At 39.5% G+C, this 144,179-nt stretch overlaps 2 protein-coding genes across 18 annotated transcripts; both read right to left on the bottom strand.

Annotated features, from left to right (window-relative positions):
• Nucleotides 1–15,760: 15,760 nt before the first annotated feature.
• Nucleotides 15,761–56,194, bottom strand: HPRT1 (hypoxanthine phosphoribosyltransferase 1). Of its 3 annotated transcripts, none has more exons than XM_002832128.5 (9): nt 56,030–56,194; nt 42,837–42,943; nt 40,923–41,106; nt 29,866–29,931; nt 26,179–26,196; nt 22,821–22,903; nt 18,001–18,047; nt 17,752–17,828; nt 15,761–16,398 (listed from the first exon to the last, which is right to left on the bottom strand). In XM_002832128.5, the coding sequence occupies exons 1-9, from the start codon at nt 56,054–56,056 to the stop codon at nt 16,351–16,353; spliced, it is 657 nt and encodes a 218-aa protein (XP_002832174.1). In that variant the 5' UTR covers nt 56,057–56,194; the 3' UTR covers nt 15,761–16,350. The 3 variants fall into 3 exon arrangements, with proteins under 3 accessions (XP_002832174.1, XP_009233545.1, XP_054401061.1); XM_009235270.3 differs by lacking the exon at nt 56,030–56,194 and adding an exon at nt 55,833–56,014; XM_054545086.1 differs by lacking the exon at nt 56,030–56,194 and adding an exon at nt 48,154–48,180.
• Nucleotides 56,195–86,668: 30,474 nt separating this feature from the next.
• PHF6 (PHD finger protein 6) lies at nt 86,669–142,154 on the bottom strand. 15 transcript variants are annotated; one of them, XM_009235266.4, is made up of 11 exons: nt 141,956–142,154; nt 137,658–137,841; nt 137,296–137,397; nt 121,767–121,900; nt 121,448–121,491; nt 101,768–101,937; nt 101,460–101,603; nt 100,302–100,406; nt 98,120–98,253; nt 90,134–90,263; nt 86,669–87,951 (listed from the first exon to the last, which is right to left on the bottom strand). In XM_009235266.4, the coding sequence occupies exons 2-10, from the start codon at nt 137,793–137,795 to the stop codon at nt 90,134–90,136; spliced, it is 1,101 nt and encodes a 366-aa protein (XP_009233541.1). In that variant the 5' UTR covers nt 137,796–137,841; nt 141,956–142,154; the 3' UTR covers nt 86,669–87,951.
• Nucleotides 142,155–144,179: the final 2,025 nt, after the last annotated feature.

The raw sequence follows: 144,179 nt of genomic DNA, 5'->3' as shown, positions 1-144,179 counted from the left end.
GTAAAAAGAATTCCTGAATATCCTTTACCCAGATTCACCAGTTTAAAAAAACTTGCCCCACTTGCTTTATCACTTGCCTTCTCACTCTATCTGTATGTGTGTGTATATATATATTTTTTCAGAACTATTTGTAAATTGGAGCTATTGTTCTCCTTCAGCTGTGGATATTTCAGTGTGTATTTTCTAACAAAGACATTCTTTTACACACGACAGTACAGTAAGAAAATTTAGCCTTGATTTGTTACTACTATACTCCAATCTTGACAACCGTTTCAATACCATCCTTTATAGTTACTTTTTTCACAGTCCAGGATCACACATTACATTTAATTGTCTCCTGAACTGGGGAGAGTTCCCCAGACTTTGTGACATTGGCATTTTTGATGCATAGAGGCCAGTTGTTTTGTAGAATGTCCCTCAATTTGGGTTTATCTGATGCCTCCCCATGAACAGATTCAGGTTATGCATTTTTGGAGGACTACCACAGAAATTATGCTTGTTCTCAGAGCAGCATAGCAGGAGGTAAATTGCATCTTTTTTTCCCCATTATTGTTGATGTTCTTTCATTATCCGTTTACAGTGGTGTCTTGGCATTGTAAAATTACTACTTTCTCCTTTGTTATTAATAATTTGTGGCCTTGTTTGGGGGTATATAAGTATCCTATTCCTCATCAAGCTTTCACCCATTGATGACTCTTGCCCAAATCAGTTATTACTACTATGGTTACTAAATGGTGAGTTAGTTTCTTTTTCTTTCTTTCTTTCTTTTTCTTTCTTTCTCTCTCTCTTTCTTTCTTTCTTTTCTTTCTTTCCTCCCTTTCTTTTTCTCTTTCTTTCTTTTCTTTTTTCTTTCCCTCCCTCCCTCCTTCCTTCTTTCCTTCCTTCCTTCCCTCCTTCCTTCCTTCCCTCCTTCCTTCCTTCCTTCCTTCCCTCCCTCCCTCCCTCCCTCCTTCCTTCCTTCCTTCCTTCCTTCTCTCTCTCTTTCTTTTCTTTCTTTCTTTGTCGGAGTTTCACTCTTGTTGCCCAGGCTGGAGTGCAGTGGCGTGATCTTGGCTCACTGCAACCTCCGCCTCCCAGCTTCAAGCGATTCTCATGCCTCAGCCTCCTGAGTAGCTGGGATTACAGGCGCCCACCACCACGCCCGGCTAATTTTTTGTATTTTTAGTAGAGACGGGGTTCTGCCATGTTGCCCAGGCTGGTCTTGAACTCCTGACTTCATCCATCTTTCTCGGCCTCCCAAAGTGCTGGGATTACAGGCGTGAGCCACGTGCCTGGCCGTCAGTTCATAGTACTTTCAAATATCCCTTTTGATTTCTTCTTGAAGCATAAATTTTTTAGAAGGCATATTAATTTCCAAATATTTGTGTATTTTCCAGAGATATATTATTGGTTTCTAATTCAATTCCATCATGGTCATGGAGCATACTTTATATGATCTGAATCCTTTCAATGTGTTGAGACTTGTGGTGACCCAAAATATTGTCTATCTTGGTAAATGTTCCATATGCACTTGAAAAGAGTATGTTTTCTGACGTTCTTAGTTGGAATATTCCACAAATGTAAATGAGGTCAATTTGGTTGATAATGTTGTTCAAGTCATATATCTTTACCAATTTTCTGTGTACTTGTACTACCCTGTTTTTCATAGAGGGATACTGAAATCTTCAACTACAGTAATTAATTTGTCTACTTTCTCCCACGGTTCTTTCATTTATGCTTCATGTATTTTGAGGCTCTGTTAAGTACATAAGTGTTTAGGATTATTAGGTCTTCCTGATGAGTTGATCTCTTTGATCAATGTAAAATGACCCTTTTTTCCTAGCAGTAATCATTGCTCTGAAATCTACATCATCAGTTCTTATAATGTCACTCTAGTTTTCTTTTGATTTTTGTTAGCGTACATCTTTTTCACTCTTTTAATATTCTTAGCTTAAAAAAAGGAAGAAGCAGAGCAGTTGTATAGTATGCTACTATTTGTGTTACAAGGCAGAAATATGTATGTACATATCTACTTGCATATACATAAAATAGCTCAGGGAGTGAGGAAACTAAAATTATCTGTTGGCTGTTGGGAAGTGCACTGGTTAAATGGAAAAAAGGGATGAGAGGAAAATTTCACTGTATACGCTATCATAGTTTTTAAATTTAAGGTTATACAAATATATTTCAATTATTTAAATATAATTTTTCAATTATGCAAATTATACTAATTTTTTAAATTCAAACATTAAAAAATAAAAACAGATAACTCTCTAATAAAAAGCATTATATCAGAAACAGAAAAATAATCATCAAGCAAATAGCATATGAAAAAGTTACCATGTCCAGGCACAGTGGCTCACGCCTGTAATCCCAACACTTTGGGAGGCCAAGGAGGGCAGATTGCTTGAGCTCAGAGGTTTGAGACCAGCCTAGGCAACACGGTGAACACCGTCTGTACAAAAAAAAAAAAAAAATACAAAAATTAGGTGGGCGTGGTGGTGCATGCCTGTAGTCCCAGCTACTTGAGAAGCTGAGGTGGGAGGATGGCTTGAGCCTGGAAGGCAGGGGCTGCAGTGAGCTGTGATGGCACCACTGCACTCTGGCCTTGGAGACAAAGTGAGACTCTGTCTCAAAAAATAAAAGAAACAGCTACCTGCCTCATTCAGTGAGTGTATTAGTTTTCTAGGGCTGCCTTAACAAGCACCACACGCTAGGTTCTGGCTTAAACGTGAGATTTGTTTTCTCACAGTTCTGGCGACTAGAAGTCCAAGATCAAGGTGCAGGCAGGGTTGGTTTCTTCTGAGGTCTGTCTCCTCGGCTTGTAGATGGCTGGCTGTCTTCTCCCTCTGATTGTGTGTCTGTGTGCTAATTTCCTCTTCTTATAAGGATACCAGTCATATCGGATTAGAGTCCACGCTAATGACCTTATTAAATAATTTACAATGATCTCTTTAAAGACCTGTCTTCAAATACAGTCACTTTCTGAGGTACCATGGGTCAGGATTCCAACACAGGAATTTTGAGAGGACACAATCATCCCATCACAGTGAATCACCAGAAAGATTTACACAACTCAAGATCAGTTTATACTAATAGCTAAGAGGTAGTAATAGCAAATGATACAGAAAAGAAGGGAGCTGGAAAAATATATTCATCAGGCATGGTGACTCATGCCTGTAATCCCAGCACTTTGGGAGGCCAAAGCAGGAGGATTGCTTGAGGCTAGGAGTTCAAGACCAGCCTGGCCAACAGAGTGAGACCCTAGTCTCTCTTTAATATACATACATATACATCAGGGGGTCCAGAGAAGCCCAGCACAGGCTTCCAATGTCCTTCTTCATTTGAGAAGAAGCCACACAGGATGTGATCTATCCCTCCCGAGCAGCAAGCCACAGAGCATGGACAGAATGTCTCTGCCCAGGGAAGCCTGTTTGGAGTTTCAGGGTCTAAGAGACTCACACAGGGGCTGGTCACACACATACAACCTGCTAGCAACTGGCCATGGCACCTGAAACTCAGGACCCCAAGCATGGATCCGGTCCACACACGTCATCGATCTTTGCACAAAGCAACCCTGACGAGCTGGTATGGTATGTTCCATCACTCCAGGTGTACATAACAAAATCACGAATCAGTAAAAGAACACTCTGAGGGCCACATTCCTGGGGGATAGCTAAGGGTGAGTCATGGTTCCCTTGGAGACGTGAAAGAAATAACAGAGCTGCTATGTTACCTCTTTGCTCAGAAAACCCAACCGGGAGATTTCTCTATTCCTAACTCCCATCACTTACAAACGGGAGTTGAGGTACAGGTTTTAGGGATAGGGAAGTGAGGGGGTGAGGGAGGTAGGGATTGGGCACCATTTGGCCTACAAATTACATATACCCAGGAATCGTGTTTTAATTGAAATTATCATCTTTACCATGAAAAATGGGTACCTCTGCTTTTCTGGGCTTTTTTCCTAATTATGTCAACCTTCCCAGCTCTTGGAACAGAATGCAAAGTCCTTTGCATGATACACAGAGCCCCCATCTGATCTCCCCACTCCGGGATCTCCCTGCCCTCATCTCCACGGCCTTCTTGCTTCATGTCTCTGCTCCAGCCATGATGGCAATCCTGAGGTTCCTCACACACACCAGGCCCCTGCCCGCTTCAGGGCCTTAGCTGTCGCTGTTCTGTCTGCCTGGAGTGTTCCTAGAAATCCTCTTCACTGTCCCCTCATCTCCTGCATGTCTCTCCTCAAAGGTCACCTCATCGGAGACCTCCTGGCCACTGTATCTAAAACAGCAGCCCCTGCCATTCTCTGCGCCCTTTCCTCAATCCTCAAACCTGACAATATATCGTTAACCTGAATATTTAATTATTTTTTACCTGTTCCTCCTCCAACTCCCAAGGAGAATGCCTGCACTATGGGGGTAGGGACAGTTTCTGGTTCACAGCAAGGTCCCAAGGCCTAGCACCATGCCTGGCTGAGTGAGTGCCTATTGAGTGAATGAATGAATTCGAGCCAGACAGACACTGGGTGGAAGAAGGAAAAGATTTAGGACACAATAAGGTTCCCTATTTTTAGCTCCAGACTACAGAGGAAATACTAAACTAAATTGTTAACTTTTCTCTCAGGATTCACATACGCAAATATTATATTTAACATGAACTTTCTTTTAGAAAGGTGATTCTTGCTCCCCTTTAAGGGGCTACCCCTCTAACAGTTTATTTATTTATTTATTTTTTCTGATGACAAGTAACATATTTGTAAAAGAAAATTAAACAATGCAGAAAGGAGTAAAGTAGAAAGTGCAAGTTCTTTGGACTGGAGATTAGGGGGAGAGGAAGAGCTGGGGCTAACGCATTTTGAAGGGGACAGCTGTCACATTGTTGGCATCATGGCAGCTGTGTCCATAGAGCTCACCCAAATGTCCCCCTGGATAAAATGGCCACATCAAGCTGTCTTCTTGCTTTGCTGTTTATGTCCTTTGCCTGTGTTTTTAGGAAAATGTCCTCGAATGTGTATTTTTTTTAATTTTTAAAGTTTTTGTTATATTAAAAAAGTGTTTTGTCTGTCCAACAAGTTACTAATTCTTTTCTCCAAATTATTGCTTGACTTCTAACTTTGTAGTGCTTTCCACCATTCAGAAGTGATTTTATTTTAATTATTATTTTTTTTTGAGACAGAGTCTCGCTTTGTCACCCAGGTTGGAGTGCAGTGGCATGATCCTGGCTCACTGCAACCTCCACCTCCCAGGTTCAAGTGATTCTCATGCCTCAGTCTCCTGAGTAGCTGGGACTACAGGCATGTGCCACCATGCCTGGCTAATTTTTTGTATTTTTAGTAGAGACAGAGGTTTGCCATGTTGGCCAGGCTGGTCTTGAACTCCTGGCCTCAAGCGATCCGCCCACCTTGGCTTCCCAGTGCTGGGATTACAGGTGTGAGCCACCGCGCCCAGCCTCAGAAGTGATTTTTATCGGATAGAGAACTCTGTCAATTCTTTGTCTTTATTGTCTCTGCCTTTGGTATCATGCTTAGAAAGGTCTTCTCCCAGCCGGGCACGGTGGCTCATGCCTGTAATCCCAGCACTTTGGAAGGCCAAGGTGGGTGGATCACGAGGTCAAGAAATCGAGACCATCCTGGCCAACAGGGTGAAACCCCATCTCTACTAAAAATACAAAAATTAGCTGGCCGTGGTGGTGTGCGCCTGTAGTCCCAGCTACTCAGGAGGCTGAGGCAGGAGAATCGCTTGAATCCAGGAGGCAGAGGTTTTAGTGAGCTGAGATCATACCTCTGCACTCCAGCTTGGGGACAGAGCAAGACTCCATCTCAAAAAGAAAAAAAAAAGGTCTTCTCCCTGCCTTCCCCCAGCCCCTGCCCACCCCCAGATTAGAAAAGTGTTCACCTAAATTTGCTTCTAGTATTGTCATGGTTTGATTTTGTTTTCATTTAAATTTTCAAGGCACCTCGAATTATTTGGTGATAATAGACATTTATAGAGTGCTTATGATGTGTCAGGTTCTGTTCCAAGTGCCTTATATTGATCATCTTATTTGAAAGCTGGTAGAAACCGTGTTTTCACAGGTGAGGAAACTTAGGGACAGGAGGTTGCGTACTTATCCAAGACCATACAGCTGGTGAAACCTGGTCCATCTAATGCTAAAGCCTACACAGCGTTCTTGTAAGGATTAGAATTGGTGTATGTAAAGTTTCTGGAATATAGGAGGCAGTCAACAGATGATAGAGTTTAATATTATTGCATAGTTCCCATAAACATAATTTTTGATGGCTGTATATTATTTTTCAAAATGGTATCTTTTAAAATTCAGTTTATTTCTAAACTATTATTCCTTCACAAGTATGAAAAGCCTTTAGAATTCCATGGGAATAAATGAAATCTTTATGTCAAGAAAGTGTTCTCATAAACAGGGAGGGGAACAACACACACCGGGGCCTGCTGGGGAGCTGGCGGGGAGAGAGAGCATCAGGATCAATAGCTAATGCATGTGGGGCTTAATACATAGGTGATGGGTTGACAGGTGCAGCAAACCACCAAGGCACACGTTTACCTATGTAACAAACCTGCACATCCTTCACATGTACCCCAGACCTTAAAATAAAATAAAAATAATTAAAAAGTAAAAGCATGTTGTCATAAAAAGAAATTTTGGAAGGATGTACATCAACATGTTTAGAGTTTCATTGGGTAATGGAATAACTGGATTTTCTTAAAAAAAAAAAAATCTTGCCTCAGCAGGGCGCAGTGGCTCACACCTGTAATCCCAGCACTTTGGAAGGCCGAGGCGGGCAGATCACAAGGTCAGGAGTTCGAGACCAGACTGACCAACATGGCGAAACCACATTTCTACTAAAAATACAAAAATTAGCCGGGCGTGGTGGCAGGCGCCTATAATCCCAGCTACTCAGGAGGCTGAGGCAAGAGAATAGCTTCAACCCAGGAGGCAGAGGTTACAGTGAGCTGAGATTTCGTTACTGCACTCCAGCCTGGGCGACAGAACGAAACTCCGTCTGAAAAAAAAAAAAAAATCTTGCCTCTATATTCCAGTTTTCTAGAAGGAATTTTTTTTTATTTTGTGATCAGAAAAATAACCACAATAACTGCTATATATATGTTTTAAAGGCTATGAATGAAAGGAGGTGCGGCGTATGTAGAGAGTGACAGGCTTATAAGATTTTCTTTTTGGTAACATGGTAAGAACCTGAAGCTGATAGGAAGGATAAATGGAGAGAGGGTGGCTCTCCAGGAGCAGAAGGGCAGTGAAGGAGGGAGGGAGGTCTTTGAGGAGGCAGCAGGTAAGAGGAGGTTTATGCAGCATTTATACAATTATATAAAGACGGAAAGAATGAAAGAAAAGATGTAAAAACGGATACCCTGGTATCGGGGTAGTGGGATGATGGTTGCATTTTACTTTTATTCTGTATTTGTGTCTTCTTGTGTATGTTTACTTCTTTTATACATTCCATTTCCCTCCATCCAGATCCATAACTTTTTAAAATTTTTATTATTTTATTATTATTAAGATGGAGTCTCACTCTGTCACCCAGGCTGGAGTGCAGTGGCACAATCTCGGTTCACTGCAACCTCTGCCTCCTGAGTTCAAGCGATTCTCCTGCCTCAGCCTCCTGAGTAGCTGGGAATACAGGCATGCGCCACCATGCCCAGCTAATTTTTGTATTTTTAGTAGAGACGGAGTTTCACCATTTTGGCAAGGCTCGTCTTGAATTCCTGACCTCAACTGATCGCCCGCCTTGGCCTCCCAAAGTGTTGGGATTATAGGCGTGAGCCACCGCGCCCAGCCTATTATTATTATTTTTGAGACAGGGTCTTACTCTGTCACCCAGGCTGGAGGGCAATGGCACAATCACAGCTCACTGCAGCCCTGATCTCCTGGGCTCAGGTAATCCTCCCACCTCAGTCTCCTGAGTAGCTAGGACTACTGGCATGTACCACCACACTTGGCTAATTTTTTTTTTTTTTTTTTTTTTTTCAGTAGAGACGGGTTTTCACCATGTTGCCCAGTCTGGTCTGGAACTCCTGACCTTAAGTGATCTGCCCGCCTCGACCTCCCAAAGTGCTAGGATTACAGGCATGAGCCACCATGCCCAGCCAAATCCATAACTTTTAAAATCAGGGGGAAATGTTATTTATCATGAAACTAAAAGTAGAAAATCTGTTTCCCAGTGCAGGAGGACCATAAATTAGAGGTAGCTGGGGCACCTGACTCTGGCACAGAGGCCACCCTGGAAAAAACTTTTTTTTTTTTGAGACAGTCTCACTCTGTCGCCCAGGCTGGAGTGCAGTGGCTCGATTTTGGCTCGCTGCAACCTCTGCCTCCTGGGTTCAAGCGATTCTCCTGCCTCAGCTTCCCAAGTAGCTGGGATTACAGGCGCATGCAACCACACCCGGCTAATTTTTTGTATTTTTGGCAGAGACAGGGTGAAACAGGAGTTGGCCAGGCTGGTCTCCAACTCCTGACCTCAAATGATCTGCCCGCCTCGGCCTCCCAAAGTGCTGGGACTACAGGAATGAGCCACCGTGCCCAGCCCACCCTGGAAGAAACTGCTAGGGCTTCCCACCCTCCAGTGTTCTATCTTTCTAGTGGCCTGTTGCGTCTGTTTTCTCTCTCAGGCCCTTGGTCCATTTCCCCACTTCTTCCCCTTTCTGATTAACTATAATTATAGAATTATCCATTTCTTCTAAGAGACTTACATGTTAATATCTCAGACATTGGGTTGCCCCCCACCTCCCGGCTCTTATAATCAGTAGTATGTTGTAATAGACAATGTGTCATGCCACCTAGGTTCCCCTTTCTGGACAGGTCATCTTTGAGTAGTGGCTGAGAATGCTGCCAGCAGACAGCCCTCAGTGAGTGGCTGACTCTTTTTGGAATCACCTCTTTTGAAGAAAGCTACCTCTGCTGAAGAGATGCCCATTCCTAAGGGAGCCCACATCCAATGACCAGTCAACATGGGGATATGAAGACCCAATTCACTCACCACAAGGCAGGGCAACACTGAAGGGCCATCTCAGCTTCTTGAGCTCCCCGTGGGGTTGGCTGAGGCCTTTGTTGTGACTGCATGGCATCCCAACTTCTCCCTGTGCCCCACCAACCCTGCTTGGTTCTCCTCCTCCAGTATTAATCCCAAGGGTGTTCTCCCATAAATGTCCTGCATTCTCACCTCCTTTTGAGCCTGCTTCCCAGAGAACCCAACCTGCAATACATCCTAACTTCACTGGCAGCATTTTTTCTTCCTTGGTGGTACATAAAATAATGGTATATCTTATAATTGATAGCCTCTTAGATTTGATGAAACACTGGAATATTTTTTGGTCTATCAAACTTAAAACATTTTCCATGATCCCCATTTTTACCCTAACAAGCACAAAACGCCACTTTCTTGGCACTTGAGACAACAGACGTTATTTTTGGTTGCCTACCCAACACCAAACCAATTCTCCGCTTCTTCCTTCTTCATCGAATCCTGATTCTGTTCAATGTGTCCCAAGGGAAATGGAGTCTAATCTTAGCTCCAGAAATGGACCTGATTGGGCAAACAGCAATCCCAGCCCCAGTTGCCAGTGACCAGTTAAGAAATGGGCGCATGGGCCCATTCTGGCCAGTGGGACTTAAGGAGAGACTTTTCACCCCTTTTAAGAGAGTTGACACAGAAAGATTTTCTCAAAGAAACTTGCACTCAGATTACTATTGGCAGCCCTTGTCTGACCACAAGGACTGGCCTTAGGATGAAGTTGGCTCTATGGACAGCAGAATAATGAGGCGGAAATCGCATGGGTCTTTGACGTCATAATGGAGCAGTGGATCAAACTGATCTGGCCTGAGCTACCTCTGCACTTCCCAATTACATAGCCAATAAACCCCCTCATTGTTTAAGCTAGTTTGAGCTGGGCAACCTGACTGGAAGTCTAGAATATCCTAACTCGCACAAAGGCCCTCCTCTCTGGCTTTCTCTCTTATCACTTCCTTCTACATCCTCTCTGCCACAACCAAATTAGAATACTCACCATTCCCCACACTGCCCTGTGATTTTCTTTTCTTTTCTTTCTTTTTTTTGAGATGGAGTTTCACTCTTGTTGCCTAGGCTGGAGTGCAGTGGCGTAATGTCGGCTCACTGCAACCTCTGCCTCCTGGCTTCAAGTGATTCTCCTGCCTCAGCCTTCCGAGTAGCTGGGATTACAGGCACCCACCACCACGCCCAGCTAATTTTTGTATTTTTAGTACAGACGGGGTTTCACCATGTTGGCCAGGCTGGTCTCGAACTCCTGACCTCAGGCGATCACCCGCCTTGTCCTCCCAAAGTGGATTTTCTTTTTTTACCCAGGCATTTGCCCAAGCAGGCTTTCTGGCTAAAACCTTTCCCCTAGTCTTGCATCCTCTATATCCACCTGTCCAAATTTCCCTCACTCTCCAAAGTCTCATTTTAAATGTTGCTTTCCCCTGAAGCTTCTCCTGGAATGACCCATCCCTCCCTTCTCATTCCGATCATTTCCTCTTTGAATTCCCATAGCATTAGATATGCAGCACTGAATCCAGCTTGCCTCACATTAGAGTCACTTGTGCACCTGACCTTAAGCCCCCTGAGGGCAGGGATAGTTTGTATTTATCCCAAAGTCCTGAAACAACTAGTACAGAACCTGAGACACAGGAAGGCCCCAGAATTGTCTACTGAATAGAACAATGATAGTGCTGAATTTGGTTGCTCCTTTTAACCTGTATGACCCCAGACGTTTGTTTTCTATGAAGGCTCAAAACATGGTTATGTTTCCTAATTTACAAATAACACATGTAAACCCATGTTTTGAAAATGGGGGTGGGGAGGATCAACTGAAGGCAGCCTCTTCACCCAAGTTCCAAAGGCCAGGTGGCCCATTGTGAACCTTGTTTAACCACACAGAACACATGAATAGCTAGAACAAGTGATTTAACAGTTACCAGAATGTTTTCAGAGAGGTGACTTCAGAAGTGCCAAGCTTCAGGAAGACCCGGACAGAGAAGGGATCGGACAACTTTAGGAAAGTAGGTGCCAAACAGCCCCTTTACAGTTTACACACAGGCCTTGCTGTCAGAAAAATAGGTTTGAGTACTGGTTATGCATCAGAGATGTCACTCTGGACAAGCTTCTTATGCTCTCTGGGATTCAGCTTTCTCATCTAAAAAATGGGGATAATAGCCAGGTGCAGTGGTTCGTGCCTGTAATCCCAGCACTTTGGGAGGTCCAGGCGGGCAGATCACCTGAGGTCAGGAGTTCGAGACCACCTTGGCCAACATGGCAAAACCTCATCCCTACTAAAAATACAAAAATTAGCCGGGCGTGGTGGCTTGTGCCTGTACTCACAGCTACTCGGGAGGCTGAGGCAGGAGAATCACTTGAACCTCAGAGGCAGAGGTTGCAGTGAGCCGAGATCGCGCCACTGCACTCCTGCCTGGGCAAGAGTGAGACTGTCAAAAAAAAAAAAAAAAAAAAACAGAAAGAAAGAAAGAAAAAAGAAAAAGGGGGGGGGGGGTAATAATAGTGCTCACCTCAAGAGGTTGCTGTGAACACCAAAAGAAGCAATACACACCAAGTGCCTACAGATAGTAAGCACTTGGTAAAAATGTAACTGCCATTAAAAATAAATATGATGCTCACAGGGTCAGTGGAAAGTAGGAGTAGTGGGAACAGAATAGGAGGGAACAAAGCACCTCTGAGTAGACCTTTCTTTATAGCTCTGACTCTTACTATGTTTCACCGTAATAATTCATTAAAACTAGGATATGAAGGCTGAGGGTGTATTTGTAATAAAAACACTAATGAACCAAACTGCATTATAAATAATGGCCACACTGAAAGGGATGAAGAAGAAAATAAGTAATTTTGGAAAACATTATTTTGACTGGATACTGTAAGGCAAGCTTGTCCAACCTGCGACCCGGGATGGCTTTAAATGTGGCCCAACACAAATTAGTAGACTTTCTTAAAAATCATGAAATTTTTTTGTGATTTTTTTTTTTTTTTTAGCTTATCAGCTATCGTTAGTTTTAGTGTATTTTACGTGTGGCCCAAGACAATTCTTCTTTTTCTAGTGTGGCCCAGGGAAGCCAAAAGATTGGACACCCCTGCTGTAACGCTTCGGACAAAAAGATCTGTCCGCAAATAATGGACTCTAGTTAGTCAATCTGTTACAGGCATACGGAACTACTTTATGATACTAGGGTCAAACACATAAGTGAATAAAGTGTACATAACAAAAGCCACATTTCCCACTGTTGAAAAAGCTAAAAAGAAGAGGGGCAGGCTAGGATGAAGGCTGTGGATTACAGCAGAAACATTAGTTATCAACTCATGTTTATTTTATGTATACAGACAGATACAGAAATAGATGTAGATATGTGTGCATGCATGGTTAGTATGCATGTTTTACTTCCTAATCCTATCCACTGGGAGAACCTACAAACAATTTACAAATTGTTTGTATGACACTCCAATAGAAATGAGCATGCCTAGCACCAGATCCTGGTTTCTAATAGCATTCTCCAATAATGGAAGCAGGGCTCCTTGAAGTAATGGCTGATTCTGGGTCAGGGTAGAGAAAACACAAGATGAGCCTGTTATGTCTTGTAGTGCCAGAAAATAGACACACTCAAAAAAGGGTAGGGGCATGACAAGAGGACACAGGGGGCAATGGGAAGATGTGGGGCAGAAAGTTCCAAGCAGAGGAAGCCACATGAAAAATAATCAAACCTTTGACTTATGTTCAGAGCTCTCAGATATTGCCATAATTAAAGGAACAGAAAAAATGTTGGGAAAGGAAGTTCTACTGAAAAGCTACCAAGTTTGAAAGTAACTTCACTCATTAATCATGATGAGGAAGTCCATTATGAAGTACATCCATATTGTGTAAAGAGAAAACTTGAAACTTAATTTGGCAGTGTTTAATGCTTGAAGTTGCAAATAATAATGAAAACCATTAAAACATCATCACTCTTTCAAGTGGTTTAAAGTGTCTATAAAATTCACATTTGAAAATGGCAGAACAAGCTGAGCATGGTGGCTGATGCCTGTAATCCCAGCACTGTAGGAGGCCATGGCGGGAGGACTGCCTGAGCCCAGGAGTTCTGAGACCAGCCTGGGAAACATAGTGGGACCGTATCTCTAAAAGAATAAATTAAACATTAGCTGAGAGTGGTAGCATACACCTGGCCTGAGCCCAGGGAGGCAGAGGTTGCAGTGAGCCGAGATCATGCCACTGCACTCAGCCTGGGCAGCAGCAGAGCAAGGCACTGTCTCAAAAACAAAACAAAACAAAACAAAACAAAACAAAAAACCCAAAAAGCAAAAAAAAGCAGAGTAAACACAATCCTTCATACCAGGAAGTTATTTTGTCTGAAGCTGTCCACAGGATCACAAAATAAGCCAGCAGAAAAATCTGAAGAGAATGTTGGAGAAACTCTCTTAACAGTCTTTGAAAATACTTTCTAGTGCCAGAGGAAATCAGTTTACATTCTTAGAGATCAGCTGTGACCTCAAAAAGCTGTGTTTAATATACAAGTCATCCGGACTTACTACATTCAATGAGCTTAATGTTTTCCTCTATGTTATCAGTGTATTAATTTCTACACAAGAGCTGGGCACTATAGGTTAAGTGGCAATGAACTAAGAGGGCAGATGGTGCAATACAACTGCCTGGGTTCAAATTCCTCATCTGCTACTTACTAGCTGTGTGATCCTGGGCAAATCATGTGACCTCTCTGGACCTGCACTTCTTCATCTGTAAAGTTGGGACAATTAAAAAAACCCAAACAACCTACCTTATAGAGTTATCATAAGGATTCAGAGGTGCTAAGTATCATTCCATTGCATATAGAATTCAATACATGTTAGCTATCCTTAATAAGGTTTTTTTTGTTTGTTTGTTTTTGCTTAACCTGAAAAATGTTTTGCTTCTTTCTAGGTAATACAGACATTATAATTTTCAAGTATTTTAATTGCTTTTTAACTTCCTATCATTCTATCATTTATCCAACAAATATTTATCGAGCACTACAATTTTCCAGGAACTCTTGTAGGTGCTGGGGATATAGCAGTGACCAGGACTGGCAAGGTCCTGCACTTACGGAGCTGACAGCCTACTAAGGGAGACAGACAGTAAGAAAGAAAGGAAAAGATCAATTTAGTAGATGCTTCTAAGGGAACAGATCTGCCATGAATGTCTCCACATAGGCCACATAGACAAGGTCAACAGCAGTCTGACCCATCTCGGAGGAATGCCATGTGATCCTCCCAGGAACACTGTAACATAACCAGTCTTGGAAAGAAGCTGTCCCAAGGCCATTTGTCACCCACCTCCCTACGTTGTGGAAGCTGCCATAAGGCAGTTTCTCATCTGCCTCCCTGGTTCTGATAAGACATGGGACTTTCAACATTGCCTCCTCACTTAGGGGAGAGCTGCAAGATTATACAATCATTTAGCTAGAGTCTGAAGCTGACTCCTCCAGGACATAGCAACTCACCATTTGTGTCATTCATGTAAATTATATAACATGTTATTAGGTTATACGACACCAAACTGCCTATCACCGGCCATTTTTTACCTACAAAAATGGTAATTTCATATGGTTCAACTTACTAGAAGGTGGTAAGTGCAACTGAAAAAAAAAGAGTAAAGAGGTTCAGCAGTGGGAAGCTGGATGCAGTATTCAAGAGGGTAGCCAACTGGACCTCAGCGGGCTGACATTTTAGGGGAAGAAGGGGATTCAGGAATTCTGGATGTTGCACTCACATGTGGTAACACCTACCTCAACCTTACATGGGTATGAAAATCAAATGAGATAACAGAAGTAAAAATGTTTTGTAAACTAAGAAGTTCTAGGACTATAGAAAATTATTTAGTTTGAGTCTCCTACTTTGTTGCAGGGAATTACAGCAAACTCTTTTTTTTGAGACAGGGTCTCACTCTGTCGCCCAGGCTGGAGTGTAGTGGCACTGTCAAGGCTCACTGCAGCCTTGACCTCCCAAGCTCAAGCAATCCTCCCACCTCAGCCTCCCAAGTAGCTGGGACTATAGTTGTGTGCCACCACACCCAGCTTTTTTTTTTTGTATTTTTGTAGAGATGGTGTTTGCCATGTTGCCCAGGCTGGTCTTGAACTCCTGAGCTCAAGTGACCCCCCACCCTGGGCTCCCAAAAGTGCTGGGACTACAGGTATGAGCCACTGTGCCCAGCCTACAGCAAACTTTTTAAGGAACACGTGTAAGCTAGATGGCTCCTAAGGTTGATAGTTCATACCTCACATGAAGCAGATAAGCAATTAAGAGTTTTGGCTTAAAACTTTTCTCCTGCTCCCAGAAAACAAAAGGTGTTGTTGTCATTGTTCTTAGTCAATAAAGCACTATCTACACAAAGAAGGTAATAGAACATATCTGAGAACAATCTGTTGAGATGTAGCTGAGATTACAATCTGAAAAACTGAACAGAATTCCAAAAGAAAGCCGTGTTATTTTAGCATAGTAAAATGTAATATAAAGTGTACCACGTGTCTGAAATTTAATGTCTCTGAAGTAGCTAGGAATTTTTGTAGCTCCACCAACCCATTCTACCACATAATCATTAAGATTACAATTAAACTAGCTACTAAAACTTACAAACAAGGAAAATGGAACCCACAGAAAACTAAACTAGGTTAATTTGTAGAGAAATGATAACTGTGCATAGATTTTTTTTAAAGAGACAGGTCTTATTTTAAGGATTTTTAAATTGAAGAATTCATAAAGCGGTAAATTTTTGGGAATTTATTGATTTGCATTTAAAAGGAACTGCTGACAAAGATTCACTGGTAATAATTTGAACAAGTTGGAAAATACAGTCAACATTACTGAAACACTACTAAAATAATTACAGGACAGAACAAAACTTCTTAGATGCTATCTTTGATGTGAAAATTGACTGCTTCTTACTTTTCTAAACACACGGTGGTATAATTAACAATATTCAATCACTTCTGTTCTTTCCTGCATATATAAAAATTAAAATACCAATTAAAAAACTAATATATCTTCTCTTTATTTCTTACAGATACGAGTTCAATGTTTCACTCAATAGTGGTGTGGTTTAAGAGAATTTTTTCATTTACAAGTTAAACAACAATCCACCCAAAGGGAACTGATAGTCTATAGGCTCATAGTGCAAATAAACAGTTTAGGAATGCAGCAACTGACATTTCTAAAGTACAAAACAGATAAAATTCTTAGAAGATACATGCAAAAAGCTCTACTAAGCAGATGGCCACAGAACTAGAACATTGATAATTTTACTGGCGATGTCAATAGGACTCCAGATGTTTCCAAACTCAACTTGAACTCTCATCTTAGGCTTTGTATTTTGCTTTTCCAGTTTCACTAATGACACAAACATGCTATAAAAAAAAAATCCAGAAATTCACATTTAAAAAGTATATTCTGAAATGAAAGGCAAGAACAGCATTTTACATATTAAGAACACTATTAGTTGTCAGGGTTCTTACTAAACAAACAGAGATAGTACTACTGTAATTTAGATCAGTAACTTTTGGGGAGTGTATCTTTTGAAAAGAAAGCAGTAGTCTATCACATCAGTTTAATTTGTTTCTTGTCTTTTTTTTTTTTTTTGAGATGGAGTCTCGCTCTGTCACCCAGACTGGAGTGCAGTGGCACAATCTCGGCTCACTGCAAGCTCTGCCTCCCAGGTTCATGCCATTCTCCTGCCTCAGCCTCCCGAGTAGCTGAGACTACAGGCGCCCGCCACCACGCCCAGCTATTTTTTTCTATTTTTCAGTAGAGACGGGGTTTCACCGTGTTAGCCAGGATGGTCTCGATCTCCTGACCTCGTGATCCGCCCGCCTCAGCCTCCCAAAGTGCTGGGATTACAGGCGTGAGCCACTGCGCCCAGTCTGTTTCTTGTCTTAATACGTAGTTTTTTGTTCTTTTGTTTTGTTTTGAGACAGAGTCTTGCTCTGTCACCCAGGCTGGAGTGCAGTGGCATGATCTTGGCTCACTGCAGCCTCTGCCTCCTGGGTTCCAGTGATTCTCCTGCCTCAGCCTCCCAGGTAGCTGGGTTACAGGCATGCACCACTACACCTGGCTAATTTTTGTATTTTTAGTAAAGGTGAGGTTTCATCATGTTTGCCAGGCTGGTCTCGAATTCCTGACCTCAGGTGATCTGCCTGCCTTGGCCTCCCAAAGTGCTAGGATTACAGGCGTGAGCCACTGCAACCAGCCTCAATATGTAGTTTTGAAAGACAAATCAAGGAGAGAATTTTAAGCATATCAAAGTGGGAGGCCAGTGTAAGTGGCAAAAAAAGATGGAGTAAAAAACCTGCTTTAGGTAGTGTGCTGTTGCAGTCTTCCTAAATCTTCCTCAACCATGTTCATAAACACATCCATGGGACTTCTGCCTCCAGAGTAAGAGGCAGGTATTCAAGGGACAGTGAATTAAAAGACTAAACTCGATCATTTACTTCTTACTTATGACCACATTTATCATCTGAAATAATCATGCAACAATTATTGTATATTAAAGCTGTTCAACTATTTCAGCCAACAAGAAGTGTCACCCTAGCATGGCCAGGTTCCAGTTCTAAGGACGTCTGTACTAGACTACAGCTTTATGTGACTAATGGGAACCATCAGTCTGTTCAAATTATGAGGTGCTGGAAGGAGAAAACAATTCTCTTTCCTAAATTTTTATGTGGGTTTTGAAAAATGAGTGAGAAAAAGAAGCAATTACTTACATTCAAATCCCTGAAGTATTCATTATAGTCAAGGGCATATCCTACAACAAACTTGTCTGGAATTTCAAATCCAACAACTAAAAAGAATCATAATTCATCATTTAGATAAAGAAAACATCACTTTTAAATCTAATACTGGCAAATGTGCCTCTCTACAAATATTCTCTAAGCAATTATAAGCCATTTCACATAAAACTCTTTTAGGTTAAAAGATGGTTAAATGATCGACAAAAAAAGTAATTCACTTACAGTCTGGTTTATATCCAACACTTCGTGGGGTCCTTTTCACCAGCAAGCTGTTAATTACAAAATGTGACATATAACATACAGAGAGACTACAGGGCATTACAAAAGAGAAGATTAATGTTTCTAAACACTGTTTCATTTCATCCGTGCTGAGTGTACCATGGTCACTTTTAACACACCCAAGGAAAGACTATGAAATGGAGAGCTAAATTATGGGGATTACTAGGAAGGGGCAGCAATGAGTTGACACTACAGACAAGGCCCTTGGTTGATCACCTGGAACCTTAAGGACAGTTCTGAGACCTGCACCCTGACTACCCATGTGTCCATTGAAGGGGAGCTAATAAGGAGGATGAATGGGTACAGAGTGTCAATGAACAAAGATGAAAAGGGCTCTCAGTCCAGAAACCTTGGAAATACAATCCCTAAACTGTAAAAGGGTGTGGGAGAGGTAAGCATCACCTTTTATCACAACATTCTTTTCTTTTTTTTTTTTTTAAGACGGAATCTCGCTCTGTTGCCCAGGCTGGAGTGCAGTGGTGCGATCTCCGCTCACTGCAAGCTCCGCCTCCCGGGTTCATGCCATTCTCCCGCCTCAGCCTCCTGAGTAGCTGGGACTACAGGCACCCGCCAGCACGCCCGGCTATTTTTTTTTTTTGTATTTAGTAGAGACGGGGTTTTACTGTGTTAGCCAGGATGGTCTTGATCTCCTGACCTCGTGATCCGCCCACCTCGGTCTCCCAAAGTGCTGGGATTACAGGCGTGAGCCACCGCGCCTGGCCACAACATTCTTTTCTTTTTTTTTTTTTTTGAGATGGAGTTTTGCTCTTGTTGCCCAGGCTGGAGTGCAATGGCTTGCCCAACTCACCACAACCTCTGCCTCCTGGGTTCAAGTGATTCTCCTGCCTCAGCCTGCCGAGTAGCTGGGATTACAGGCATGCGCCACCACGCCCGGCTAATTTTGTTTTTTAGTAGAGATAGGGTTTCTCCATGTTGGTCAGGCTGGTCTCGAACTCCCAACCTCAGGTGATCTGTCCACCTCGGCCTCCCAAAGTGCTGGGATCACAGGCATGAGCCACTGTGCCTGGCCTCACAGCATTCTTCTTTTTAAAGAGATGAGTCTCGCTCTGTGGCCCAGGCTGCAGTGCAGTGGTGTAATCACAGTTCACTGCAGCCTTGACTTCTTGGGCTCTAGCGATCCTCCCACCTCAGCCTGCCGAGTAGCTGGGACTACAGATGTGTACCACTTCGCCCTGGCTGCATCACAACTTTTAATAACTGGCTTACAAAGAGGAACCTTAGGGTAAAACAACTAGTGTGCCAAAAGAACGAGTATTTATTTTTGAGAACAAAAGCTGGAGGTGGTATAAGTCAACTCTACCAAAAGCTAATTTTATAACCCAAATGCTGCCTGTTGAAAAATATTCAGCCATTTAAAAATACTATAGAAGCTGCTTTGAAAGCCTTTATAGATGTTAAAGGCAGTCTCAACAAAACTTATGCTTTCATACCTTCCTAGATAAATATATATGTTTAAAGAGCTGGAAAGGGCCCAAAGTGATCTCAACCTGGACTGCACATCAGAATCACCTGGGAGCTTTAAAAAAACAGAACTCAGATACTCAGGCCACAGCCCTGACCAATTACATCAGAATTGCTGGAGATGAGACACAGGCAGAGGTTATCCTGCTTTTTAACTCTCAGGTGATTCCAATGTGCAGCCTAAGTAGATAACCACTGACCTAAGCCGGAGACTCCAAGGGATCATCTAATTATGTCCCTCATGACTCTTCCAATAAATGGATAGAAGAGACACTTCAATTCTATTTCCATTTAGAAAGAACATAACAAGCCAATCACAGCAAAAACTCTTCTCTCTACCTGAACTCAGGAATGCTCCAGAAAAGGTATCACTGAACTCAGTGCAATCTGTATTAGGAGTTCAAGAGAACTCAGCACTTCATATGCCTAGAGATCTGAATGTTTAATAAAGCTCCATCTCTAAGGCATGACTAGAGTTGCATCTGAAGCATTTTCCATACTGTAAATGGGTAACCGCTCTTAAGAAGATATACGTAAATGGCCAATAAGCAGATGAAAACATGTTCAACATCATCAGCATCAGAGAAACACAAATCAAAACCACAATGAGATACCACATCACAGCCACTAGGATGGTTACAATAAAAAGGACAGTAACAAGTGTTGTCAAGGATGTGGAGATATTGGAACCCTCATATGTTACTGGTGTAAAATAGTACATATACCTTGTTAAATAGTCGGGCAATTCCTCAAAATGTTAAACACAGAGTTACTATATGACCTACCAATTATATACTCAAGAGACCTGAAAATAGGTATTCATACTTGTACACAAACATTCAAATCAACATTATTCATAAAAGCCAACAGGTAGAAACTCAAATGTTCACCAACAGATGGATAAGCAAAATGTGATATATTTGTACAATGAAATATTATTCAGCCAAAACAAGGGATGAAGTACTGATACATGCCCCAACCTGGATGAACCTTGAAAACACTACGCTAAGTGAAAGAACACAGGCTATTGCATGAGTCCATTTATATGGGAAGTCCATAATACACAAATCTGTACGGATTTTCTGTAGAAAGTAGATTAGTAGTTGCCAGGGGCTGGGAGAAGGGAGAATGACTGCTAATGAGTACAAGGTTTCTTTGGGTTCCAAAATGAAATAGTGGTAGCAGATGCACAACTCTGAATATATCAAAAACCACTGGATTGCACAACTTTAAAAGAGTGAATTTTATGGTACGTGACTCAGATCTCCGTAAAAAAGGAGTATGTTTACAGTTCCAGAACCAGCTACATATATAATGTGAAAAATATTACTATCTTCTCTACATTCTAAAACGCAATTAAGCAGCTGCTCACTATAATGAGATCAATCACATTATAACCAACAGTGAAACAGTGCTTTGTAGTTAAAAAGATTTTCAAATATATTATCTCCTTGACTCACATAGTTTCCCTGAGAAAAAGATGTTAATAATCATTCCCCTTTAAAGATGAGTAAATACATTCAGAGAGATTAAATATGGAATAGTCGCTCAGATTAAGTGGCAGTGAAATGCCAGACTAAACTCCCAAGTCCATGTGTTTCTCACTTTACTGCTCTGCCTAGAACATGAAAACTGGAACTGGGTGGGAAGAACCTTAGAAGTCATCTAGGCCATGCATTCTTTATTTTTATTTTTATTTTTTTTGAGACAGGGTCTCACTCTGTCACTCAGGCTGGAGTGCAGTGGTGTGATCACAGTAGGCCACTTATTCTCAACAGAGGCGATATCACCTCCAAGGAAGCCAAAACTAATTCTCAGCAGGGAGAGCGGAAATATTAGACATTACAAGATTTGTGACCCTCCAAAACTCAATCCTACCTGACAATCTTATTCCTTAGTGTTTAATTTCTGAGTATCATATAAGCAGCACTGACGTGGAGTTCAAGGAAGATACATGAAATGTATGCAAGATCAGTGCTACAAAACTATGGTGAATAGATGACTTGGGTCAAGAAATGACCCAAGTATTCTTTGAGCATGTCCTACCTGTGGCAACACAAAATCTCTCACTCACGAACCAGTCTATCTCAATTCCACAGCATATACCAGGAAAGAACAACAAAAGAATACCCGGAGGATTAAAGTCTATGCCACAGTAGGTTGACATTTAAAACCCTAAAGAGCATGTAGAAAAATAAGCAAGTGCACTGATTAGTTTCTATTCGGTTGGTGCAAAAGTGATTGCGGTTTTTGCCATTTCATATGATACTACTTAGTGTCCTATAACGTATCACTTATATACTCTCATAGTACCTGTCCCAAATCTATTTAAAAGAAAAACTCACTGATAAACACTTGAACTGGATATTAGAAAAGCCCAGTCAAACTGCTGACATATGACTTACTAGAAGGCTTACTCTGATTCAAAGATGCTCGACAGATATCGTGATTTTTTAAAAAGGGCTTATTAAAAACCTGTTAATCACTTAGGAAAAAAACAGAAGTTAGAACATTACCTGACCCCTACATAAAAACTGAAGATTGATCAGAGACTTAATGTTTTTAATAAAATTGTAAAAGGAAAAGAAAAACATATTCTTAAATTTTTGTTTGATGTCACTCTATTAAAAACTTAAGGTAGCAAAAGCATAAACTGTGAGCCAGGTTCCCTGGGTTCAGATCTCATCTCTATAGCTGACTAGCTCTGTACCTTTGGGCAATTCCCTATGCCTCAGTAACCTTATCTGAAAAGTGGGAATAATAATGCCACCCCAGAGTTGTTGAGAGATGAAACTAAAATGAGAAATAAACACAGGTAGAACTATGAAAGCAAAAGTCAAACAGCATAGGTAAGGGAAGGTGGTGAGGCTGACTTAATAAAAAAGGAAGCAGGCATTATAAAATTTCACTACAGACACAAAGAAGATGCAGCATACATCAATTCCAGGAGGTCCAGATCTTCAGGGCCCACCCCTTCCTATCACTTCCTCACCCTGGAATCCTTATTCCTAATTTTGTAAGAGGGCCCAAAATCCTCTGCCATGCTACTCAGGACAAACTGATATAATTAGCATGCTGAAAAACCAAATGTTAATATTAGGCAAGGAAGTGACTGTAATTATGAGCTTTATTAACACGTGACAAAATTATTTAAAAGGATTATATCTTAAGTCTTATATGAGATTACATTACTTTTTGAAGATAAAACGACAGTTGAAAACATTTATCCTTAATCCCCCTTCAAATGAGGAAAATATTCTATGTCAAAATGTCATACATACCTTGCGACCTTGACCATCTTTGGATTATACTGCCTGACCAAGGAAAGCAAAGTCTGCATTGTTTTGCCAGTGTCAATTATATCCTTTCAAAAAAGAAGACATTGCATAGCTTTAAATTCAGTCATTATATGAACATAAAGTACTAAAACCCCCATGTATAACTGCAATACTGCCATTCTTTTCAGTGCAGTAATTCTCACCAAAATCCACACAGAGATATTCTGGAATCTATAAATCATCTGGCCCTCAGCAAGCAGTAAGAATGCCAGCCCCCAGGACTGGATTGTGTAGGTGCAGGGTCAATGACAGCAAATTTAAATATATACATGCACATTTTATTAGGGAGTTATGATGTTGTCCTTCATTATAAAAAGTATTTTAGAATTTTTCCCATAAATTCAAGATAGAGACTCTCTCCTCCCAACTCTCCAATATAGGTGGCTAACAGACTACACTTGAGAAACACTGCTTTATACCATTTTTAAAGGCACCCAAATTAATAAGGCTATAAAATGACTTTACATAAAAGTGAATCTCAGCTATTTAGTCAAAAGTAGGACTCTAAACAAACCCATCTTTGTTAGGGAAAATATTTTTTAAACCATAACCCTAATGCTTTTCAATAAAAATACTCTTTAAAAATGGAATAAAGCAGTGTGAGCCATCAGAAACATCATGGCTGGAGACTTGTGAAAAATGCAGATTTCTGGGCTGTGATAGGCAGAATTCTGATGGCTCTCAAAATTCCTGCCTCCTTTAGTGATAAAAGACTTTAAGACTTTTTAACAAAAAAGAAAAAGAAAAAAAAATTCCTGCCTCCTGGTGTACACACCCGGAAGGGTTCCCTCCCCTTGAATGTGACCAGGATCTGTGAAAATAACGGGATAGCCGCTCCTGTGATTAAGTTATGTGGTAGACTAGAGCAAGATTCTCCTGCTGGTTTTGAAGAAGTCAGCTGCCATGTTGTGAGACTGTCATGGGCTAGGGCATGAGCCTTTAAATATCTGAGAGCAACCCCTGGCCAGCAGCCAGTGAGAAAACGGGCCCTCAGTCCTACAATCACAAGGAACTAAATTCTGCCAACAACCTGAAGGAACTTTGAAGAGGATCGTGAGTCCCTTGATTCAGCTTGATGAGCCCCTGAGCAGAGGATACAGCTAACTTATACTAGGGAAGTATAAAAAACATGCATGGGAATGATATATATCAACTTTAAGGATAATTGTCATACTTCTGGGAATGAAGGGAAAGAAATGGGGCTTTAGTTGTATTGTGACCTTTAATTTCTTAAAAAAAAGATCAGAAGCAAATATGGCAAAATGTTAATACTTTGTGGTGGGTACGCAGGTATTGAGCATACCCTTTTTTCTGAGTTCAAAATATTTTATAATTAAAATTAAACGCAGGCCAGGCGCAGTGGCTCATGCCTATAATACCAGCACTTTGGGAGGCCGAGGTGGGAGGATGGCTTGAGGCCAGATCAGCCTGGCCAACATGGCAAAACCCTGTCTTTACTTAAAAAAAAAAAAACAAAAACATACATATATATGTATGTGCATATATATGTATATATATTTATATATGTGTATATATATATATATATATACACACACACATATACACACACACACACAATTAGCCAGGCATGGTGGCGCACACCTGTAGTCCCAGCTACTTGGGAGGCTGAGGCATGAGAATTCCTTGAACCTGGGAGGCAGAGGTTACAGTGAGCTGAGATCATACCACTGCACTCCAGCCTGGTGACAGAGTGAGACTCTGTCTTAAAAAAAATAAAAATTAAAATTAAATGCAAAAGGTCCAAGTGAATTGAGGAGGAAAGGGGTATCAAGGAAGGTTTTGTGGAGGTGACGTTTGAGCTGGGCCTTAAATGACTTAAACATGGGATAAGAAGGGAGGGAATAAGGACGTTTCAAGTACGAGAAATAAGGAGCAAACAGTGGAAACAACCTAACGTCTGTCAACCAATGAATGGATAACAAAAATGTAATTCAGATGGTATCCAACTTACGATGGTTCAACATGAGATTTTTTTGACTTTAGGATAGATTTATCAAAGTAGTAAATCCATTTTCAACTTATGATATTTTCAACTTCAGATGGGTTTATCAGGACACAGTTGAGGAACACCTGTCTATCCACACAATTTGGCAATAAAAAGGAAATGAGTGCAGATATACTCCACAACATGAATGAACCTTGAAAACATTAAGCTAAGTGAGAGAAGCCAGATACAAAAGGCCACATATTGTATGATTCTATTTATACAGAATGTCCAGAATAGGCAAATCTTATAGATAGCAAGTAGGTAGATGATCAGTTTGCTAGGTGCTGGGGGAAGGGGAAATGGGGAGTGATGGCTAAGGGGATTGGGTTTCTTTGTGGGGCAATGAAAATGTTTTAAAATTGAACGTGATAATGATTGCACAATGCTGCATATATCTATGTATCTATATATCTATATAGATATAAATCTATATCTATATCTACATATCTATATAGATATAAATCTATATCTATATCTATATCTATATCTATATCTATATCTATATATAGAGAGAGAGGCTGTTAGACAGTGATAAGTGATCAGGAAAATAAAAGTATTGAGGAGGAATAGGAAGTTGACGGCGTGAAAACATGAGATTTTATATAGGATGGCCAGGGAAGGCCTTAACGAGAAAGTGACTTATGAGTAAAAACAAGGGCTCCTAAACTTTAGCATGCATCAGAATCACTCGGAGACTTGTTAAAGCATAGCTTGCTGGGCCTCATCACAGATACTTTGATTCGGTAGGTTCTTGTCTGATATTAATACTTTTGGTCTAGGGAACCACATTTTGAGAACCACTAAGCTAAAGGAAGTAAAGGTTTCCCTTAGCTTACTAGCTGGTAACCCTAGGAAACTGCTTAGCCTCTCCGTGCTAAGATACAAAATACTTTAGCACATAATAACAAATGGAAAATAGTCTATAAATTATAAATATTATTTTTTATGTACCAAATATTACATAAGACAAAATCTAAGCAAGATATATATATATATACACATAAAATATAAGATATACATGTATATATCATATATAGATAAATAGAGAGAGAGTTATGTTTAGAAAGAAAATATTTCAAACTAAAAAAAGAGAGGTAGGAAGTATACCATTCCATTATTGGTAAAAACAAATTACTAAGTAGTCTTTACAAAAAACCAGTCTCACTCCTTTAGAACACAAGCCCACCATTAAAACTGATGCAGAGGAATTTCTTCCCCTGGCTTACCTTTAGGATGGTGCATACTAAGTTAGAAAAGTCATAAATGTTATATTAAAAGTAAATGTGAACTTACTTCCACAATCAAGACATTCTAGAAGAAAAAGAGAAATGAAAATCAGTACAATGAATAAAACGGTATTTCCAATTATAAGTCAAATCACATCATAACAACCCTAAGGAATTTATCCAAACTCTTGTTTTTAGATGCTCTCCTTTAAACAAGTGGGCCATCTGCTGGGATTTGGAAGCCTGTAGTACTGAAATTTTCATCATAATGGAAATTTTAAAAACAGAATTTGACCCACCTGTTTTTAAAACACTTTCATTACTTAACAAGAGGTCTAATCTTGGGCAAGTCTTGAAATTTCTCTGGCCTTAGTTTCCCACGTGTTAAATGAAACTTGAAGCAGTTGGTCTCTTATAGTCTCCTGACTCTAACATTCTAAGAATTATATTTGTATAATAACTCAAAAATCACATAATTTAATTTACCATATGGACTCCAAAATATATTTTCTCATTAGGCTAAACTTGATCTGCATTTTCTGGATGTGTCCATATTCTTGGACTACACTAAAACATGACACCAATGCTTCCTCTCACCATAAACCCTCACTTCGCTTTCTACATTTAAGAATTTTATAGCTGGAAGAGTCCTTAAGAGAAAATACCATCTAATAATTACTCCTCAAAATCGAGAAAGTCCTATCTGTTCTTATGCTAGTTATAAGAATGAGGCAGCACTTCACATAATGGTTATAAACATTGCCACAAGAAGATTCATGATGTATTGTTTATCTGTAGCTCTCATCATACTCTGTCATGTAACTATAGCATTAAGATTTTAATGTTCTATATATTCTTCTAAGATAGTGTTTACCAGAGCAAGGCACAAAAGATCCACTGGTTTGCAAGAAAGATTAGAACTTTTAAATTTTTTACCTCACCTTGTTTAATCTATATTTTTGTATGTATTTTGTAACATATATAATATTATTACCATAAATCATATATAATTTAAAATGCATATAATAGGGGTAAATGCTCAGGAAACTTTTTATAAATTGGGCATGCAAATACAAGTTTGAAGACTCACTGTTCTAGATATTAAAAGTAAAGTTATAACCAAGTAAAGCTTCCACCTTTTCATGTCTCAAAGCAGCTTATTGTTGGAGGTAAGATCTCTTAGAAGCCTAAACAGGTCCAAGTACAGAATGAAGTAAGGCTAGCCCATAACTTGTGGCAAGCAATTCATACTATTTCTCTCATGCTGAGCTCTCCTCAGTGAAGCAGCTACTATAGACAACTGCAGCCTATTGGTAGCCTATTTTACAGGCAGGAAAAAATTACTTTTTATTCAAAGTGGAACTCAGGATATGGGGAGAAAATAAATACAAAAAATAGGGTCAATCCAAAGGCACACAGCAAATGAGTAACACAATTATGTTTTTTCCCATTTGTACGAGATCCCAGTAAATTCTAAGTAAATTGCAAATTTAATAATACACTAAAAAAGCCATGCAATTGTTCAAATGAATCCCAGCATGGTACAAGGAGTACAGACACTAGAGTCTAAAAAATAAAAGAATGCCATTATTGAGTTTTTGAATTATATCAAGTAGTTACATCTCTACTTAATAAAAGAGAAAAATGAGGATAAGAGGCCATTTGATAAAATGAAAATAGCCAAGAAGTGGTATTAGAGACTTGAATACAGGTATCTGGGGTCCAAAGTTCATCTGCTCAAATACTAACTGGGGAAAAGAGGGAAAAATATTTATATACAGATATATCTGCACACAAAAATGCCCCCAAAAGACAAAATGAGGCCAGGCAGGGTGGTTCACACCTGTAATCCCAGTACTTTGGGAGGCTGAGGCAGGTGGATACCTGAGATCAGGAGTTGGAGATCAGCCTGGTCAACATGGTGAAACCCTGTCTCTACTAAAGATAAAAAAATTAGCTGGGCATGGTGGCGTGTGCCTGTAATCCCAGCTACTCGGCAGTCTGAGGCAGGAGAATCACTTGAACTGGGAAGTGGAGGTTGCAGTGAGCCAAGATCGTACCACTGCACTCCAGCCTGGGCAGCAGAGTGAGACTCCATCACAAAAATAAATAAATAAATAAATAAATAAATAAATAAATAAATAAATAAAATGAAACAGAAAGTTCAAATAATCCCATAATCTTACCACCAAGAAATAACTTTCACTCAATTTATACTTATTGATTTTTCCATAATAAATGTACTTTACTGTGACTATCATGAAAAGAAAGTTATTTTAGAAACAGAGAACTGTTTCAGATCAAATCTATGTAGTAGAACAGAGCCATTAGGTGGGAAAGACGAGATCAAACTAAATCTCAGAAGGCCTAAAAGGCTAGGTCCATTCCAGCACTAAAAACTGACCAGACAAGTAATGGCTTCAACAGCTTCTATATATGGACAAAGCATACTGAAAGGGAAGGACAGGTCTAACAGTGGTATATGAAATGAACAGGAGGGGCAAAGCTAATTTCTCCTCTGAAGTTTTCCAAAGATGCTGAGGAGGACATTAGTTTGACATGACCCTGACATGGGACAAGATAATTTCACAGAAGTTTTACATGTTAACGTTTTCTTATAGATACTCATTCAAGTAAGCAATGAACACTAAAATCTAAAGAAAGAAAAGAACTTTAGAGTCAGGTCTGTATTCAAATTCAAGCTCTACCACTTACTGGTTCTGTGACTTCGGGCAAGTCTTTTAACCTTACTAAGTCTTAATTTCCTGTTCTGTAAAATGGGGATATCGTCTCCCTCACAGGATTGTTGTGAAACTTTTATGAGATTAATGCCTTTATATTTGGCATAGTGTAAATAAACAATAACTGGCAGCGTCAAAAAAAAAAGCAGTAGCATTCCATCATTTATTATTGGTTACTCTCAAAAAGTTTTTCAATGTACTAGAAGATAAATATTCAAATACCTTAATATCTCCATTATTTTCAGGTAAACAGCATGCTCCTGAACAACCAATGGGTCAACAAAGAAATTAAAAGGGAAATCTAAAAACAACTTGATATTAAACTACATGGAAGCACAATATACCAAAACCAATGGTCCACACTAGGAGAATTTTAAGGTACTAAGAAAACTCTTTGAGATTTCTTAAAATAATAGTATGTCTGAATTTATTGAGTGCATTTATTTACCAGAAACTGTTGTAAGAGCTCTACTTGCATTATAGCACTTAATCCTCTTAACTCTATGGCTGCTATTATTAACCTCACCCTAATCACATATGGGACACAGAGAGGTTAAGTAACTTGCCCAAGGTCAGAGTTAGGAAGTACTAAGCCAGGCTTTGAATCAGTTGTCAGGCTCCGGAACTCACACTTTCAGCCACTACATGATACTGCTTTGCTATCTTTTAGGAAACTATGTGAGTCTACCTCACATAGACTCACATAGTTTTTTTTTTTAAAAAAAGGCTATCTTTTCCCCCATCAACGTTTTTTGAAGGATCCCAAATTAGAGTCCCACAGAGGCAGACAGCAGTACTTGACAATATGGACATTTAAGGTTAATGTTGGATTCTACTGTCTTTTTACTACATGACCTAGGGAACGATAATTAACCTAGACTGCTTCCAAGGGTTAAATAACCCATTTAGTTATACTATGTAAACTATCTCTTAGTGATTGATTGAAAGCACACTGTTACTAATTGACTCTTGGTATGAAGTGCTTTTTTTTCCTTCCCTTTCAAGATACATACCTTTCCAGTTAAAGTTGAGAGATCATCTCCACCAATTACTTTTATGTCCCCTGTTGACTGGTCATTCTAGTTAGAAAAAAAAAAACTATAGATATATATACACACACATATGTATATGTATATCCTTATGTACACACACAAACTTCAAATTAAATGAGAACTAGAAGATTTGAGAAGTTAGCTATCTAATGTCCATAGCATTATGATATTCTAAATGATATGAATTATAAGAATTAGGTTTCCTGAAATGAATGACTAGAAAACTTTCAAGTAGAGATTAGTAAAAATTAAAAAGTCCTAATTGGCCATTACTGATTTGATGTTTTTGAGAGTCCTAAAAAATAGGTTACATCCATTTTTAAATGGGCAGTATTATAACAGCCACCCATCTTCAATCACAGTGATTTCTGAATTGTGAGGGAAGTTATTAGCATGACAGGTGTCTGGTTCTGGCCCTGTATGATTCCTATGAGTCAAGCAAATTTTAAGGGCTGGTCTATATCACACCCAACCCCAAGGATATGTCCCTCAAAAGTCTAGCCCAGGCCCAGTCATCTTCAGCATCGTCTGGGAAACCAGGTCTGATTAGTAGTCCTTTAAGGAATACCTCTTAGGCTCCCATTTTACCGCTATCACAGAATCCAATAAAACCCTTACAGGAGATTCAATGGGAAATGCTCAACACCCACTGTAGTTGGTGGTGACAACGACCATAATTTGGCTGTGCTGGATTCAGGACAGAAAATTTGGGTGAAAGAGCAGGTGAACAAAAGAGCTTCGACTTGCCCTAGCAGAGAGCAAGCCATACCATACCACAAAGCCACAGCAATTACAACGGTGCAGTACCAGCACAGTAAATGAACAAAGTAGAGCCCAGAAACAGACCCAGAACTATATGAGGATTTAGTATACAATAAAGATGGTATTTCGAGTCAGTAGGGAAAAGATGAATTATTCAATAAATGATGTTTGGCCAACTAGTAACCCATTTGGGAAAAAATAAAAGTATGGTCCCTACCTCACAGCATACACAAAAATAAATTCCAGACGGATTAAAATCTAAATGTAAAAAATAAAGCCATAAGTGGACTGGAAGAAAATAGAGAATTTTTTTAACATCCGTAGAAAGGGTAAAAACCCAGGCATGATATGAACCAAAACTGAAGAGGTTCTGTAACAAATACCCCCTTTTATATATTGGGCTCCAACAATAAGAACCCATAGGAAAATGGAGAATGAACACAAATAGACAATTTATAGAAGAGAAGGCTATAAAGTGTAAAATTATACCTATGTGAGAAACAAACACTAAAACAATGTGATTCTACTGTTCTCCCACCCACACTGGCAAAACTTAAGCCTGATAATATGCTGAGGGGAAATAAGCACTCTTGTTGGTGAAAGTATTAATTGGCATAGCTTCTTTTGAAAATGACATAGCAATACCTGTTAAAATTGCAAACATGCATGTCACTTAACCCAGTAATCCCACTTCTGGGAATCAACGCTACAAAAACACTGACAAGTATACAAAGATACATTCAAGAGTGTTCCCTGGGCTGGGTGCGGTGGCTTCATGCCTGCAATCCCAGCACTTTGGGAGGCAGAGGCGAGACGATCGCTTGACCCCAGGAGTTCAAGGCCAGCCTGAGAAACACAGCAAGACCCTGTCTCTCTTTTTATTATTTAAAAAATAAATGTTCACTGTATCAGTTGTTCACAAAAACGAACCAACATGTCCATTAACAGGGAACCATTTAAATTAATCAAGTTCATCTACACAATGTAACACCATGTAACTATTAAAAAGCACCTGGTGATCCAATGCACACTGAGACAGAATAATGCTATTAAAAACACCAAGTAGTGGAACACTGTGTTGCCCATGACACCATTTTTATTCAACATTTAAACAAATTTGTAACAGCAATTACATGAGTAGTGACAGTGGGGTTTATGAGACTTTTCACTTTTATGTGCTTCTATTTTTGTTATGCTTCTATATATACATCCATTTATTATGGAGTATTACTTTCAAAAAACACAAATGGGCCAGTATTGTTTGGTGTTGTAAGGTGAGCATATGACTTCTGATATCAACCTTTGTGTATTACTTCTCATTTTAGGGAAATTACAGACATCCCTTATTCTAACTAACTTAAAACCCAGCATTTCAAACATACAGAATTGATGGGGAAAAAAAAGAAAGAAGAAAGAAAAGACAACAAGCTTCAGATGACAGTGACTCACATCTAATTATTTATACTGTAAAGCCTGTTAAATAGTGACATCTTCTGGAGATACCTGGTATTACAGTCCAACTCCAGTTGATGTCTTTACAGAGACAAGAGGAATAAAGGAAAAAATATTCAAGAACTGAAAAGTATGGAGTCATGGAAAAATTGCTGTGATCCAAAGGCTACGGTGATAGGACAAGAAACAAGAGAACTCGAAGCAGTAAGACACTGCTGTTCTATTAGCATCCAAACCTCCACACTCCTGTTTGCCCCAAGGCTTTTTTAAAAAATAGAGACAGGCTCTCACTATTTTGCTCAGGCTGGTCTTGAACTCCTGGACTCAAGCGATCCTCCTGCCTTGGCCTCCTAAAGTGCTGCGATTACAGGCTTGAGTCACCATACCTGGCTATTTATTTTTTCTTAACTCTCTTGCCTGGCCTATAGCCACCATGGAAGCTAATAAAGAATATTAATTTAAGAGTAATGGTATAGTTCACTACATGGGAATACAGGTATAAGTGCCTACATTGTACACGAATGGCATACACGGATCAATTACCCCACCTGGGTGGCCAAAGGAACTGCGCTAACCTCCCTCCTTGGCTGTCTGGAACAAGCTTCCCACTAGATCCCTTTACTGAGTGCCTCCCTCATCTTTAATTATGGTTAAGTCTAGGATAACAGGACTGGCAAAGGTGAGGGGAAAGCTTCCTCCAGAGTTGCTCTACCCTCTCCTCTACCGTCCTATCTCCTCACTCCTCTCAGCCAAGGAGTCCAATCTGTCCTGAACTCAGAGCGTCACTGTCAACTACATAAAATTGCCAGAGAAGCTCTTTGGGACTACAAACACATACCCTTAATGTCTTTATTTCTATTTTGTCTACCTCTTCAGTCTAGGTGAAAAAATAGGAAGGATAATAGGGAAGAACTTTCTTTATGCCTACTTGTCCGCCCCTAGGAATTTTGAAAACCTCTAGGTAGCAATAAGAACTGCAGCATGGTATAGAAAAAGAGGAGGAAAGCTGTATAGAAATGCATAATAAATGGGCAGGAAAAGAACTGCTTGGAACAAACAGGGAGGTTGAACTATAAGGAGAGAAAGCAGAGGCTGGGTTCCCAAGAGGGCATGATGAGAATATTACTAAGTTAGGAATTACTAAGGGCTCCATGTCCCCTTAGTGGCTTACTACTATGTAGCTTGCTTTCTGCAGTGAACTTCAGACCTTTCTTTTAGGATCCTAGAATGGAATTTTTTTTTTTTTATCAGAAAACAGTCATTCTCTCAACATTCAAGCAGGCCCCAAGTCTACCACACTCAATCACATTTTCTCTTCATATCATAATCTCTCAACCATCCTCTGTCCTTTAACTGTTTTTCTATACCCTGATCAAATGCCAACTAAAGTGAGAATGTTAGAATCATATATTTTTAGAGGTAGACTGTATTTCAGATAAAAAAAATGGCAGATATTCCATTTTCCAAAATATGTATGAAAGGATATATGCTCAGGTAATAAGTTAATTTGTTTACTTGTATTTTATGAACTCTTTTAAATAAACACATTACTAAAAAAAAAAAAAAAACTAAAGGTTTTTGTCAGTTAAAAAATGACACTGATGAAGCACAGCCCTTACAGATCATCTAGTACTACACTGCCCCATACGGTAGCCACATGTGGCAATAAAAATTACTTAAAAATTCAGTTCCTGTGTTGCACAAGATGTGTCAAGTCCTCAAAAGCCACATGTCACTAGTGGCTCTGTACCATATAGCAGAAACATAAAAGATTTCCATCCTCAAAGAAAGTTCTATTCAACAGCATTGCTCTAATTAAATAAAAAATACCATTTAGCCATAATAGAATTAAATAAAAAATACCATTTAGCTGTAATAGAAAAGATTGAAGAGTAAGTGCTGATACTTAAAAACCTGGTATTTTCTGCCATGCATGGTGGCTCATGCCTGTAATCCTAGCACTTTGGGAGGCTGAGGTGGGAGGATCGCTTAAGCCCAGGAGTTCTAGACCAGCCTGGGCAACAGGGTGAAACACTGTCTCCACAAAAAATACAAAAAATTAGCTGGGCGTGGTGGCATGTGCCTGTAGTCCCAGCTACTTGGGAGGCTGAGGTGGTAGATAACCTGAGCCTGGGAGGTCAAGACTGCAATGAGATGAGATTGCACCACTACACTCCAGCCTGGGTGACAGAGTGAGACCCTGTCTCAAAAAAAAGAAAAAAACAAAAAACAAACAAAAACCACCTCGTATTTTTAAGTACACTATTTTCAAACATTCAAACATTCAGAAGTTATTTCATCCTATCTTCATGGTTTCCATTTTATGCCTGGTTTGGGATTAGGATCTGATAAAATAAACATGTGCAACAGAACCACTTCTCATGGCTGTATAACAGACGATCAGTATGTATTTGCTGAGGAACTTATTCAATTTTCTTAATTTTTTTCCACAAAATTTGTGGTTTCGAGGGACCAAACTTGACTACTACACCTTCATGTTCTAAGAATCAGGGGACTTATATAAAACCTCAGTTGCCTGATAAGGACTACATCAAAGTGAAAAGCCATGGGAAAGAACTAGAAAGTATACTTTTGAATCTAGTTCTGTAAAGTTTCCTTATGCCACAGATAATACACATCCCCATTCCTGCCAAATTCTTTCTCTCACCCCTGTCTATGGTCTCGATTCAATAAATAGAAGGGCATGAATTTGCTTTAGATAGATAGATAGATAGACAGACAGACAGACAGACAGACAGATAAATAGTGATAGAGACAAAGATGGAGACAGAGATGGAAATAGAGACAGATTTACAGAAGATAAGTTCTAGGTAAACTAGTGTCAACATCAAAGTGGTATACCTACATCTAACTATTCTAGAGAGTATACCTCAAAGAAATCGACTACATACAGAGAAAAAGTTTAAGCTGAAAGCTACTGCCCTCTTACATGAGACACTTTAAGAAACTACTTGGGGGGCAAGTGAGAAAATGGGGAGATGTAGCTCAGAGGATACAAAGTAGCAGATATGTAGGATGAACAAGTCTAGAAATATAATGTACAACATGAGGTATATAAGTAATAAAATTGTGCTGTATTTGGGATTCACACTAAATGAGATTTTAAGCTCCTTTTGCCACCAAAACAAAAAAAAAAAATGGGTAACTATGTGAGTTGAAGGATACGTTAATTTGCTTCACTGCAGTAATCTTTTAACCATCTATATGTATCCCATAACATCATGTTGTATACCTTAAATACACAGAATACAATTTATTTAAAATAAAAAACTACTCCAATATTTTCTGCATTTTTAATATGCTCACTCAAAGAAAGTATTAATTTGCATCTTTGATGTTAAACAGATAGTCTAATCAAGTCACTATCAAGATCAAGACTAAAGTTATAGCTATTCTCTTTTGATACCTTTTGAGACACACAAAAGGTATCAAAAGGTGTGTGTGTGTGTATTTTAAGATATCGTTTTGGCCAGGTGCAATGGCTGACACCTGTAATCTCAGCACTTTGGGAGACCAAGGCAGAAGGATTGCTTGAGACCAGGAGTTTGAGACCAGCCTGGGCAACACAGCAAGACCCTATCTCTACAATTTTTTTTTTTTTTAAATAGCCATGGGTGATGGCACGCACTTGTAGTCTCAGATACTTGGGAGGCTGAGGCAGAGGATCCCTTGAGTCCAGGAGTTCAAAGCTGCAATGAGCCACTGTGCCACTGCACTCCAGTCTGGGCAACAGAGCAAGACCTTGTCTCAAAAAAAAAACATTTCTAATTAAAGATAAAGAGTTATAGTTTTATGAACCTTGACTGCAACTGAGGGAAAATCCCGTAATTGGCAAAATGAATTCTGTCTGCTTGCAAAACTTCTGACTAATAGAGAATGAATAATAGGAAGCCCATATTAGAGGATCCACATCAGTTAAAAAGTTTTTCCAAATAAGAGTGACTCTGAGTTCTGCAGTTAAAAGATTGGGTTCAAATCAAAGACTTGTATGATCTTGAGTAAGTTACTTAATCCCTCTGTGGCTCACTGTTCTCAAATGTAAATGAAGATAATTTGTAACTCAAAAAAATAAAAATGAAAAAGTTTTCTCTAAGATTGCAAATCCTAAGGATAATTTCATTTTAATATCAGTCATTTAGTCTGGATACACCATAATGCAGACTAATTTTCCCTCTGCTTAAGGTCCACACAAAAACATTTCCAATAAAATTTACTTGTGTATCAACTTTTCCTCCTGAGGCTTCGTTGTTTTTTTGGTAAAAAAAAAATAAATAAATAAAAATAAAAATAAAAAAATCACTAGACTGGGTACAGTGGCCCATGCCTGTAATTTCACTTAGGGAAGCCAAGGCAGTTGGATTGTTTGAGCCCAGGAGTTTGAGACCAACCTGGGCAACATGGCAAAACCCTGTTTCTACAAAAAAAATGCAAAAATTAGTCAGGTGTGGTGGCACACACCTGTGGTCCCCGCTACTCTGGAGAGTGAGGTGGGAGGATTGCTTGAGCCCACGCAGAGGTTGCAGTGAACCAAGATGGCACCACTGCACTCCAGCCTGGGTGACAGAGCAAGATCCTGTCTCAAAAAAAAACAACCACTGGCCAGGCACGGTGGCTCACGCCTGTAATCCCAGCATTTTGGGAGTCCGAGGCGGGTGGATCACCAGAGGTCAAGAGTTCTAGACCAGCCTGGCCAACATGGTGAAACCCCGTCTCAACTAAAAATACAAAAATTAGCCAGGCATGGTAGCAGGCGCCTGTAATCCCAGCTACTCGGAGGGCCAAGGCAGGAGTATAGCTTGAACCTGGGAGGCAGAGGTTGCAGTGAGCTGAGATCACGCCATCACACTCCAGCCTGGGGGACAAGAGTGAGACTTTGTCTCAAAAAAAAAAAAAAAATCACTATAAAATTGAAATAAATTCACAACAAAGGAAATACATTTGCATACTTAACCTTCTTTTTATTTATTTATTTACTTATTTTTAATATTTTGAGATGGCGTCTCGCTACATTGCCTAGGCTGGTCTTGAACTCCTGGGTTCAAGCCATCCTCCCGTCTTGACTTCCCAAAGTACTGGGATTACAGGTGTGAGCCACCATGCTCAGCCCATATTTAACTTTCACTTTCTGAATATCACAGGGCAGAAAAGGTCATCAAATATATAGTACTATATTTCATTGCTCTAAGATGCACATTCACATTTTATTAATAATAGCTCTAAAATTGATGTATTACAACTGATGGCAATTTACATTTATAACTGGTAGTGTTTTCTTTCTTGGCAGTATGAAAAATAGTGTTAAGTCTTAAAATCAGCGACATCTTTAATTTAATGAAATAGGTATTTGGAATCCCCAGGCAATTTCCTATCTAGGCACTAGGTAAATAAAATCCTACCAAGCTACTTAGATTAAGAGTATGCATATGTGTGTGTGTACACAGAGAGAGAATTCTTTAGAATATTCTAAATAAAAAGTGGCAGTGATATTTGGAATGACTTAAATCCTTTATAATTTTCTGCAGTTGTGTTTTCTTTCTTATTTTTTTAAGACAGGGTCTCCCTCTGTCACTCAGGCTGGAATGCAGTTCCACTGCATTCCACTCAGTCTCGAACTCCTGCAGTCTCAAACTCCTGGGCTCAAGGGATGCTCCTGCCTCTGCCTCCCAAGTAGCTAGGACTACAGGTGCACGCCACCATGTGCAACTAATTCTTTTTGTGTAGAGATGGGGTCTCATTATGTTGTCTAGGCTGGTCTCAAACTCCTGGCCTCAAGTGATTCTCCCACCTCGATCTCCCAAAGCACTGGAATTACATGTGTGCCACTGCACCCAGCTGTATGTTTTCTAATAAGCATGTTTTCTTTAATAAGAAAAATGGAGTTTTATTTCCAAAAAAAAAAAAAAACAGATGGGTGTGTTGACATCATAATGCTTCTTTATATATTCTGGAAACATTTAATAGTTCATAGAATATTTTTTTAGGATTAGTACAGATCAGCCAGATTTTAACTCACTGTTCCAAATTGGTCAAGATCAGCATGTAAAAATCATACTGACATCAATGTTATTGATGCTGCAAACAATTTAAAATTTCCATTTTACAGTTTTACAAATTAAGCTGCCTAATGTTTTATATGCATATACGAATATCTTACATGACAAGCTGCTGAATTATTAAACAGGGTAGAAATGTTACTTCAGGCTGGGCATGGTGACTCAAGCCTGTAATCCCAGCACTTTTAGAGGCTGAGGCGGGAAGACTGCTTGAGCCCAGGAGTTCGGGATCAGCCTGGGCAACATAGTAAGACCCAATCTCTACAAACATAAAAAAAATTAGCCAGCCATGGTGGTGCACACCTGTAGTCCCAGCTACTCGGGAGGCCGAAGTGGGAGAATCACTTGAGCCCAGAAGGTCAAGGCCACAGTGAGCTGTGATCTTGCTACTGCATTCCAGCCTGTGTGACAGAATGAGACCTTGTCTTTAAAAAAAAACTTTACTTCAAATCAACAGATATTTTTATTTTTGTTATTTGTAGAGATAGGGTATCGCTGTGTTGCCCAGGCTGGTCTCGAACCCCTAGCCTCAAGTGATTCTGCTGTCTTGGCCTTCCAAAGCACTGAGATTACAGGCATGAGCCATCATCAAATCAAGAGATATTATCAAAAGAGCTTTCTCAATTTCTACTGTTTAACAGTATATCTTCCTTGCATAGCCCTATAAATATACTAAAAAGCTTGGAATTGTATAGTTAAAACATGTGATTATTATATTATATAAAATATACCCCAGTAAAGCCTTCTTAAAAAAATTAACATGTCGGCCGGGCACGGTGGCTCATGCCTATAATCCCAGCACTTTGGGAGGCTGAGGTGGGTGGATCACCTGAGGTCAGGGGTTCGAGACCAGCCTGACCAACAAGGTGAAACCCCATCTCTACTAAAAATACAAAAATTAGCCGGGCATAGTGGCAGGCACCTGTAGTCCCAGCTACTCGGGAGGCTGAGACAGAAGAATTGCTTGAACCCAGGAGATGGAGGTTGCAGTGAGCTACGATTGTGCCACTGCACTCCAGCCTGGGCAACAGAGCGAGACTCTGTCTCAAAAAAATAAAATAAAATAAAATAAAATAAAATAAAATAAACATGTCGATAAATACCAAAAAAATAGTATATCTACATAGAATTTCACATAAAATAAATTGTTTTCTATGTGAAAATTAACCTAAAAATATGCTTTGCTTATGTTTAAGATGTCATGCTTTTTACCAGTTGAGGAGTTCAGCTTAATAATCCTCTAAGATCTAAAACAAATAGGAAAAAAACTAAAAGTAGAAAATGGAAATAAAATGTCAAAGCATTTCTACCACTCAAAATTGCTCTTATAACATAAAATGCTTTTTAAAAGAAAATATTAAAGTTAAACTCCCCTATTTTGCTCGTTTTTGCTTATCTAAAATAACATTCTGCACAAATCCCCAAAGATTAGTCATAACGTAACAAGACTGATTAAGACTGATGGGGATGGGGAAGGAGGCTATAGAAGACCAAAAAGATAAATCATACCAACTCTAAGTACATGCTTTGACTCTAAGCAGCAATGTATTAAAGGCTGGCCAGTTATACTGCCAGCAGCTATACTGACTAGAATGAAGTCCCAGTGTAAACCATCAATCAATCAATCAATCACTTTTGTTGAGCAAAAGTCTAAATTTTGTGTTTAAACAAGTCTTTAATTCAAGCAAGACTTTAACAAGTTAAAAGGAGCTTATGGGTAGGAAGTAATGTTATGACGTATGGGCATAAAGGGTTTTAATGGGATAGGGAAAACGTCTATAATAATACTTAAACGGCTGCCCAATCACCTACAGGATTGATGTAAACATGGAAAAGGTCAAAAACTTGGGTCACTCAAATAGATGATTAATGGAGAGGATGAGGTTGACAGTTAAATGTAGATAAGTGGTCTTATTCTCAATAAAAATGTGAACATAAGGCGAGTTTCTACAAAGATGGACAGGACTCATTCATGAAACAGCAAAAACTGGACATTTGTTCTAATCTTTGAAGAGTATGAAAAATTCCTATTTTAAAGGAAAACAGTAACTCACAGGAAATACCAACCCAACATAAAATCAGAAATAATAGTCTAAAGTAATAAAAATCAAACGTTTGCACGATCAAATTATGAATGAAATTCACTTATAAAAATCACACTGACTTTGTTTCATCCACAGTGTCAGTGTTGTGATGCATTTCAATTGTGTGACACAGGCAGACTGTGGATCAAAAGTGGTTTCTGGTGCGACTTACTCTCTTGAGTATACCTGCGGTCCTCTTTCTTAAGCGTGTTAAAAAAAAAAAGTGGTTTCTTCAATTCGCCAATGCTCTAGCTCTCTATGTGCTTTCTAGGAAACAAGTGTTAACCACCTTATTTGTCAAACCTAGCTCCAAAGGACTTTTGACTCCCCCCAAACCGATGTAGCTCAAGAGAGGGTATCTGTCACCAGTATGTATAGTGAAAAAAGTATCCCAAGTCCCAACAGCAATTCCTAAAAGGAGTTTATTTAAAAAACCACACACACCTGTAAAATAAGTATATATCCTCCAAGGTGACTAGTTTTAAAAAGACAGTATTGGCTTTGAGGTAAAGTACTAGTGAATATGTTAGAAAAATCTCACTGTAACCAAGTGAAATGAACGCAAGTATGGTTTGCAGAGATTCAAAGAAAATATAAGAAAACCTACTGTTGCCACTAAAAAGAATCATATATTAAATATACTCACACAATAGCTCTTCAGTCTGATAAAATCTACAGTCATAGGAATGGATCTATCACTATTTCTATTCAGTGCTTTGATGTAATCCAGCAGGTCAGCAAAGAATTTATAGCCCCCCTTGAGGACACAGAGGGCTACAATGTGATGGCCTCCCATCTCCTTCATCACATCTCGAGCAAGACGTTCAGTCCTACAGAAATAAAATCAGGAATTTAATAGAAAGTTTCATACATTAAACTTTATAACAAACACCTCTTAGTCATTAAACTTCCACACCAACCTGGGCAATATAGTGAGACCCCATGCCTGCAAAAAAAAAAAAAAAAAAAAATTAGCCAGGCATGGTAGCATGTACTTGTAGTCCCAGCTACTCGAGAGGTGAGGTGGGAAAATCACTTTAGTGCAGGATGTTGAGGCTGGAGTGAACTGTGATTGTGCCACTGCACTCCAGCCTGGACAAAAGAGCAAGACCTTGTCTCAAAAAAATGCATTAAAAAATTTTTAAAAATCTTCCATGTAACACATCCTTTGCCCACATGTTTCATAAGGTAAAAAATTTGATACCTTCAAAAAAACCAAGCATACCACTATCATAATTTTTTTAAAATGCAGATAAAAACAAGATACCATTTTCACCTATTAGACTGGCAGGTTCTGATTAAATGAAATTTCTTGGATAATATACAATATTAAAAGAGACTGTAGAAACTGGGCCAGTGGCTCATGCCTGTAATCCCAGCACTTTGGGAGGCTGGGTAACATGGCGAACCCTGTTTCTACAAAATAAAAATATTAGCTGGGAGTGGTGGCGCACACCTATAGTCCCAGCTACTCAGGAGGCTGAGGTGGAAGGATCGCTTGAACCCAGGAGGTTGAGACTGCAGTGAACTGTGATCATTCTGCTGCACTGCACCCCACCCCAGCCTGGGCAACAGAGACCTTGTCTCAAAAAAAAAAAAAAAAAAAAAGAGACAAATTGTGAAGAGAAAGGCACTCTCATATAACATCAAGAGTATAAAATGATTCAACTTCTTAGAGGATAATTTGGCAATACCAAAATATTCAATAAACTCTTTCCCCTTGACCCAGAAATTCCACTTGAATAAAGCTGAACAAGTACCAAACATGTAAAAGAATGTTTCTTCTAGTACAGTCTGTAAGAACAAAATAGTGTCTATCAATAGTGGACTGGTTAAATCAGTTATAGTATCTCCATAAGATAGAATGCTATGCAACCTTTAAAATATATTAGATAGCTCTAGATGCACTAATATTAAAAGTGTCCAATAACATTTAAAACTATACTCATATGTTAAAATATAAATGTATATATGCACTTTTGCATATAGTATACATGCATAACCAGTGCTTGAGAAGAAATGTGTACAGAAGGCTGAAAGGAGAGAACTTTAGTCTTCTTGTTTATGGCCTCCATAGTTAGAATATTTTATAACACAAATATTTTGATATTATAATTTTAAAATAAAAACACAGAATAGCCAGACATACAAGGCAAGCATTCAATACCAGGTGAGGTTTTTCACTGTAATTGACTTAATGGAAAATTTTCAAGCTAGATGTGCATAATAATAAAAATCTGACCTTGCCTTCATGTGATTCAGCCCCAGCCCATTACCCTGTTTAGGACTGAGAAATGCAAGACTCTGGCTAGAGTTCCTTCTTCCATCTCCCTTCAATGTTTACTTTGTTCTGGTCCCTACAGAGTCCCACTATACCACAACTGATACTAAGTAATTAGTAAGGCCCTCCTCTTTTATTTTTAATAAAGAAGATTTTAGAAAGCATCAGTTATTTAATAAGTTGGCCTAGTTTATGTTCAAATAGCAAGTAAGAACAGCTGCTGACATTTGAAATTAACACAAGAAAAAGTAAAAAACCTCATTTTAAGATCTTACTTACCTGTCCATAATTAGTCCATGAGGAATAAACACCCTTTCCAAATCCTCAGCATAATGATTAGGTATGCAAAATAAATCAAGGTCATAACCTGGTTCATCATCACTAATCTGAAAAAGAAATATAGCTGTTTCAATGAGAGCATTACAGGATACAAACATTTGATTGGATTAAGATGTTAAAAAATACCCTTAGTTTATCAGAGAAATTTAGGTATAAGATGATATTAGTAACTGTTAATTTTGTAGGTATGATAATGAATTATATAAGAAAACAACAGGCCGGGCGGGTTGGTTCACACCTGTAATCCCAGAACTTTGGGAAGCTGAGGCAGGCAGACTGCCTGAGCTCAGGAGTTCGAGACCAGCCTTGGCAACATGGCGAAATCCCGTCTCTACTAAAAATACAAAAAAATTAGCCAGGTGTGGTGACACATGCCTGTAGTCCCAGCTACTTGGGAGGCTGAGGCAGGAGAATCACTTGAACCTGGGAGGTGAAGGTTGCAGTGAGCCAAGAATGCGCCACTTCACTCCAGCCTGGGAAACAGAGCAAGACTCTGTCTCAAAAAAAAACACAACAAAACAAACAAACAAACAAAAAAACAGGCTGGGCGCGGTGGCTCACGCCTGTAATCCCAGCACTTTGGGAGGCCATAATCCCAGCACTTTGGGAGGCCAAGGCGGGTGGATCACCTGAGGTCAGGATTTCGAGACCAGCCTTGCCAACATGGTGAAATTCCTCCCTCCGTCTCTACTAAAAATACAAAAATTAGCCAGGCGTGGTGGCAGGAGCCTGTAATCCCAGCTACTTGGGAGGCTGAGGCAGGAAAATCGCTTGTACCCGGAAGGCAGAGGTTGCACTGAGCTGAGATGGCGCCACTGCACTCCAGCCTGGGGGACAAGAGCGAGATTTCGTCTTTAAAAACAAAACAAAAGAAAACAAAACAAAAGAAAACAAAAAAACATGTAACTATATGTCTTAGTCATCTTAGTCAAGAATGTAGAAGTAAAATGATATGATATGGAATTTCCTTTAGGTCACAAAGAGAAAAAGAAAAATTTTAAAGAGCTAAGACAAATGCAGCAAAATCTTAATATTTAATAATATTCTAAACATGGGTGATGAACATACGGGTATTCATTATACTATTCTCTCCACTTTTGAGTATGTTTGAAAATTTAGTAAAACAAATTTTAACACACTGTAGTCTAACAAGATAAAATATCACACTGAACAGGAAAAACTGGCATGGTGTGGTGGCTCACACTTGTAACCCAGTGCTTTGGGAGGCTGAGACAGGAGAGCTGCTTGAGGCCAGGAGTTCAAGACCGACATGGGGAATGTAGCAAGACCCCATCCCTACAAAAAACTTTGTAAAAATTTGCCAGGTATGGTGGTGCATACCTGTAGTCCCAGCTACTCGGGAGGCTGAGGTAGAAGGACTTGAGCCCAGGAGTTTGAGGCTGCAGTGAGCTACGATCATACTACAGCACTCCAGCGTGGACAACAGGGTAAGACCCTATCTCAAAAACAAAACAAAACAAAACAAACAAACTACAAGAAAAACTGCTGGCTGATGCAGCGGCTCACGCCTGTAATCCCAATATTTTGGGAGGCCCAGGTGGGCGTATCGCCTGAGGTCAGGAGTTAGAGACCAGCCTGGCCAACATGGTGAAACCCCATCTCTACTAAAAATACAAAAATTAGCCAGGCATGTGGCACGCGCCTGTAGTCCCAGTTACTGGGGAGGCTGAAGCAGGAGGATCACCTGAGCCCGGGAGGTGGAGGTTGCAGTGAGCTGAGATCACACCACTGCACTCCAGCCTGGGTGACACAGCAATACCCTACCTCAAAATAAAAAAGAAAAAGAAAAGAAAAATTGCTGTCCCCACTACCCCAATCCCAAATCCAAACAGCCTCTCTCATCTCACAGTAAGGGGGAAAAATCACCCAAGAAAGCTAAGTGATCTTTTGAAAACCCAAACTCTTAAAAGTCTAAGATTATTACAGTCAACTCATGAAGTGTCATCATAAAAGATACTCTAATATTATTTAAGTAGAACCACATATTGGTTGTCTTGGTATGTCTAGCCTCTGGCATACAAAATATTTAATAACACTGATATGGTACCTGTGATGTGAAAATGTACTATGAGTACAGCTTTATAAATACTATATATGTACCTATATACAGAAAAAAATACAACAAAATCATAAAAGCAATTATCTTTGAAAGAGGAGTTACAGCAATTTTATTTAGTTCTTTATTGCTTTGCTATATATTCTAAATTTTTTCAATGAATATATATCACTTTTAAAAAAATTCAATGGTCTTTCTTATAAATTATCTTTGGCAGCATGCGTTTTTATATATACATATAAAATGTATTGGAAATTTTTAAAGGATACATTAAATTAAAGCAAAATATACAAACAAAAAATCAGAATACAAAAAGATAAAAAGATTGGGAAGGGAGGGAGGGAGTAAGGAGGAAGGGTGGGTGGGTATAGAGAAATATACCAAATAATGGTAAGAAGTGGGGTCTTGACACTTTCTACACTTTTTTTAAATAAAAAAATTTTTTTTCTCTCTCTCTCTCTCGTTTTTTTTTAGAGACAAAGTCTCGCTATGTTGCCCAGGCTGGTCTTGAACTCCTGGGATCAAGCGATCCTCCTGCCTCAGCCTTCCAAGGTGCTTCGATTACAGGTGTGAGCCACCACACCTGGTCACTTTCTACACTTTAATATTTGTTTTTTGTTTTTTTCATTTTCAATGTCATTTTTATTAGTTAATTTATAATACCCATTCACCACTATATTCAAAGTCTATTTGAAGAAATAAACCAGAAAGAATGAAATACTCTAGCTCACATGCTATTCAATACTAAATTACCTTTCAAATCACATTCAAGAAGCTAATGATATAAGCTTTGGCGGTTTCCAATAAATATTGGTCAAACCATAATTAAATCTCAATATATCAGTTAGTACCTATTGAGCATCTCCTTTTACAACCTAAGCACTGTATTAGGTGCTTAAGTACAAGCAGCTTGACTTTTAATACACTTAAAAATACATATTTAAGACTTAAAATCTTATTTATGGAATTCAGTTATATTTTGAGGTTTCCAGTGCTGAGAAATTTGAGGTTTGTGTTGTCTTTCAGTCCCCAAAGCTCAGTTCTGAGTTCTCAGACTTCGGTGGAACTTCATGTATTGTCAGGTTGGCCTGTAATACCTGTGGGACAACTTCAGCCCCTGTGCACATGGCCAGGAGGCTGACTGCAAACATTTTCAGGTAGGTGGACCAGGACATGCCCCTGGTCATGGCCAGGTGGAGGCATAGTGCTATACAGCGGGCAGAAGTCAATGTTGATTTGTTTTTAAACAAACATGTACTACTTTCATAAGCAGAAAAAATTTCTATTCTTGGGGGAAAAGATTATGCCAGATCCTCTAGGATTAAATGCTGATGCATCTGCTAAGTCTTCACATCATATCAGAACATATTTACTATAGAAAGAATGAAAATGGGACATTTATGTGTCACCTATGTGAACATTCCAAAAATATTTTACAACAAGTAAGTATTTTATAAATTTTATGAACTGAAATTTAGTTCAAGTTCTGGGAAAATACAAACCTTGCTAGATATTATAAAAATGATACAATATATATTCATTTCAGGCTCATCAGAATATATCTGTTATCACTTAACAAGAATGAAAATGCACCATTTTGTAGTGCTTTAAAATCAGGAAGATCTAGAGTACTAAAAATGACTTCTTCCTTGAAGCTTACTCACCAACTTCCTCCCAGTTACTCACTGCTTCTGCCACAAGCATAAACTAGGACCCAGCCAGAACTCCTTGAAATATACACTTATAACGACTACTGCATCTATCAAAATGGTTCAGTGCCTGGCTACAGGTTCTGCAGATGGACTAAGAATTTGAAAAGTCTTGTTTATTTCAAAGGAAGCCGATGTGAATTCTGCCCAGAGTTCATCCCAGATATGCAGTCTAAGAATACAGACAGATCAGCAGAGATGTATTCTAAAATAGGAATTCTGTCAATATAACAAATTGATTTCCAATCAAAACAGATTTACATACCATATTTATGTCAAGAAGTTGTTTTGTTTTATTGCATCCTAGATTTTATTTTTTTGAAAGATTTATTTATGGTTTACTTTAAGCATAAAAAATTTGTCAATACAACTCTTCCCAAAAGGCATAAACAAAAATTCATAAAACTTGCATCACTTGAGATACTTTAGGTATGAATTCACAACTTTGTTACAACTTACTATATATATAATATATATTATATATATATAATATATAATATATAATATATATATTATATATATTTTATATATTATATATTATATATATTTTATATATTATATATTATATATATTTTATATATTATATATTATATATATTTTATATATAATATATATTATATATATATTTGGGTATATATTGGGTATATATATATATTTGGGTATATTAGGGGGGTTCTAATTTAAGAAATGCATAATTGGCTATAGACAGACAGTTGTCAGAACTTGGCAATGGGTACATGCACGTTCATTATACTAAGTCTACTTGTAGATGTTCAAAATGTATCATAATACAAGGCCGGGCGAGGTGGCTCACGCCTGTAATCCCAGCATTTTGGGAGGCTAAGGCAGGAGGATTGCTTGAGGTCAGGAGTTTGTGACCAGCCTGGGCAACAGAGCAAGACCCTGTCTCTAAAAAGAAAAAAAATAATTTTTTACAAAATAAAAACAAAATGTATTATCAGACGATTAAATAAGAGGCAATTCATTTAAATGACTACTTTTCCCAGCTTGACATTTAACAAAAAGTCTAAGTAAGTCCTCTTAATTCATATTTAATGAACAAATATCAAATACTAATTTTTTTTTTTTTTTTTTTTTTGAGACAGAGTCTCGCTCTGTGGCCCAGGCTGGAGTGCAGTGGTGCGATCTTGGCTCACTGCAAGCTCCGCCTCCCGGGTTCACGCCATTCTCCTGCCTCAGCCTCCCGAGTAGTTGGGACTACAGGCACCCACCACCACACTTGGTTAATTTTTTTGTATTTTTTTAGTAAAGACAGGATTTCACTGTGTTAGCCAGGATGGTCTCGATCTCCTGATCTCATGATCTGCCCGCCTCAGCCTCCCAAAGTGCTGGGATTACAGGCGTGAGCCACCGCGCCCGGCCATCCAATACTAATTCTTAAATGGTAAGGACCCACTATTCAGAACCTGTATCCTTATCACTAATATGCAAATATTTATTGAATACTTACTATGCCATGCATACTAGAGAGAGTTAGATAAATTTGATACAGCTACCCTCACAGAACTTAAAGTGTAATAGATGGCATGACATGTACATGAGTAACTGTGAACAGTGTTAAACTGCTATTTAAAAAAAAAAAAAGACGGCTGGGCGCTGTGGCTCATGCCTGTAATCCCAGCACTTTGGGAGGCCAAGGCAAGTTGATCGCTCGAGGTCAAGAGTTTGAGACCAGCCTGGCCAACATGGTAAAACCCCGTCTCTACTAAAAATACAAAAAAAAATTAGCCAGGCATGGTGGCACAGGCCTGTAATCCCAGCTACTAGGGAGGCTGAGACAGGAGAACTGCTTGAATCCAGGAGGCAGAGGTTACAGTGAGCCGAGATTGTACCACTACACTCCAGCCTGAGTGACAGAGCGAGACTCCATCTAAAAAAAAAAAAAAAAAAAGATACAGGTTAAGTGTTTTGGTAGTTTAAGAGAGAACTCAAACTCTGTCTCAGAAACCTCACTTGCATGTGGACCACTGATATGAAATAATATAAATACGTATAATTCAATAAATAGGAACTTCAGTTTTAATCATCCCAAACACCAAAACTTCCTATCAAACAGGTCCAATAAACTTAATCTCTATAAGAGCTAGACAGAAATCTACTTGGTGGCCTATAATCTTATTAGCCCTTACTTGTCCCATCTGATATTAATTAACCCCATCTAATATGGATTAGTTAACAATCCAGTGGCTGCTTTGACAGGAACAGTTGGAGAGAGATGGGGATTGCAACATATTCAATTATACAAAAATGCATTCAGCATCTACCTTGATTAAGGCAGTGTGCAATAGAATTTGCAGGAGAGCAAAAGAATGATTATAAATTTACAACCCTTAAAGAGCTTATAGCTGGGCGTGGTGGCTCATGCCTGTAAATCCCAGCACTTTGGGAGGCTGAGGCAGGTGGATCACCTGAGGCCAGAAGTTCGAGACCAGCCTAGCCAACATGGCGAAACCCTGTCTCTACAAAAAATACAAAAATTAGCCGGGTGTGGTGGCACGTGCCTGTAATCCCAGTTACTTGGGAGGCTGAGGCAGGAGAATCGCTTGAACCTAGGAGGTGGAGGCTGCAGTGAGCCGAGATTGTGCCACTGTACTCCACTCCACTCCAGCCTGGGCGACAAGAGCAAGACTCCATCACAAAAAAAAAAAAAAAAAAAAAAAAAAAAAGAGTTTATAATCTAGTGGGAAAAGCATATATACATATAACTAACTGTATAGCATAATAAAGCTCATAATCTGTACCAAAATCTAATTCAACAAGCCCACAAACTTGTGATTTACCAAAAACAGTTATATATACACAAAAAAGTAAACCTAGAACCCAAAGTTACCCAGCACCAATGATTCTCTCCCTAAGCAGTATCAAGTTTAAAGCAGTGATTACATTCTACTGCCTAGATTGTAAACTGAGTAAAGGAGACCAGCACCTTTCTGCCACTGAACTAGCACAGCCGTCTAAACCAACAAGGCAATGGCAGTGCCCAACTTTCTGTATGAATATAAGTCACATCTGTTTTATTATTTGTGACTTGGTGTTGCATGTGGTTACTATCAACACCTTCTGAAAGAACAACTACCTGCTCAGGCTGCCATAACAAAATACCACAGACTGAGTGACTTAACAGAAACTTATTTCTCACAGTTTTGGAGGCTGGGAAGTCCAAAATTAAGGTACCTGCAAGGTAAGTTTCAATCTGAGGCCTCTTCTTTGGCTTGAAGGTCTTCTAACTGTGTGCTCGCATGACCTCTTCTAGCAAGCTCTCTGGTGTCTCTTTCTTTTTTTTTTTTTTGAGACAGAGTCTCACTCTGTCACCCAGGCTGGAGTACAGCGGCACAATCTGGGCTCACTGCAACCTCCACCTCCCGGGTTCAAGTGATTCTCGTGCCTCACCCTCCCGAGTAGCTTGGATTACAGGAGCCCGCTACCACACCCAGCTAATTTTTGTATTTTTAGTAGAGACGGGATTTCACTACATTGGCCAGGCTGGTCTCAAACTCCTGACCCCGTGATCCACCCACCTTGGCCTCCCAAAGTGCTGGGATTACAGGTGTGAGCCACTGCGCCCATCCTGGTGTCTTTTAAGGGCACTAATCCAATCAGACCTGGGCCCAACCCTCCTGACTTCTTCTAACTCTAATTACCTTCCAAAGGCCCTGTCTCCAAATACCATCACACTGGGGGTTAGGACTTCAAAAAAGGTATGGGGGGTGAGGGAGGACATAAATGCTCAGTCCATAACAAGCACCCAACATAAAAATGGCTAGAACAGATCACAAAAAAAAGGTCCTGTATGGCTTTGGGGAAGGGCTCAACCCCAAAATATCTGAGCTCTGGAGGGGCCTAGAAGTGGTAAATGAATGAAAACGTGGTTACTCTCCAGATCTGCCTTTCCCAAATATGGCCATTTCTGGCTGAACCAGAAATCAAAGGACAGGTTATTAATTACTAGCTCTAAGTTACTTACCATTTGCTGAGACAGTTCAGAAATCTGACAGCATCTCCTCAGAGATCTAGAACACAGTTCTCAAATTCTAACTTACTTGTGATATACTTGTGAATGATAAAAATCGCTACAGGTACTTTTATTAATCTGAAAGAGTATTGAGAAATTACCTTTCATTCTGACTTTTGTCTAGAATGAAAATCAATACTTTTGCTATAATCGATTACTGAAATAATTTTACTTTCCAGTAAAACTGGCATTACAATTTTTTTCAATTTTTAAAACTTCATAAGTTTTTGCCAGACTGACCCATGTAAACATACAAATTACTAATAATTATGCATGTCACATCTGTAATAATGGCCTTCACGTAAACATTTTTGTGGTTTACACATAAAATCTCTAATTACAAAGCTATATTATCTAAAATTACAGTAAGCAAGAAAATTAATCCAAGCTAAGACAATACTTGCAACATCAATTCATTATCTGTGACAAGGATTGCTTAAGTCTCTTTGTGGTTAAAAAGGAAAAAAAAAAAAAAGACATGTTGGCCGGATGCGGTGGCTCACACCTATAATCCCAGCACTTTGGGAGGCTGAGGTGGGCAGATCACCCCGGCCTGCCCAACACGGTGAAACCCCATCTCTACTAAAAATACAAAAATTAGCTAGGCGTGGTGGTGGGCACCTGTAATTCCAGCTACTCGGGAGGCTGAGGCAGGAGAATTGCTAGAACCCAGGAGGCAGAGATTGCAGTGAGCCATTGCACTACAGTCTGGGCAACAAAAGTGAAACTCCATCTCCAAAAAAAAAAAAGACAATGATCGTGGGTCCAAACAAGACTTAATGGAAGTGTGTCTAAAAATGAGCTATGTGGGCCGGGCGTAGTGGCTCCCACCTGTAATCCCAGCACTTTGGGAGGCCGAAGCAGGCAGATCATGAGGTCAGGAGATGGACACCATCCTGGCCAACACGGTGAAATCCTGTCTCTACAAAAATTAGCTGGGCGTGGTGGTGCCTGCCTGTAATCCCAGCTACTCGGGAGGCTGAGGCAGGAGAATCGCTTGAACCAGGGAGTCGGTGGCTGGAGTGAGCCGAGATTGCAACACTGCACTCCTGCCTGGTGACAGAGTGAGACTCCGTCTCAAAAAAAAAAGATAAAAATGAGCTATATGAATTAAAAGAGGTATAACAATAGATAAACCATATTTTATTTAATTCCTAGTAATCAGTAACATTTCCAAACTTCTGGAATGGGCAGAAATTGCTAGTTGGCATATTTTTACCTTTTATATTCAGATACATTAAAATTCTCAAAAAAACACCTCAAAGCAGATGATCCGCCATCTCCTTGGATAATTTGTGTTAACTCAGGATAACAGGAAACCAAAATTATGAGTTACTGATGCAATATTCCTAAATGTAAAAATAATTAAAGCTAATAGTAGATTCATCTTCCAATTTCATAACAGTCTTACAAATAAACTACATATATAACTTGCTTGCCTTCCCTTCTGAGGGATAAAGCTGTTAGAAGAATTAAAATCGGCATTCTTGACGATTCAACCAAGGGAGGGATAAATTATTACTCATTCTATGGACATGGGCTCCTAACTACTATATGTGTAAGGACATGAATTTACCCAATATTACAATTTTTCCTTTTGTTAGTGTGCACAGTGGAAGAATAGACATGTTCACTCTGGACAAAAAAAAAAAAAATTATACTTATCAGTTATCAGAAGCACAATGCTGAAGACAGTAGTTCCCTAACAATTTGAAGTATGTGATTGAACTAGTAAATTATCTTAGTAGTACTGAATTATTGTAAATGTTAGTAATTTGGCAGCCACTGGGCAGGAAAATAAGAACTGAGGCTCAATATTGATATTAATGGTGGTGATTGACACAAAAATTTTATCAAGTCTACACAATATAAAATTACAGAAAGGTAGAAGAGTATACCAGTACAACTTCAACATATCTTCACTACAAGGGAGTAAAATGACATGGCCTAGTTACTATCTAATGAACTGCAGAAAACTAAAAGAAAACTCCAAGGCACCTCTTCTCTGCTGATCTGGTTGGTCCTTTTCCTACCTTTTGCAATACCCAGATACAAACAATGGATAGAAAACAAAGTAGACTTGTAGTATGCAGGTCACAGTGCTAAACTCACAGAAACCCCTCAACTGAACTGCTCTATTTCCTGGTGGTCACAAAGAGTAATTCTGGTTTACACCTACAGACTGATGCCAGTCTACACCCTGTTGATAACAGTGTGGCCAAGGACAAAAAAAAAGTGCTCCGTTTTACCAATTCTGTAAAAAATTATTGGCAGGGTAAGCTCGGCTAGGGCAGGATTACATTTCTAGGACTACCATCCCTGAAATTTAGAAGATATTATATCCACATAAAGTATATCTTTCACATTAATTTGCAAAAATCTAAAAGCTTTTTCTTAGCTCAAATGTGTCCAAGTTTACCCTGGCAGTTTAAAACGATAGTTACAAGCAGCATGGGTTGTATCAGACACATTTGAGGGCCAATTTCATGTAAGTGATATTGGGCAAGTTACTTCAACTATCTGTGCCTCCAAGGTCATACTAGTGTTTATTTACCTAAAGGATACCTGTTATGTAACTTTAGGGTGTTTACATTAGATAATGCCTGGAAAATATTTACTTCAACGCCTAAAACATAAGTTAAGTATTCAATAAATATCTACTATTGCCACTACTAACTTAAAAATTTAGAGATTAAGAGCAGAATCTGGGGCGAGACAAACTTAGTTTCAAATCCTAGTATTGTTGGGCAATCTTGGGCAAGTTACTTAACCTCTCTGATTTGCGTAATTTAAAAAATTAGTTAATATACATAACAGGGCTTAGAAGAGTATCTAGCACATAACACCATTTAAGCATTTGTTATTGCTAACATGCAAACAATTTAAGGGAAGGAAATTTTTTAAAAAGGAAGAGGGATTTGCAAACTAAAAACAATGAGTATCTTATGTTCAAAGAAAACTAACAAACAACCAGCTCTAGCAATAATTAAATTCACTATATACTGGGGCAGGCATCACACCCCAAAGCTAAAAGCATCTACCTAGGCCAGGCACGGTGGCTCATGCCTGTAATCCCAGCACTTTGGGAAGCAGAGGCGGGCCGATCGCTTGAGCTCAGGAGTTCAAGACCAGCCTGGACAACATGGCAAAACACCATCTCTACAAAAAATACAAATATTAGGCCGGGCGCAGTGGCTCAAGCCTGTAATCCCAGCACTTCGGGAGGCCAAGGCGGGTGGATCACCTGAGATCAGGAGTTCGAGACTAGCCTGGCCAACATGGTGAAACCTCGTCTCTACTAAAAATATAAAAAAATTAGCCAGGCATGGTGGCAGGCGCCTGTAATCCCAGCTACTCAGGAGGATGAGGTAGGAGAATCGCTTGAACCCGGGAGGCAGAGGTTGCAGTGAGCCGAGATCACGCCACTGCACTCCAGCCTGGGCAACAAGAGCGAAACTCCGTCTCAAAAAAATAAATAAATAAATAAAATAAAATACAAATATTAGCCAGGGATAGTTGTGCGCACCTGTAGTCCCAGCTACTCGGGAGGCTGAAGTGGGAGAATCTCCTGAGCCTGGGGAGAATCACCTGAGCCCGGGAAGTCGAGGCTGCAGTGAGCAGTGATTGCACCACTGCACTCCATCCTGGGTGACAGAGTGAGACCCTGTCTCAAAAAAAAGAAATTGGCAGAATTAATTAAGTTGATGTTTAGAGATGAAAAATCAACATTTTTTCCTCAGCAACTGAATAAAAACAACAGCCACTACCATTTTTTTGAGTACCTATTATTAGCCTATTTTTTAACTAGTATCACTTGAGAGAGAGAGAGCTAGGTTCGAGACAGAGCTCCTTCTCTTAATAACTGTATGACCTAGGGTATGTCTGTTAGCCTCTCTGAGGCTTCAAAGGTTCCTCATCTGTAAAATGGTAATAATCATACCATTGCTACAGGACTGTTTTGAAGACTAATTAGGACTATGTATGTAAACATGATGATGGCTATTATTACTATTCCCCGCCAGGGACCATGCAAGGGTTGTTGATTCACATAGACTATCTTATAATCCTCTCAATAACTCCAGGAGGTAGCCAGCACCTCAGATATACATAAAATGACTTAAGCCCAGAGAGGTGAAGTAAGTTGCCCACAGCCACACAACTAGTAAATAGCCCAAACAAGCTGGATTCCCAGTCAGACTCCGTTAATAGCACTGCTCTTTACCTTAAGTCATTACAATGCCTAATATGAAACAGAATCGTTTCTTTCTTAGGGCTCAAGTGGTTAAATTATTTAATGTTCAACAAACCATCATCGAGGACCTCTTACAAGCCAAGTACTGTGCTATGTGCCAGAGTTACGGCGGTGATTTCTGCCCTTAAAAAGTTTTAGTGGGAGAAACAACAGGTAACCAGGTCATTGCCAAAACAACAAAAATAATCATAATAAAGCAGGCTAAAGCATTTAACTGGCAGGGGTTTTGACTATTTTAGCAAGCATGATCATAACGGTTGAGGAGGGAGGCCAGCGGCTTGGCCGGTTCAACAAACCAGAAAAAACCAATGAGGGTGGAGCCAAGATACCAGAGGCTGATTACAGTTAAGAATGTTCTTGAAGGTAAGGACCAGATTCTCATTTTCTATATCCTGGGGCATCGGTCAGCATGGAATCCGGATTCTAGCACATGTGAATTTCGGCTTGAAATGACCTAATGCCTTTTCCCTAGTTCCTTCGTGTGTCAAATACGCATGGTTACCGCTACCAGAGCTGTAGTGGGGCTTCAATGAGGCCATGCGCATCTCCATAAAGATGAACTACAGTGTGTGCAAAACTAAAGGCAAAACCTGGTCCCCACACGCCCTCCCAGCTGGTCGCTTTCCGTGCCGAGGCCCCTCCAGAGGTGCCCCGAGAACCTCACCATCGCACCCCAAACTTCCAGGGAAGGGCCTCTCCCGAGAAAGCCCCCACGCCCCCACTCCGCGCCATCATTCCCCAATCTGCCCTCGGCCCCTCCCTGCAGCACGCTCGCAGGCGGCACATGTCAACCAAAACGCCATTTCCACCTTCTCTTCCCACACGCAGTCCTCTTTTCCCTGGGCTCCCCCGAGGAGGGACCCACCCCAAACCCCGCCATTCCGTCCTCCCTGCCGCCCTCGCGTGACGTAAAGCCGAACCCGGGAAACTGGCCGCCCCCGCCTGCGGGGTTCCCTGGGCCCGGCCGCCCGAGCCCGCACTGCGGACCCCGCGCCTCAGGGCCCGGCCGCCACCTGCCGCGTGGGCCTGAACCGGCCAGGGCCGGCAGGCCGAGCTGCTCACCACGACGCCAGGGCTGCGGGTCGCCATAACGGAGCCGGCCGGCGCGCGGGCTGACTGCTCAGGAGGAGGAAGCCGGTGGCGGAGCAGAGGAGGAGGCGGAGGCGCGCGGGAAAGCCGAGAGGTTCGCCCGAGGGCTCGTCGCAGCCGCCTGAAGCTGAGGAGAAGCAGGCTCCGCCCTCTCCCCGCCCCGCCCCGCCCCGCAGGCCCCGCCCGCGCGCCTACGCCGGCGCCTACCAGTTTGCAGGCTCACTAGGTAGCCGTGGGAATTTTCTCCCAGAAGAAGCGGAGGCTCCCCCAGCGAAGCCTGTTTCCCTCCCCACTCAGTCTCCTATTCAGAGGGCTCCCAGATTCCCAAACCTACCGCCGTCCGCGTTGCTTCATGGCGGCCGTAAACCGGGCCCCGGCTCTTCGGGTTCCAGTCACCGCGTGAATCCTTGGACCAAACGTCCCATTCCCAAGACCTTGCACTACCTGTGGCTAATTTTTAGTCTCTACAAAAATGAAAAATTAGCTGGGCCTGGTGGCCATGTGCCTGTAGCCCCAGCTACTTGGGAGGCTGAGGTGGGAGGATGGCTTGAGCCCAGGAGGTCGAGGCTGCAGTGAGCCAAGATCGTGCCACTGCACTCCAGCCTGAGCAACAGAGAAATATCCTGTCTCAGGAAAAAAAAAAAAAAAAAAAAGAGAGAGAGAGAGAATAATTACTGCCATGAAGAGTTTTACGAGAATTGTAAAAATCATTTATGTAAAGTACCTCATATAGTATTTGCCACGTAATAGGTGCTCAAGAAACAGTAGCTGTTATAATTTTAGCATGTATGAATTTGTGAAGTCCATACTTCCCTACTTTCCCTGTCTTCCCTCTTTATCCTGGAGAGGCAGCAGGCTATAATGGAAAAGGGACGTATGGGCTTTGGACTGAGTTCAAATCCTGGGTTCCCCACTAACTATTATAGCATTATGACTTTGGGTAAGATCCTTGGTCGCTGCATGCTTGGTTTCTTATATGTCAAATGAGGTTAACATCTCTGTCACGGAGTGTGGTGAAGATTAAACAAAATAATATATGCAAAAGTGCGTAGCACAGAGCTTGGCTCAATACATGATGATACCAATGTTTTGTGTTCCATAATAATTTTGCCTTAAACAGTTCTTCACTTTCTTCTAGCCTCTAAGACTTTTTTTTCTTTCTTTTTTTTTTTTTGAGACAGAGTCTCGCTCTGCTGCCCAGGCTGGAGTGCAGTTGAATGATCTCAGCTCACTGCAACCTCCGCCTCCCAGGTTCAAGCAATTCTCCTGCCTCAGCTTCCTGAGTAGCTGGGACTACAGGCTTGTGCCACCAGACCTGGCTAATGTTTGTATTTTTAGTAGAAAATGGGGTTTCACCATGTTGGCCAGGCTGGTCTTGAACTCCTGACCTCAGGTGATCCGCCCATCTTGGCTTCCCAAAGTGGTGAGATTACAGATGTGAGCCACCACGCCCAGCCTGCCTCTAAGACTTCTTATCCATTCCCCTGTTGATGGACATTTGGGCAGTTTCCAGGTTTGGGCTATTAGAAATAATGCTACTATGAACATTTTGTACATATCTTTTGGTAAATATATGAATGCATTTCTATTTGGCATAGAACTTGAAATTCATATTAGAACATTTTCATTACTTATCCTTTTAACAAACATTGTGTTCTATCAGGAAGTTAATTCAGAGAACTTCCGGTTATATATTCGTCCCCTGACACATGTGGACTCAGCTACTCAAATTTGTTTCTAAATTAGGTACCCAACAATTCAGAATCCTTCCAGCTTGCCTCTGGCTTGCAGTTCCTTTCTCCAAATCCTGCAGTACCAGATACTCCTGTATTTTAATAGTGGATTTGAAACAAATAATGATAGCCAGATGATTGTAAAAACAAAGAAACAGTACTGTTCTTTCAATCTTGTCATTCTATGTGACAATTTGGACTTTTTATTTGTATTTAAAATGGAAAACAGCAAACACTGCAATCTGCAGGATGTAAGACTTTTTCTTGGTAAGTGAAAATCTGGTTCACATATGAAATGGTTTACTGAATTTGGACATTATATTTAAAGTGGAAATGTATTCTTCTAAAATATTGTTTTCCCACTACAGACAAAAGCAAGAAAATAATTATTCCTAATTATTATATGATTATTACTGAAAACAATTTTGTCATAGAGGTGAAAAATGTTAAAAAATTATCTACTCTGGACGTCCTATATGCTAGGTATGTCACTGTTCTTTACGGGAATATCTGCATGCAGGAAGAAATAAGGAAAGCATGAGTGTAACCTAAGATTCCTCTTCCCGATGCCTTTCCAGAAACAATTTTTTTTTTTTTTTTTTGAGACGGAGTCTTGCTCTGTCACCCAGGCTGGAGTCCAGCAGTGTGATCTCAGCTCACTGCAAAACCTCTGCCTTCCGGGTTCAAGCAATTCTCCTTTCTCAGCCTCCCGAATAGCTGGGACTACAGTTGCACGCCACCACACCCGGCTAATTTTTGTATCTTTAGTAGAGACAGGGTTTCACCATATTGATCAGGCTGGTCTCGAACTCCTGACCTCAGGTGATCCGCCTGCCTCGGCCTCCCAAAGTGCTGGGATTACAGGCATGAACCACTGCACCCAGCCAGAAACAATTTTGTAATCGACTTGTTTGAACACAATTATGAATTATTTGTGCGCCACAACCAAGTCCAACTATATTTTTTCTCTAGAAATTTGTTTATTAAGAAGTCTGTTTTTAACCATGGTGCTGTGCTCTGCCAAAATTTGCATTTCTATGAAAAACAATCATCACAAAAATATTTATACTAAATGTTTACTTTTTCAATGAATTGATAATGGTTTTCTCAATAATGTCAGATGTTTCACTTTCATCAGAATAACTTTCCATAAGCTTTACTTTTTTTTTTTTTTTTTTTGATACGGAGTCTCGCTCTGTCACCCAGGCAGGAGTGCAGTGGCGCGATCTCGGCTCACTGCAAGCTCTGCCTCCCGAGTTCACACCATTCTCCTACCTCAGCCTCCCGAGTAGCTGGGACTACAGGCACCTGCCACCACGCCTGGCTAATTTTTTTTGTATTTTTTAGTAGAGACGGGGTTTCACCGTGTTAGCCAGAATGGTCTGGATCTCCTGACCTTAGGTGATCTGCCTGCCTCGGCCTCCCAAAATGCTGGGATTACAGACATGAGCCACCGTGCCCGGCCTCCATAAACTTTACTCTTATTCCATAAATGGGGTGTAAAATTGAACCATAATTGGAATTAACTAACATGATGGTTAATTTTTTTCCTTTTCTTTCTTTTTTTTTTTTTTTTTTTTTTTTTGAGACAAAGTCTCGCCCTGTGACCCAGGCTGGAGTGCAATGGCGCGATCTGGGCTCACTGCAACCTCCACCTCCCGGGTTCAAGCAATTCTGCCTTAGCCTCCTGAGTAGCTGGAATTACAGGTGCGTGCCACCACGTCGGGCTAATTTTTGTATTTTTAGTAGAGATGGGGTTTCACCATGTTGGCCGGGCCGGTCTGAAACTCCTGACCTCGTGATCTGCCTGCCTCGGTCTCCCAAAGCGCTGGGATTACAGGCGTGAGCCACCGTGCCTGGCCATGATGGTTAGTTTTATGTGTCAACTTGGCCCATATATTTGGTCAAACATTCTTCTGGATGTTTCTGTGAAGGTGTTTTTTGTATGAGATTAATATTTAAATTGGTGGATTTTGAGTAAAGCATATTACCCTCCATAATGTGAGTGGGCCTCATCAGCTAAAGGCCTTAATAGAACAAACACTGACCTCCCCTTATCAAGAAGGCATTCTCCAGCACATTGCCTTTGGATTGGAACTGCAACTCCTCCCTGAGTCTTCAGACCGCAGGCCTACACCATCAGATTTTGGACTCAGCAAGCCTCCACAATTGCGTGATCCAATTCCTTAAAATAAATGAATCTCTCCCAGCCCCGCATATAGACATATAGATAGATCGAGATAGATCCAGGTACATCCTGTTGCTTCTGTTTTTGTGGAGAACCCCGACTAATACAACTGATTTTCTATTGGAACCATCTGAAGATATCAACATTAAACTGGCATCATTTAACTGTGAAGTTCTGCTAATAGAGCTACTCGTTACAAGTAGTGTTTCACTTTTCATCATGTACAAGGAAACATAAAATGGAAAATGAGCCAACGAATTTTGATCTAAATAAGCCATTTGATCTAAACAAAAGTCCTTCACAGAGCAGTATGTAAATACCTCTCTGCAGCTGTACCCCTTTGGCCACAGTCTTAAAATAACTACAAACCGGCCTGGCGCAGTGGCTCACGCCTGAAATCCCACCACTTTGGGAGGCCAAGGCGGGTGAATCACGAGGTCAGGAGTTCGAGACCAGCCTGGCCAACATGGTGAAACCCTGTCTCTACTAAAAATACAAAAAATTAGCTGGGCGTGGTGGCGGGCGCCTGTAATCCCAGGTACTTGGGAAGCTGGGGCAGGAGAATTGCTTGAATCCGGGAGGCAGAGGTTGCAGTGAGCCGGGATTGCGCCACTGCACTCCAGCCTGGGCGACAGTGCGAGACTCTGTCTCAAAAAAACAAAACAAACAAAAAACAAACTACAAACTTTTGAGGTAGATGCTGATGCTTTCTCTGCAGATTTATGTCTTCTGATTTTCATGTGGTCAGTGACATCATTGTGCCCTGTGAGTGGTTGATAAATGCGGACAAATGATTTATGCATGTTATACATTTATCATCAACTTTCTTGAGAAAGAGATTCAGTATTTACTTTTTCATTAATTATGCACTTTAGTTTTCGAACTTATATGCTGGAAAAGTTGCTTGCAAAATTTAAAAAAGCATTACCAAACAATAAAATAGGCCAGGCACAGTGGCTCACACCTGTAATCCCAGCGTTGGGAGGCCAAGGCAGTAGGATCACTTGAGGCCTGGGCAACAATGCGATACTCTGTTTCTAGAAAAAAAAATTATTATAAACATGAGTTGGGCCAGGCGTGGTGGCTCACGCCTATAATCCCAGCACTTTGGGAGGCCAAGGTGGGTGGATCACCTGAGGTCAGGAGTTTGAGACCAGCCTGGCCAACATGGTGAAACCCCATCTCTACTAAAAATATGAAAATTAGCTGGGTGTGGTGGCGGGCACCTGTAATCTCAGCTAATCGGGAGGCTGACAGGAGAATAACTTGAACCCGGGAGGCAGAGGTTGCAGTGAGTCGAGATGATACCATTGCACTCCAGCCTGGGTGGAGAGTGAAACCCCATCTCAGAAAAAAAATAAAAATAAAAAAATAAAAACATGCGTTGTAGATACACACTGTATAATGAATAACCGTCATACCAGAAGTATTCAGACTACTCGATATATGTTCTATGGAAGGACTCCTCTGCCTTTATTTCCTGAATATATTTTACATACATGTAAATGTATAATTTCCTGCATCCACTGACTTACCAACTGGTGGCCTGGCAGCTTCCTGTATCTTGCAGACTTTGGCATGGGGACAGCTGGCTGGTACACCACATATTCAGCAAGGCGCACAATGGTGAATATTCCTCTCACTCCCACCTGGGAATAAAATGAGTTCTTTGTCCCTAACCCCTAGTGCCTGATTGCACTTGCTTTGTTATCAGTGAACGCCCTACATGCTATCCTTGAGCGGGAGGTGTTAGTTATATTGTATTTGGAAAAGATTAGAGAAAGGGACAAGGGTTATCACTGGTTGTCTTTTAGGTTTAACCCTGTGTTAAAGTGAGAACTTGGTTCTCTGTATATGCATCTCACAAACTAGTAGATGAGACCAAGGCAGAAGTTGGAATTAAAAAGTTGTGGTCCTAGGCTGGGCAAGGTGGCTCACCCCTGTAATCCCAACACTTTGGGAGGCCGTGGTGAGAGGATCGCTTGAGGCCAGGAATTCCAGACCAGAGTGGGCAACATGGCGAGACCTTGTCTCTACAAAAAATAAAAAAAAAAAGCCATGCATGGTGGTGCGCCCTGTGGTCTTAGCTGCTTGGGAGGTTGAGGTGGGAGGATCGCTTGAGCCCAGGAATTCTAGGTTACAGTGATTGCACCACTGCTCTCTAGCTTGGGCGATAGAGCGAGATGCTGTCTCTAAAAAAAAAAAAAAAAATATGGTGGCCCAATAGACTTATCCTGGCTTATTTAAATGCAACAATTAATACTTAAACTTTGTTAGAAAATGAAGTTTGGGACAAATGCTAAATAGACAAAATGTTAGAATAACATGTAAACTGGGACTGTCTCAGGGAAACTAGAATGTGTAGCCTCCTACAGTGGTATAAGGTATGGGGACGCTTTCCAGTGCTGCTCATGGCAGCCCTTAAACTGTAGTATCCTAATCTCTGACTGCGATTTGCTTCCTCTCCAGTTCTCTCTAGCCACCCTAATTGTGCTTCAGATTCATGGAGATCTCCAATTCTACAGTCTCCCACCCTGTTCCTGCCTTCCTTACTTACCAGTTCTGTTTGGATCCCACCTGAATCACTCTCCCTGACTCCTGGAAGCCCTTTGTAACCCTATGATTCAGCTCTGCCAAGATGGCTAAGCCACACCCTGGCTCAAAACACACCCCATTTTCTGTCCATATACTAGGCTGCTGAGTACTGCTGGAGAAAACCCCACAACCATGGAGACTGGTACGGATTCTTGGGCTCAAATCTCAACTTGGCTCTAAACACCCCTCCACAGTCCTGTATAAATCCTCAGTCAGCTCCCTTTGTTATTCCCACCAGTAACGTTCTGAACAGTCTAAGGCCATACCTCCCTGAAGGAAAAAAAAAAAAAAAGGTTAAAAAAGGCAAAAATGTTTTGAGACAGGGTCTTGCTCTGTTACCCAGGCTGGAGTGCAGTGGGCATAATGATAGCTCACTTCACTGCAGCCTCGACATCCTGGGCTCAAGTGATCCTGCTTAGCCTGGCTATTTTTTTTTTTTTTTTTTTTTAGAGACAGGGTCTTGCTATGTTGCCCAGGCTGGTCTTGTACTCCTGGCCTCAAGGGATCCTCCCACCTTGGCCTCCCAATGTGTTGGGATTACCAGGTGTGAATCACCATGCCTGGACCAAACTATGACCTTCCCTCCCTCCCTCCCTTCTTGCCTTCCTTCCTTCCTTCTTTCCTCCCTCCCTCCCTCTTTCCTTTCTTCCCTCTCTCCCTCCCTTTTTCCTCTTCCTCCCTCTCTCCCCCTCTTCTCTCTCTCTCTCTCTCTCTCTCTCCCCTCTCTCTTTCTTTCAAGACATGGTCTTGCTCTGTCGCCCAGGAGAGTACAGTGGCACAATCATAGCTCACTGCAGCCTCGACCTCCTGGGCTCAGGTGCCTCCCACCTCAGCCTCCTGAGTGGCTGAAACTATAGGCGTGTGCCACCATGCCTGGCTAATTTTTTAAAAAAATTTTATAGAGGGCCAGGCGCAGTGGCTCATGCCTGTAATCCCAGCACTTTGGGAGGCCGAGCATGGAGAAACCCTGTCTCTACTAAAAATACAAAATTAGCCGGCGTGATGGCACATGCCTGTAATCCCAGCTACTCGGGAGGCTGAGGCAGGAGAATCGCTTGAACCCGGGATGCGGAGGTTGCAGTGAGCCGAGATTGCACCATTGCACTCCAGTCTGGGCAACAAGAGAGAAATTCCGTCTCAAAAAAAAAAAAAAAAAAAAATTATAGAGACGGGGTTCTCACTGTGTTGCCCAAGCTGGTCTTGAACTCCTGGGCTCAAGTGATCCTCCTGCCTCAGCCTTCCAAAGTGCTGGCATTACAGGTGTGAAGACTTTTTAAAAAGTAATGTAAACATGCATCGCCATTCAACCTCCACCATCCTCACTGTAGAAAAATAGACTCAACCCATTAGTTTATGAAGAGATTGAAGGATTCAAGCGTGAACCACATCCATTTCTTTCCATCCACATCTACACTGCTTCTTCCCCGCTTTCCTCCAGGCCCAGGGGTGAGGTGTCCCTTCTCTGGCCAGCAGATCCATCTGTGCCCTGCATTCCATCGCATTTGGTACTTGCCTCTATCAAATGATGCTTTTATTCTCCCATAGCTTTTGTTTATCCTTCCTTCTAGTTTTTCCCCTTAGGCTTGTAAACAGACTCAAGTTTTTCCTATCCTAAAAATAAGGTAAGTAAACAAATAATTGAATGAATGAACATGTTTAAAGCCCTCCCTTGATGATGCATCTTCCTCTGGTTACAGCTAGCTTTTTGAGTTGTCCATACTTGCTCTATCCAATTCCTCATTTTCCATTTTCTCCTCAAACTCTTTGTGATCTGTCTTCTGCACCCACCATTGTACAAAAACTGTTGGCAAAAGACATCATTGACTGCGTGACTGCTTTCTTGCCAAATCCAGTGGACACTTTTTTGGCCTTATATAACTGTCCTTTCTATTGCATTTGATAAAATTTACCACTTTGATCTTGAATGTGTTTCTTTGGCTTCTGGAACGCCTCCTTCCTGATCCTCCTTCTGTACTTCCCTATTTCTTCTTGCTCATGAGTTCTCATGCTCGCTCGCTCTCAGACTTTTCAGTTTATCCTTCGTCAGTGTTGTTAACATCCAGTGTAAACGGGCCGGGTGCGGTGGCTCACGACTGTAATCCCAGCACTTTGGGAGGCCGAGGCAGGAAGATAATCTGAGGTCAGGAGTTCGAGACCAGCCTGGCCAACATGGTAAAGCCCCATCTCTACTAAAAATACAAAAAATTAGCCAGGCATGGTGGCACATGTCTGTAATCCCAGCTACTCGGGAGGCTGAGGCAGTAGAATTGCTTGAACCCGGGAGATGGAGGTTGCAGTGAGCCAAGATTGTGCGACTGCACCCCAGCCTGGGCGACAGAGAGATACTCCGTCTAAAAAACAAAACAAAACAAAAAAAACAACAAAATTTCATGTGTTCCATTTTGGGCCAGAAATACAACAGTAGTAATAGTGTGCCTGTCCTTCACAGTGCTTCATATTAGGAGGCCCAAGATGTCAATTTGTTTCATTAATGGTGATATTAATCTGGATTACTTTGTCAAGACAGCCTCTGCCAGATCTCTTCACTATAAACATACTATTTTTCCCTTTGTAATTAATATGAGGAATGATAGTTTGAGACTGTGTAAATATTGTTCCTCATCAAACTTTGACCCACTAATTTTAGCATTCATTGATGATTCTTCTTGTGTGTGTACTTTTCAATTTAAGAAGTGAATTATAGGCCGGGCACAGTGGCTCATTCCTGTAATCCTAGCACTTTGGGAGGCCAAGGCAGGCAGATCATCTGAGGTCAAGAGTTCGAGACCAGCCTGGCCAACATGGTAAGGCCCCGTCTCTACTAAAAATACAAAAAATTAGCCAGGTATGGTGGCACATGTCTGTAATCCCAGCTACTCGGGAGGCTGAGGCAGGAGAATCGCTTGAACCCAGGAGGCAGAGGTTGCAGTGAGCTGATCTCGCGCCACTGCACCACTGCACTCCAGCCTGGGCGACAGAGTGAGACTCTGTCTAAAAAAAAAAAAAAGAAGAAGAATTGAATTATAAGAAAGTTGAATTCTGAAGCTGAGGTCATGCATTTGAGAGGAGAAATTGAGAAACAATGAAATGGACCTTTTTTGTTTTTGTTGTTTTGTTTTTTTGGAATGCACCCTTAATCATTACATTTAGAATCCTTTGGGATTACACACCTGTAATCCCAATTACATGTAGAATCCTTTCTGCATTTAGAACTCTACTGTGTACCAGGCAGTTTAGTAGAAAGTATTTTAAATATTTTATTTTTACTTTTATTTTTTATTTTCCCGTAAGTCTTTTGCACTCGTATTTTTAATATTTGAAGCCAGAAGTTATCCCCTAATCTTTATATCTATGCTCACTGTTGTTTTCCATGAAAATTCATTTTTTTTCAATTTTATTTTGACAAATAATTGCATATATATTTATGGGGTGCAATGTGATGTTTTGGTATATGTTGTGGAATGATTAAACCAGTCTAACAAATCCATCAACTCACATACTTATCATTTCCATTGATGATTCTTGCCTGAAATAACTATTACTGAAGTGTCTGTTGAATGTTGATTTTTCCATTATCATCATTCTTCATTTATTAGATGGAATGTTACTGCAATGAAGCGAATTCCCTTCTCCCCGTGTATTTACTTATTTATTCATTTTTGAGATGGAGTCTCGTTCTTGTTGTCCAGGCTCGAGTGCAGTGGTATAATCTCGGCTCACTGCAACCTCTGCCTCCTGGGTTCAAGCAATTCTCTTGCCTCAGCCTCCCGAGTAGCTGCGATTACAGGCACGCACCACCATGCCTGGCTAATTTTTATATTTTTAGCAGAGATAGGGTCTCACCATGTTGGCCAGGCTGGTCTCGAACTGCTGACCTCGTGATCTGCCCGCCTCGGCCTCCCAAAGTGCTGGGATTACAGGCCTCTTTTTTTTTTTTTTTTTTCTGTAGTTTTAGTAGAGACAGGGTTTCACAATGTTAGCCAGGATGGTCTCGATCTCCTGACCTCGTGATCCACCCGCCTCGGCCTCCCAAAGTGCTGGGATTACAAGCGTGAGCCACCGTGCCCGGCCAACAGGCCTCATTTTTTAAAATGAAATTATTTACATCATCATGAACTCAGGGATTCTGATTTTATCCTATAGGGAATGATCCATTAGTAGTACTTAATACTTTGTTGCCCAGGTTGTCCAAGATTTGGCTACTGGGAGTCCCTCCATGTTGGCTCCTGTGTCCTTTCAATATGTCCTCATCACTCTTTGAGCACTTACTTAATTTCTGGCACCACAAGATATTCCAGGCTCATCTTTTACTTTTCCTGCCTTAGCCTTGGAGTCAGCCATTTTTACAAAGAGCTCTGTTTTTTTTTGTTGTTGTTGTTGTTGCTGCTGTTGTTGTTTAAATTATAAACGCTGATGCTATTATAAAAAATGGTGGCACAGCACTTTTCATTTTCTTTAATCAGAAAAATAAGCCCTGCACTTCTGGGATGGAGGCCCCAGGTGAGCACCGGAGGAAGGGGCCTGGGTGGGCGGGGAGCGAGGGGACCGGGGGCCAGAGCAGATGCTGCACCAGGAGCTCTGGTTTCTTATATTGGAAAATGGTATTATTAGAAACCAAGCTCTGGGCAGTAGTTATAACATTTAAATTATGATGTAAAAAAAAATTTTTTTTTTGAGACCGAGTCTTGCTCAGTCGCCCAGGCTGGAGTGCAGTGGCGCGATCTCGGCTCACTGCAAGCTCCGCCTCCCGGGTTCACGCCATTCTCCTGCCTCAGCCTCCCGAGTAGCTGGGACTACAGGCGCCCGGCACCATCACGCCTGGCTAATTTTTTTTTGTATTTTTAGTAGAGATGGGGTTTCACCGTGTTAGCCAGGATGGTCTCCATCTCCTGACCTCGTGATCCACCCGCCTCAGCCTCCCAAAGTGCTGGGATTACAGGCGTGAGCCACCGCGCCCGGCTATGATGTAAAAATTAACAGTGTCTTATAATAAGCTTTTTAAGAGTAACTATTTTAAAACTAAGGTTTAAAGCTTAAATAATGCACCCCATCATTATTTAGTATATGTATGTTGAAATTCGTATATTTAAATATGTATATATTGAGGCATATTAAATAAATTCTTTTAGAAAAAGAGAAACATATGTACAATAAAGAAAACTAGTAGCTCATCAATAAAAATATTGAGACTGCATTGAATATACAGTTTTTTCTCAATGTAAGACAATAAAGAATTTACTTTCTAAGGTGGTGGATATACCAATTACACTGATTTGATCTTTACAAATTATATGAATGGGCTGGGCATGGTGGCTCATGCCTGTAATCCCAGCACTTTGGGAGGCTGAGGCGGGTGGATCACCTGAGGTCAGGAGTTCGAGACCAGCTTGGCCAACATGGTGAAACCCCGTCTCAAAATACAAAAAATTAGCTGACCGTGGTGGCGGGCACCTGTAATCCCAGCTACTCGGGAAGCTGAGGCACGAGAATCGCTTGAACCTGGGAGGCAGAGTTTGCAGAGAGCCGAGATTGTGCCATTGCACTCCAGCCTGGGCAACAAGAGCGAAAACTCCATCAAAAAAACAAAACAAAACAAACAAACAAACAAAAAACCCCCCAAAAAAAACTCCAAAGAAAACAAATTATATGAATGTATTAAGTTATCACATGAAGGCCAGGCACAGTGGCTCACATCTGTAATCCCAGCACTTTGGAAGGCTGAGGTGGGAGGATTGCTTGAGCCCAGGAGTTTGAGACCAGCCTGGGAAACATAGCAAGACATCATCTCTGCAGAAAATAACAAATTAGCCAGGCGTGGTGGTGGGCACCTGTGGTCCTAGCTGCTTGGGTGGCTCAGGCAGAAGGATCACTTGAATTCAGGAGGCTGAGGCTGCAGTGAGCTATGATCCTGCCACTGTACTCCAGCCTGGGCAACAGAGTGAGACCCTATCTCAAAAAGAAAAAAAAAAAATGGCATGTATCCTGAAAATATGTACCTCTATTATGTATCAATTTAAAAAATTCCTGGTCAGGTGCAGTGGCTCGCACTTGTAATCCTAGTACTTTGGGAGGCTGAGGCCAGAAGATTGCTTGAGGCCAGGAGTTCCGGACCAGCCTGGGCAATATAGAGAGACCCTGTCTCTACAAAACAATTTTTTTTTAAATTAGTGGAGCATGGTGGTGCACGCCTATAGTCCCAGTTACTTGGTAGGCTGAGTCAGGAAAATCGCTTGAGTACAGGATGTCGAGGCTGCAGTGAGCTATGACTACACCACTGCACTCCAGCCTCGGTGACAGAGTGAGACTCTGTCAATAAGTCAATCAATTACTGTGTGTTTTTTTTTTTCCTTTGGAGGCAGGGCCTTGCTGTGCTGCCCATGCTGGTCTCAAACTCCTTGGCTCAAGCCATCCTCCCACCTCAGCCTTCTAAGTAGTTTGGACTACAGGGGCACACCACCCACCCCCAACAGAATTCACTTTCCACATAGAAAGCAGAGACGTTCTACCTCCCCTAACTTAAATGTGTACTCTTTAAAAGGTCTGCATTCTGCTGAGAAGTCTAGGGAAAAAGAAAAATCTAAAACCCTAAAAAGTAATATATATATATATATATCTGCTAGTTTTCATGTTTACATGCTGCATTTGAATGCTTCTGCTATAGAAAACTATAGAAAAATCAGCAAACAAAACAATAGTAAGGGTTCCTAACTTCCAGAGGAGCTAAAATCCTTAAGGTTATGTTACCTTCTCTTGTGGTTTTCAGAAAGCATCGTCACTTTGGTTATTAATATAGATAAGGCTGTGGCTACTTGGAGTTCTCAGGTATCTGTATTCTGACCAGACATCTCTTTAGAATGTTGCTCTTTTTCAGGATCAGGCCCCAAATTCAGAATAAAACTGACAAGGTATCTGTAGTATGATAAATATATTTGGTCTTTGTCCCTGGTTCCTGACAGAGTACCCAAAACCCTTAGAATTTCCTAGTGATAGGAATGACTTTTGTTATTCATGAGCCCCGCCCCCTCCCCCCACCCCTTTTTTGAGACAGTCTCGCTCTGTCACCCAGGCTGGAGTGCAGTAGTGCGATCTTGGCTCACTGCAACCTCCGCTTCCTGGACTCATGCGATTCTCCTGCCTCAGCCTCCCAACTATGGGACTACAGGCATGTGCCAGCATGCTGGGCTAATTTTTGTATTTCTAGTGGAGACAGGGTTTCATCATGTTGTCCAGGCTGGTCTCGAACTCCTGACCTCAGGTGATCTGCCAGTCTCGGCCTCCCAAAGTGCTGAGATTACAGGCTTGAGCCACTGTGCCTGGCCTCATGAGCCCCTTTTGATCATATCTGAGTTTAGGCTAAAAGATGACTTTGGATAGAGCTCCTAGATAATCTCAGGATGAGGCTGGTCACCTGAAAGACCAAGAGATTAGAGGGTCGGAATTTTCAGCCCCACCCCTGGCAGGTGCAGAGGGGTGGGCTAGAGATCAAGCTCTACAAAAACTGAAAGATTTGATAAGCTTCTGGGTTGGTGAACACGTGAAGGTACCGGAGGATAGCACCAGTTGAAGGCATGGGGCTTCCATGCCCTTCCCTGACACCTTGCCCTGACACTCTTCCATCTGGCTGTTCATTTGTACCCTTTGAAATATCCTGGTAAATGTTAAGTAATGCTTCCCTGAGTTCTGTAAGCTGTCCTAGCAAATTAATTGAATAGGAACCCCCAGTTTACAGCTGGTTGGTCAGAAGTAAAGGTCACAACCTGGGACTTGCAATTGGCGTCTGAAGTGGGGTGGGGGCAGTCTTGTGGGACTGAGCCCTTACCTTGTGGCATTTGATGCTATCTCCAGGTAGTGTTAGAATTGAATTGAACTGAATTATAGGGCATCTAGCTGGTGTTTGCTGGAGAATAGCTTGGTGTGTGGGGAAAACCCCAACACATCTTGTCACAGATATGTTCTGTGCTGAGTAAGAGTAGAGAGTAGGAAAACAGGTTTTATTTTTCCCTATTACAGTATCTTACACCCAAACCATCTTTTGCATTCTCCTAGATGGCTGCTTGCTTCCTCATCCTGTGACCCACAATGGCATCACAAGCAAAAATGGGGGTAGGACATGTATCAGAAATAACTAGGGGCCAGGTCAGTGGCTCACGCCTGTAATCCCAGCACTTTGGGAGGCTGAGGCGGGCAGATCACTTGAGGGCAGGAGTTTGAGACCAGACTGGCCAACATGGTGAAACCCCGTCTCTACTAAAAATACAAAAATTAGCTGGGCGTGGTGGCACGTGCCTGTAATCGCAGCTACTTGGCGGACTAAGGCAGAATAATTGCTTGAACCCAGGAGGCGGAGGTTGCAGTGAACTGAGATTGTGCCACTGCACTCCAGCCTGAGTGACAGAGTGAGACTCCATCTCAAAATAAATAAGTAAATAAATAGGTATGATAGGTACGCATATATATATAGATAGAGAGAGACACAGAGAGAGAGAGAGAGACAGGGTCTTGCTCTGTCACCCAGGCTGGGATGCAGTCGCGTGATCATGGCTCACTGCAGACTCCACCTCCTGGGCTCAGGTGATCCTCCCACCTCAGCCTTCTGAGTAGCTAGGACTAAAGGCATGCCCCACCACACCCAGGTACTGTTAAAAATATTTTTTTTTTTTTTGTAGAGACGGGGTCTTCCTTTGTTGCCCAGGCTGGTCTCAAGCTCCTGGACTCAAGCAATCCTCCTGCCTTGGCCTCCCAAATTGTTAGGATTACAGGTGTGAGCCATCTCGTCTGGCCACTTCAGTTTCTTTATGAACTCTATAGTAAACTTTTATATTTCAGGCTCACGATCTAGGGAAAGCCGTCAAATTAAAAAAAGGTTCAACTTTCTTTAGGTTAATTTTGTGTAGGTAAAATATTATAATGAAATTATATCTTTTCAAGCAGGATAGGACAAACTCACGTTCACATGTCAGGGCTAACAAAGTAACTTAACAAATCAACTTGTAAAGATGTGATTGCTAAGTTTAAAATACTTCTATTGTTTGCTACTGATCATAGTACACTCTGTACAGGACAGATTCTAACACCCTGAAGATTTCACTAGGCCTTCTCTGTTCCCGTGTTCTGGCCCCCATGGTTATCATAGACTAAATAGTTACGGGTAGGCCCATTCATTGCCTCCATTTGGATACTTTTGGTTACTATAAGCAAGGAGCCAGAACAATCTGGCCTTTCAGTAGGCGGTCTCTGCTTTCCCTTCACAATTGCCTAAATGTCCTTGCTAGAAAATTAGAGCTGTGCTGCCCAATATAGCAGCCACTAGCCACACACATGGCTATTTAAATCTAAGTTTAAATTAATTAAAATTAAAATGTTACATTTGGTTCCTCAGTCCTACTGGCCACATTTCAAATGTTCAATAGCCACTTATAGCTAGTGGTTACTGCATCGGACAGTGCAGACATAGAGCATTTTCATCATTGTGGAAAATCCTGTGCAGCAGCCCTGGGCCAGAGAGTCAGTCTTCTGGAAAGAATGACAAAGAATAGTCTCAGAGCCTCAGAAGGAAGGACTATACTAGAAACAGGCTTCTCAGTGTAAGCTGATACTGCTACCAGGTGCATAAAACTGACAGACTGCTCCAGTGCACCTAAGACTCAGGATTTCCAGAACTATTTTAGCCTAGAGGCAGATGGCTTCATGAAGGTAGACTGCTACTAAAATTGGAAGATGAAGTAGGGCTGAGTAAATCAGTAACAGAAATCTAGTTGTGGTTGCCTGGGAATTGGTTTTTATGTTCTATTTTCTGACAGGCATAGACAAAGCCCCTTTCTTTCTTGCTCCGCTTCTTTGTTGTTGTTGTTGTTGTTGTTGTTGTTTTGAGAGGGTCTCATTCTGTCACCCAGGCTGGAGTGCAGCTGTACAATCATGGTTCACTGCAGTCTCTACCTCCTGGGCTCAAGCAATCCTCCCACCTCAGCCCCCCAAGTAGCTGGGACTACAGGTGTGCACCACTATGCCCAGCTAATTTTTCTGATTTTTGTAGAGACGGAGTTTCACCACGTTACCAAGGCTGTTCTTTCTCAATTTCTAACGCTCAGTTTTATAGTCTGTATCAATGCCATTGGGACGAACACATTCTCTCAAAAGTTCATTACCAGTAGACCTCCAACCAAAACTTAAACTTCTAAACTAAAAGCACAGTTCCTTCCTTGGTTGGTATGATATTTCGGTTATCTGATTTTTGGAAGGGGTGCACTTAAAGAAAACTTATGAGGGAGGACACGAAGTGGGATAGGGAACGGTAGAGAACTGAGAAAGGACATGGTCTTAGATACAGTTTAGCCTTGGCGTCTACAGCAGGAAACATTTGCAGTAGTCCTGCTTGAGGCAGGGGCCAGGGATTTTGTATCCTAGAATCATTCATGGGCTATAAGGGGAGTATAGCTTCCTAGGTTCCCATCAGGCAAGGGCAGATAATCAGAGGTTGCAGGGGTAAGCTGCACTTGAAACAGATGTGGGATGGGGTGCTAGCTGGTGAAGAGAGCCGGGCAGGGCACCAATAGCATCTACTACACCCAGGTCCACAGGCTACATCAAATGGACACTACTGAACATAAGTCACCATGGATATATTTGGAAATACCTTCATAATATAAGAAACCAGTTTAAAGGAATAATATCTGCATGAATATAATGCTAATAAAGACTATGTGTACTGTATAATTAAGACTATGCCTATTTTCCACCATTTGTTAGAAATTTATTTATTTATTTATTTATTTATTTATGTTGAGATGGAGTTTCACTCTTGTTGCCCAGGCTGGAGTGCAGTGGCGCAAATTCGGCTTGTTGCAACCTATTATGTGTCCTGGGTTCAAGCGATTCTCCTGCCTCAGCCTCTCAAGTAGCTGGGATTACAGGTGTCCACCACCATGGCCAGCTAATTTTTGTATTTTTAGTAGAGACGGGGTTTCACCATGTTGGCCAGGCTGGTCTCGAACTCCTGACCTCAGTTGATCTGCCCACCCCGGCCTCCCAAAGTGCTGGGATTACAGGCGTGAGCCACCGCGCCTGGCCCATTTGTTAGAAATTTTAAAAGCCTTGGCTGGGCTCAGTGGCTCACGCCTGTAATCTCAGCACTTTGGAAGGCCGAGGCTGGTGGATCATTTGAGGTCAGGAGTTCGACACCAGCCTGGCCACCATGGTGAAACCCCGTCTCCACTAGAAATACAAAAATTTGCCAGGCATGGTGGCGGGCACCTGTTATCCCAGATACTTGGGAGGCTGAGGCAGAAGAATCACTTGAATCTGGGAGGCAGAGGTTTCAATGAGCCAAGATCATGCCACTGCACTCTAGCCTGGGCAACAGAGCAAGACTCCATCTAAAAAAAAAAAAAAAAAAAAAAAGGGAATTTAAAAAGCCTTTTAAAATAGCTTGTTTTAATAGGTGAATCTAGATAAAACTATAAAAACTACATGATATAGAAATGTTTCTACTTCCACTTTGTGGGTGGACTTTTAAAGACTTAGTACCTGACATCTTTTTCTTTTCCTTTTTTGGAGATGGAGTCTCACTCTGTCGCCCAGGCTGGAGTGCAGTAGCACAACCTCAGCTCACTGCAACCTCTGCCTCCTGGGTTCAAGCAATTCTCCTGCCTCAGCCTCCTGAGTAGCTGGGACTACAGGCACGCGCCACCATGCCTGGCTAATTTTTGTATTTTTAGTAGAGATGGGGTTTCACCATGTTGGCCAGGCTGGTCACGAACTCCTGACCTCAAGTGATCCACCTGCCTTGGCCTCCCAAAGTGCTGGGATTACAGCCATGAGCCACTCCACCCGGCCTCCTGACACCTTTTTCTAATAATTATTTAGCAATTGTCTTTTATCTGTTATTTTGATTGCATCTCCTAATATTCTTAAGTGTCTTTGGGAAGTTTCAATTAGTATAAAACTAGAATAATGAGCATTTGATTTGATACAGTCTACCAGAATTGCCTGTAGTATATGCCCATATTCATACATATCTTTACATATATAAATTGTAATATATATGACAAATAATATGTAGATAGTAAATATAATGTGAATTTTCACCTCGATTTCAAAGAAAACTCCAAGAACATGCATTTGCTCCTCCCACCATCTGCAGAGATTTCCATAACAATGGCAAACACTTAATAGCATTCACCATTGGAGAAATTTAAACACCGATGTTTGAAGACAACCAGAGATGATTGTTAAAAATTGGTGGGGAAGGGGTGTTCAATAATAGTATTGTGATTGCATTTTTTAAAAGTATGCATCTTAGAGACATATAATGATATATATGAGGACGAAATGATGTCTTTGGAATTTGCTTCAAAATAAACCATGGTGTGTGGGGACAGGGAATTGGGAGGAATATATATGAAACCAGATGGGAAATTAGTTCATAATTGTTGAAGCTGGGTAATGTGTTCATGGTAAAAACTTTCTGCAGGGCATTTAGTGATATGAATCAATGGACTTTAAAAAATATGTATAAAACTTTGGTGGCCAGCCGCGGTGGCTCAGGCCTGTAATCCCAGCACTTTGGGAGGCCGAGGCGGGTGGATCATTTGAAGTCAGGAGTTCGAGACCAGCCTGACCAACATGGTGAAACCCTGTCTCTACTAAAAATACAAAAATTAGCCGGGCGTGGTGGTGCATGCCTGTAGTCCCAACTACTCAGGAGGCTGAGGCAGGAGAATCGCTTGAACCCAGGAGGCGGAGGCTGCAGTGGGCCGAGATCATGACACTGCACTCCAGCCTGGGTGACAGTGAGACTCCGTCTCAAAACAACAACAACAACAAAAACTATTTGACTTGGGAATTTCTGTTCTAGAAATTTATCTTAAGGGAAAAATCAGACAAGGGCAGAAAGCTCTATGTACAAGAATGTTCATCTCAGCATTGTTTATTTTTAGATGTTTATTACCCACATGTCCTATAAGAAAAAAAGAAGTGTTACTTCAGCAAAATGAAAAAGGAATATAAGATAGATGAGGACAGGAGATACAAACAAAACAAACAGTCACAAGTTAAAGGTGAAAACAGTACAGAAGGTCAATTTCCTCTATCTTGAGTGTACTTCAGTGGAAAAGGTGGAGAATCATTCTGAGTACTGGGGAAGAAGAATGTTCTCTCTAGCTCATCTGAACCAAATAGTTTGTACTCTTTCCTTCAGATGGCTCTTTAAATATCCTGATGACCTCCCCAAGGCTTATTCCTGTTCCTTGAGTTTGCTGACCCTAGTTTTGAACCTTCTTCAGACTCCCTTGGAAAGAGCTGCTGTTTCTGCTGGTGTGTTTAACTTTTAAGCAAAATTGAAAAATTATAGAAAAGGTGCTGGGCGTGGTGGCTCATGCCTGTAATCTGAGCACTTCTGGAGGCTGAGGGAGGAGGATTGCTTGAGCTCAGGAGTTCGAGACCAGCCTTGGCAACATGGTAAAACCCCATCTCTACAAATAATACGAAAATTAGCGGGGTGTGGTGGTGCGTGCCTGTGGTTCCAGCTACTCAGGAGGCTGAGGTGGGAGGATGGCTTGAGCCCAGGTAGTTGAGGCTGTAGTGAGCCACAATCATGCCACTGCACTCCAGGCTGGGTGACAGTGCAAGACACTGTCTCAATCAATCAATCAATCAATCAATAAGATAAAATTTTAAAAAGAAAATTATAGAAAAGTTGCAAGAAAAGCACAAATAATTCCTGTATATCCTTCACGAAGGTTCACCAACTTGTGACATTTTGCCCCATTTGCTTTATCTTTTCGTATATACACACACATTTTTTTCCTGAACCAGTTAAATTGTAGACATGACTTCATTACTCCTAAATACTTCAGTATGCATTTTATAAGAATAAGGATATTCTCTTATATAACTACAGTACAATGATTAGAATCAAGAAACTAACATTGACACAATATTATGTAATATTCAATTCATATTTACATTTAGCCAATAGTCCCCAAAATGTCCTTCAGAGCAAGGGGTTCCCCCAACCCTGAATTGGCATCCAATTCAGGATGAAGCATTACTTTTAGTTGTCATGTGTCTTTAGTCACCTTTAGTCTGGAACAGTTCCTTAGCCTTTCTTTGTTTCTCAGGACTTTTTTTTTTTTTTTTTTTTTTTTTTTTTTTTGAGGAGTACAGGCCAGTTGTTCTGTGGAACATCTTTCAATCTGGGAGTCTCGGCTATTTCTTGGTGATTAGATTAGCATTATTTGCAACAACAAAATGGCAACCATAAAACCTGGAAACAACTGTCCAATGATAGGGAAATGGTTAAGTAAACTATGATACATCCACAAAATGGACTATTATGCAGCCAATAAGAATGACAGAGTATACTGACCTGGTAAGATATTTCCAATTTTTAAGTGAAAAAAGTAGATTATAACTTAATAGGTATGAACCTATTTTTTGTAGAAATGTCTGAAAGATTTTACAAAACATACAATTGTGGCCTATGGGTACTAGAATTACGGGATATTTAAAATTTTTATTTTTACTTATCTGTATAATTTGTGTGTAATAAACATCAATTCACCTGTTAATAGTAAAAAAATACACTTAAAATGAGGCTACCTTCTTGATTTTATATGTGAAGGATCATGGTGTGGAAAAGGGAATACAAATTACTTTTCTGTTAAAAAAAAGAATAAAAAGGACTTACTATTACAAACCAGCTAATTTCACTTACAATCACTTCATCTTCTATACTCCTTAAGACAATGCAGTGGTTTAAGGGATATCACCCCCATTTTGACAGACGGGGTAGTGGCTGAGGCTGAGAGAAGGGGAATGGTACCTTGCTTAGAGTTACCAGTTATGAGTGGCCAATCTAGTTTTCAAACCCAGGTCTTTCAGACCATAAAACCCTTATTTTTCTCCACCTCACATTGCTCCTGTGTAGCCCTCCTGAAAGGCAGGGCTAGGAGAATCAACAGGTGGAAGTTGCAAGAAGTTGATTTTTTTTTTTTTTGAGACAGGGTCTTGCTCTGTTGCCCAGGCTGGAGTGCAGTGGTGTGATCATGGCTTACTGCAGCCTTGACCTCCTGGGCTTAAGCGATTCTCCCACCTCAGCCTCCCCAGTAGATGAGACTACAGGCACGTGCTGCCATTCTCGACTAATTTTTTCTTTTTTTGAGATAGGGTCTCGCTTTGTTTTCCAAGCTGGAATGCAGTGGCATGGTCTCGGCTTACCGCAGCCTCACTCCTGGGCTTAAGCAATCCTCCCACCTCAGCCTCCCGAGTAGCTGGGGCCGCAGGTGCATGCCACCATGCCTTGCTAATTTTTGTATTTCTTGTAGAGACATGGTTTTGCCATGTTGCCCAGGCTAATTTTTTAATTTTTTGTAGAGACGAGGCCTCACTATGTTGCCCATGTTGGTCTCAAATTCCTGGGCTCAAATGATCCTCCTGCCTCAGCCTCCCAAAGTGCTGGTATGACAGGCACAAGGAGGCGATTTTTTAAACAGCAGAATTGAAGAATTGTGAAATGCGCTAACTCTCTGTACCTAGAAATGTTGCAGTAGAAGGCAGATGTCATTGAGGGATGTGGCAGAAAGGGCTCCTGGAGAAGAATGACAGCACCATTTTTCAGCTGTCTGCTGCCTGACTCCATCTGGATATGGGGCTTGGAATCTTGACTAGAATTCTCCATATTTTGGTCTCACAACCTTTCATCTGGTGATTTTCACAGTTTCATAAGAAGGTATGTGTTTCAACTGTTCTTTTCTTGACTAGACAAGAATTATATATGTCTACATATGTACACAAATGCATTTTGGTTTCCCAATGCACCTCAAGCTTTGAGTTGTCTCTGCCATGTGGCATTTTTCATAAGCAAATTGGTTAATCATCTCCATTACCCCTGGATATTACTGGCCCCAACCTCCCACTTTTCTCAATTCTCTTCTACCCTTTCACCTCCCTGTATAGTTCACCCCACCCTTCATCTAGACATTTTACCTTTTCAAGGAAATAGCAGAATTTATGTAGATTCCTATTAAATCTCTGCAAGCAGGGAAGGGGGTGGGTAGATAGTTCATAGAGGGTCCCAGCCAGTGGACTTTGCAATGTTGATTTTATTATTAAACGTGTTACTTCTATTCTTGGGTCACCTGCAAGAGCAGATTAGCAGAGGACCAAGCGACAACACTTGGATTGTCAGCGACATCAAGTAGAGTCAAGATGTAAGATAACTGACTGGATGCAGTAGCTCATGCCTGTAAACCCAGCACTTTGGGAGGCTGAGGTGAGAGGATTGCTTGAGCTCAAGAGTTTGAGACCAGTCTGGGCAACATACCAGAACCTCATCTCTGCAAAAATTAAAAAAAAAAAAAAAAAATAGCAGGCTGGACGCGGTGGCTCACGCCTGTAATCCCAGCACTTTGGGAGGCTGAGGTGGGAGGATCACAAGGTCAGGGGTTCGAGACCAGCCTGGCCAATATGGTGAAACCTCGCCTCTACTAAAAATACAAAAATTAGCCAGGTGTGGTGGCACGCGCCTATAATCCCAGCTACTCAGGAGGCTGAGGCAGGAGAATCACTTGAACCCAGGACGTAGAGGTTGCAGTGAGCCAAGATCACACCATTACACTCCAGCCTGGACAACAAGAGAGAGACTCCGTCTCAAAAAAAAAAAAAAAAAAAAAAAAGGGCTAGGCGTGGTGGTACATGCCCGTAGTCCTAGCTACTTGGGAGGCTGAATCAGGAGGATTGCTTGAGCCCAGGAAGTTGAGACTGCAGTGAGCTGTGATTGTGATTGTACACTGCACTCCAGCCTGGGTGACAAAGCAAAACCCTGTCTCAAAAAAAAAAAAAAACAAAACAAAAACAAAACAAAACAAAACAAAAAGAACTGGAAAAACACCTATTGGTTTTCCCAACAGTCATTGGTAAACTTGGCTGGGGCAGTTTTTGTGTAGTTGAGAGAAGAAGTGAAGGTGGGGAGACAGAAGTGAGTGCAGTGGGTTGATGAACAAATAATAAAAATAGAGAAATGGAGATATCAAGTGGTAACTTGACTTTCAAGAAAATTATATGAGGAGAGAAATGGGAATTATATGAGAATAGGAGAAAAGCTAGACTTGGGAACACAGGTACAAGAGCCAATGTACTGGGGGATGGGAGAGTCTTGGGTCTATGCTCACTCCGTTAATCCTCACAAGTCTGTGAGTGAAGTATGATTTCTATCTGCATTTTATTTATTTATTTAGAGTATTTATTTATTTATTATTTTGAGCTCTGTCGCCCAGGTTGGAGTGCAGTGGTGCAGCGTCCGCTTCCCTGGTTCAAGCAATTCTCCTGCCTCTGCCTCCTGAGTAGCTGGGATAACAGGCACTCACCACCACGCCTGGCTAATTTTTGTATTTTTAGTAGAGACAGGGTTTCACCACGTTGCCCCGGCTGGTCTCAAACTCCTGACCTCAAGTGATCCGCCCACCTCAGCCTCCCAAAGTGCTGGGATTACAGGCGTGAGCCACCGCGCCTGGCCCCCTGAATTATTTTCAAGGAAATCTCAGCTATCCCACCAGTTTACAATAAGTATTTCAGTATGTATATCTAAAAGATACACTCTTATTTCTAGTGTTTTCCTCATGATCTTTAAAATCTCTACTACATCTATAGTACTGTTCGGTTTTATTTTTAATATGTTTATGCCTTCTCTTATTTCCTTTTTAAACTTTAAATTTTGATGTAAGGTCAAACTTACAGAAATGTTGCAACAATAGTACAAAGAATTCCTGAATACCCTTTGCTCAGATTCACCAGTTTTAAAAAATCTTGTCACACTTGCATTATCATTTGCCTTCTCGCTCTCTCTACCTGTATGTGTCTGTATATATATTTTTTCAGAACCGTTTGCAAATTGGAGCTATTGTTCTCCTTGACCTGTGAGTATTTCAGTGTGTATTTTCTAACAAAGACATTCTTTTACACACCACAGTACAATCAGAAAATTTAGCCTTGATGTTACTATTGTACTCCAATCTTGACAACTGTTTCAATATCATCCTTTATAGTTACTTTTTTCACAGTCCAGGATCACACATTAAATTGTCTCCTGAATCAGGAAGAGTTCCCCAGACTTTGCCTTTCATGACATTGGCATTTTTGACGCATATAGGCCAGTTGTTTTGTAGAATGTCCCTCAATTTGGGTTTGTCTGATGCTTCCCCACGAACAGACTCAGGTTATGCATTTTTGGAGGACTACCACAGAAATTATATTTGTTCTCAGAGCAGCATAGCAGGAGGTAAGCAGCATCATTTTTTTCCCATTATTGATGTTCTTTCATTATCCATTTACAGCGGTGTCTTGCCATTGTAAAATTACTACTTTCCATTTTGTAATTAACAATTTGTGGCTTAGTTTGGGGGTATGTAAGTATCCTATTCCTCACCGAGCCTTCACCCACTACTTTTAGCACCCATTGATGACTCTTGCCCAAATCGGTTATTACTACGATTACCTGTGTGAGCCACCGTGCCTTGCCTCTATCTGCATTTTAAAGATGAGATCATGGAAGTGGAGAGAGGCTTAATACATTAAGCAAGCTTACATGGAATTTGAACCCGGGCCACCAAAATCTAGAGTCTGCACGCTTATGTTTGTAATAGTTTCTAGGTACTATAATGGGAAAGACAAGTAGGTAAAAAGGACAGAATACTGATGTGGAGAACCTGAGACCAAATGCCAAATGTCTACGGCGGCATCAGTCTGCATTGTTGTGGTTTTCTTTGGCACGTCATCTTCCCCAGATATAAGAGTGGGGTGAATTCTAGGCATGGGGAGGTAAAATGAGATAAATGGGGAAGCTGAGGTCAGTGGTATCAAGAGGTAATTAATGGACGGCCGGGTGCGGTGGCTCACGTCTGTAATCCCAGCACTTTGGGAGGCCGAGGCAGGTGGATCACCTGAGGTCAGGAGTTTGAGACCAGCCTGGCTAACATGGTGAAACCCTGCCTCGACTAAAAATACAAAATCAGCTGGGCGTGGTGGTGCACGCCTGTAATCTCAGCTACTCGGGAGGCTGAGGGAGGAGAATGGTTTGAACCTGGGAGGTGGAGGTTGCAGTGAGCTGAGATGGCACCATTGCACCGCAGCCTCGGCAACAAGAGTGAGACGCCGTCTCAATTAAAAAAAAAAAAAAAAAAAAAGGTAGAAACCGCAGTAGCTTATCAGCAATAAGAATGGAGAGGATGGATCCAAAAGGCAGAGTGGTAGATTTTGTGGAACTTAGCAAGTGGATGTGGAAATCCAAGTAGACCAATTGTAACCCTACTGACTGATGGTGTCATTAACAAATAGATAAAATTCAGGTCAGGACAACTTAGTTTGGGACTCACATTTGGGTAGCCACCAGATTGGGCAGACATGTCCAGAAGAAGTGTTGAGACTTAGCATGAAGCTGCAGTGAGTGGAGGATAATCATGTGCAACACACAGGTGGCACCTGTAAGCAGATCGTGGTGATAGGGAAGAATAATCCAAGATGGCAAAGACCAGAACCAGGTGACACTTATGTTAGGGGTAGGGAGAAGAGTCAGAAAAGGAGTGGTCTTGAAGGGGTGGTACAGATACGGGAACTAAGGAAAGAGAGTTTCCCGGAAGACATCAAAGGAAAAAAAGAATAAAGTTGTGACTGTTTGAAGTTTTGCATCAATCTTTCTAGGAAGTGGCCTATAAACTGTAGGGTGCATTTCCAAGTTCCATGCAATGGTGTGTCCCCAGTTATTAAATGCTCCAAAGACCACAGTAAAGGCTGCCTAAAGTTTTTCTCTCCTACCCTGCCTCTTTGCTAAGCAACATATGTTTTCTTTAACGCTGTTTTTCCCCCTGCATCCCCAGCACACTGGCTAGCTGCCCTAAGCTGTTTGGGCACATGGAATAGGTTGAAGCGCTTAATAACAATTCTTCTAAGGGACGTCCACAAAGAATGTTGTATTTAAGGATAATGCCAAAATTCCAGCTCTTTGATCTGGAACTTTCAAAAACTGCTTATCTTTTGTGCTTGCTCTCTAACCAGGAACATATGAGAACAGGGTCCAAAGAATTATTGCTTCCTGGTAATACTAAATCAATACTAAATATAGAACATAAGCCTACTGGGCTTAAGGATCAGGAACGTTTGAAAATAAGCCTTTGTGTTAAATTGTCTGGCTAGCCTCTGAAATAAAAATAACAGCAGTCTCCATGATTGCTACAGTTCTAAGTTACAAACCTTTTTCAATAAAATTGTTGTTTGGCTAATGTTATAAATACTAATTAGCGCCAAATGTGATTTTGAGAATTTTAAAATTAATTTTCATGTAGCATTAATTCATCCTTCACTACATTCAATTTATTCTTTATTTTAAAACTTCCATGCTGACTGACTAGCATAATTCAGTACCCATGTTATTTTTACCAACTTATTTTCAGACATGCAGGTAACTGTTGCTTGAAATTGCTAAATGACAAAAATAATAGCTCATTTTTGGCAAATGAGCTAAAAGCATCTTGACAATTTTTCTGATTAGGCTTAGATTTTATTCATAAAAGGACAAAACAACTACTTGAAGTGAAAACTTCAGATGATTTCATCTTGTTTCATGTAACTGACCATTTGTTACACACAGTCATAATTTTGGGAATAAGAACCATCATATGACAGATAAAGGTCATAGGAGTTCTTCAACAAAACAGTACACAGCCCCTTCAGGTGTCCTGAACTGAGCTACATATGACTCTGGACACCGGGCAGGTCCATCTGGAAACAATAGACAGTGATGAGCAATCTGTTACTTTTCAGAAAAAAGGAAGGGAAGTGATTCACCAGCTACTGCTGTTAATACATACGAAATAAACCTTTCAATTTAGCCTTTTCACAAATGAAATGTAGTGCCCCATTTCCCAATGATGATTCATATGTCACTTTCAGATATAGTCTATATGGGTTTTACAATACAATCAAACCCCATAGAATTTTCTGGAGTGTGTGTGTTTTTTCTTAAAGGCACCACACTTAAAAGCACTCTTCTGGAATGGAGAATCGGGCAAGTTTAATCCCTGGAACGGATGGGTAATTTTTTTTTTTTTTTTGAGGTATAGTCTTGCTCTGTTGCCCAGGCTGGAATGCTGTGGAGCCAACATGGCTCACTGCAACTTTGACTTCCCAGGCTTAAGCGATCCTCCCACCTCAGCCTCCTGAACAGCTGGGACTACAAGCGCATGTCACCACGCATGGCTATTTTTTCTGGGTGTTTTTTTTTTTTTTTTTGTAGAGATGGGGTTCTCACTATGTTGCCCAGGCTGGGCTTGAACTCCTGGGCAATCCTCCTGCCTCAGCCTCCCAAAGTGCTGGGATTACAGATGTGAGCCAAAAATGGATGGCTGGCAATTTTTATCAAAACTTTAAATGTACATACCCTTGACTTAGCAGTTCTACTTCTGGAAGTTTATCCTAAGAAATTACTTGCATAAAGGATATATGTAAGGCTGGAGAGAACAATTCCAGTTCATCCATACACTGAAATACCATGGAGCTATTAAAAAAAAAAATTGAGAAATCTAGATGTACTGACACCTTGTAATGTTGTTCAAGTAAAAAAGACGAGGTGCAGAACTATATGTATGATTCTATTTATGGTAAAAATAGTCTCTTTTTTATGCATGATTCTATTTATGTTATACATGATTCTGTTTATGTAAAAAAGTGTTTATGTTATATATGTACAGAAGCATTTAGAAGAATATGTATCAAATACTTCTAGGGAATAGACTTGTACAGAAGGGGGGGTTTTCACATTTTGCTTTAAATACCTTTGTATTTTAATTTTGTAAAATGGCTACATAGCACTTTAAAAATGGAGATAAAATTCACATAAAATCCACTCTTGCCGGATGTGGTGGCTCACGACTGTAATCCCAGCACTTTGGGAGGCCGAGGCAGGTGGATCACCTGAGGTCGGGAGTTCGAGACCAGCCTGACCAACATGGAGAAACCCCCGTCTCTACTAAAAAAAATAGAAAATTCACTGGGCACGTAATCCCAGCTACCTGGGAGGCTGAGGTAGGAGAATCGCTTGAACCCGGCAGGTGGAGGTTGTGGTGAGTGGAGATTGGGCCATTGCACTCCAGCTTGGGCAACAAGAGCAAAACTCCATCTCAAAAAAAAAAAAAAATTAAAAAAAAAATCCACTCTTTTAAAGGCTATAATTTATGATTTTTAGTATATTCACAAAGTCGTGCAACCATCAACCAGTACCTAATTCCAGACATTTCACCACCCCCAAAAAGAAATGGTATACCCAATAAAAGTCATTTCTCATTCCCCCATGTTTGCAGTCCCTGGGAACTACTCATCTGTATTCCATCTCTATGGATTTGCCTCTCTGAACAATTCGTATAAATGGAATCATACAATATGTGACCTCTGTGCCTGGCTTCTTAGCATAATGTTTTCAAGGCTCATACACACTGGCATATGTATCAGTAATTCATTCCTTTTTATGACCATATATTACTTTAATACAAAATCTGTAAACAGGTCTGATTTTTAAAATACTCAGAAACAACTTACCCTTCTGTACCAATTACTTTATAGAAACTCAACAACAACTCTAAATCCAGTCTCCATATAACAGCGTAGTTTCTGTCTCCCAACTCCTAATACTGTCTTCAATATCTAGTTTCTCAGGTTCCATTTAAAAGGTTACCCCCTCAAACAGTACTCTTGTTTTCATTGGAATATTATCTTTCACACAGTAGAGCTAGCTAGCTCTTTGCCCAGCTACATTTTATTTTCCCTATCTCCCCACCACTGCCCCACAACCAGCATAAAAACCCACTTAGAGCCACTGAGAGGTATCGGCAAAGGTATAATTTGGATGTTTACGGATCTGCTGTCTTTTGACAAGGATGCAGGTCTGGTTGACTGACTTCAGTACACTGACCGTATGTAGATCATGTCTGCTATCGTGTAACATTTTCCAAATGCCACCATTAACTTGTACAGTAATTGGTTATTTTATAGTTTTCATATTCTGAATAAAAATCACAAATACATTTTTGCTTTACATCATTAATATTCAGTTACCTCATTATCTGAACCAGGCAGTATTATGTAACATCAGTTGATGTATAAAGCAGCATTTTGCCTACACAACTGAGGACTTAGTCTAATATATAAATATAAAAGGGATTGGGTTTTTCTCTTAAAAAGATAAACTAGCCATCTGCTGGCCATAGAATTTTCCTAAGAAATTCTACCAGGTCCATCCTTTGGAGTAACCTTAGCAATTGCTGGTGACTGCAGCTGGAAAAAAAACCCAAAAAAACAAAAACCAGCTTAAATAGTTTCAATTAGCTAAAGAATAGCACACAACTCCCCATCTCCATATTTTTATGGCAATTAAAATGAGACTTAATAATGGATTTTAAACACACACAGGCACATATGTGCCAGGCACTACTAGGTAACATCTGCAGTGAAGTACACCATCCTATGTTCCGGAGTTAATTAGAACATGTCACTTGATTTTTTCCCCACTCTGCAGGTTAGGAATTGTGTGTATGGAATGATCATATCCTACTAATTACAACTTGATTTCTGCCCTGGATGTGACAAACCTCAATGTATGAGCGCTGTACTAGAAGCACACTGTCCATGGTAATGGGAGCACATTTAAAGATATAAGGTAAAATCCCTTTATGACAAGGATATTAATCCTGCACCCATATTACCAATCTGATAAATTGTACTAGGAGTTTTGGTTTATTTTCAAAATAGCCTTCTAACTAGGTTTCAGAGGATCTGATTTAAACCATGGGTATCTGAACCATGTAATAAAAAAACCAAGATGTAATGCAGTTCGATTGTACTTACAAGACTGCAGTTTCTCTCCATGATAAAACTTTTATATTGTGAAACTTTGAACTGAATTCAAATTCACACTTTTTTTCCTTCCATACTTGTTTAATGAAAAGTTATTAAGGCATTTTACTCTGAAATAAAGCAAGACTAAAAGGAACACAATACTATTGCTGTTATCAAATAAGCTTCAGTATACACTTTCACAAAAAAGACAAACAAATATGAAAGTCATAAGTCATTTATTGAATGAATAGTATATGCAAGAATACCAATAAAAGAAAACTAATACTACAAACTACAATTTTGAAAATAAAGCCAATATAACAGGAACAAAATATACATAACATGAGAGGAATGTTTGATTTTTGACCCATAATGCATTCCTTATCTTTACAATTAACCTAAATGTCTGTTAGAACAAAACTGTATACCTTGGTCTAACTTCAGCGCTTTTTTAAAAAAGCAACAACACTCTAGAACACTTTTTCTTTTGCTTTGAGATATTTGAGATTCACACGTTTGTTCAAGTACACAGATTCTGATTCAATAGCAGATCTACAGATCTTGTTATCTCTTAATATCTTGAGTAGCATGTACTTCTGAGCAAGTACTATCTGAAATTCTAAAACTGCTGATCCTTGAAATAAAATTTACTTCAGTTGTGGGTTTTTAATAACTTGAGATGAAAGTAAAATTCACCCCCTGCCCCCCTCCCCCAGGAACAAAGAGCTCTTATTAAAAGTATAGAAACTCAAGTCTATCTTTCTACTCTAAAGAACATTTCCTACTAACATTTCTGGTAAGGCAATAAATGCTCCAGAATAATCTTCAATATACGCTTGCAAAGATTACACTGTTTAATATCAGTAACAAAAAACAAAACAAAAAAAGAAAAAAGGAAAAAGACGCTTCAAAATTTCAGGCTAAAATATGCATAAAAGACAGTAACGGCAGTATTTTTTGAAATGATGTAAATGTTATATACTTATCAAATAATGTCATGCTTATTAAAACTACAGTTAAGGACTTAAGAGATGTACAGTAAATACACTGCTGAGGTCCATTTTTCTAAATATTAATACCACAATGTAATTACTACCCAGAAGATGATGATGCTACTTGGGAACATAAGTACTGTACAATTTTTACATTGTAAGGCACTTTTACTCAGCATGTGACGAAAACATGATTAGAGAATCAAAACATTGGAGGTTTACAACCAAACATGATTTTTCATGTGAATTCAATTTACATTTGAATTTTTAATGCAAGATTGTTTAGCCAATCACACCACAGTGAGAAAAACAGGTAGTCAGCCACTTATCTAGCCAACCAAAAGGTAAAGTGCTATTCTGGTTGCTAGTGGCAGAAAAAGGGCTGAAGAAACCCATACAAAGTCATACATTTTACTACATAACAAATTCATCAACTGACAGCTATAGTATTTGAACTCCTTTATATAATTATTGACTGACCATGATTACCCCTGGCACCTTCCATTTTTCCTAAAAAAAAAAAAAAATGATTACAGTAGTTGTCCAAAAATGAAGGAGCTCTGTTGTCCCATGGGTAAGTCTATGGCACACAATGTAAAAAATGATCTAGACACAGTGATTTAAGGATTTTAAAATAATGATTTTCAAGCTGTTGTAAGGAAAGAAAGTACAGATCCTTTGGGAGAAGTCACATAGCTTGGTAAACAAACACCTAGATCTGTCCTTGCACTTCAAGTCATGAATTTTGAAAATCACATACACACAAAAACCCAATGGCATATTAAGAGCAAAAAGAGAAAACATATAGGGCAACCCACTACTAAAGCTAGTTTCCTTCTAAAAATAGTAAAAGATGGTTAAAATAAAAGCAAGCATTGAGTCCCTTGATTTAAGTAAATGTGTGAATACACACTTGACAAACGTGACCTTAAGGGACCCACAGTTTAAAAAAAAAAATCAGTCATTAAGCACAGTGTAATTTTCCACCTGTTACATTTTTAAAATGCTGCTCTATCAGCTGCAGAATATCTCAAAGTATAGTCAAGTTAACATTATTATTTCTTATTTAAAAATCTGCTTTATTGTGGTGGCTTAGTAATTCAACTAGTCAAAATCCCTCCCCTTGGTACTGAGGTGCTATGGTAGTATCAGGCAGACCACAACTAAAGTTATTTGGTTTTGCCATAAAGAAATGCATAAATGTGCTTCAGCAGGTAAGTGGAAGAAAATATCACTACCTAGAAATGCCAGTGTGAAAATCCTGTCTAAAAAGCTGGGTTCTTAGGCTTTCAAAAAGCAATTCTGACAATTGATAAAACACCACCAAGCCCTACAAGAAGAAAAGTAGGGCACAAAAGCCTATTTTATAGATAACCAAAGCAATGACTGAAAACATTAAAATATTAAATAAAGTTTCTAAAATAGTGGTCACAAAAGTAAAAATAAATACTGTTTTATGCAAAGACTTTTTTACTCCTACAGCACGAGACCTCCTTACATACTTTGCGCCAATATGTGAAGTGTTCCACACAACAGGGCACTTGAGAGGAACAGGTTTCGGACATGGTGTATGAAGTCCTTAGCAAGCGGTAACCCTTTCTTTACATCTTAAAAACGTTTAATTTGCTGTTGCCAAATGTTAGTTTAAACTTGAAGGACTCAATCATTTTGCCAGAAGTCCTTTGTATAACATGGAAAGAGAGGAGGTGTGCTGTCAAGAGAATTTTGGCAAAAGCACTGGAGCTCATAGCTTATAATTACCAGTTGCCTGAGTCCATGCTGGTCAGTGAGAACAACTTTAACAGGAACCAAATGAAAAGCTTTAGCGTACTTCTTGGAAGAGATTTTTAGCATGTGCTGTCAAAGTCAAGAGAAAAAGAAGGTTCTCTTCATTTCTAGCCTCCATTACTTGAGTATGAAAAAAAAAATCCACAAATTACCATGTGCTGCCACCAGTGGCATGTTTGCATTATAAAGGAAAATTTGCTTATGCTTTCCTTTGAGTATGGATCCACTAAACAAACTTAAATGCTCTAAACAGCAGAACTTTGTTCAGTCCAGAAATATAGCTTACTTCGTTTTGTCTGCTTTAACTGTTGACACTATACACAGGGTTAATAGTGTTTCAATTGCTTCCCAGAAACTGCAAACTATAGCTACGTAATATCAACATGTCAAACTCAGCCTTCTAGTGAAGGCTCATAAAACAAACAAGACATTTTTAGGCAGTTCAATGAAGGATCTAAGAGTTGGGCAGTAAAAAGTTACAAACCCTTTTTGATTTTAGAAAACAGTGAAAAAAGAATAGTAGTTATGGATGTCTTATTCATTCCCAGTTTTCTAACTCTGTCCCATGAACCTGTTTAAAAGATGATAAAAAAATGTAAAATATGATGCTTGAGGGGAACACAATCAATATAATGTTATTGAGGAGTGTGAATATCTTACTGATTTGACATTACAACTACACTTATTGATAAAGCAGATAGCTTGTTTTTATGGTTACAAAATCAGCTAGTTAAAAAAAAAACAACTACTATGCAAGCCTACAAAATCCTCAGCATTTTAGTAACATGCTCTTAACTAACATAATAGGATTAAAAAAAATCTTACTGCATACCATTACTTCAACATGTATATATCAGTGTGTATTGTATCCTGACAACAGATCCCATATAATTAACTTTCATACCTAGTTTCCATTAAGTTGCTGCTGAGTTAGTTGTTGCTGATCAATTTCTACTTTTCCTCGGCTTTTACTCTCTCGTTCCTCATCTTCTTCATCTCTCTCATCATTTCCACTATGATTTTTACAGTATAGTCTACAATGATGAAAGACAAAAATCTCAAAATGCTTTGTCACTGTTGATGAACATTTCTGCCAACATTAGTGGATGAGGCTAGTGCCCATTTAAAACATGGGTTTCCTCATCCACACTTTAAAAAATACTCCCCAATTAGTTACAGACCTATTTTTATCTAACAGCTAGGAAAACACACTATTTGAGATAATAAAAGTTCATCTAAAACAAAATCTCTGGTTTAGGATGACAGTTATCATAAAGCAATTCCTCATTTTGCCCAATGAGATTAAAAGCAAAGTTTTGGCCAACTTAAAAATACCAACCTTCAAGTATATTGATGAAATAATCAAATTCTATAAATTTGTTTCATATATTTAATTTAAAATCACATTTCAGGAAATATATACTCTATCTATACTGCTGCCTTCTGCTCACATTTGATGAAACAATTTTACTCAAACTCTTCAAATGGTTTTTCATTATTAGCATCCTAGCCTTCACTGGAATACCTACATGAGCCATCCAACAGTTTTCCGGCACTGTATTTGGCTATGTCTCTTTTAATCTAGACTGGTCCCTCCAACTTCTTGTTTTTACACGACACTGACTTTTTAGGATGAGATTAGACCAGACAGTCTGTCAACTGTGGCAAATTCTGGACTTGTCTAATTGTGGTACTGTTTTATTTGGTTCTCTCTCACCCTGTATTTCCTATACACTGGGAATAAGGTCTAAGGGCTTGGTTAGCTTCAGGTTCAGCTTTTCTTTTTCAGTCAAGACACTCTGTAGGTAATCCTGCATATTTCAGGAGGCATCTAATTTCAAAATGTCCTGCTACTGGGTGACACTATATTTGATCATTTGGTTAAAGTAGTGGTGATGACCAGCTATCTCCATTGTAAAGGTAGGTTTTCCCCTTTAAATCTGGAAAGTTATCTCTGGAGTGCTAATTTGATATCATGCTTGGTTCTAACCTTTTATTTGGGTATACAGACTATATTTAAAATTCATTAGGTTTGAAATAAAAATCGTAATATAGGTGATTTGGACAATCAAACAAGGGCAGGCTGATTTGAGCTCAGTTTTTTTTTCTTTTTTTTTTATTATACTTTAAGTTCTAGGGTACATGTGCACAACATGCAGGTTTGTTACATATGTATACATGTGCCATGTTGGTGTGCTGCACCCATTAACTCATCACTTACATTAGGTATATCTCCTAATGCTATCCCTCCCACCTCCCCCGATCCCACGACAGGTCCCGGTATGTGATGTTCCCCACCCTGTGTCCAAGTGTTCTCATTGTTCAATCCCCACCTATGAGTGTAAGGCGATTCCTCAGTTTTATGTCTATTATATATAAGATGACAATGGAAGAATGCTTAGAACCTGTTCACTGGATGCCCTCTTGTGGTCAGCAATAGATAAAAGAAATCATCTAGGAATTCACATGTTACAAACAGATTATCTAAACTAGGTCTAATATTTGAGTAGAATAAAAGGCAGGGGTGGGGTTCAGGACACAGTGGACAACAATAACAACTGACTTTAATCTAGTTTTGTTCATTATTTCTCTTTTTAGTCTTAAAACATTTTCAATAACTTTCAAAAAGCTAGGGAGAATTTGTACACTTCAAATACTACACATTGGGAACTACCTCTTTTTAAATTTTTAAATCATGAGTTTAAATATCAAGAGTGAGATTCCTACACAATGGCACCTATGAAGAATCTTCCCATAAAATATAACCTGAATCTAATTAAACTTCTGAACCAACTTCTAGTTTACAAGAAATAGGAGAGAGGGATAGAGACACAAGTTAAATGGCATCATGAAATGGCAAAGAGACAAATCTAGAATGTGGGACTTAGGACAATTTATCGAGGCTCTTCAATAAGTAAGGGGACAAGTATGTCCGTATTTAGACTTAAGAGACATATCAAATGCAATGGATGGACCTTGCATGTATCCAGATTTGAACAAATTAAGTCTAAAATGAGATTTTTTTTATACAACTGGGCAAATGTGAAAATGGATTGGGTATAAGATGATGCTAAGAAATAATTGTTAATTTTACAAAGTGTGATAATGGAATAATAATTATATAATGACAAGAGATCTGGGATTTTTCTTTAATATACATACTTCAGGAAAATAAACAATATACTTCAGGATAATAAACAATAGATAAAGCAACTGTGGCAATAACTTGCTAACTGCTGATATGAGGACTTGTTATACTATTCTGTTTTTGTTTACATTTGAAAATCGTCTTTTTAATAGAAAGTTTCCTCTAACAGGACAAGTGCTTTGTTGTTGGAGCAACTTTTAATCATTTTATGGGATTATTTTTTACTTGCAGAATATTTCCCATAGGCCCTTATATGGCCTTCACTAGTCTAGGTGCTAAGGTCACAGGTGTCAACTGGTCAAACAAGGTCCCTGCTGTCACAGAACTTCATTTTTTATGGTGGTAGGCTGACATTTTAAAAAAATCCATATTGAAATAGTTAAAAATACAATAAAGACAATAAAACAGGATAAATATAAATAAAAATTATTATCTATCCCTCCCTAGTCTTTCGAATAGGAATACAGTCAGGACCCAGAAAGGGCTGGTAAGGAAGAGAAGCCATAGTTAGGAGACAGGGAAGCCACTTCATTCAGAAATATTCCTCCCTGCATTTCCTCTTATTTGTCCCTTCTTCTCTCCCCAAACTACCCACCTATGGGCTCTCATTTGAACTCAGTGGTCTCTATCTGGAATCCACATTACAAATGGATTGCAGAAACACATCTCAATGGGAGAAAAGAAAAAGAGCAATTCAAATCATTATGGATCCAAGTACAAATATTTTTGTTTTGAGATGGTCACTGAAATATGGTTGTCTAACAGCTAAAAAGCAAAAACAACCTAGATGCCTGAAAAAGGAACCAACAGAATAAACTGATATACCTATATGATGGAATATTATGCAATCATTAAAACAGACGTAGGCCGGGCACAATGGCTCATGCTGTAATCCCAGCATTTTGGGAGGCTGGGACGGGTAGATCACTTGAGCCCAGGAGTTTGAGACCAGACTGGGCAACATGGTGAAATCTCGTCTGTACAAAAAAAATTAGCCGGGTATAATGGGGTGCCCCTGAGGTCCCAGCTACTTGGGAGGCTGAGGTGAGAGGATCACATGAGCCTGGGAGGTTGAGGCTGCAATGGGTTGTGATTGCACCATTGCACTCCAGCCTAGGCAACAGAGTGAGACTGTCTCAAAATAAACAAACAAACAAACAAACAAAAAACAAGATGTATAATTGTTTAATGTCACACAAAAATGTCTCAGATCTAGTAAGTGGAAAAGAGATTATAAAACAGCATAGATAAGAAAATCTTTTTTTTTTTTTTTAAAGAAAGCAAACGAAGAATGGCTACCCCATAGGCAGAGCAGCAGAAAATCTTGTTTTTATAAATACACACACATAATCACATAAACATCTAAGAGAAAACATTCCAAAAGATTTAAAATTATTACCTCTGCGTGGTAGAATTAAAGTTGACATTAAGTATTTTTTCTCATCTATATTTCCATTTTTCTTCCAAAATGAAAATGGAAATATTTTTCATTTAAAACTATTATAATAAAATCATCTAAAAGTTATATTTTTAAATACAATAATTCTCCATACAATCTGATTTTGGATATTTAAAATCAGCCTGTTATTTTAAAATGTTAATGGCTACTTTAATAATAATATACTTCTCATGAAGATATTCAAACACCACAGAATCCTATCATGGAGAATATAAACTTGCCTCTTCTCCTCCATCCTTATGCAACTAATGAGAAGTAATATAACCATTAAGCTTATTGAATATGTTTCTAGAGATTTTTCTACATATACAAAAACATACACACACATATGTGGAAGGAGACCTACACACACATATGTGGAAGGAGACCTTAAGGAGGGGTGAGCAGAAGGATGGTGATGTGGGTCTTTGATGACACTGAAAAATTGCCTACCACATCTGTATTGCTTTCCTCTGCATGTCTTTTAGGTGAGAAAGCAACCCTCTATCCTGTTAAGCTGCTATTTTTTTTTTCTGTTATATAAGGTAAACGCAACCATTAAAAGTGAAAATTATATCACATTTAGCCTTCTAAATAAAACTGCCAAAAAATTTGGATTTGATCAAAATTATACTAAATTTATACATTTGGTGAGAATAGGTGTCTTTTGATGCTGAGTTTTCTATCAAGGAACATAATATATTTCACCACTCATTTCAGTCCTTTGTAAAATGTAATTTTTGGCCAGGCATGGTGGCTCATAGCTGTAATCCCAACACTTTGGGAGGCTCAGGTGGGTGGATCACTTGTGTCCAGGAGTTTGAGACCAGCCTGGACAACATGGCGAAATCTTGTCTCTACAAAAAATAGCAAAAATTAGCCAGGCATGGTCACGTGTGCCTGTAGTCCCAGCTACTTGGGAGGCTGAAGTGGGAAGATCACCTGAGCCCAGGAGGTCGAGGCTGCAGTGAGCTGTGATCATGCCACTGCACTCCAGCCTGGGTGACAGAGTGAGACCCTGTCTCCCCACCCACACCCCAAAACAAAGCTTTGTGTGTTTTTTTTTTAAAATGGAAAACGTTCATCTTTAGTGTATGTGTGTTTGGCAGGGTATGGCAGGCGGTTTTCCTTTACATTTTCTAACTAGTTATTACTGGAATTGTTTTTTAAAAGTTATCTTATATTCAGCAATCTTACTGAGCTCTTACTAATTTTAATAAATTCAAAGTTGATTCCTTTGAATTTTCTTGGTAGACAATGATATAAATAACAAATATTGATTATTTTATTATACACTTTTCTTTTTTTTTCTTTGAGACGGAGTTTCGCTCTGTCGCCCAGGCTGGAGTGCAGTGGGGTGATCTCGAAGCTGGTCTTAAACTCCTGACCTCGTGATCTGCCAGCCTCGGCCTCCCAAAGTGTTGGGATTACAGGCGTGAGCCACTGCGCCTGGCCTTCTTTTATTTTTTAAATTGAGACAGGGTCTCACTATGTTGCCCAGGCTGGTCTCTACCTCCAGGGCTCAGGCAATCCTCCAGTCTGGGCCTCCTGTATAGCTGGGGCTACAGGCGTGTGCCACTTTGCCTGGCTAATTTTTAAATGTTATGTAGAGATGGGGTCTCACTATGTTGCCCAGGTTGGTCTCGAATTCCTGGCCTCAAGCAATCCTCTTGCTTTGGCCTCCCAAAGTGTGGGATTATAGACGTGAGCCACTGCACTGGGCCTCTTTCTTTTTGTCTTGCATCAGCTTAACCCTCTAGAAGAATGTTAAAAGTCATGCTAGTAGTTGGCATCCTTGTCTTCTTCCTGATCTGAATTAAAGTATAGTCTAATGGTTCTCAATTAGAGGGGAACATAAGAATCACCTGGGGAGTCAGAAAAGTGCATGGTTTAGGCCCCAACCCAGACCTACTAAATTTAAATCTCTACAGGTAGGGCTCAGACACGAACATTTTAAAAGAGGGCCTTATCCACCCCACAGTGATTCTGAGGCTCACTCCTGGTTAAGAACCATTGCTCCTTTACTTTAACAATAAATAAGTTATTTGCTGTTGTTTTTCTCATAAACACCTATTAAGAGTCCTAGCTTATGAAGAGCACTCGTTACTTTAAAATTCAGAAATTGATGTTGAATGTTATCAAATGTCTTTTCACCATCTATAAGGAAGGTGATAAGATTATTTACTCTACTAATTATAATAAATTATATTAATATATTTCCTAATTTTGAACAGTGTTTTTTCTATTTTTAAAATTATATAGAGATGACAGTCTCGCTTTGTTGCCCGCACTGATCTGGAACTCCTGGCCTCAAGCAATCCTCCCACCTAAGCCTCCCAGAGTGTTGAGATTATAAGTGTGAGCCACTGTGCCCAGCCTGAACAGTCTTTCAATTCTTAGAATACAGAGCTGGATTTGATTTACTAATATTTTATTTAGAATTTTTGTATATTTATAAAAGTGAGATTGTGGCTGGGCATGGCTCATGCCTGTAATCCTAGCACTTTGGGAGACTGAGGCAGGGAGATCGCTTGAGCCCAGGAGTTTGAGACCAGTCTGGGCAACATAACAAAACCCCTCCTCCTCAAACAACAAAACAAAAAAAATTAGCTGGGCATGATGGCATGCACCTATAGTCCCAGCTACTCGGGAGGCTGAGTTGGGAGGATCACGTGAGGGTAGAAGGTCAAGGCTGCAGTGAGTCATGATCACACTACTGCACTCCAGCCTGGACAACAGAGTCAGATCCTGTCTCAAAGCAAAAAAAAAAAAAAAGGGAGATTGGTCTACAGTTTGTTTTTCTTTTAACGTATCTTTGTTAGGTTTGGTACCACAGTTATGTAAGCTTTACAGAATGAATCAATAAGTTTTCCATCTCTTGCTATGTGCTGGACCTCTTAAATAACATTGGGATTATTTGTTCCTTAAAGGCTTTGTGGAACTCACTTGAAAACATTTGTGCCTTTATTATTAAACAGAATTTGGCAAATTTTATTACACAGCATAGCGCCTTATGTAGGCACCCAAATGACTTGGTGACTGCTTGTGTACATTGTCTTTTACACAGAATACTAGACCCTGAAGTCATTGGTTTATTGCATTCTAGGCATGTGAGAGTAAGGAAGTGCTTTACAACTCTGGACAGCAAATCAAAACTTTAAGAGTCCCTACCAACTTATACTCCAGTCGATTAAACAAATGGAACCATTACAGATATACATTAACACCACCTAGCCCAAGGCAGCACAGGTAAGTGGAAGACCCATAAAAAAGAGGGTGACCCCCAATCCCAAATCTTCAAACTTTACTTTTTCACCATCTTCTCAAGAGAATCTTTTGCCTTCTGTCTACCATATGCTATTCTAAGCTACCAATAATTCTCACCTGGACCACCAGCACTAGCCTCCTAACACATCTCCCCATTTCCACCTCTGCTTCTGTCTCACCCGGGGCTCTTGCATATGCTGTTCTCTCTGCCCAGAATACCTCCCCCGACCAAGGCTCACCTTTGTCCTTAATATCTCAGCTTAAAGCTGAGCACTATTTCCTTCAGAACATTCTTAAATACTCCCCACTACAGACTAGGTTAGCTCCTCCTTCTTATATGCTCTCATAACACTTTGTAGCTTCTTTAGAACACTTACGCTGCTGTGTTGTAATTGCATATTTGGCCACTTAAATAATAGGTCTCTCCCAATAGACTGTAAGCTTCATGAGGAGAGTATATGTAGTGTTTTCTTTTTTTTTGAGACGGAATTTCACTCTTGTTGCTCAGGCTGGAGTGCAATGGCGCAATCTTGGCTCACTGCAACCTCTGCATCCTGGGTTCAAGTGATTCTCCTGCCTCAGCCTCCCGAGTAGCTGGGATTACAGGTGCCTGCCACCACGCCTGGGTAATTTTTGTATTTTAGTAGAGACGGGGTTTCACCATGTTGGTCAGGCTGGTCTTGAACTTCTGACCTCAGGTGATTCACCCGCCTCGGCCTCCCAAAGTGCTGGGATTACAGATGTGAGCCACTGCACCTGGCCCAGTGTATGTAGTTTTGATCACTAGCATATGCCCAGCTTCAAGCACAATGGCTGGCACATAGGAAGCCTAACTAATATTTGATGGATGAATGCTAATCCAGGGATATGTAGTCAGAGGAAAATGCCAATTGTAGTACTCATTCCTTACATAATGTGCTCAGTATTCTATACTTAACTAAACACCACTTAAGAATAGAGATTGAGTAAACTAATGTCATCTATTTAAGGATGGTTACTAACATGTTTAGGGAAATAGACAACTGTTGTTTTCTTACTTGTAAATTCCTCGTGACATATTTTCAATGTATTTAGCTTTGTCTTGTACTCCACAGTGGTAATGGTAAGTCTTAACACAGGCTTTTATTTCACATCCAATAGTAGCACCAGGCTGACTGCAAAGTGTACATTTCTGTATAAGGAAAGAGAAATAATCGTAAGCAGTATTTCAAGAAAACAGCAGCTATTTTCTATTGAAAAAGAGTACACTGAAATGATCACATAGCATATAACTGAAATAATGCTGCAACTTAAACCATACTTTGATAAGCCCTCTAATATTGTCATCCCCTGATGTTTTCCTTATTTAACATTTATAAACTGCCGGCTTATTAGAAAAACTACTGACCATCCCAGGTCTGACATCTAAATGTAGGTAAGATTCTCCTCAATGCTGCCAAATACACAAAAAGAATGATGTTGTATATCTTAGTGGTTGGCTTCTTTTCCTCCCTAAGATCAGATCCTTTCCTATTATGATTAGGGGAAAGAATAAGAAACCAGAAAAGCAATCCCCCCACAGAGGAATCGCTACCAGTAGACAAAAGTACAGAGGGAGACTAAAGGGGCTGAAATCTTTTCAAGACTTCTCAGTTTGGCCTAGATAAAGCTTGCCTGAAGAATGTTTGGAGATTAAAAGGTACCTGTTGAAAAAGGTGTTTCAAGTCAAATAAGTTTGAGAAAGGATAGGTTAAGCAGATCACTTTATTGCAGGACGTCTCACAGCCTTTTCTCCAAGGGAGGGGGCACAGAGTAAACAGTTTTCAAGTTTATTGAAATCTAGATGCCCTTTTATCTCTGGAGGGGTGGGGGAACATCTTGATGGACTAACTTCCTTTGGAGCACACTTGGGGGAAATGCTAGGTTAGTGTTTACCCCAATCCTAAATGGTACAGAGGTAAACAATAAGTTGGCAAGATAATTGAATTGTTATCTTAGTCACCTGTTTGGACTTTAGCTGTATTATACAACACTGCTCTGAATAATATGATAAAGTGGTTTTTCCTTTTTTCAGTACTACAGACTCTGTTACGAAAGTTTCATTTTTAGCCGGGTGCTCACGCCTGTAATCCCAGCACTTTGGGAAGCCGAGGTGGGTGGATCACATGAAGTCAGGAGTTCATGACAAGCCTGGACAACATAATGAAACCCTGTCTCTAATAAAAATACAAAAATTATCCAGGCGTGTTGGTGCATGTCTGTAATCCCAGCTACTTTGGAAACTGAGGCACAGAATCACTTGAACCCGGGAGGCAGAGGTTACAGTGAGCCGAGATCGCGCCACTGCACCCCAGCCTGGGCGACAGAGTGAGACTCTGTCTCAAAAAAATAAAAAAATAAAAAACAAACAAAAAAATTGTAAGGTATAATGACATTGTGGTTAGGTAAGAAAATGTCCAATTATTAAGAGATACATACTCAACTACGTGGAGGTATAGTGATACGAAGTCTGAGGTCTGCTTTAAAATATTTCAAGCAACAAGAATAAAAGGCCTATATGAAACAAGTGCCACAAATTTAGGTAACTGATGAAGCAAGATGATGGACAGATACGTGTTACTAGGCTTTCCAATTGCGGTATGTTTGAAAATTTTCCCAACAAAAAAATTTTAAAAATTAATTTCTAGAGATAACCGACATAGCATTCATAAGTGTTAAAGGAGTAAGCGATCAATAAAGATGCCAACATTTCTTAGAGCTACTTGTTGGTAATTCAGTATGTTTAACAACATGAGACTAAGGCGTATTTTATATTATTTTATTAAAAAAAACTTAAAGCTATGACAAACATTTTAAGAGGCAGCCCTGTGTATACGTACTTTAAACAGAAAGCCCTGAAAAAAATTTCCTTTAGGCAAGCTTACACAATGTAACATTTTAAACTTAATAAAGTTTGTCACATTCATATCATTTATTTTATTAAACGGCTTGCAAATGCCTTGAAATGTATATAAATCTTCTCAGTATAATTCTCTTAAGTAATGAAGTTACATAGAAAGAGGAATAAGTTTCAGTAACATCAGCATCCTTTATTATATTACAAATAAGTCAAATATATACTTTGCTTTAACATATGAACTACTTTAAATTTTCTGATGACTGGATAAATTTGGGATGTACTCTAAATTTAAAGCAGCAAGTCAAGTGTAATGTTGCATAACAAATATAAAAACTACAGACCATTCTTTTTCCTCGTTTAATCTCCTGAAGTACAGTTTTAATATCAAAGTCTCCAAATTCTGCTCTTGATGTTGTTGTGAGCTGGACTGTGCCAGAAGAAAACAACTAGAGAAGAAAAATGCAGGAACATTAACATTCAGAATCCTTATGAGAGAAACATTAAATGTGATAACAAGTGTGTTATATTTAATTTCCGAAGAAAGATAATCTTTCCTTAATAATCAAGTATCTGCTCAAATATTTTTTAATATAGTTACATGTCTGATTAAAATATAACCAAAATTATGGACATTGAAATAAAATGAGGACTGCCAGTGTGGAGCCAAGATTAAATAGCCTGCTTTAAGCAATGAAAATTTCAACAATATCACTCTATTCTCAACTATTTTACATTTCCATAAAGTTTTAAAAAATAGTTTAAATTGGCAAATTTCAACCATAGATGCAGATTAGAATCACTCGCGGAATTTTTTTTTTCCAACTAGACATATATGAGATCTATTCCACAGGGTTCCTAGATGCACATATTTTGGAAAAAGCTCACCAGGTAAATCTGACATGCACTCTGGTTAAGAACCTCTGACATAAATAATGTAATTTTAAAAACCTTATCAATGGGACGAGTCATTCAATACAATCTAAGTCAAAGATATTTATGTGTACTGTAAGTCAGGCATGGATCTAAGGATGTCAAGATAAAAACTTATTATCTTCAAGGAATTTAAGAGTCTGTTAGGGAAGATAAGTTCATAAATGAATAATTGTAATATAGTGTGTTAAGTACAACAGAGATAATTATTAGGTTATAGTGAAAGTCTAAAATATATTTCATGACATGCTTATAAAGACAAAATTTTTATAGTTATGAAATAATTAATTACAGATTATCCTAACTACAGTAACTATAATTAGAATTACTTCAAATCCTACTAAAACATAAAGGCTATAATTTAACAAAATCTAAACTTTATTAAGATTTGGGATTACAAGATATACTATTTATAACTCTAAAATACTAATGCTGGTGGGGGGAAGTTTTTTGGTTACTAGCTAAATGATTTTTTTTTTTAAAAATCATTTGGGCTTTTAGATCACAGGGGAAACAAAGAAAAACAAACAACAAAAAAACAAAATTGGGCTTAAAAGAATCATGCTTACCATGCACTTATAATGGGCAGCTGCCTTCTTGGCATTAAATATATGCAGTTTTCCTCGTGCTTCATTTTCTTCCTCCCCTACATGGCAAAATCCACATTTAGGCCTGGTGTCACTAGGGCTGCTTCTGTGTGGAGACCTATCTCTCTGCAAATGTAAAAGAAAAAAAGAACTTAAAAAAAATCATGAAAATATGCTATCATATTTCAAGCTTACTTAACATTTCAAATGATGAACTTTACCTATAGATAGTTTAAATGAAATATTCATGGTGCAACAAAAGTAAGAATCCAACAGTTTTTTTTACTTACATAGGAACTACTTTCCATTTCATCTGTTCCATGGGAGGATGTGGACCTGGTATCTTCTGACAGCCCTTTAAAATTAGTTTTTCTTGGCCTTCCTTTGCGACTTTTCTTTTTACTTTTAGGTGATGAGGGCTCCAGTTCATGTTCATTAAAACTTTCTTCTAAATCAGCTGCTTAAAAATGAACAAAAACTTTTTATAGACCAATCTCAAAATAAGTATTAGTTCATGGGTCTTTAGGACATATGTTTCTCCTTAGAATGAAACTGTCTCCAGAAATGAGAAGAAATGGTCTCTGGTATGCTCAATAAAGCCACCCAATGTTTCAGATAAATGCAATAAAAATCAAATACAAATAGTTTAGTAAATTAATTTTTAGAGTTTGCTTTTGCATTTTTTTTTTTTTTTACCATAGGTTTCAAAGAGTTTGTAAAATTAGAACACTTACCTAGAAAATACACTTACTGTAACTTGGAAAACTAATGAAAATAGATATATCTGTGCTATTCAATGTAGTAGCCACTAGCAACATGTGGCTTTAAAAAATTTAAGTCAGTTATAATTAAATAAAATTAAAACTTCAGTTTCTTAGTCACACTGACCGCACTGCAAGAGCTTATTGGCTACATGTGGCTAGTTGCAACTGTATTAGACAGCACAAATACAGGACTGTTGCCACTGTCACAGGAAAGTTCTATTGGACAACACTGGTCTAGGTTACTCTTCAAACGATCATGAAAACTGAATGAACAAATTCAACAAGGAAGTCATTTACAATTGAACTAATGGATCAACTAATTAAACAAATATTAAGTACAAAAAGAATTTCTAATACAAGCAGTAAAAAAAGTATGTTGCAAGTTAGTTGCATATGCTTTAATGAATTAAGCAAAACTTAAGCAGAAATTTGAGAACTGCATTTCTCAGTAATCTGAAAAGAATTTCTACCATAATGAAAGGTGTTTCATCAGTAGTTTACTATAAATATTTTATTTATTGAGGGCCTCTGTATAAGATAATGTATTAATATTTAGTGTTTAAAAGGGTAATAAAAACCAAATGTTCACTTGCCATAGGGTCAAACTATGGAAAGTTTTAGGCACAGCTCTAATATTTTCACCATTTTTTCCTTTACCATGTTATTGATTATAATTCTAGAGACTAATTTCTCAATGAGAAAGCATATCAACTCCTATGCTCAGATGTTAATATCTTTCCTACTACTTTGAAGGGTGTTTATTAGAAATGAAAGCACATTTATTATAAGAAAAGGGCAATTCAGTTGGTATACTTGAATATATATATAAATTAAGGGAACTACAAGTATTAGGTTGTTTGCAAAACAGTTAATAACAATTTACATGAGTGCAACTTCACATAGCTCTGGTAGGACTTGAGGGAGTTAAGTGGAAAAGGTAAAAGTTATTGGATAGTGTTTTATAGGCAACAAAATAAATTCACATGAATAACTTCCCGTGAAGACAGAGAAGTCAATTAAAGATGTTTTCTCTCCTTAACGTGATAGCAAATTTCATGTCAGAATATACTACTTAATTTAAATATTCAAACTGACAATTTTTAAGACATGGAATTTCACTAAAAGCTGTTAGAATTACTTGCACTTGGCTGGGCGCGGTGGCTCACCCCTGTAATCCCAGCACTTTGGGAGGCCGAGGTGGACAGATCACGAGGTCAGGAGTTCGAGACCAGTCTGGCCAATATGGTGAAACCCCGTCTCTACTAAAAATACAAAAAATTAGCCGGGCTTAGTGGCGCGCACCTGTAGCCCCAGCTAATCGGGATGCTGAGGCAGAAGAATTGTTTGAACCCGGGAGGCGGAGGTTGCAGAGAGCCGAGATTGTGCCACTGCACTCCAGCCTGGGCGACAGAGCAAGATTCCATCTCAAAAAAGAATTACTTGCACTTGCCAAATATTAAAAATTCTCAAAACGAAAAATCATAACTGTTTCAATCATTCTAAGACATCTATGTGTATGTATACATAAAACATTGTTTTACACATATGTATACACATATAATATATTCAGTTATCTATTATGAAAATAAGCATCACTAACACCATACATAACACTATTAAATAACATTTAATAGTTGTTTAATAAATAACAATAAACAAATAAGATGTTTAATAAATAATATTATTAAACATCTATAAAAATTACTTAAGAACTGATTCCATTATCAAGCCAACATGATTAGTTTCCCACATGGCATATTTGTTCTAAATATGAAACCATTCCACAAAAATGTTTAACAACTTTAACATCAATAGTAAAAGTCATGAAAGATTCATATATTTAACTATATTAGACTTTCAAACTTCTGAAAAGTATAAATTAAAAAGTGGTAAATTTGGGCCAGGTGCGGTGGCTCATGCCTGTAATCCCAGTGCTTTGGGAGGCCAACGTGGGCGGATCACCTGAGGTCGGGAGTTTGAGACCAACCTGACTAACATGGAAAAACCCCATCTCTACTAAAAATACAAAACTAGCTGGGCATGGTGGTGCATGCCTGTAATCCCAGCTACTCGGGAGGCTGAGGCAGGAGAATGGTGTGAACCCAGGAGGTGGAGCTTGCAGTAAGCCCAGATCGCGCCACTGCACTCCAGCCTGGGCGACAGAGCAAGACTCCATCTCAAAAAAAAAAAAAAAAAAAAAAAAGTGGTAAGTTAAAAGGCAAACAATAAACTGGAAAAAGGCCGGGCGCGGTGGCTGAGGCGGTTGGATCACTTGAGGTCAGGAGTTCAAGACCAGCCTGGCCAACAAGGTGAAAACCTGTCTCTACTAAAACTCCAAAAAAAAATTAGCTGGGTATGGTGTCGCGTGCCTGTTAACCCAGCTACTGGGGAGGCTGAGGCAGGAGAATCACTTGAACTCGGGAGGCAGAGGTTGCAATGAGCCGAGATCATGCCACTGTACTCCAGCCTGGGTGACAGAGCAAGACTCTGTCTCAAAAATAAAATAAAATAAAATAAACTGGAAAAATATCTGCTTCTGCTGTACCTCTGACAAAGAATTAGTATCATTATGATATGATAAGCTCATACAAGATTAAGACCCAAATAGAAAAACAGATCAAGGATATAATCAGATAATTCTCAGAATATAAGTAGTTAATAAGTATAGTTTAAAAATATTTAACTTCTCCAGCATCAAAGTGCAAATTAAGTGATATATCATTTTCACCTATCAAAACAGTAGACTTTAAATAGTTATTAAAAGCTAAAATAAAAACCACAATGAGATACCATCTCACATCAGTCAGAATGGCTATTATTAAAGAGTCAAAAAACAATAGATGCTAGTGAGGCTGTGGAGAAAAGGGAATGTTTATACACTGTTGGTGGGAATGTAAATTAGCTCAGCCACTGTGGAAAGCAGTTTGGAAATTTCTCAAAGAACATAAAACGGAACTACTATTTGACCCAGCAATACCATTACTGGGTATATATTCAAAAGGAAACAAATCGTTCCACCAAAGAGACACATGCACTGGTATGTTCACCGCAGCACTATTCATAATAGCAAAGACAACGAATCAACCTAGGTGTGCATCAACGGTGGACTGGATAAAGAAAATGTGGTTTGGTGTGGAATACCCTGCTACATGGAATACCCTGTAGCCATAAAAAAGAATGAAATTGTGTCCTTTGTGGCAATCAGGATATGGCAGGAACAGAAAACCAAATACAACATGCTCTCACTTATAAGTGGGAGCTAAACACTGGGTTCTCATGAACATGGAGATGGCAGTAATAGAAACTGGGGACTACCAGAGGGAGGAGAGAGGGAGAAGGGCAAGGGCTGAAAAACTAACTAATGGGTACTATGCCCAGTACCTGGGTAATGGCATCATTCATACTCCAAACCTCAGTATCATATCATATACTCAGGTAACAAACCTGCACATGCACCCCCCTGAATCTGAAATACAAGTTAAAAAAAAAAAAGGTACAATAAACCCAAACAAAATATGTGTTAGAAAGAAAATATAAAACAAGTGCCCCTAAATGGAGAGATAGACTATGTTTCTGAATGAACATGATAGACAGAAAATCAGCTCTCACTAATCTGACTTAATGAAATGAAAGTTAAAGTTGATTCTGTGGTTTTCTGGAAAACGGACGAGAATACACAAAATGAAAAAAAGAATACACAAGAGTATCCTTTTGAAAAGAAGATATCAAAATATACCATACAGCAACAGCAGTTAAACCACTGGCACAAGAATAGACATATATCAGTGGAAGAGAATCTCCAAGTTTGAAAACAGACCCACGTGCACATGAAAATTGAAAATATGATAATGGTGGCATTTCAGATGAGTGGAAAAGACATAATGGCACAACTGGCTATCCATTTTTAAAAAATGGATACCTCATACTATATGAAAAAGTTAGGAGATGGATTAAAAATCTAATTGTAAAGTAAACTATGAATATAATAGGAGAAAAGAGAGGAGAATTTTAAAAAATAATCTTGGATCAGGACATATAAGAAGCCCTAAAGGAAAAGACTGGGAGATTTGACTAAAAATTAGTAACTTTTGTACAGCTAAAGGCACCATAAACTAAGTTAAAAGAAATAAATTGGGCCCGGTGCAGTGGCTCAGGCCTGTAATCCCAGCACTTTGGGAGGCTGAGGCGGGCAGATCACCTGAAGTCAGGAGTTCGAGGCCAGCCTGGCCAACATGGCGAAACCCCGTCTCTACCAAAAATACAAAAATTAGCCGGGCATGGTGGCAGGGTGCCTGTTACTCGGGAGGCTGAGGCAGGAAAATTGCTTGAACTTGGGAGGCAGAGGCTGCAGTGAGCCAAGATCGCGCCTCTGCACTCCAACCTGGTGACAGGAGCGAAACTCTGTTTCAAAATAAATAAATAAATAAATTGGAAGATCATTTGCATATAGTGACAGAATATCTATATTACAGAGAACACCTGCATATCAATTTTAAAAAGACAAACCCCAAGAGAAAAATGCACAAAGGATAGGAAAAGGCAATTCACAAAAGAAATGTAAATGACAAAAAAACATGAACAGAGGCCCAACCTCACCAGTGATAATGGAAATTAAAATTAAATGAAATAATCAGACAAAAATTAAAGACATAATACCTAGCACAGGTATGGGAATTAGACACTGTTGGTGGGAACATAAACTGGGTAAACAGTTTCAGAAGCCATGTGACAGGTCTATGCCCTGTGTTAAATGCATAGACCCTTTGACTTGGCAACCCCGTTTCTAAGACTTTTATCTTACAGAGTCACTCGTATAAGTACATAAGTATATTATGTACAAGGGAAATTGTTGCAGTATTATTTGTAATCATGAAAAAACAGATATAACCAACCTTATTAATAGATAAATCCTTAGGCCTGGACTCAGTGGCTCACGCCTGTAAACCCAGCACTTTGGGAGGCCAAGGCAGGTGGATTGTTTGAGGTCGGGAGTTCAAGACCAACCTGACCAACATGGTGAAACCCCGTCTCTACTAAAAATACAAAAATTAGCCAGGTGTGGTGGTACATGCCTGTAATCCCAGCTACTCGGGAGGCTGAGGCAGGAGAATCACTTGAACCCGGGAGGCGGAGGTTACAGTGAGCCGAGATCACGCCACAGCACTCCAGCCTGGGAGACAGAGCGACTCTCAAAATAAAAATTAAAAAAAGTGAAAATCTTCCTTTCACCTTCTACTTCCACCTGCTCTGTGCTCCCAGTTGGCTCCTCAGTCTCCCTAACCTGCCTCCCTCCCTAACCTCCTGACCTCCCACCCAGGAAAGCACTGTTAACTGCTTCTTTTCTCAACCTCAGTGTATAAGAGCCTCGGTTTGAATCTTGCATCTTTCACATACTGTGTATCTTTGGACCTGAAACCTACCTCAGGGTGTTCTTAAATGAATTACATGAATTAGTGCATGTAAAATACTTAAAACAGTGCCTGGCACATAAGACGCTTTCAATAAATGCTATTATTTTCTCTGCATATGCACGTTTTTTTAAAATGATATACACACAAATGGCATTCTAAGCACACTATTCTGCATCTTGCTTTTTCCACTTAATATAGCTTGACAACTTTCCATGTCAGTATATAGGAATTTACCTCCTTCCATATAAGAGCTAATAGTAATCCATCGTATTTAACCAGCCCCCTATGGTTATGACTTGTAAGTTTTCAGTGTTTTTGCTGTTACAAATGTGATGAACACTTTCTCCATTTATCTTTGCTCACTTGTACAGTATCTTAACAGCTTTCATTTGTAAATATGTGTGTATAAGTTGGAAATAGAATAGTAAGAGCTAACATTTGAGCTTTTAAGTTTTCACTATACCAGATACGCTATGTGGTTTATATGCATTATCTCATTTGAGCCTCACAATCATTCCACAAAGTTGTAACGGTCATCTTCCCAACACCCCCTCCACCCACTATCGCCCTGTTTTACAGATAAGGAAGTTTAGAAAGGTTAAGTAATTTTGCCCAAGGTCACAAAGCTAGAGAATGGCAGAGCTGGAACAAATATATATGTCAGTGAATAACTACAAGTATGCTCTTAAAATAGTAATATTCATTGTCATGGAAATACATATTTCCATATGCTCCTGGATGTTAGAAAAAGAACAGTTATGCTTATGTATGCACATAATTGGTCTGGAAGGATACACAAGAAACTCACAGACAGTAGTGTCTGCTTTTAGCAAAAGAATTCAGAAACAGATACAAGGGCACGGGTGACAGGAAAGCCTGATTTTTGTACAATGTTCATGTATCTATTCAAAATAAATACGATAAAAAGTAAAACTTTACATTTATATTCACAGCTGCAATTTCTAAAAATCCAGGCTGATAAGGCAGGCGACAAAATAGGGTTGTCCTCCTTCCTGAGCCACCAAACATTCCCAGCCTCTTATCAGCACAGCTTGCAGATGTCTGTGTCACGTTAGAATGGCCAGGCCTCTCTCTATTACCCTTCTGTTCTCCTCTGGTATGGCCCCTATGGAGAGGGGAATGCCCAACGTACCAGGACACCAACTCTCTTCCTAGTATTGTAAAGCCCTGTCTATCCCTTTCCTGATTCTCTTCTCTTAGTAACCAATGTTTTCCTCATCTTACAACTTCCTCGTTTATGCTCCACCTTCCTCCTCCTAAGTTCTCACATCAGTTAACAGTGTGAAGTAGAAAGGATATCTGGACAGAACATCTGAAATTGCCACTTACTAGGTCTTAACTTGGTTAAGTTACTTACCATTCACAAGTGTCTTCATGTGTCAAATGGGACTAATGTTAATACCTTTCTTACAAGGCTGCTTTAAGAAATTACTTGTGAAAAATGCTTCGTAAACTATAAAATTCTATTTAATTGTTAGTTACTACTCTTGGCATATCTTGTGTAGACTGTAAGCTCTTTGTCCACATGGGGACTCTTTAATTCTCCAAGGTGCTCACACCTTGTAGGTACTCAATAAATGTTTGTCAGAGTTAAAAAAAAAAAAAAAAAAAAAAAAAAAAGAAAGAAAAAGGACAGGCATTAAGACTGAGGCAAGCATCACCACCTCTGCTTTGAATCTTCATGGTTGCTGCAAAAGGAAAACTGGAGGACATTCGCCCTGCCTTTTCCAGTGTAAATGTGATGTGCATTTACTCTGTATGTGCGGAGTCATTTGTGAACTCAGCTTCCTGCTTTTTCAGGAAAGGTATCAAGTAAATGATTTTTATATATATATATATTTATATATATATATAAATCATTTACTTGATTTACTTGATATATATATACAAACATGTATGTATATATATTATATACATACATGTATGTTTATATATAATATACATACACATGCACATACAAACACATGCATATATACATACACATGAATATACAAATTTGTAACATACACCCAAAATACATTATTACTAAAGTGTGCTAAAATGAAATCTGATGTCTGGGATTACTTCGAAATAATCCAAATGAAGAAAGTGAGTGGGGGGTAAAGATGAAACGTTATGCTGTTATTTCTAGTTTTGCCTAAGTTTGAAATTTCCTATAATGAAAGTTTGTACAGTGTGCTAAATCACAGATGAGCATACACAATGCCTAACACAGTACTCTGCACATGGGTGAATCAGAAAGAATATGGAGTCGGCCGGGCGTGGTGGCTCACGCCTGTAATCCCAGTACTTTGGGAGGCTGAGGTGGGTAGATCACCTGAGGTCAGGAATTCGAGACCAGCCTGGCCAATGTGGCAAAACCCTGTCTCTACTAAAAATACAAAAATTATCTGGGCATGGTGGCAGGCGCCTATAATCCCAGCTACTTGGCTGAGGTGGGAGGATCGCTTGAACCCAGGAGGTGGAGGCTGCAGTGAGCCGAGATCGCACCACTGCACTCCAGTCTGGGCGACAGAATGAGACAAACAAACAAAAAAAGAATATGGAGTCAGTTTTACATGGTGCAAAGACCACAATATGAATACACTACTAAAATTTTTCAAGTTAAAGTACAAAGAATTTAAATTCCATTGTCATCTAAGGAAGAGCACATGAAAAGATGGTGATAAAAGCAGGTGGAAGTTTAAAGGAATAATAATGATATAGAACACAGTATTGACAGACATCTTCAAGATATCGTGGGTTTGGTTCCAGACTACCACAGTAAAGCAAGTTATCGCAATAAAGCAAATCACATGAATCTTTTCATTTCCCAGTGCATTTAAAAGTTATGTCTACACTATATTGTAGTCTACTAAGTGTATAATAGCATTATGCATAAAAAAAGGTATGTACCTTCATTAAAAATACTTTATTGCTAAAAAATGCTAACAATCATCTGGGCTTTCCAGTAAGCTGTAATCTTTTCGCTGGTGAAGGGTCTTGCCTTGATGCTGTTGGCTGCTAACTGATCAAGGTGGTGGATGGCTGAAAGATGGGGTGGCTATGACAATTTCTTAAATTAAGACAACACTGAAGTTTGCCACATTGATGGACTCTTTCTTTTGTGAAAGATTTCTCTATAGAATGAGATGCTGTTTGATAGCATTTTACCCACAGGAAAACTTCTTTCAAAATTAGAGTCAATCCTCTCAAAACCCTGCCACTGCTTTATCAACCATGTTTACAGAATATTATAAACCCTTTGTCGTTTCAACAATGTTCACAGCATCTTCACCAGAAGTACACTCTATCTCAAGAAACTACTTTCTTTGTTCATCCATAAGAAGCAACTCCTCATCTGTTAAAGTTTGATCATGAGATTGCAGCAATCCAGTCCCATCTTCAGGCTCCACTTCTAATTCTAGTTCTCTTGCTATTATTTCTACCACATCTGCAGTGACTTCCTCCACCGAAGTCTTGAACCTCTCAAAGTCATCCGTGAGGGTTGGAATAAACTTCTTCCAAATTCCCGTTAACATCGATATCTTGACCTCTGCCCTTGAATCACAAATGTTCTCAATGGCATCCAGAATTATGAATCCTTTCCAGAAGGTTTTTAATTACCTTGCTCAGATTCATCACAGAAATCACTACGTATGGCAGCTACAACCTCATGAAATGTATTTCTTAAATAATAAGACTTGAAAGTCCAAAGTACTCCTTGATCCATGGGCTCTATGGACTGCAGAATGAATGCTGTACTAGCATGCATGAAGACAACATTCATCTCCTTGTAGATCTCCATCAGAGCTCTTGGATGACCAGATGCATTGTCAATAGGCAGTAATATTTTGAAAGGAATCATTTTCTCTGAGCAGTAGGTGTCAAGAGTGTGCTTAAAATATTCAGTAAACCATGCTATAAACAGATGTGCTATCATTCATTTATAGAGCATAAACAGAGTAGATTTATTGTAATTCTTAAGGGCCCTAGGATTTTTAAAATGGTAAATGAGGATTGGCTTTAAAGTCACCAGCTGCATTAGCCCCTAACAAGACTCAGTCTGTCTTTTGAAGCTTTGAGGCCAGGCATTGACATCTCTCTAGCTATGAATGTCCTAGATGGCATCTTCTTCCAATACAAGGCTGTTTCATTGATATTAAAAATCTGTTGTTTTGTGTAGGCAGCTTCATCAATGATCTTAGCTAGATCCTCTGTATAACTCACCATAGTTTCTACATCAGCACTTGCTGCTTTCACCTTGCACCTTTATTGTTATGGAGACTTCTTTCCTTAAATCTAATGAACCAACCTCTGCCAGCTTCAAACTTTTCTTCTGTAGATTCCTCACCTCTCTCAGCCTTCATAGAATTGAAGAATTAGAGGCTTGCTCTGGATTAGGCTTTGGCTTAAGGGAATGTTGTGGCTGGTTTGATCTTCTATCCAGACCACTAAAACTTTCCCCATACAGCAATACGGCTGTTTCACTCTCTTATCATTTGTGTGTTCCCCGGAATAGCACTTTTAACTTCCTCCAAGAACTTTTCTTTTGCATTCACAACTTGGCTGTTTGGTACAAGAGGCCTAGCTTTTGGCCTGTCTCAGCTTTCAACATGCCTTCCTCACTAAGCTTAATAATTTCAGCTTTGGATATAAAGTGAGAAAGGTACAACTCTTCCTTTTACTTAAACACTTAAGAGGCCATTATAGGGTTATTAATTGGTCTAATTTCAATACTGTTATGTCTTAGAGAATAGGGAAGCCCAAAAAGAGGGAGAGAGATGGAGAATGGCTGGTTGGGGAAGCAGCCAGAACACACACCACATTTATCAATTAAGTTCACTGTCTTACATGGGCACGGTTCATGATGTCCCTAAACAATTTGCAATAGTAATATCAAAGATCATTGATCACAGATCACCATAACGGATAAAAAAATGAAAAGGTTTGAAATATTGTGAGAACTGCCAAAATGTGACAGAAACAAAGTGAGCACATCCTGTCGGAAAAAATGATGCCAAAAGACTTGCTCAATGCAAGGTTGCCACAAACCTTCAATTTGTAAAAAATGCAGTTATCTGTGAAGCACAATAAACTGAAGTGCAATAAAATAAGGTATGCCTGTACTGAGCCATTGTTTAGAGTTGTACACGCATTATTTTTCATTTAATCCTTAGAATAATCCTATGAGGTAGGTTTTTTAAAAAAATCCCCCAAATTTTACAGATGCAACATCTAAGGCTCTCCTCTGAGAGCGATCAAATAATTTGCCCCAGATCATGTGCCTAGGATGTGGCAGAGCTAAGATTCAAATACAGACCTTATTTCAAAGCCCATACTCTTAACCAGTGTATAATACTGCCTTCCCAGTACTTCATAAGTCTATTCAATGCTATTCAATTTAAAGGTTTTTAAAGAGCTTAATACCAACATCAAAATCTCCCTATATTTCCATTTAATAAAAGTAATGCAAACTGTGGCCAGGTGTGGTGGCTCACGCCTGTAATCCCAGCACTTTGGGAGGCCAAGGTGGGCGGATCACGAGGTCAGGAGATCGAGACCATCTTGGCCAACATGGTGAAACGCTGTCTCTACTAAAGACACAAAAATTAGCTGGCCGTGGTGGCGCTTGCCTGTAATCCCAGCTACTCGGGAGGCTGAGGCAGGAGAATCACTTGAACCAGGGAGGCAGAGGTTGCAGTGAGCTGAGATCGTGCCACTGCACTCCAGCCCGGGCGACAGAATGAGACTCTGTCTCAACCAAAAAAACAAACAAACAAACAAAAAAACAACCAATAAGTGAATATTAAAGCAGGTAAAGGCTTCAAATCTACATAAATTATAACATTTTTAAGATACTTTTAATATACCTACGGTGACCCTATTTCCTGAAACATAAACTGAGTTATATCATTTGACAAGCAATTTCTAATACAAAGTTTCAGAACTGTCCATTAGGGAATCCACCAGGTCCTTGAATAAAATACAGACTATAGCCTCCAAGGTTAGGCACAAAAGATTCCTTTACACCATCTCAGAAAGCATGGGATTTTGTGGTCACTGTAATTCTAACACTTATCACCACTTTTTATCTTTTTAAGTAATTTCAGACTTATAAAAAAAGTTGTCATAAAAATTCCTGTATATCCTTCACCCAGATTCTAAAAATAATATTTTACCACATTTGCTTTATCATTCATTCTCTCTCAATATCCATACACATTTTTTCCTGAAAGGTTTAACAGTAAGATGCAGCCATGATGTCACCACTGTATTTTAATGTTTGTCACATATCTGTCACTTAATTATGTCCTCCCCCACTCCCCCCAAACTAAAATTATATATATATTAGTCTCATTTGATACATGAGGACACTTTGCCTTGTGAATAAGTTAACCAAGTTAAGACCTAGTGGGTGGCAGTTTCAGACTTTCTGTCCAGATACCCCTTCTACTTCACACTGTTAAATGATGTGAGAACTTAGGAGGAGGAAGATGGAGCATAAACTAGGAAGACGTAAGATGAGGAAAACAGTGGTTAAGAAGAGAAGACAATCAGAAAAGGGACAGACAGGGCTTTAGAATACTAGGAGCAGCGTTGGTGTACTGGTAAGTTGGGCATTACTCTCCCCAATTTACCACACTCAAAAACCTTATAATCACATAAAATGGTTCTATTTCTGACATCCCTATGTCACACTCTGGGACCACAAATGCTTGTTTTCCTAAGTACTTTCGTTCTCATTGTTCTTCAACCCTATTAGGACCTCCAGTCCACTGATGCCTTCTTGTTTCTTGTTCTCCTGCTGTCACTTCCCTCCCTATCTCGCTCAAACTGCTCTCTTGCAAATATCCTAAACTCCCATATCCCTTTACTTCGTTAAACTCACTTGGCAAGATCCCAATTTTTATTTACCCAACTAGCCACTTTCTCTATGCACATACAGGATCCTGAATTACTGGTGGAAAAGTCACATCACTTGACTGTTGGGAACCACTACATAAACTCATGGGTACTAACCTCAACAGGGCCCTCAACCTATTCTGGAAACCTTACATTTCTCCAGGCAAACTTCCTCTCCCAGTCTTCAGAGCTATTCTTTCAAACAGTTCTCTTTCCTTCAGCTTCCAACCCTCACACCTTTTGCTACATTCCCCTTCACAGAGAAGACAGACCAGATAGGAGCCACTTATCCTCTTCGTTCCCTCTTATTACAGTGGAAATGCCCTTCTATCACAGGCCAATTGTTTTGCTTGGGTGCTGAATCCTTTTTCCTTTACCTTCAATCTCTTCCTGCCCATAGCATCCCTTCTCTTAAGGGTCTATGTATCAATTAATTCTCCTCCTAAAAAAATAAAATAAAATAAAAGCCAAAGGCTGGGAGGGTGGCTCAACGCTTGTAATCCCAGTACTTTGAGAGGCTGAGGTGGAGGACTACTTGAACCCAGGAGTTCGAGACCAGCCTGGGCAATGTGGCAAGATCCCGTTTCTACAAAAAAAAAATGTAAAAAAAATTAGCCGGGTGTGGTGGCACATGCCTGTGGTTCTAGCTACTCAGGAGGCTGAGGTGGGAGGATCACTTGAGCCTGGGAGGTTGAGGCTGCAGTGAGTCGTGATTGAGCCACTGGATTCCAGCCTGCGTGATAGAGTGAGACCCTATCTCAAAATAATAAATAAAAATAAAAGGCAATTAAGTGAAAGAGGCCAATCTGAAAAAAGCTATACACTGTATGATTCCAACTACGACATTCTGGAAAAGGCAAAGCTATGGAGACAGTAACTGTATCAGTGGTTGCCAGAGGTTTGGGAGGGAAAAGGGATGAACAGGTGGAGCACAGGGGATTTTCAGGGCAGTCAAATGATTCTGTATGATACTGTAATGGTAGGTACATGTCATTATACACATGTCAAAACCCACAGCATGTACCACACCAAGAGTGCACTAATTTAAACCATGGACTTTGGGTGATAATGATGTGCCAATATTGCTTCATCCATTGTAACAAGCGTACCACTCTGGTGTGGGATGTTAATAGTGGATAGGCTGTGTGTGTGTGTGTGTGTGTGTGTGTGTGTGTGTGTATGTATGTATGTTAGGGGTTGGGGAACAGGAGATATACAGGAACTCTGTACTTTGTGCTCAATTTTGCTATGAACCTAAAAACTGTTCTAAAAATAAAGTCTATTAATTAAGGGAAAAAAGCCACCCTTTAACTTCCTTCTAACTATTCCCTGCCCCTTTACAAGCAAACATATTAGGAGGCTTACCCATGTTACTATTAACATCCTACACCAGAGTGGTACATTTGTTACAATGGATGAACAAATACAGGCATATCATTATCACCTGAAGTCCACAGTTTACATTAGGGTACTTAGTGTGGTACATTCTATGGATTTTGACATGTATGTAACATGCCATGTCACAAATCTCCAACTTCTTACTTCCCATTTGTCGAGTGCGTATCAATATGGCTTTTGCCCCTATTACTCTACCCAAACTGTTTTCTAAGGTCACCCATGGCTCCGTTGTCACTGAATCCAATGGATACTTTTTCAACAGCCCACCAAGTTGACCATTTGGTTCCTTCAGGAACTACTCTCTTCCTTCCTTTGGTTTCCAGGATGTAACACTAATCTGACTTTCCTCCTACCTCTCTAGCCATTCTTTTTCTCTCCCTTTGCAGTCCCATCTTTCTATACCCAGCCTTTAATTGTTAAAGTTCCTCAAGGCTCAGTCCTAGGCCCTTTCCTCTTCTGAACGCTCTCCTTAGGGGATTTTTCCTCCACTCATAAAGATGCAATTATTTATACTCACGCTTGGCAAATTTCTATCTTTAGCCAAGATCTCTAATCTGAGAACAAGAACCATATAATCAATCCATCTGCTTCTCTGATATCCCCACTTAGCTAGCTCATAGGTACCTCAAACTTGATCTTTCAAACTTAACTCATCAACTTTCCCCATAAGCTTACTTTACCTCTCCTGTTATCTAAGCAAGTGGCACCCTCAGTCACCCATTTGCATACGCCAGAAACCTTGGAGTAATCTCCAATATCTCTTTTCCCTTATCCCTATATTGGACGCACCTGCTAAGTCCCATCAATTCTATCTTCAAACACTCTCTCAAATTTGTCTACTTCTGCTCATCCCCGTAGTTACAACTCTGGTCCAAGCCTTCTATCATTACTAACTAGGATTCCTGCAATAAGCCATTCTCTTTGCTTAAAACCCTCAATTACCTCTTGCTGTTCTTAGGATAATATTCAAAATCCCTACCAATCTGGCCCACGTATTCTTCTCTCAACCTCATGTGCCACTCTACCTATCATTTTTGTTTGTTTGAATAAGAGACAGAGTCTCACTCTGTTGCCTAGGCTGGAGTGCAGTGGCGTGATTGTAGCTCCCTGCAGCCTTGAAATTCTGGGCTCAAGTAATCCTCCTGCCTCAGCCTCCCGAGTAGCTGGGACTACAGGTGCACACCATGCTCAGCTAATTTTTAAATTTTTTGTAGAGAGAGGTTCTCGCTATGTTGTCCAGGCTGGTCTTAAACTCCTGGCCTCAAGCCATCTCCTCACTGGAGCCTCCCAAAATGCTGGGATTACAGGCATGAACCACCATGCCTGCCTCTATCTATCTTTTACTTACATAGCTTTCTATCAATTCCTTGGAAGCATCAAGTTCCTTCCTATCTAAGTCTTCAAAGATCCTGTTCCTTCTGCATAGAATGTGCCTCCAATCCTCTTTAGTCTTTTAAGACTTAATTTAAATGAAATTTCCTCATAGCTCCCCCCAAACATTTGCTCATGGCACTCTAATTTCTCATTCATGGCATTTATTAAAATTGTAACCTATTAATTGTGCAACTATTTATTTAATGTACATCTCTCATATTAGACTTCAAGCTCTTTGGGGCAGAGACCCATCTAATTTATCCCTATATCCCCAATTACCTAACAGGCCTGGCAAATAGTAGCTGAAATATATTTACCAGCTTGTATATAATTCCGGAAGGACTCTGTCCTCAGTTAACTGTCACCATTGATAGGGGAGATATTTTTTATCAGAAATGCTTTCTTTTTATTTTGGAGACCAAGTCTTGCTCTGTCACCCAGGCTGGAGTGCAAATGGCATAATCTCGGCTCACTGCAACCTCCGCCTCCTGGGTTCAAGCAGTTCTCCTGCTTCAGCCTCCTGAGTAGCTGGGATTACAGATGTGTGCCACCACACCCAGCTAATTTTTGTATTTTTAGTAGAGATGGGGTTTCACCATGTTGGCCAGGCTGGTCTCGAACTCCTGACCTCAGGTAATCCACCAGCTTTGGCCTCCCAAAGTGCTGGGATTACAGGAGTGAGCCACCGCGCCAGCCCAGAAATGCTTTCTTATATGTTTCGAATCATTTTATAGACAACTTATCTAAGCCCATCACCACTAACAGGTAAATACATACAGTTCCTGGGACGGGCATTCTAATAACCTAGTGATATAATAATAGCTAAAAACTCCATATAGATTTTTTAAATTGCTTTTCAAATTCACAGTCCATTTTTTCCTGAAGCAAAACTGATGACATAGGTTTTAGGTATTTAATATTCAATAATATTTTATTTGTGATGGGAAAATTGAATTGCTATATTATGCAATTATTCTTAAATTTAGTATTTCAAAAGAGCTCATTTTATATAAAGCTAACATGGCAGACCGAATTATATATTAATAGCATTTATCATATTAAGTATTAGCAAAGTAAGTATTGAGCCACAGATGGCAAATGACCAAGACATTACCATAGATATTAATTCCTCTTTGTTCTGGAGACTAGTGCAGTACAATTCTTTTTTTTTTTTTTTTTAGTGCAGTACGATTCTTAAAAGACAGTCCCTGAAATACAATCCTATAACCTCCCATCATAAACCACGATCATAAAGGAGAACATATGTTTCCCATTAGAACAATGGAATAATTGGAAGTTCTGTTTCTGACAAAGCACTCAAAATCAACTAAATTTGAGCTAGATCAATGTGATAAAAGCCAGAAATCAATAAATATAAAGCTTTAATACTTTAAATTATAAAATTATTCTTTCAAGGTCCACAATGTGAGTATAAACACACTATACATAAAAATGATACAAGCCCCCCACCCACTGTTCTATAGACATACACATCGAATCCCAAATTCAAATTAATTGTATCACAAATCTGAAGTTATAATAATGCTGCCAGTTACATTAAAAGAAAAGTTGTCTTGAAAAGTATGAATTTAGATCTCTATTAAATGTCACAGTGCTAAAACATGGCCAAAATTATTCTACTTTATATAGTTTGCAGTGACTTCTCCCTACCACTAGATGGTACTGTCAGCTTCAGAAATCCAGGGAATAAAATGGGAGCTAGCTACATAATCAGTATATATTAATCATCCTTCTTAATTATCTCAAATATCCTGTCTCAGTGTGCTCATACTTGTATTCATCAGATCATGAGTCTCAATCCTCAGCTTAACATACAGCATAACATAGTCTCAATCCTCAGCTTAACTTGGCTTGTTTGAAATAGGGATGGATACCCCATTCTCCATGATGTGCTTATTTCACATTGTGTGCCTGTATCAAAATATCTCATGTACCCCATAAATACACACCGACTCTGTACTCACAACAATTAAAAATAGTTTAAGAAAAAAACCATATAGGGCCACTACAGTCTTAAAGAGAATGAAATAAATGCACTGTTAAAATCTGAAATAATGAAAGGTGGAAAAGCGTACTCAATCTTTCACAAAGGATTTTCCAACTGAATTCTAGAATTCAGTGAGGAGAAAACAGAAGAAAAGCACTACTAAGGTTTTTTCCGTCATATTTTATCACCTCAAAAAAAATTGTTATTATTTATCCAGCATGTTTATCTTAAAGACTAGATTTTGCTAACGACTGTATTTTTAACCAACACTTTAAAGTATCTGGACTAATCTCGAGTCCAGAAGTGGAAACAATATTGTTTTGTATTATAAAAGCCAAGATCTAGAGATCAAAAAGGGCCACCAATTTTAACATGCGAATACCAATAATTGGGTAAATCTTCATAAAAGAAACAACTTCCTAAAACAACAGTGCTCAAACCATTAAAATTCTAAGCAACATATTCTCAAAAGCAAAACACAAATTTTAAAGATCTCTAATCTAAATGAAGGGATAGAACAATCGCAGATTACATCTAAGCCATTTTATATTGCTAGTAAAAGTATCAAAACCATCTGTTTGAAAAGGTTTGAAACAAGTCAGAACTCAATATCAGAGTTTTCCCATACTTTTTACAGACCAAGTGCAACTTGGCTAACTATATATAAACATGACTAACCTGGTTTTATATAAATTTAAGTAGAAACAAACTATAAAATAATTTTTAAAGTTTGTATTTTAAATTTGGTTACTTATTAACACATTGGCATTTTTTAAAGTACTACAGATGTGAATAAAAATATAACAGAAAGCCTGGTGATCACAAAATGTACTACTATTACCAAGCTCACATCATTTATAATATGACAGTATCAAGGATCCCATTTATCATCCTTAAAGAAACACGCAGCTGGCTGGGCACAGTGGCTCACACCTGTAATTCCAGCACTTTGGGAGACCGAGGTGAATGGATCACCTGAGGTCAGGAGTTCCAGACCAGCCTGGCCAACATGGTGAAATCCTGATTCTACTAAAAATACAAAAATCAGCCGAGCGTAGTGGCGGGTGCCTGTAATCCCAGCTACTCAGGAGGCCAAGGCAGGAGAATCGCCTGAACCCAGGAGGCAGAGGTTGCAGTGAGCCGAGATTGCACCACTGCACTCTGGGCAACAGAGCGAGATTCCGTCTCAAAAAAAAAAAAAAAAGAAAAACGAAACAGAAAAGAAACGAGGCCGGGTGCGGTGGCTCACGCCTGTAATCCGAGCACTTTGGGAGGCCAAGGCGGGCGGGTCACGAGGTCAAGAGATCAAGACCATCCTGGCTAACGTGGTGAAACCCCATCTCCACTAAAAATACAAAAAATTAGCCAAGCGTGGTGGCAGGCACCTGTAGTCCCAGCTACTTGGGAGGCTGAGGCAGAGAATGGTGTGAACCCAGGAGGTGGAGCTTGCAGTGAGCCGAGATCGTGCCACTGCACTCCAGCCTGGGCAACATAGCGAGACTCCGTCTCAAAAAAAAAACAAAGAAATGAAACACGCAGCCACCAGCATAATTTCTTACTAAAGACAGATTTTCAGCATATACTTTACAAGGACTTTGGGGTAAAAGTTTTCTTAAAAGTTCAGATCTTGGCCGGGCGCGATGGCTCACGCCTGTAATCCCAGCACTTTGGGAGGCTGAGGCAGGTGGATCACGAGGTCAAGAGTTCAAGACCAGCCTGGCCAACATGGTGAAACCCCGTCTCTATTAAAAATACAAAAATTAGCTGGGCATTGTGGCGCTCATCTGTAATCCCAGCTACTCGGGAGGCTGAGGCAGGAGAATCGCTCGAACCTGGAAGGCAGAGGTTGCAGTAAGCTGTGATCACACCACTGCACTCCAGCCTGGGCGACAGAGCAAGACTTCGTTTCAGGAAAAAAAAAAAAAAAAGATGTTCAGATCTTTTTCACTATGCACATTAGTTTATCCTAAAACTTTTCTCAATTCTTCTAAATGTACTGAATGTTGAGATATGTCTTATGGTTAAAATTAATATAGTATAATTCACTAATCTGTACTCAAATTTCTTCTTGAAACTGAAAAGTGGCTGAAACGTGGCTAAATGATGTACCTTCGGAGTTATGTGCAGTTTTCTTGTGTTTTCGGCAATAGACCCTACAAAAAATGAAGAAATCAAAAATTAGTAAGCAAACTAAATTAAACTCACTTTTCAAATTAAGAAAACGAGCAGTACACTTCACCCCATTCACTAGCTGGATTCAAAAAATATTATTAAACTTCCTGTACTATTTCTCTAAGTATTAAATTTCTTATCAAAAACGCCCTTTATGATGATGATGAAATGCTTTGAAATGGGAAAAATTTTTACAAAAGCCCAAAGAAAGTATGATTGTTAAAAAAAAAAACTTAAAGAGAAGTTAAATAATTACATGTAAATTCCTTGTGAAGGTTTCTCTCGTATTTGAGCTTTATCATGCAATGCACAGTGGTAGTGGTATGTCCTGTGACATGTTTTCACATCACAACCAATTGTTGCTCCAGGACAATGGCACAAAGAACACATCTACAGCAAAACGACAAAATAATATTATTAGTATGTGACTTTCTAAGGCTGTATATATCAGATTAGAGGCATATCAATTTCTGTCAAGGAAAACAAATTGGTTATTGAAAAGTTTTGTAATTAATGCTACTTTTGTTTTCTCTCCTTAGAATAACCGGAATAAAATTCTTCTGGGGTATTTTTATCCCATGTTAAACACTGACAAAATTAACAGAATGTTATTAATGTCTATTGTTTCATTATGGTCAAGAGAAAATTTGAAATACTGTAATTCAGGAATGTGAGCTGTATATAACATTATAAAAGAGACCTTTTTATGCAATCCAGATCTTCCCGGGTACAAGTAACTGGAAATGTCTCATACCAGAAAAAAAATGTTTTCCTTAAAATTTCCACTTAATTGCTAGGCGTGGTGGCTCATGCCTATAATCCCAGCACTTTGGGAGGCAGAGGCAGGCGGATCACAAGGTCAGGAGTTCGAGACCAGCCTGGCCAATATGGTGAAACCCCATCTCTACTAAAAATACAAAAAAATTAGCTGGGTGTGGTGGTGCATGCCTGTAATCCCAGCTACTTGGGAGGCTGAAGCATAACTGCTTGAACCCAGGAGGTGGAGGTTGCAGTGAGCCAAGATGGCGCCACTGCACTCCAACCTGGGCAACAGAGCGAGACTCCGTCTAACAAAAAAAAAAAAAAAAAAAAATCCACTTAATTAATGAGACTCTGTGGGAAAAAAATCTCACACAACTTACTATTTGAGAACCTGGTAAAATCCATTTAAAGTGAGGAAGGAGACAAGGTAAAAGAATTAGGTAGTTTTTTTAATACCTTGAGCTCTGAGACTATTTTGTGATGTCAAGTTGATTATATTGTGAAAATATGCACAGTATTTCAATTTAATCTATGTCACTTACCTCTTGCACTATGACTTCACGCAAACAGATAAAAGAACAGATTCTTTCAATGTATTTTATTATACCTTACCTTTTGAATTTAATGGATAATTCATATTGATTAACTAGCTCATGCTCTACATTTAGGAAAAAAGTTATCTTTAAAAAGTTACATAACTGACTTTCAGTGGTTTTGATTAACATATCATAATGTACTGTACCAAGTGAACTTTTATAATGAGGCCATTTAACTGTACATGACATGCCAAAATAGATTCACAACAAGCTTAATCTAAAAAACTGTTCATTTGTTTCTTGGTTGCTGGACACCTTGTTCTAAAGTGTTCTCATCCCTCTTTTTATTAATTTGAACATAAAGAACACTTAGCATTCCTAACTTTTGGATTACTCGGCCTCTAAGCAATACTGTTGTACCAAGAGGCTAATATAAATTCCAATAAAATTTCTTACATTTCTCTAAGCAAGTCAAACACTCAAACTCTCATTCAAGCTATCATTTAAAAAATATTCATATATGTCAGAAACAGAAACAGTCTCACTACAGCTGTTTCCCAGAAAACATGAGGGCTAGTGCCCATTACTGATACAAGAAATACCCCTTTCTTCCTTAAATAAATACAGAAACTTCAAAGTATTACTGTATAAAGAAATACTATGCCAAATTATCAAGAAGGCAAAGCTTCTGGATGGCTTATAAATTCCTAAGGAGGTATAGCATTTGAACTGTAGCTTAATTACAAAGTTCTATTATATTAAAGAAATTTTGGAAAACACAAAAAAGCACAAAGAAAATTTTTAAATCACTCATACTCACCAAGCAGAGATGCCTCACAGTGTTACAATGCTTATGTGAAACGTAATTCTACACGTACTATTTTGCAATCTATTTTTTTAATGCATCAAACACTATCCCACTTCACTAAGAACTTTAGGGAAAGTAGTTTATCTTGAAACTTACATCTAAAACAGGTTTAGATGGGTACATTTTGAAAAAAATATATTAAATTTAATTAGCGAGCAAAACTGAAAAGAGAGGTGCCATTTAAAATACTATAGTGAGCTCAACAACGACAAGATACAGTTAAGATGGGCACTGTTGTATACAGCTGGAAATTGGTACATACTCTCTAGAATGCAATTTGCCTTATTCAACAAGGTTTTTAAAAAATTTGTATTCTCTAAGCCAGTAATTTTACTCTATAAACCTAGTCTAAAAAATAATCACACTCAAGCAATTAATGCACAAGCACATTCATTGTAGAATTATTTAGAACAGTCTAAAATGTAAAACCACCTATCAACAATTGAAAAATGTTTAGGTCCGGGTGCAGCAGCTCACGCCTGTAATCCCAGCACTTTGGGAGGCTGAGGCGGGTGCATCACCTGAGGTCGGGAGTTCAAGACCAGCCTGACCAACATGGAGAAACACCCCATCTCAACTAAAAATACAAAACTAGCCAGGTGTGGTGGCGCATGCCTGTAATCCCAGCTACTCGGGAGGCTGAGGCAGGAGAATCACTTGAGCCCGGGAGGTAAAGGTTGCGGTGAGCCAAGATTGTACCATTGCACTCCAGCCTGGGCAAAAAGAGTGAAACTCCATCTCAAAAAAAAAAAAAAAAAAAAAAGAAAGAAAGAAAGAAAAAAAGAAAAGAAAAAGAAAAATGTTTAAATAAATTATAGTATACACATATGAGAGAATGTTCTACAGCCACTCTTTTCAAAGAAATTGGAATGGCTCAGGAAGATCTATGTGTAATGTTAAGTAAAAAAAAAATGAGGCAGGATACAAAACTCTGTGAATTATGAACCCAACTATGTTTATAACATAGATTCTTTAAAACAGGTAGAAGTAAAAACAGCAAAATGCTAAGTGGCTATCTCTGGGCGGCTGGTTTTCTTCATAATACTCTGTATTTTGATTTTTCTACAATGGGCAAAAGCACTTTTATATGCAAAAATATTATTTAAAAAACAAATTAGGAAAACTCTAGTAAATGCTTTCAATACCCGTCTCTCAGCGTGGTGAGAATAAGATGGGAACCAAAAACCCAAAATATACCAAAATAGTTTTTGGCTGGTTATAAATTTAAATCTGCCCAAAGTAACTGGTTTTAAGCTGCTATGGTGAAATACATGCATTTTGCAAATAACCAGTTAACTACAGCAACTCAGGACAGATAATTTTTTTAAGCTTACTTTATTTTTATAGTCAGTTTCACTCAAGAAAGACAAGAAAGAGGAAGACATACCAATAAAAAATATTTTCAGAGTGGAAACTTCTTTACAAGGTTAGAAGTTGGAATTTTGCTAAATTAGAATTCCCAGGACCTATTTTATGCAGCATTCACATACAAGCAGTCAAATTTCTGGCAAGGTACTAACAAAATAGCAAAAATTATCCATAATAAAGCCAAAATACAATGTTTACATTTGCTTGCTTACCTATGAATACAAAAAGGGAAAATTATCTTAGTCTACCATGCTATATTCCAACCTCTAAAATAATCCTTTTCCTCTAAACTCCTATGGGACTCAAGATATATACTGTTCATTTTGGCTGTTATCATTTTACTCCATTATATGGCTGATTATCTTTATAAATACATAAATTTTATCAATCAATTCATTCTAGACAGAATTTTGTTTTGAAGACTAACACTGTGCCTTACAAAGTAGTGCTCAGTAACTATGTCATTGCAAACATTCTCTATCATTGAAGATCTTAATCTTATGGCATATTTTTTCTCATTCATGTTTCTAATACCTGCAGATTTAACATAATTATCTTCAGCTACTTCTAAAAATATTTAAACATTCTGATCTAGGACTGGGAATGGTGAAATTGGGGAGATCAATCCAGTTGGAGAAGCACAGAATGAACTGTGGCGAGAATGTTTCAGGGAAAAGATTAGCCCCACTAGAAACAAGGTTGAGAACTAAGATGAGATAAAAAGAAAAATTAAAGAAGCTGAGAAACCAGATAGGTGGCTAGTCCAGCTTAAAAAATGTTATAGGATATAAAACAAAGAGGCCTTCCCTAGAAAAAGGTGAAATAACTGGAAAATGGGGACCCCTCTACCACAAGGCACCTGGTTGGTTATACCCTAATAATGGCTCCAGTATCTCCCTTTACACAAAACATCTGCTCTCCAATTTACCACAGTCCCTACTGGGCCTTCAGCAGAATGACTGTCAGCTGCCATGTACCATCATGCTTGCACAGTATCCATGGCTCCCTTAAACGTGGGAAAATGAAAGTTAACCTGACAGAAACATGTTTTTCAAACATGGCCTGTCCTGTATATCAGATATTCTGTTGAGGGCTAATTTCCTGCTTCCAACATAGGCAAACATGTTAATTCTCAGCTTATCCTGCTTGAATCCTGATTTCAAGTTCTTGATTTAGACAGAGGTGAAAACTTCTTCATTAATAATAATTTTTCTCTTACTTCCCTATTCAGTTTGCTACCTAGTCGACCTAGTAAACCTTAATAATTAATTATCAGCTTCAAATTAGGGATACTGGAAAAAGAGGTCCTGTCTTATTACAGATATTTGCATGGCGTCTCTATCGTATTGTTAGAAGCTACACTAATTTAAGGTTAAATTGTGCAACATAAGCAGAGTCTCAAGGAGCTGACCCACTGATGAAAGAGGAACTAAGTCATGCATGAGAGGAGACACAAGGAACTAAATGGACTGAGACTTAGCTAATGTCGGGCAGGAGCCAGAGGCTGGGACATACCTACTCCTCAGTCAACTTAACTAGGACAGGACTGAAATTCAGTTTGCAAAAAGAAGTCTTAAAGAGCAAAAAGAAAAATATTGCTTTCTCAGTAACTATAGGGGAGTAAAATGAAAATGAGATTGCCAACTTCTACGACAAGGCTCTTGGGGAAAAGCTGGAACCTAATGGTCAGATAGAGCCATAGGGAACTGACGGAGAAAAGGCTGTCTGCGACTTAGCTTTGTCCAGCTTCATCATCCTATATCTAATATGTCTGTCAGTAACTGACTATCAGTGTATAGATACACATTCCCACAGCCAAGCAGTTAACTGTTCTCAAGAAACCTGCTCCCAGAAAACTGCTATGAATGCACAGACAAGGCAAAGGAGGGTACAAAAAGAGGTTACGTTCTTGAGCCTTTAGGCAAAGAAAAAAAAAATGCCAAAAGCTCTTGGAGTAGGGAACGCTGTACTGAGGATATTTGCACAGGAGATATGAGCCAAAAACAAAGTGAGAGCAGCTTACCTTACGCAGGTGCTTGGCTTTTTGTTTTGTTTTTAATAACAGGTAATACTACCTCCAATAAAAACTAGAAAGTGACAGTACAATTGGGGGCAAGTTTTCAGAGATGCCCCCAAAATGCTCCTTAACTCCAGCTTCACTGCTTTATTTATAGTAATACCTCACATATCCAAATAACTAGACAACAGAGTGGCTCTGAATTATCTGGTTAACTGCTGTTTTTATTTGTTAAATTTATGTGTTAAAAATTCCTAAAACAATGCCACTTCATGGGAGGGTGGAATATGAACTCATAACTGTTTCTGTTTGATCCTTTAGTTACTATTTTTTTAAAAATACAGCATTTTGAAGGAAGTCTCATAAAAACACAAACTTAACACTACTTTTAAGGTTTAAATGGAAAGCCAGAAAACAACAGTGAAATCTGAAAGCTGTCAGTCACTGAAAAGTGACAAGTTGCTTGAAAAACAGATTAGGACCTTAAATTCCAGGTGCTTCTAAAAAATAGGGCCACTGAAAAGTACTCATTAAATTTTTACTAGATTTAACAGACTAAATCTAAGTAGTTACTGAATAGATTATTTCAGATGTCTTGGAAATTGGAGGGAAATGAACTAAGCCTTAACCTCATCTCCTGACCTTGCTCAGAATATCACATACTCCAACTCTATCCGACTTTCTGCATCATGATTGATGACGAATATAAATTATCTTATTGGAGTTTCTGAAGTTTCTTTTTGTGTATCTGAAAGATTCAGACAGACATTTTCTGAGCTCAGATTTTTATGTCCAAGCTTTTCTCGAGTATGGGTTTTTCCAGCTGAGGGTACTCTAAACTGCTATGCCGCTTGCTATATTTAGTCTGTGAAGAACACCTCGTCCACACCTATGCTCAAATAAGTACCAAGACAGCCCCCAACACCAAGAATACATTTTGTTTATATTATTGGTTTTGGATCTCCTCCATTAGCAAAAATAAATGAGGATTTTATAATGAAATTAATTGACAGTATTCCCAGTTACCAAAAAGTATTAAATGGAGGCAAATAAAAAAATTATGCATTAAAAAAATGTATTCAGTAATAGCCAAAGACCCAATTTTCTCCATTATTACACTTCCAAGTTTCTCTTTGACCTTACATTCATTCTCCTTTATCACCTCAAAAGTAAAGTTCATTTTAATATAAATGACTGGTAAAATACCTGCATACATTAAAATTAATCTGCATGCCATAACTGGAGCTTTTAAAAAAATTCACATTTATATGAATACATTCACAATTCATGTATACTTAGCTACACAGATGACAATGAGGCCACTGAATAAATCTTCAGGAAGAAAATTTACCTCTTTTCCTCCCTACAGAAGGCATCCTGTGAGCCTAATCCACGGGATTTACAAACTTTGTTTTATTTACAAAAAAACTTTGTTTTTGTAAATAAAAAGTTTAATTAAAACACAGCCATGCTCATTTCTTTGTGTATTGTCTGTGATTTCAACTGAGACCACATAGCTTACAAAACCTTAAATATTGTCTGGTCCTTTACAGAAAGTTTGCCAACCCCTGACCCAAGGCAATGGTCCATAACCAGGGTTGTTCATCAAAAATCACCTGGGAGGCCAGGCACGGTGGCTCACGCCTGTAATCCCAGCACTTTGGGAGGCCAAGGCGGGCGGATCACGAGGTCAGGAGATCGAGACCATCCTGGCCAACATGGTGAAACCCCCAACCCCGTCTCTACTAAAAATACAAAAATTAGCTGGGCGTGGTGGCGCGTGCCTGTAATCCCAGCTACTTGGGAGGCTGAGGCAGGAGAATCGCTTGAACCAGGGAGATGGAGGTTGCAGTGAGCCAAGATCACACAACTACACTCCAGCCTGGCGAAAGAGTGAGACTCCGTCTAAAAAAAAAAAAAAAAAATCATCTGGGAACATTTTTCAAAAGATTGTGTCTGCAACACAACCCTCACCCCTGCCCCTTTTCTGATTTAGTAGAGTTGGTTAGGTACCACTGCTCTTAACGATTTAGTAGCACCAATAGTCATCTAGAATCTTCAGCTTCTGTGATTGCAGAAAGCAAAGTGGCAGCATTCTATACAATGTGGGTATTCCATTTTGCCCCTACTGAATGCTAAGTAAGTCACACAATCTACTATAAATAGCACTGGCATTTAATACTTATTTAATATTTTTTGACCACTTCTTCCTCCTTGAAACTGTTTGTCTTTGACTTCCATAGCATCACTCTCCTGGTGGAACACATTTCAACTCTCGTTTTCTATGAAGCTTTCTGACTTCTCATAATTGTGATCCTCTTTCCCAGCTCTCCTGTGCCATTCTTTACATACTTCTAAGGCTAAACCATATTTATTCATGTTTACATTCAAAGTACCTAGCATTGTGCTGGTAGAAAGTGGGCACTCAAGTATTTGATAAACTGGTGAATTCTAAACTCTATACTATATGGGGCCTTGACAAATATAATACCTAAGGAAACAACAAACACAAAACCATACTGAGGGAGTGAAGGCTGAAGAAACATGAAAACTCTCATGTTTGAGGCATACACAGCTCTCTACTCTCTGGAAAAAAATAACCAACTCATTTTTCCCTCTAAATTACTCTCCTCCCTTTTCAAACTGCTCAAGTTGTAAACAACACTAAAATACTAATTAACCTAAAGAGAGGAATTTTGTGCTATGCCATGACTTCCCTGGTCAATTTATACCTAGCCTGTTATTAAGGCTTCACACTATTATCCAGCTTAAGCCCTTTCCATCTTCAAAGTCCACCAACAATGAGCGCCCACTTATTTATTAGAACACTATTGAGCACAAAGAAGACATCAAGCACCATATTAAGAGTTTTCTATGCAGTATCCCCATATCATGCTAGGCTGGGCAAAGAGAATACAGTCTTACTCTCCCAGAGTCAACAATACAGTGGAGAAGAAAGGCTTGCACATGTGTATCAAATACAATGCATATTGTGTTATGCTATATGACAGAAACGAAGTGTGAAGTTTGAGCTGGATCTCAAAAACAGACAGAACTTTTGAGAGGCAGCTAGGAGGAAAAAAGAGCCGCAAGCAGAGGTGAACATCAGTACAGGCACCGCAGTGGGGACAGAGACAGGATGCTTGGAAAACCTAGAGGAGAGAGAATGAGATAAGGATGGAAAAAGTGGGTTAAGACAAGACTTCTGAATGGCAGGCTGAGGGTTCTGGACATTATATTGTATGCAGTAAGAAATCATGAAAGGTTTCCAGTTAGGGAGTGGCATTAGCTTTTAAAAGCAGAGATCAAGTAACTACCAGTAGTATGTTGGAAGGGTGGGAGGAGCAAGACTGGACATAGGGTAGCATTAAGAAAGAAAAGGCAGGCTGGGCGCAGTAGCTCACGCCTGTAATCCCAGCACTTTGGGAGGCCAAGGCGGGCAGATCACGAGGTCAGGAGATCAAGACCATCCTGGCTAACACGGTGAAATCCCGTCTCTACTAAAAATACAAAAAATTAGCCAGGCATGGTGGTGGGCGCCTGTAGTCCCAGCTACTTGGGAGGCTGAGGCAGGAGAATGGTGTGAACCCAGGGGGCAGAGCTTGCAGTGAGCCGAGATCGCGCCACTGTACTCTAGCCTGGGCGACAGAGCGAGACTCCGTCTCAAAAAAAAAAAAAAAGAAAGAAAAGAAAGAAAGAAAGGAAGGAAGGAAGAAAGAAAAGAAAGAAAGAAAGAAAAGGCAGAGACATCCCACAAATAGAATTGACGTGACTGATACGGAAGAAGGAAGAGTTGATGGTAAAGGATTCAGAAGGAGAATCAGGTTTCAGGGAGTGGGCGCGGTGGGGGGGTGGTGATGAATACTGGTTTAGACAGGTTGAGTTTAAGATGCCTGCAGGACATCTATGTAGAGTAGACAAATATGCTGCCATTATTATACTTCATTCTCCACAGTGACTATTGTATATCACCTGTCTCCTGAAAAATCCTGCTTTTACCCTTCCCCATCCCTTCCTATCTGAGTTGAAATTCTTCTCTAATGTTGGAAGACCCTGCAATCATCCCACCTTACTCAACTGGAATGGGTCTCAAAGACCTATTCTGGTATAGCTAACCTATTAATATTTCCTAGACTCATTCCATTTTTTTAACCTTACCAGCTCTAGGAAGCAGTCTGAACTATCTCAATAGGTAAGACTCCTTCCAGACAGAAGACACCCTGTTTCTTTAAAATGCTAAGTACTCCATTGGTACTGAGTAAATAACAAAGTGAAGACTATGTGGAAATGGTCTTTTTATTTTCAGAGGCTACAAAAATATCTGGAGGGTAATAATCACAATATTCTTCCATAGGATGTGTATAGGGTTTTTGTCCTAAAAATTAACAAGATATTACTATTTAATATCTTGTTATGTCTGATTATGTCCTAAATTCAGTACTATTTCCATCTTTATTAGAAAACTGCTAAGCTGTAATCCTTATGTTTCTTTAAATGTGATTTTGGAGTGGGTAGCTTAAAAGATAGTCTAGCGTAACCTGGTGATTAGGAGTTCTGGCTTGGGAGTCAACTGACCCTGGATTCAAATCCCAGCTCTGCCACTTACTAGCTATAGTCAGGTTACTTAACTCATCTGAGCCTCAATTTCCTCATATGTAAGATGAGAATACTTCCCTATCTCACAACATGATTATCAGCATTAAAAAGGATCATATAATTTAAAAACTTAGCATAGTCCCTAGCACATGTTAAGTGTCTAACAAATGTTAGCTATTTCTACTACTAGAAAAAGCAGGAAAACTGTTCAGAGGCTTTCATAAGACACGAGTAAAATTTAGTTTGAAAAAAGGGAACGTTTAGGAGTGACCTGAGGACAGTCATCAAGTATATGAAGGGTTTTTTAATAAGAAAAAAAACCTCAAATATTTATTTAATGGAAGGAGACAGATCTAAAATGGCTTTAAATTAAGAGAAATACTTAATTTATACAGAAGGATGAATTTCTCAACTCTGAAGAGCGTTATATATTACTGGTCTTGTTTCAGGTTACTTGGGTAGAATCACAATTTCTTGATATATTTAAGAACAGGGCAATTTTTTTTTTTTTTTGAGACAGGACCTCACTTTATCACCCAGGCTAGATGGATACAGTGGCACAATCATAGCTCACCACAGCCTCGAACTCCTGAGCTTACGCAATCCTCCCACCTCAGCCTCTTGAGTAGCTAGGTCTACAGCAACACGCCACATTTCAAAATTTTTAAATTTTTTTGTAGAGATAGGGATCTCACTTTGTTGTCCAGGCTGGTCTTCAACTCCTGGCCTCAAGCAATCCTCCCAGTCGGCCTCCCAAAGCACTAGGATTACACGTGTCAGCCAATCCTCAGGCCAAAAATCTTATCTTGAGTGGCTTGTAGGAAATCTTGCATAGGGGTAAGACAGGTGAACTAAATGGCCTTCTGAACTCTTTCTTTTCTTGTAATCTGTGATATAATCTGACACCGGTACCAATTAGAATAATAGCTATCTGCAGAGGCAGGCGGATCACCTGAGGTCAGGAGTTTCAGACCAGCCCGGCCAACATGGTGAAACCCTGTCTCTACTAAAAATACAAAAAATTAGCTGGGCGTGGCAGTGGGCACCTATAATCGCAGCCACTGGGGAGGCTGAGGCAGGGGAATTGCTTGAACCTGGGAGGCGGAGTTGCAGTGAGCCGAGATCACGTCACTGCACTCCAGCCTGGGCAACAAGAGGGAAACTCCATCTTAACAAAAAAAAAAAAAAAAAAGAAGAAGAATAGCTATCCAATGTAGATAGTAGATACCCTTAGTAATCTCACCAGCTAGCTTCATCCAGAAACAGTAAATTCTTCAAATATCCTTCTCTCAAGTATCTCCTTAAACAAATTCAAAAAAGCAGTGGTAACTCATAATTTTACTTGGAAATGTGCATTTCTTGGCTAGATGACTGGAGTTAAGTAAGAATAGATGGTACAGATGTGGTATCTCCATATGGCTTCAGTTGAAACTGGAAATCATACTGGAAAAATATATATCTGTCTAAACTGCAAAAACAGGGCATCAAATCATAAAAGCCTTATTACTCTGGCAAATTTTTCCTGGTCCATCTTGGTGCTATATAATTAAAGACCGTGTAAAGGAGATGAAAATGTTCATGCAGAATGGCTTTCCTCCTTTGATCCTTGTGGCTGACATGAACCTTGGAAAATTGCCTGTGGCAGCAAGAACATAAAAACCACCCACACCTCCTGCTCTACTGAGCCCTCTCATCCTCAACTCTGACCCACCTGGCTGTTGATACATACACTTTAACCTCAAGCCCTAGCCTCCTTATCTCTCTGTTCTTTTCTTTGGGGCAAGCGAGCAACTTTGGAGTCAACACCAGATACAGATTGAAATTTGTCTTGAAAGCACTCACGGTTCAGTACTCCAGTTTTTGATGATTTTGAGTGAGTGTTCATGACCTACTTTTCACCTAGAAATCCAGATGAACAGGAGCCAGAGCAAACAGGCTCACGGGATAAAATGCCTTAAAAAGTCAATTAGGGGCCAGGCATGGTAGCGCACGCCTGTAATCCCAGCACTTTGGGAGGCCGAGGCGGGTAGATCACCTGAGGTCAGGAGTTCGCGACCAGCCTAACATGGTGAAACCCCGTCTCTACTAAATACAAAAAAATTAGCTGGGCATGGTGGCGCACGCCTGTAATCCAAGCTACTTGGGAGGCTGAGACAGGAGAATCGCTTGTACCTAGGAGGCGGAGGTTGCAGTGGGCCGAGATGGCGCCATTGCACTCCCGCCTGGGCAACAAGAGCGAAACTCCATCTCAAAAAAAAAAAAAAAAAAAAAAAAGTCAATTAGGGAAGCTGATTACCTAGTTTATATGCGGTTTATCTAGTTACATAAAGCTCTTCACTCTTTTTTTCCCCCTCCTATTTGATTCATAGCCCTTTTATTGCTTAGACAAATTGACACAGGGAATAGTAGAGAATCAAACTTAAATCTAGAATTTTGGTTACCTGATAGCACATCATGTAAAAATGATATAATGAAAGAAGCAAAACTGAAGGCTAAAAGGAGTTTCAAAAATTATTTCAAACCTAAACGTATAAATGTTACACTCTTATCCCCTATATAAGTTGTTTAAACTGACATTCTAAGGGAAGGAAACGGAGCAAAAGTTCTTCCCTTCTGCCACTATTCCTCAGTGCTCACGCCTGGAATCCCAGCACTTTGGGAGGCCGAGGCGGACAGATGGTCTCAAGTGAGGAGTTCAAGACCAGCCAACGTGGCAAAACCCTGTCTCTACTAAAAATAAAAAAAAATTAAAAATTAGCCAGGCATGATGGTGCACACCTGTAGTCCCAGCTACTCGGGAGGCTGAGGCAGGAGAATTGCTTGAACCCGGTGGAGGCTGCAGTGAGCTGAGATTGCACCACTGCAAATCCAGCCTGGGCAACAGAGCAAGACTCCATCTCAAAAACAAAAACAATAAGTGGTGGCTACTATTTATCAAGTCCTAACCATGTGCCCAGCACCACCTTAAATCCTATATACTTCCTCTTTTAATTCTGGCAATAATTCTGGGAGACAAGTACTGTCATTATCTATCCCCTTTTGCAGGTGAGGAAAACATGGCCTGGAGAAGTAAATAACTTACTCAGGATCACCTAGCTAGTAAATGACAGAGCTGGGATTCAAACTCAAGTCTGTTACTAAAGCTTGTGTTCTCAATTCCCAGTATTGTTCCATTCCCTAGATCAAGGAACAAGTTTCGTTATTTGTAACACACTACACTTGGGGAAAAAATTATCTCCCTACACTATAACACTAAAAATTAATCAAAACAATTTATAATAGTAAAACTCATACAAAGTTCTGATGCTTTAACGAATAGGTCCAAGGCCGGGCACGGTGGCTCACGCCTGTAATCCCAGCACTTTGGGAGGCCGAGGCGGGTAGATCACGAGGTCAGGAGATTGAGACCAAGGTGAAACCCTATCTCTACTAAAAATACAAAAAATTAGCCAGGCACAGTGGTGGGTGCCTGTAGTCCCAGCTACTTGGGAGGCTGAGGTAGGAGAATGGTGTGAACCTGGGAGGTGGGGAGCTTGCAGTGAGCCGAGATCACGCCACCGCACTCCAGCGTGGGCGACAGAGCGAGACTCTGTCAAAGAAAAAAAAGGTCCAAATAAATTAAATCTCCATTGAACTTGGCAATACTGACAGATGTATACTGTTGCTTCATGTAGTGTAACACTAGGCATTGCATTTGTTAACAATGTTTCAACATTAGGGACCAAAACTGCTTTTGTTCTGACTATACAAGCTGTGTCAAGTGACGAAACGCTAACAAGTCAGGATACAGAAATATTTTCCAGGAATATTCATAATGTCAAGCAATAAATAAAGGGGTAATAAGGTTTACAGCACAATCACTTTCAAGTAAGTATCATTCTTTTTTATATCTGCATTTATTTTAAGGACTAGGAAATAAAAACAGTGCTATGGTTCTCAGAAATCAGCACGGTAACGTGAAGAAACCTAAAACCACCAAATAAAATTCACATTTAAAAAACAGGGCTTTCTAGGCTGGGCATGGTGGCTCACACCTGTAATCCCAGCACTTTGGGAGGCCAAAGTGGGCAAATCACCTGAGGTGTGGAGTTCAAGACCAGCCTGACCAACATGGTGAAACACCGTCTCTACTAAAAATACAAAATTCGCCAGACATGGTGGCACATGCCTGTAATCCCAGCTACTTGGGAGGCTGAGGCAGGAGAATCACTTGAACCCAGGAGACAGAGGTTACCGTGAGCCGAGACTGCGCCACTGCACTCCAGCCTGGGCAATGAGAGTGAAACTCTGTCTCAAAAAAAAAAAAAAAAAAAAAGAAAAGAAAAAGGAAAAAAAAAAAAAAACCCAGAGCTTTCTATTACTATCTACAGTTTTTGGAATGGGGAAGATAAACATTTTCACAGTTAAGGTCTCACTACAACAGAAATGGTTTGACCTCTGAATTCTCATTTATACTAATACTGATACTAGGATTTGAGACTATCCTAAAGCAAATCCCAAATGACATTTTTGAACCCATATTTCTTCACATTGCTTTTTATGTAAAACGACTAATAGAAGACTACTTTTCAAAACGTATTATTCCTGATCATCAAAATGATAGCCCTCCTCTTCCCATTACTATTTCATCCAAAAACTACCATCTCAGAGTCATTGTGAAATAAGAGGTTATTTAGTAACTACAAACACAGTTATATGTTTGGCAAAACCCATCTTTTAAAAAATGAAATTGGATAGTAAAGCTATTAAAGGTGCATTTATGGATGTAATTTTAATAAAGTGTTCAAATGAGAAAAATAAAAATAAATCTTCCCATTAATTGTTTCAAAGTAGCCGGGCATGGTGGCTCACGCCTGTAATCCCAGCTCTCAGGGAGGCAGAGGCGAGAGGACAGCTTGAGCCCAGGAGTTCGAGACCTGCCTGGGCAATACAGTGAGATCCTGTTCTCCACAAAAAGGAAGGAAACAAAAAAGACAAAAAATAATTGTTTCAAAGTAAACCATAATGTGTCATAAGTACCAACTTAGATGACATTACTATTCCAATAGAGCAATGTAATATCTTACTAATATGGTTATTGGTAGTGAAGACAACTACAGGAACATTACTCTAACGCAGCTTCAGAAAAGCTCCTGTGAAATTCACTGAAAGTTATCCAAAGTCATAAATGTCGTGTTATACAGCTGAACTACAGTAAAATACTTTGTTCAGCAAGTGCTAACATTTTCCTGTTGAGAGGCTACTGTCATGTTCATTTGTAATGACCATAACTTTATGATGGAGATGAAAACATATCAGAATTATGAAAAATAAACTTGAATGAAGACTTTAACACAATATATACTCAAATTAACCAAACTGTTTGTTTTCTAAGTAAACAGCCTCCAAAAAGATTTTAATTCTCTTTGAAAAGCAAAAAAAATTGAATAGTATAAATATTGACTCATTCCTTTTTGTTGAGTGGTAAATAAGATAAACCCGGCCTTGGATTTTGCTGGCTCAGAAGAAAAAAAAAAAAAAAAAGCCTGCAATTTAAAATTATACTCAGTTAATAATGCAATACACTCTAAAATAAGCAATTTCCTCTTTAATGAGTTTAAATAATTTTTATTCTCAAGAGGCAGAAATACCAACTTACCAGCTTCGTGCCTCTTTTAATTTCCTTTTGGACATCTTCAATAGAAAATCCACCAAGACTTTCATTATCAGAGTGTGATGATACCAAAGCAGATGAAAAGAGCTATAAATTACATTTAAAAAAAATTAAGGTTCATATATAAATTAATTACAGTAAAACAGTAAATAAGATGTTAAATTTAAATGGTAATTTTCTAGTAAAAATGGCATAGCATTAGTGATAAACCATTTCTTAAAATTTAACTGAGTTTTTTTTGTTTTTGGTTTTTTTTTTTTTTTTTTTTTTAGTATTCAGGAACATTCATGTGTTATTAAGAGTCTCATGAATCGTTTCAAGGTCTCTGTTGTTGCTGGTATACTTACCATGCACTTATGGTGCGCTGCCACCTTCTGGTTTTCAGATATTAGTAACTGTCCACATTCCTTGTCTCTATTTGACTTACAAAAGCCACATTTGCGCTGTCTTGTAGGCCCTTTTTTCTGTTCAACTGAGCTTGACATGATTTTTAAATTGCCTTTAGAATGCCACTTTAAGCCTCAAGAAATGCTACAGAGAATAAGAAGGGCGACAATGTTAATTTTATTTTAAAATCAGTTTATACATATTCATGAAAGTTGTTAAAAATTTGACCTAGGTTTTAATATACACATTTTTAAATGTTTATTTAGTATAGACAAATTAAGCCACTCTAAGCCCCAAGAAATGCTACAGAGAATAAGAAGGGTAACAAAGTTCATTTTGTTTTAAAATCAGTTTATACATATTCATGTAAGTTGTTTAATGTTTGACATAGGTTTCAATATATACATTTTTAAATGGTTATTTAGTATAAATAAATTAACATTAAAACCTAAGATGCCTCCGTAATAAATACAGATAGACAGATAGATAAATAACAGACAGCTAAATGAAGTTTAGAGTAATTGAGAAAAATCAAACTGCTCCCAAACTGGAGGATATGTGAAATAACTGACACTATTTCTGTGTGGAGAAAAATGTACAATGTATAATATTAAATTATCCCCTGCTGGCATAATTAATGTAAAATATTTTCATGTGTAGCTAGGTGCCCTTTCAAGGCGATAAAGAATTATACCTCTTAAGAACACGGTAAAAGCTACTAAGGAAACTTCAGAATACTCCGTGGGAACAGAATTCTGTAATTGAACAATTTCTTAAAGTTCACATATTGATAAAACAATAAAAGTAAAATGAATTTACCTAACTATGACTTTGGTGCACTTTAAAAATTATTTCTGAGTTTAAAAAAATCAGGAATATGTCTTTAATAAATTAATTTTTGCTATTCTATTCCATTTTCAAGTAAATAAAAAGGCTTCTGACAGTCTATTTAAAAATGCAGACTTTAAGACCCAATTATTTATAAAACAACCATATTATATGACTAAGATTTACTCCAAACCTGCTTATCAATTAAAGTCACAAACTGATAGTGGTCTTCTAAATGTAGTAACTTCCATACTTAAATTAGTAATATTGTGTAAAGGAAGAAATTTTTTTCTGAATGAGCCTTAAATTTGGTCACATTTTAATTATAGGTAGTAGTACAGGGTAGTCAAAAAAAAGGGAAGGAAAGCTCTAATATGAAAGGTTTCAGATTTAGATCATCAATCTTAATATGGATTCTTCAGAAGAAATTTAAAACCAGTTACTTGATTTGTATAGTTTTCCCAACTCAACAGGACTAAGCAGTTCAAGATCCAGGTTGCCACAACACACGTCATAATCAAGAAAAATCTCAAACTTTTGTCTTAAAATTAATTTACTAAATTCTTTCAATTTGTCTATACGTTTGAACAGTTTCATAATACTATGTTGAAAAAAAATTGTCTAACACTACATTGCAGCTGAGAAGCATTCGTTCACCAACAAGAACAGTAGCAGCTGTATGCTAGGAAGGTTAATCTCCACAAACTATTCAGTGCTTTTCAATATAAAATTCAGATACTTAATCAAAATTTAACCTGAAGCCACAAAGAAAACATGTCTTCTCATCCATTTATGTCTAGAATTTTCTTTTTAACACAACTTCAAAGGCCCTGACAGTCTCTGCTTTGATAGGTTTAACAAACTCTTAATGCTATCTATAATTTTAAATATCTCAGTCTTCCAAATGACAACGGATACTTTACCATAGTACTGTATTCATAGCACTGGCTATAAACCGTGAAACTGATTGAAAACAGGCAGCAAATACTTTTAGAATTAAAGAAAAAAAAAGGACATAACAGAGAAACAAAAGAAACAAAAGGGAAGTGTGTTTGCATTTGCTCAGGCAAGTATCTGTGTTCGGTTGCTTTATCAAGAGTATACCTGCCCAAATTTTTAGAATTAACTATGCAAAATACCAAAATTCATAAATAGCATCAGAATTTGCTATTATATTTGAGTTCTAAATTAGTTTCTTTACTACTATGCAATGAATAGTAGGCACTCTGAAATCACCATAATAATGTATTCAGCATTACTCCCGGTCATCCTAGCCAGTTGAAAGGATGGCACAGTATAAATCAAATCCGGTACAGACATCTTTAATGTGTAATTTCCATACAATCCTAGCACTGGCTATAAAGCTGGCTTAAGATAAAGAAAATTTCTAGAATGGAAAAAATCACATCGTATTCTTAAAATTAATTCCGAAATGGTATCCCCAAAATTCGATCTATATTTAATTCTGCCTCTTCCAATTTATAAACAGGCTAATTTCTCATCCTAATTTTGAGAACCTGCTTTTCTAGATATCAAAGACCCCAAAATCTAAAAGAGATAAAAGGTACACTTTATTTTGCATTCAAAAATATTCTAGTGTATTTTTTTCTGTAATCAGCTTAAATTTAATTTGTAAAGTAAGAAGAGCCACAAAAAAAGTGCACCAAACCAATTAAAAACTTTCCCCAATGTGCAATGACTAAATGGATTTTTCCACTAAAATTCAAATAATACATCTGCGCATATCTTGGTAATTTTTTTAGTCTCCTTGTAAAACATGAAGTGGAGAACATCATGGAAACAATGACTCCTAGCAAAAATGTCTTTATCATAAAAGTACAGATTTTTATCTAATGTTGTCACATTTGTGGTCTCTACTTAAGCAGAATAAGGGCATTCCAAGGACCAATACTAAGGGGTTCATAATGATCCACAGCTATATGGCATTTTAATTTTAGTCTAAAAGGTTTTTCAGGCCATGCGGAGATCAAAGTTTGATGCTTTCACGCAACAATGAAGCCTTTTCTTTAAAAGAAACATCGCATTATGGAAAATACTACAAAGCAGAAATAAAGAGGCAACAATAACAGCGTGAAATACATAATTTAAATGCCTGGAAAAAAAATAAAAGCTAGATTAGTTAAGCTGAAGCAATCAATGCATTTCTGATTTTTCAAGATGCTGCGAAGCACCAAGGTAGAAATAACCTGAAACATCAGAGAGAGCATTCAAGAATCAACTCCAGAGCTCATCAATGCCTGGTATCTGAAAAAGCATTTTCACAGAAAAACAAACAAAACAACAAAAACTGCAGTTCCGGAAGATTAAAACATTCCACGCGAAAGCAAGCTGAAATATACAAATCAAAACAGATAACAAACGTGATTCCCCAAAGAAGCAGTATTTCTAACAGGAAAGTTACAGTGGACAGAAATAAACGAATAAGATGTACCGGAAGGGCACCTGAATTTGGTTGCACGATATTATTACATGCTTCGCACTGCTTTTTGCGGTTATTCAAAAGGAAACTAAAGGAATTTTCCAGTTGTTTCAAACCCAAGGGTAGAGAAAGAATTTGAACAGTATAAATAAGACCTGACATTAGGTAGTAAGGCAACGAAAATGAAAGATTTTCTAAAAACAAAAGATTTTTTAACTTCCACGCAGAATATCAAAACGAATGGAAATTGGAAAAGAATATCGTGGTGTTCATCCATATAATGAAAGACGGTACACATAAAGTACCGGATCCTCTCCGTTATTTATTCCCCCAATACACACTAGACTCCAAGATCTCCCTCTAATCAAGCGCTAAAGTCACAAAACTATCTTCCTCTAAAACACTTCAGCAGGTTCCTTTCCGTCGTAAAGTCAGGGTCCCCTAATCGTCCTTTTCCAATCCTCCCGAATCCAGGAAAATATCATCCTACCACTTTCTTTATGCCCCCTCCCCCAAGAGTTAGCCCTCTCACAGTCTTCGTTGTAAGCTTCCCCTTATACCTCAGTTTCACCCCTAATTCCCCCCACCCCGGAGTTTTTCCTCATTCCGTAAGGCTCTCTCTCTTGCCATCCTAACAATTCTTCCTCTTACTCTTCCCAAACTGGGAGTCTCCCTCCTTCCCAAATATGTTCTAAGCAATGGCAAAAACTAAAAATTCCCAGTTTTTTCCCTCCTCAAATGTTGCGCCCCCTCCCCCGAAGTCTAGGCGTAAGCCTAACCTCTCCTTCTGCACCTCCAAAGCACTTTCTCAGCAGCCTCTCCGCCAAGCGCCTACAATGAGCGGCGCTTCTGGGGTCCCTGACAATAAAGCGAGACCACCAAGAGTCCCCTTTAACAACGGGCAGGGGCGGCGGCCTGGCCACCGCCATCCTCCTTGTCTTCTCCCGCCGGGGAGAGAATGGGGGGCCCCAGGGTTCCATGGGGACTCACCGGCAGGGCCCAGAGGCGGACTGCAGGAGAGAAGCGCCAATGAGGGTAAAGAGAAAGAAGTCGGTCTCGGTTCTCCAGCAGTGCCTGAGAGCGGGGCTCTGTCGCCGGAGGTTGTTTCCTTTCATTCGAGGAGAGACGGGCTCGCGGAGCGCCCTTACGTCGCCCCCCTCGCACGCACACGACCCACAGAGCGTTGATACGTCCCGAGCGCGCCGCGGGCCCTGATTGGCCGCAGAGAGGGGGCAGCTGAAGCCGCAGAGCCATAGCGCATGTGCAGAAACCACCCCCTGTACGGCTGAAGGCGGCAGGCCCCGCCTCCTGTTCGCGCGCGGACCTTCTATTCTCCGCTCCGCCGCTCCGCGGAGTGTTTGGGGGCAGGATCCGAGGAGATAGAGAAAGAGATTCAAAGATATCGCTGTGGGCTGGACGGAGAAGGGGCAGGATTGGGATGGAAACCGTTGGACAGGGGCCCTGGGTAACCAGTTCACAACAGTGATTCACGTAGACAGGCCTTATCCCTTACACTTGTTCGCCGAGGCCTTTTCACATCCATTATTTCATTGTACTCTCATGGCATCTCTTTGAGGTCCTCCGTTCGTTTTATTGCCAGGAATGACTGAGAAGCTTGTAGTGGAGTCAGCCTGCCTGCATTTCAATCCTTGGGCGAATCGTTTTAACCTCTATACCTTTTTTTTTTTTTGGTCTTTAAAATGGGGATAAAAATAGCGCCTTACGGGTTTGTGGTAAGGAAGAAATGAAATAATGCTACTAAAGCGTGTTATTAGCATCCCTGGCATATAACAGACTCTCCATAAATGCTGGGATTATCACAATCGGAAAAGATAAGGTGATTTTCTTTATAATCTACACATGTAAACCAGACACCTAGACGAGTGCTTTCCTCTTTGGTGTATTGGAGCCATGCTTGGGTTTGAACTCCAGCTCCGCCACTTCTAGCTCTATGACCTTGATCGCTTTGTATTACCTCTCAGTCCCTCCGTTTCATCCTGTCCAAAATGGAGATCATAATAGTACTCGTCTCAAAAGGTAGTTGTGAGAAATGAGATAATATATGTAAATCACACAGAATAATGCCTAGGCACATAGTATGCCCTATGTAAGGGTTAGCTTTTGTTATTTTCTATGGGCTTCACAGACTTTAACAACAACAACAAAAAAAAGCCTTAACAAACCAGTGAAAATTTAAAGATGCTCTTCAAGAGCCATTTTTCCTGTAGTGGCGGTGGATTTCCACTGTCTTGATCCAATGCTGTTTCTATACTGTTTCGTCAATCTTTTTACTTTTCTCTGCAATGTCAACTTTAAAGTGTAATTTCCTAAGCAAACAGTGACCATGGTGGTGTGACGTTGGACTCTTCAAATAGATACCTAATAAGGGTGGACAAATCAGCCATTTAGCTGCAAGGAACCCTTAGCCCTTTAACCCAAGGCCCTATGCTGTGAAAGGGAGTGGCTAAAGATTTGCATAAGAAGAGCCAGAATGTGTATTCCAAACATTTATGGTGTATATGAAGACAGGTTCCCCAGCATCATTTTCTACCGGCTTTACACACTTACTGATGCCAGGATGAGACAGATGATTGTGTAACTGACAAAATGCAATGCCTATGCAGTATGCCATCTTTTTAAGTTTCTCCCCAAATCCCCACATTTTGCTTTTATTCATTATTTCATCCATGCATTCATTTCAACAAACTTTAAGTCAATAAACACTTGCAAAACTACTAAGTTCCAAACACAATGGAGACCTAGATCAATACAACTCAATCCCTGCCCTTGAGCTCATGGTCGAAAAGAAGAGACAGCAAGCAAACATACACAGTGTGATGCGGTAAATGCCGTATTACAGACTGTGGCTGGTACAGGCATCTTCTGCCTATTATGTACAAAGCACTATGCTGAGGTACGACACAACAGTAACTAAGACACAGCCCTTGCCTTCAATTGTTTACAGTCTACCAAGAAAAAGTTACAATAGGAGATAAACTGCACTGAGTGCCTTAAAAGGTGGAAAGGAAGTGCAGAGAGAGTTCAGGAGAGGGAGATATCAGTGGCTCCAGTTACTTCCAGGCCCCAAGTCTGGTAGCCAGTCCCAATTAGCATGGCTGATAGATGCAGCCTGTTATTTCAAGGCCTACAGAAAGGAATCGGATTGTGATAACATGCCCTTAATGCCTGGGGATATAGCATGAGATCTAGTCAT

The sequence above is a fragment of the Pongo abelii genome, chromosome X, assembly GCF_028885655.2.
Source record: "Pongo abelii isolate AG06213 chromosome X, NHGRI_mPonAbe1-v2.0_pri, whole genome shotgun sequence".
Taxonomy (NCBI): Eukaryota; Metazoa; Chordata; class Mammalia; order Primates; family Hominidae; genus Pongo; species Pongo abelii.
The sequence above is the reverse complement of the archived record's forward strand: the minus strand, read 5'-3'. Positions and strand labels throughout refer to the sequence as shown.

What these genes read in the sequence shown, in the direction of transcription:
- HPRT1 (XM_002832128.5), bottom strand. Translation starts at nt 56,056, where the DNA reads ATGGCGACCCGCAGCCCTGGCGTCGTG. An exon ending in CATGGACTAATTATGGACAG is followed by an intron (nt 41,107 to 42,836) that starts GTAAGTAAGATC and finishes TTATTTCTGTAG; the next exon opens with GACTGAACGTCTTGCTCGAG. An exon ending in AATACTTCAGGGATTTGAAT is followed by an intron (nt 16,399 to 17,751) that starts GTAAGTAATTGC and finishes TTTTTTTTATAG; the next exon opens with CATGTTTGTGTCATTAGTGA.
- PHF6 (XM_009235266.4), bottom strand. Translation starts at nt 137,795, where the DNA reads ATGTCAAGCTCAGTTGAACAGAAAAAAGGGCCTACAAGACAGCGCAAA. An exon ending in TTAAACGAGGAAAAAGAATG is followed by an intron (nt 98,254 to 100,301) that starts GTCTGTAGTTTT and finishes TTCCTTATACAG; the next exon opens with AAATGTACACTTTGCAGTCA. An exon ending in ATGTCACGAGGAATTTACAA is followed by an intron (nt 90,264 to 98,119) that starts GTAAGAAAACAA and finishes TCATCATTGTAG; the next exon opens with ACTATACTGTAAAAATCATA.